This window comes from Ascaphus truei, chromosome 19 (assembly GCF_040206685.1).
Source record: "Ascaphus truei isolate aAscTru1 chromosome 19, aAscTru1.hap1, whole genome shotgun sequence".
In the NCBI taxonomy this organism is placed as follows: domain Eukaryota; kingdom Metazoa; phylum Chordata; class Amphibia; order Anura; family Ascaphidae; genus Ascaphus; species Ascaphus truei.
The window spans coordinates 20354579-20498757 of NC_134501.1; the positions used below are offsets into that span (position 1 = coordinate 20354579).

General features: G+C 49.0%; 3 protein-coding genes across 6 annotated transcripts in view; 1 reads left to right on the top strand and 2 right to left on the bottom strand.

Moving 5' to 3' along the window:
• Nucleotides 1–1039: 1039 nt before the first annotated feature.
• Nucleotides 1040–27874, top strand: CDH15 (cadherin 15). Its single transcript, XM_075576809.1, has 14 exons — nt 1040–1151; nt 15424–15591; nt 16423–16578; nt 17217–17361; nt 17444–17604; nt 19487–19615; nt 20247–20432; nt 24148–24398; nt 24964–25106; nt 25414–25650; nt 25970–26209; nt 26685–26821; nt 26956–27120; nt 27203–27874. The coding sequence occupies exons 1-14, from the start codon at nt 1098–1100 to the stop codon at nt 27398–27400; spliced, it is 2370 nt and encodes a 789-aa protein (XP_075432924.1). The 5' UTR covers nt 1040–1097; the 3' UTR covers nt 27401–27874.
• On the bottom strand, nt 27587–62503 carry SLC22A31 (solute carrier family 22 member 31). Its single transcript, XM_075576810.1, is given in 11 exon segments — nt 27587–31372; nt 31533–31644; nt 40261–40414; nt 40416–40476; nt 42404–42512; nt 44898–44982; nt 44984–45046; nt 47526–47698; nt 56635–56789; nt 57852–57955; nt 61601–62503. Coding segments are annotated over 11 exon segments (1653 nt in total). The 5' UTR covers nt 61847–62503; the 3' UTR covers nt 27587–30981.
• A 10362-nt stretch (nt 62504–72865) lies between these two features.
• The window catches only part of ANKRD11 (ankyrin repeat domain containing 11), a 155036-nt gene continuing 83722 nt past the window's right edge, over nt 72866–144179 (bottom strand). For 3 of the 4 annotated variants that reach the window (XM_075576806.1, XM_075576804.1, XM_075576805.1), the window contains 11 exons: nt 114483–114624; nt 104845–104983; nt 92165–92335; nt 89865–90068; nt 88547–88689; nt 87924–88071; nt 80438–87423; nt 79469–79567; nt 78627–78770; nt 77076–77168; nt 72866–74141 (listed from right to left, as the gene is read on the bottom strand). In XM_075576806.1, the coding sequence (XP_075432921.1) occupies nt 73956–74141; nt 77076–77168; nt 78627–78770; nt 79469–79567; nt 80438–87423; nt 87924–88071; nt 88547–88689; nt 89865–90068; nt 92165–92335; nt 104845–104983; nt 114483–114569 (8400 nt within the window). In that variant the 5' untranslated portion in view covers nt 114570–114624 and the 3' untranslated portion in view covers nt 72866–73955. The remainder of the gene's footprint in view (nt 74142–77075; nt 77169–78626; nt 78771–79468; nt 79568–80437; nt 87424–87923; nt 88072–88546; nt 88690–89864; nt 90069–92164; nt 92336–104844; nt 104984–114482; nt 114625–144179) is intronic. The other variant, XM_075576807.1, reaches the window with a different exon arrangement.

Genomic DNA, 144179 nt, shown 5'->3' on the forward strand with positions numbered 1-144179 from the left:
CGCCGCGCAGGCAAAAATCTGCCAATTATATCTAAAAAAAAAAAAAGAGAGAGTTTATCCACCCATCCTATTAACCCTTCAGCGTCCGGAGCGAGCAGGTTTAAAAGGCTCCAGTTATTCCGCGCGGGAATATTTCTCTCCGCTTCCTTATGGGATGAGGATATTTCTTGGATTTTCCGGCCTGATCTGTACACGGCGCCGGCAGCTTTTTGCGAGGGAAGATTTGCGTCACTGCGGGCAGCGCGGAAACGTTTGCTTCGTATGCAGCGCAATGGGTAGAGAGGTTTTTTTTCCCCCGTGGGGTATTAAAAGAGTCTGAATCTGTTATAAAAACAGGACTGGCCTTGCCCGGGCTATACAAGTCACTTATACATGGTCTCCAGATAAGCTGCACCCGCGTGTAAATTAGGCTAGGACAACGAGGCTTTAATAACTAGCTGTTTAATTTAATAACTTAAATAATAATAATTTAAATAATAATAATTTAATAATTTAAATAATATTTATTTAATAACGTTGCCAGTGACCATCCCTGTGCCATGCCCTGCCGTGGGCATCGCTGCGTTACGCCGACCTCTGCGCACGCCGCGAGCTGATAACTTGCTGCGGGATTAACCCCTGGAGTGCTGACCGGTCATTGTTCTGCGTGCTTGGTACGTACACCCCTCTGGCCCGGCGAGGGTTAAAATCCAGCAGAGCCGAAAGACGGCGCCTTTAACCTTTTGGCTGCCGGAGCTGGCGCCGGTGCATGGCAGAGCGGGGTGCCACCGGTGCCCCTGGCAGCGATGGGGTTAGTGAGGAGACAGGTGACAGCTGTAGGGATGTTGTGGATGGATGGGACCCCCTCTCCCAGCATCACCCTGACATACAGGGGGTCCGGAGGCGGGTAAGTGACCTTGAACAGAGCGAGCACTGTGCAATGGGCACAGCTGCAGTGCCCCCCTCCCCCCCAGTGATTCCCCCTCCCAACCCACAGAAGCAGGAGAGTAAAGTTTCAGCTGCTCTCCTAACACTTGTGCTGTCAGTCACTCGGGGGGGGGAGAGACTCCGTGCCACTGTGTGTGCGGAGACACAGAGAGACACTCGTCCCTTCCAGGATGGAGCGCGGGATTCTGCTGGCCCTGTGCTGTCTGACGCCCGCCTTGTGGCAGGTAAGGGACCCCAAATCTCCTGTGACAGAGGAGGTCACCGTGTCAGCCTGCAGCATGGGCACAGGAAAGGAAGATAGAAGCGATTCACTTCATAGCCAACTCGTGGGTTAAAAAGAGTGTAAGCTCTCGGGACCACTGGCAGCAATCTGCCTGAAAACTGTGTGGTCCTGAGAGCTTGCACTTTTTTTTTAGCCCCAGTAAGTTAGTTAAAGGTATCCCTCCTACCTCACCTGTCCTTTCCCTCCTACCTCACCTGTCCTTGTGTGACATGCTGGGAGTGCCTCTGATTTTTAGTCTCCGCGTCCTATAAACTGCGCAGAATCCCCAAATCTCACTGACTTGGGTCTTTAGAGGGGACCTCTCTGCCACAGATGCACGGGCGGGAGGTGGGGGCTGGGTAAGGAGAAGGTGAGGAGGGGGGGGGGGTTCTCTTCACATGCAATTTTATGTCCGGGTAAAGTTTAAGAAGCCATCAGCTGCAAAACGAAGCAGAAAATGTCATGTGTTTGCTTTGTCCCTTTTTGTTTATTTGGGGGGAGGGGGGGGGGGGGGGGAAAGCATGTATATCAGGGGTGGGAAACTCCAGTCCTCAAGGGCCACCAACAGGTCACATTTTCAGGATACCTCTGCGTCAGCACAGGCGGCTCAGCCACTGATTGAGCCACCTCTGCTGAAGCAGGGATATCCTGCAAACCTGACCTGTTGGGGGATCTTGAGGACTGGAGTTTCCCACCCCTGATGTATATGATATTCTCCCACAGAATCACAGGAAGGATGTTCTTTTGGGGGTGATGGGGGGGCGCCTGTGATCTTGCCCGCCACCAAGATGGGGTGCGGGCGGGAGGGTAACAAAACCTTCTGATCCAGTCAGGGCTGCTCTTAAAATGACATTTACCCAGTTCCGCACATTGCCTGGAGGCGGTATTGCACCCCAATAGCACCCCAATATTCTGCCCTTCCCCTTTAATGTGAACGCGGCTGCTGGATTATTTAGGATCTTTCCCAACACTGAGGTTTTTAAAACTGGTCCCAGGACGGTGACAACGAGTTTAAAGAGCCAGAGCCACATGGCGGGACACAAGAAGTCACGGTCCCAGCTGCTCGGTGTGACCAGCTCTTTCCCAAGCTCTCGCCGCCCTTAAAGTAACAGTTTTGTTGCACTGATCTGTATCCTGTGAACAACGAATGTTTTCCTTCTCTCTGGATCTGCTAAGTCCCAGTATAACACCTTCTCCTGTCCATCTGGCTGCCTAATGACTGCTTAATAATTACTACGCATACAATAGTCACAAACAACACTTTGCCTCCAGTTTTCCGGACCGGCAAACAGTCTAACCACGTAAATACGTTAGGTAAAGATTGTGAAAAAAAATAAAATAAATAAAAATTCCCAAGATTTGGTTCATCACGGGAGCGTAAAATGTTTTAAAAAAATATTTAAATACCCCCTACTTGTCTAATTGCGTCAATCGGCGATAAGAAAAACATGTTGCATATTAGCACACTTTTGTACTAGGAGGGACTGACCATGTAATGGTGATCGCGGGAGTCACCCTACATGAGATGTAATCCCAGGACTGTCTGAGCCTGTCCCTGATACTCTGCAGTCAGGATATCACTCCACATTAGATATAACCAGGGTTGCCACCTCTCTGGATTTGACCCGGAGACCACGGGTTTCAGCCACGGATCTCCGGGCTGCGGGTTTACCTGTGAAATCTCCGGGCGGCGGTGGCAGCGGCGCTGTCTGGCGGCATCTCCCCCTGCAGGGTCCCGTCAACGTGGCTCCGTGGCGTCAAATGGAGTCGCATTGCCATGGCAACGGAATGTAACGTGGCATCCCGTTGCCCTGACACGGGGGGCGTCACGTGACGCCTCGGCGCCGCAAGGAGTCCCGTTGTCATGGCATCGTGACACTGCATGGCGCAGTGACGTCACGTTGTCATGGCAACGCGGAGCCACGTTGAGGGGACTGCGCAGGAGGAGATTCCGCTGCGGGAAACGTAAATATATAAATAAAATAAATATATTAAAAAATTACATTTTATTGCAAAAAAAGTCTCCGGTTTAGCCTTCAATAGACGGTGGCAACCCTGGATATAACCCCAGGACTGTCTGAGCCTGTCCCTGATAATCTGAGTCAGGGGGGGGGGACACACAGATAGGACTCAGGGAGCTGACCACGCCCAATGACAAGAATCACAGCAGTGTCCCTGTGTCCCCCCAGGAGTCCCGTCTGTATATGATGACAGATAACTCACATATAGGATTAGAGGAGGGTGAGCAGTGTGAAATCAGAGGTAACGTAACTAGTGGTGTTCTATACTGTAAGGGAGACACACTGACCCTGAATGATAATTCAATAGGACTTTTAAGAAGCACTATACACACAGACAGTGCGGCCCTGTGTCCGCCCCACAGTATTCTTTGGCGGTATATACAGTACATGGAGTTGCGCTGCTTAGCAGACACGGCTCTGTGTGTGTGACACACCAGACACGTCTCCCTCCCCGGGAGTCCTGACACGGGACAGCTGCTTTACGCTTTATCAGGTAATGATGTTTTCTGTGTGACTCACTCCGGGATGTGGGGGTCTGGTTCTGTCCCAGGGGGGTCGGGCTGCGGAGGAGCAGGGTCACATCTCACCGTGTTTATCACTCAAACTGTTTCCTTGTTTTACAGCAACGGAGAATTTCTTATTTACTTTTTTATTATTATTGTAAAAGATTTCACAAAAAAAAGTCCTGAAAAGTCAGAGGATCTCCCCAGAAAAGTAACTCGTCGGCTGATTTTAGGCCGACGGTCTCTGATTTCGCAGAAAGTTTCCATTATAGCGACTTTTCCCTCAAACTGGACGTGTCTGGGCACGTGGCGGGGACGTGGCGGGGACGTGGCTTTGGCAGGATGAGGGAATCAGACTGCAGTGCCTTATTGCTTTTGATGCTGGATTAACCTTGGCTGGCAGATGTAGGGCTGCGTGTGCTGGCACAGTACCACGGTTATTCATTCAGTGGCCTCAACGGCCATTTTTTTTTTACCTTATAGAAAAGGGTGCTTTTTAAAAATTTGATTTTTAAATAGTCTCTCACTTCTGACACCTTAACTACACATTACACACCTTCCGATTCCGACTCTTTAATGGCCAGACACGCCGTGCCCCGTTGTAAAGCAAACCCCACGCTTTGCTTATACCTATAATATACTGTATTTGTAACCATGTATTATTTGTCTTAACTCTGTGCCCAGGACATACTTGAAAACGAGAGGTAACTCTCCATGTATTGCTTCCTGGTTAAATATTTTATAAATAAATAAATATAGGCGCTCAAAGCCTTCAAAAGAAGCCAAGTATAGGTGCTTATCAATAGTTTCTTAAACGTGTCATGTTTCCACGGTAACCACGTACTGTGGATGGTTTTTACTATCTTTACATCGTTTCTCTTATGATAAGATCTCCCGTCTTTTCCTTCTCTTCTTCGTCATTCCCCTTTTTTTTTTTAACTTTTGATTGAACCTCTTGTTTTTGAAACGTCCATTTGATTGATTTCAATGAGGATGACGAGGATGCAGAGCAAGGCCTGGAAGTGTATAGGGGTCACACGGCAGACATGCTAACTCAGGAGAGCGACTGCATCTCTTGCCTGCGCACTTCTTGAAACGGTGTCACTACGTTTTTTTTGGCCCTTTGACTGTAGGAGAGACGGTCCTGTGTATGTCACAGGAGGTCCCACATCCAGAGATGCCCCTCTCCCCCCTCCCCTCCCCTCCCCCCCCAGTGTGTGGGGGGCAGGGCGGGCGGGGGGGGAGGTGACATGCATGAAATGTGAGGAATGTTATGTTATGTGACTCAGCGAGGGCGCAACGTGTCACTCGTTGGACACGGGGTGGTGTCCTCACCCTCATATCTGTGACTCGTATAAGCTGACCCCGTCACTCTGACCTCAGGGGTGCAGCCACATCATGGAATTTAGGGGCAGAGAACCTAAAGTGGGGGGGGAGATGAAATGTTTGTATGCTGAGGGCAGATTGTGATTCCTTTTAATGAACCACAATGTGAACTCTTCTTAGGTGTACAGAGCTTTCCAAACCTCACAGGTCTCTTCTTCACATGTGCAGAGCTTTCCAAACCTCACAGGTCTCTTCTTCACATGTACAGAGCTCTCCAAACCTCGCAGGTCTCTTCTTCACATGTACAGAGCTTTCCAAATCTCACAGGTCTCTTCTTCACGTATACACAGCTTTCCAACTCTCAAAGTTCTCTTCTTCTCTTGTACAAAGCTTCCCAAACCTCACAGGTCTCTTCTTTTGTACAAAGCTTCCCAAACCTCACAAGTCTCTTCTTCACATGTACAGAGCTTTCAAAATCTCCCAGGTCTCTTCTTCACATGTACAGAGCTCTCCAACCTTCACAGGTCTCTTCTTCACGTGTACACAGCTTTCCAAATCACACAGGTCTCTTCTTCTCTTGTACAAAGCTTCCCAAACCTCACAGGTCTCTTCTTCAACATAATTTAAGAATGTTGTTATTATTTGGGGTACAAATAACTGTGTCCCAGGCACTGATCTCTCTCCCCCCACTCACACACAATCCATCTTACAAAGAAGTATAAATATAAGAGTCTGACAGCTGCACATTTTCCGCATACCCAGTGAGGGGTATCACTCCCATAATCCCATGCAGGAGATGGAGAGTCATTTCCACCCACTTCAGAGACACTACACAGTTGGCAGGAGAAGGGAGACAGATACATTAAACGCTAAACGATGCAGAAAGGAAATGCCTCGTCCCGCATCCATTTACCCCAAAATACCATGTTTTGTGGCTGGGACACACATACCTCATTACTCCTGCCACAAGATGCTGATATCCTAAATATTTTATATCTAATATTTTATATCTCAACATCATTAAATCCCTGTTAAATCAGAGTAATCTGCAGCAGAGCCACAAGCTTACGCGCAGATTAACGTCTTGCTGTGCAAAGAGACTTTATATCCATCTGTCTGTGGTCACAAATTAGAGCGTAAGCTCTGCAGACAAGGCATTGCAGTATTTATAAATTACCATGGCAGCCCTGTATAATATTAATAAGCAGCGCACATTCCCAGACATTTCTACATAACGCCACGCGCGGTGTATATCAGGAGCGAGTCTGTTCCTAACTCCCTGGCACCAACCCTGGGAAAATATCATTCTGCAGCTAATCACCCCTCCCCCTCGCAGGACCCCCTGATATAACACCAGCTGATAGGGGGGGGGGGGGGTGAGACAGTGGTTCCCTACTAATTATGTGAATTCTCCTTGCCCCAGAATTTACAAAATGCTGAAAAACAGACACAAAACAGACACGCGTTCTCCTGCGGTGTCTGTATGTGCTGTATGTATGTACTGTATGTATGTACTGTATGTATGTGCTGTATGTGTTGTACATATGTATCTATTTGTGCTGTATGTATGTGCTGTACGTATATCTTATGTTGTGTATGTACTGTATGTATGTACTGTATGTGTTGTACATATGTATCTATTTGTGCTGTATATATGTGCTGTATGTATGTGCTGTGTATGTATGTACTGTATGTACCTATTTGTACTGTATGTATAAGTTGACCAGATGTCCCGTTTTTTGGATCCCCCTGGCGAGCGCCGGCTGCGCATGCGTGACATTTCTCCCAGTTTTTGCCTGGGCAAATATGGTCACTGTATGTATGTATGTATGTATGTCTGTAAGTATGTATGTATGTATGTATGTATGTATGTACTCTATGAATGTGTGTGTGTATATATAACACCACCCTTGAGGAAGGTCCCGTTTTGGGGGACCGAAACGTTGGAATTTTGTGCCTTGTTTCCCAATATATACCTTACCTGTTTCAGAATTGAATGCAGTCTCCTGATTTCGGGTATAATGATTACACAGTACATGAATAACAGGGGGTAGGGTATAATGATTACACAGTACATGAATAACGGGGGGTACGGTATAATGGTTACACAGTACATGAATAACAGGGGGTAGGGTATAATGATTACACAGAACATGTATAACAGGGGGTAGGGTATAATGGTTACACAGTACATGAATAACAGGGGTTAGGGTATAATGGTTACACAGTACATGAATAACAGGGGTTAGGGTATAATGGTTACACAGCACATGAATAACGGGGTAGGTATAATGATTACACAGTACATGAATAACGGGGTAGGTATAATGATTACACAGTACATGAATAACAGGGGTTAGGGGTATAATAATTACACAGTACATGAATAACGGGGTAGGGTATAATGATTACACGGTACATGAATAACAGGGGGTAGGGTATAATGATTACACAGTACAGTACATGAATAACGGGGTAGGGTATAATGAGTACACAGTACATGAATAACAGGGGGTAGGGTATAATGGTTACACAGTACATGAATAACAGGGGGTAGGGTATAATGATTACACAGTACATGAATAACAGGGGGTAGGGTATAATGATTACACAGTACATGGGTAACGGGGTAGGGTATAATGATTACACAGTACATGAATATTGGGGTAGGGTATAATGATTACACAGTACATAAATAACAGGGGGTAGGGTATAATGATTACACAGTACATGAATAACGGGGGGTAGGGTCTAATGATTACACAGTACATGAATAACAGGGGTAGGGTATAATGGTTACACAGTATATGAATAACAGGGGTAGGGTATAATGGTTACACAGTATATGAATAACAGGGGTAGGGTATAATGATTACACAGTACATGCATAATAGGGGGTAGGGTATAATGATTACACTGTACATGAATAACGGGGGGTAGGGTATAATGATTACACAGTACATGCATAATAGGGGGTAGGGTATAATGATTACACAGTACATGTATAACGGGGTAGGGTATAATGATTACAGTACATGAATAATAGGGGGGTAGGGTATAATGATTACACAGTACATGAATAATAGGGGGGTAGGGTATAATGATTACACAGTACATGAATAACAGGGGGTAGGGTATAATGATTACACAGTACATGAATAACAGGGGTAGGGTATAATGGTTACACAGTACATGAATAACAGGGGTAGGGTATAATGATTACACAGTACATGAATAACGGGGTAGGGTATAATGATTACACAGTACATGAATAACAGGGGGTAGGGTATAATGATTACACGGTACATGTATAACAGGGGGTAGGGTATAATGGTTACACTGTACATGCATAATAGGGGGTAGGGTATAATGATTACAGTACATGAATGATAGGGGGTAGGGTATAATGATTACACAGTACATGAATAACGGGGTAGGGTATAATGATTACACAGTACATGAATAACAGGGGTAGAGTATAATGGTTACACAGTACATGAATAACAGGGGTATGGTATAATGATTACACAGTACATGAATAACAGGGGTAGGGTATAATGATTACACAGTATATGAATAACAGGGGTAGAGTATAATGGTTACACAGTACATGAATAACAGGGGTAGGGTATAATGATTACACAGTACATGAATAACAGGGGTAGGGTATAATGATTACACAGTATATGAATAACAGGGGGTAGGGTATAATGATTACAGTACATGAATAATAAGGGGTAGGGTATAATGATTACACAGTGCATTAATAACGGGGTAGGGTATAATGATTACACGGTACATGAATAACAGGGGGTAGGGTATAATGATTACAGTACATGAATAATAAGGGGTAGGGTATAATGATTACACAGTACATGTATAACGGGGTAGGGTATAATGATTACACAGTGCATTAATAACAGGGGTTAAGTATAATGATTACACAGTACATGAATAACATGGGATAGGGTATAATGATTACACAGTACATGGGTAACAGTTACACATAGGTATGTGGGGGTTAGTTGGCGTCTCTCAGCCTGTGGCAAGCGCTGATATAGTGTGCAGACAGTTCTGCTGTGGTTACATCTTCTCCCAGGAGGATCGCTATTTTTTGGTTCTCTTCTATATTATTAAAGTTCTGGATAAGAGCTGTGAGTTTCTCTAGGTGGGCGCTCCTCACTTCAGAGCATTGTGTGCAACGCAACAGGAAGTGAGTTTCATCTTCTACCTCTCCTAGCTCACATCGCTGGCACAGTCTCATCTCCTGGAGCTTCCAGTTCTGTCTGTGTCTCTCACACCTCTCCTGGCTCACATCGCTGGCACAGTCTCATCTCCTGGGGCTGTGTCTGCCTGTGTCTCTCACACACCTCCCCTAGCTCACATCGCTGGCACAGTCTCACCTCCCGGGGCTTCCAGTTCTGTCTGCGTCTGCCTGTCTCTCACACACCTCTCCTAGCTCACATCACTGGCAAAGTCTCACCTCCCGGGGCTTCCAGTTCTGCCTGTCTCTCACACACCTCTCCTAGCTCACATCGCTGGCACAGTCTCACCTCCCGGGGCTTCCAGTTCTGTCTGTCTGCCTGTCTCTCATACACCTCTCTTAGCTCACATCGCTGGCACAGTCTCACCTCCCGGGGCTTCCAGTTCTGTCTGTGTGTGCCTGTCTCTCTCACACACCTCTCCTAGCTCACATCGCTGGCACAGTCTCACCTCCTGGGGCTTCCAGTTCTGTCTGTGTCTGCCTGTCTCTCATACACCTCTCCTAGCTCACATCGCTGGCACAGTCTCACCTCCCGGGGCTTCCAGTTCTGTCTGTAATTGCCTGTCTCTCTCACACACCTCTCCTAGCTCACATCGCTGGCACAGTCTCACCTCCTGGGGCTTCCAGTTCTGTCTGTGTCTGCCTGTCTCTCATACACCTCTCCTAGCTCACATCGCTGGCACAGTCTCACCTCCCGGGGCTTCCAGTTCTGTCTGTGTCTGCCTGTGTCTCTCACACACACCTATCCTAGCTTACATCGCTGGCACAGTCTCACCTCCCGGGGCTTCCAGTTCTGGCTGTGTCTGCCTGTGTCTCTCACACACCTCCCCTAGCTCACATCGCTGGCACAGTCTCACCTCCCGGGGCTTCCAGTTCTGTATGCGTCTGCCTGTCTCTCACACACCTCTCCTAGCTCACATCACTGGCAAAGTCTCACCTCCCGGGGCTTCCAGTTCTGCCTGTCTCTCACACACCTCTCCTAGCTCACATCGCTGGCACAGTCTCACCTCCCGGGGCTTCCAGTTCTGTCTGTCTGCCTGTCTCTCATACACCTCTCTTAGCTCACATCGCTGGCACAGTCTCACCTCCCGGGGCTTCCAGTTCTGTCTGTGTGTGCCTGTCTCTCTCACACACCTCTCCTAGCTCACATCGCTGGCACAGTCTCACCTCCCGGGGCTTCCAGTTCTGTCTGTGTCTGCCTGTCTCTCATACACCTCTCCTAGCTCACATCGCTGGCACAGTCTCACCTCCCGGGGCTTTCAGTTCTGTCTGTGTCTGCCGGTGCCTCACATACCTCTCTTAGCTCACATCGCTGGCACTGTCTCATCTCCCGGGGCTTCCAGTTCTGTCTGTCTCTCACACACCTCTCCTAGCTCACATTGCTGGCACAGTCTCATGTCCCGGGGCTTCCAGTTCTGTCTGTGTCTGCCTGTCTCTCTCTCACACCTCTCCTAGCTCACATCGCGGCACAGTCTCATCTCCTGGGGCTTACAGTTCTGTCTGTGTCTGCCTGTGTCACTCACACACCTCTCCTAGCTCACATCGCTGGCACAGTCTCATCTCCCGGGGCTTCCAGCTCTGCCTGTGTCTCACACACCTCTCCTAGCTCACATAGCTGGCACAGTCTCCCGGGGCTTCCAGTTCTGTCTGTGTCTGCCTGTGTCTCTCACACACCTCTCCTAACTCACATCGCTGCACAATCTCATCTCCCGGGGCTCCCAGTTCTGCCTGTGTCTCTCACACACCTCTCCTAGCTCACATCGCTGGCACAGTCTCACCTCCCGGGGCTTCCAGTTCTGTCTGTGTCTGCCTGTGTCTCTCTCACACCTCTCCTAGCTCAAATCGCTGGCACAGTCTCATCTCCCGGGGCTTCCAGTTCTGTCTGTGTCTGCCTGTGTCTCTCACACACACCTCTCCTAGCTCACATCGCTGGCACAGTCTCATCTCCCGGGGCTTCCAGTTCTGTCTGTGTCTGCCTGTGTCTCTCACACACGTCTCCTAGCTCACATCGCTGGCACAGTCTCATCTCCCGGGGCTTCCAGCTCTGCCTGTGTCTCACACACCTCTCCTAGCTCACATCGCTGGCACAGTCTCCCGGGGCTTCCAGTTCTGTCTGTGTCTGCCTGTGTCTCTCACACACCTCTCCTAGCTCACATCGCTGCACAATCTCATCTCCCGGGGCTCCCAGTTCTGCCTGTGTCTCTCACACACCTCTCCTAGCTCACATCGCTGGCACAGTCTCATCTCCTGGGGCTTCCAGTTCTGCCTGTGTCTGCCTGTGTCTCTCACACACCTCTCCTAGCTCACATCGCTGGCACAGTCTCATCCCCTGGGGCTTCCAGTTCTGCCTTTGTCTGCCTGTTTCTCTCTCACACCTCTCCTAGCTCACATCACTGGCACAATCTCACCTCCCGGGGCTTCCAGTTCTGTCTGTCTGCCTGTGTCTCTCACACACCTCTCCTAGCTCACATCGCTGGCACAGTCTCATCTCCCGGGGCTCCCAGTTCTGCCTGTGTCTCACACACCTCTCCTAGCTCACATCGCTGGCACAGTCTCCCGGGGCTTCCAGTTCTGCCTGTTTCTCTATCACACCTCTCCTAGCTCACATCGCTGGCACAATCTCACCTCCCTGGGCTTCCAGTTCTGTCTGTGTCTGCCTGTGTCTCTCACACACCTCTCCTAGCTCACATCGCTGGCACAATCTCACCTCCCGGGGCTTCCAGTTCTGTCTGTCTGCCTGTGTCTCTTACACACCTCTCCTAGCTCACATCGCTGGCACAGTCTCATCTCCCGGGCTCCCAGTTCTGCCTGTGTCTCACACACCTCTCCTAGCTCACATCGCTGGCACAGTCTCCCGGGGCTTCCAGTTCTGCCTGTTTCTCTCTCACACCTCTCCTAGCTCACATCGCTGGCACAATCTCACCTCCCTGGGCTTCCAGTTCTGTCTGTGTCTGCCTGTGTCTCTCACACACCTCTCCTAGCTCACATCGCTGGCACAGTCTCATCTTCCGGGGCTTCCAGCTCTGCCTGTGTCTCACACACCTCTCCTAGCTCACATCGCTGCACAATCTCATCTCCCGGGGCTCCCAGTTCTGCCTGTGTTTCTCACACACCTCTCCTAGCTCACATCACTGGCACAGTCTCCCAGGGCTTCCAGTTCTGTCTGTGTCTGTCTGTGTCTCTCATACACCTCTCCTAGCTCACATCGCTGGCACAGTCTCACCCCCCGGGGCTTCCAGTTCTGTCTGTGTCTGCCTGTGTCTCTCACACACCTCTCCTAGCTCACATCGCTTGCACAGTCTCCCGGGGCTTCCAGTTCTGTCTGTGTCTGCCTGTGTCTCTCACACACCTCTCCTAGCTCACATCGCTGACACAGTCTCATCTCCCGGGGCTTCCAGTTCTGTCTGTATCTGCCTGTGTCTCTCACACACGTCTCCTAGCTCACATCGCTGGCACAGTCCCATCTCCCGGGGCTTCCAGTTCTGCCTGTGTCTCTCACACATCTCTCCTAGCTCACATCGCTGGCACAGTCTCATCTCCTGGGGCTTCCAGTTCTGCCTGTGTCTCTCACACACCTCTCCTAGCTCACATCGCTGGCACAGTCTCATCCCCTGGGGCTTCCAGTTCTGCCTGTGTCTGCCTGTTTCTCTCTCACACCGCTGGCACAATCTCACCTCCCGGGGCTTCCAGTTCTGTCTGTGTCTGCCTGTGTCTCTCACACACCTCTCCTAGCTCACATCGCTGGCACAGTCTCATATCCCGGGGCTTCCAGTTCTGTCTGTGTCTGCCTGTGTCTCTCACACACCTCTCCTAGCTCACATCGCTGCACAGTCTCCATCCCTTTCTTGATTTGGAATGAGGTACATTCCTGGGACTTGTGCAATCTGATATTACACAGTGGGGAATGGAGAGGGGGAGAGGAGGGCAACAGCTGGCACATTCTTGGTCACTGGGGAATGCTAACTTCCCACTTAATCCTAAACTCTCTCTGTGCTGCCGGATAGTGAGTTACAGCCCTAAGCAGGGAGCTGTTTACCACCTGTCCATGTCCCGAAAGCCTGCCTGGCACTGAACGAGTTAAATAGTGTCATTTAGTATATAATGATATAAGGACGCTCCGCTATGCGCCAGGAAGTGGGTGGCGCCACATCAATTCATTACGGCGAGGTACGGCTCTGCTCATTGGCGCAGAGTTTGTGCCGGGTAATATTTATTATATTAAATAAAATAAAAGGGGGCCCTCTTTGTACAATAAATCTCCCTTATCTCTCACAGAGAGTGGAAGTGTCTATTTAAACAAAACAAACGTGGGTGCTCGGGGTTTGTAAATAAGACGTCGTCATACCTCCTAGTCCCATGACACGGGCATTATAAGCAATATCTGTTTTGAGGTATACAGGGAGAAGAGACCCTCAGAGCCCACCCGTGTAACCAGAGAGCACTTTCTAGCTGATAACTGAATATATACTTGATATATTCTTATATTCATTGCCATTGAATAACACAGGGGGGCTCAACTGCAGTCCTCAAGCCACTCAAATGGGTCAGGTTTTCAGGATATCCCAGCTTCAGCACGGGTGGCTCAATCAGAGGCTCAGTTTTTGACTGAGCCACCTGTGCTGAAGCAGGGACTGATTGAGCCAGCTGTGCTGAAGCAGGGATATCCTGAAAACCTGACCTGTTGGGGGGGGGGCTTGAGGACTGGAGTTGAGCGCCCCTGGAATAAGACACAGAGGAGATAGACCCCCAGAAACTGTTATTATCACTTGAGGATTATTCACATCAATAATCTGGGATTTTAAATCTTTCATCCTGGATTGGGCCTGATTTGTCCACGTATCCAGGAGGTAACCAAACTCCAGAGTGCATCCGATCCAGGCTGCGCCGGTCCTGGTTTCATAGCGTTTTGTAACGGTGGAACCTTATACATTGTCACAGATGGGATTATGGAGAGCTGAGACCTGTCCCTGCCCCGTACCCTCAGCGGACACGTGGCCACCAAGCTGGGGTCACTCTCCGGAGCGTACAGAGGCTCCTGTCCCCGTGTGTGCGCAGGCGAGACACCTGAGCCGTTAGTGTGCGGGATACAATGAGTTCTGATCGATAGGATCCACAGTCTATCTGCATCCAGGACATGCCAGGGGCCACAGAACATACGTGGGGGGAGGGGGGTCTGTGTCTATGATCAGTGGTTGTAGTGTCTTCAATGTCATTGTACTTGTGTCTGCCTTAAAACATAAACATGTATGTATGTCTAAAACATAAACATGCATGTATGTCTTTATGTATACAGCGCCCTCCATGTACACAGCGCGTCGCGGCAGTAACACACGGGACATAATAATATAACACATAACGGGAATACGCGCTCAGGCATAAAAGTAACAATAGGTAAAGGAGACCCTGCCCCGAAGAGCTTACACTCAAAGGGGCCTATGCAGAGAGCAGCGTTAGAATAAATTGGAGAGTTTAAGAAAAAGTAGCTTTAATGGAGAGTTTTATTCTCCATATGCAGAAATGGGCGAAATCTGCTATTTTTAGCATTACTGCATGTGGAGAATTGTAAATGAGGAGATGCGCGCAGCTGAAAGGGGAAAAAAAAAATCGCGCATTTTTTTTTTGTTTCCCTATAGCCGGCGAGCTCCTGCTTCTTGCCAACTTTAGTTGGCGGAGAAAATTGACGAAAATCGCACCAAAAACAGCCGCTAGATGGCGAGCGCGCCTTTCTGAATTTGGATATTTTTCAGACTGGCGAGATGTAGTTTCTCGCAAGACGCGCGGCGAGATTTTGAAATAGAAAAAAAAAATGGCGCGTTTTCCCTAGCTCGCCATTTTCAGCTGTTTTTAGCGCGATTTTCTCCGGAAAATGGCGAGATTTCAAATAGCGCTGCTCTCTGCATGAGGCCCAAAGTGGTTGTAATCTACGTTTATTTAACTTCGGGGAAAGGGTGAATATGACCCTATTTCTGCGTAGAAAGCCGGGACAGAGAGAGGGTGCGGGGGTCCTAAGGTCCATTCATGTTTTTTTTTACATACAAAGTGGAACAATTAGTGTGCAGCCCCCCACTCTGCAGCCCCCCACTCTGACCCCTGGTTATATCCTCTCCTCCTTGTGATCAGGTCCTTGGTTTGACTCAGGACCAGCCCCGGCCAGATGCCCTTGTGCTGTATCCGTGGCGACAGCGGGGCAGAGGGGCTGACGGGATGCAGAGGGTTAAAAGAGCCTGGGTGATCCCCCCAATCAGCGTGTCTGAGAACTACAAGAAGGTCCCCCTGCTACTGGTGCAGGTATGTCTGAATTCTACGGGTACATGTGTGGAGAGCATTGTGTGTATGAATGGACGTGTGTGTGTGTGTGTGTGTGTGTGTGTGTGTGTGTGTGCATGTGTGCATGTGTGTATGAATGGACGTGTGTGTGTGTGTGTGTGTGTGTGTGTGTGTGTGTGTGCGCGCGCGTGTATTAATGGACGTGTGTGTGTGTGTGCGTGTGTATGAATGGACGTGTGTGTGTGTGTGTGTAATTCACCTATAAGTGTGTGTGTGATTCACCTATAAGTGTGTGTGTGATTCACCTATAAGTGTGTAGATAGATAGATAGATAGATAGATAGATAGATAGATAGATAGATAGATAGATATTCTGTATATATGTGCAGGTTTACATATGTAATACATTTTTGTATGAATATAAGGACCTAATACACACGTGTAGATGTATGGCAATGTATGTAAGACATGCCTGTACATATACATAACTGTATGTAATGTCTCCGCCCTGACGTTTCTATGTGGAGGTGCTGTGTGTGGGCGTGGGAGCCCTTTTTGCACACTTGTACTGTACAGTATGTGTGTAGGGTCAGCTTTGCCATTTGGTACTACTGCAAGATACCAAGCTTAAGACTGCCCTCTAATGGACATGGGTGAGATAACAGGCCTGGGTATGTATATGGTATATACACACTTCTCACCTTATCACAATCCCCTTTAAAAACACACTGTACACGTCAATGGGATATTGTGTCTGTGTGTGTGCGTGTGCGTGTGTGTGTGTGTGCGCGCGTGTGTGTGGCCTGGCAGTTCTTGCTGTCTCTGATTTGAGTGGTTTTTGCTTCTCTATCAGATTAAGTCGGACAAGCAGCGTATGGGCAGCGTTATATACAGCATCAATGGTCACGGCGTGGATGAGGAGCCACGTGGCCTCTTCTCCATTAACAAGACCACGGGGGCTGTGTACCTCAACGCCGTGCTGGACCGCGAGAAGACTGAGCGCTTCAAGGTACCACATACATCATATAGCCATTATATGTCATGCTGCGTGACATCATACTGCGTGACATCATACTGTGTGACGTCATACTGTGTGACATCATACCTCATAGCGTATAGCATTTATGACGTGTGCGCGATGATTATTATCGATGGGATGTCACGTAGAAGACTTCTATTGTGATGCACAAAATGTGACAAATTATATTGTCTCAGGCACCAAAAACATAGAGTGTAAGCTCTACGGAGCACAACGTGTCTCTGTAACGCGCTGCGTAAAACTAGCAGCGCTCTGCAAGAACATGCTGCTATTTAGCATTATTATTATTATTATTATTATTATTCGTCACATGGAACATGGAGTCATGTAAATAAACACAAAAATCAACATAGACTTTGCCCCTCCCCCTAATTCTCTTCCCCGCCCCCCTCATTCTCTGCCCCTCCCTCTCCCCCTCCCCCCTCATTCTTTCCCCTCCCCCCATATTCTCTGGCCTCCCCCCTCATTATTTGCCGCTCCCCCCTTATTCTCTGCCCCTCTCCCCTTATTCTCTGCCCCTCCCCCCTTATTCTCTGCCCCTCCCCCCTTATTCTCTGCCCCTCCCCCATATTCTCTGCCCCCCCCTCATTCTCTGCCCCCCCCCCCAGCTTCGTGCGTTTGCAGTGGACAGAGGGGGGGTAACCCTCGAGGAGCCCACGGACCTGGAGATCGTGGTCGTCGATCAGAATGATAACCGCCCGGTGTTCACGCAGCAGCTGTTCAGGGGCCACGTGCTGGAGGGGGCGATACCCGGTAAGTGGGGGTCACACATGGGGGGTATCAGGAGGGTTACAGCTGATGCAAAAACCCTAACACCCCCCCCGATTGTTCTCAGGCACCCTGGTGATGAGGGTGCTGGCCACGGATGCCGACGACCCGAAGACGGACAATGCAGAACTGAAATATTCCATCGTGCAGCAGGACACCCCCGAGATGTTCAGCATAAACCAGGAGACGGGCGACATCAGGACTGTGCAAGTGGGGCTGGACAGAGAGGTAACCCCAGCAGGCACCTGAGACAACCCGTGTCACCCTGCGGGGGAGGGGCAAGCTGGACAGGTCACAGGTCCGGGTAGAGATGGGGGGGTCACGGGTAGAGATGGAGGGGTCACGGGTAGAGATGGGGGGGGGGGTCACGGGTAGAGATGGGGGGGGTCACGGGTAGAGATGGGGGGGTCACGGGTAGAGATGGGGGGGGTCACGGGTAGAGATGGGGGGGTCACGGGTAGAGATGGGGGGGTCACGGGTAGAGATGGGGGGTCACGAGTAAAGATGGGGGTGTCACGGGTAGAGATTGGAGGTTCACGGGTAGAGATGGGGGGGTCACGGGTAGAGATGGGGGGGTCACGGGTAGAGATGGGGGGGTCACGGGTAAAGATGGGGGGGTCACGGGTAAAGATGGGGGGGTCACGGGTAAAGATGGGGGGGTCACGGGTAGAGATGGGGGGGTCACGGGTAGAGATGGGGGGGTCACGGTAGAGATGGGGGGGGTCACGGGTAGAGATGGGGGGGGGTCACGGGTAGAGATGGGGGGGGTCACGGGTAGAGATGGAGGGTCATAGTTAGAGATTTTAGAACCTGTCTAGTTTTGATTGATGTTTCCAAAAAGTTAGAAAAACTTGAATGTCAGTAGAACTTTTGCCACCAGATTGTAAAAAATTCGCTGTCACTTTTTTTAATTTGGTGAAATAGCCACACACACATTTTTATTATTTTTTTAAAAGCCTGATTTCAAAAGCAAAAACAATTTAAATGAATGGCAGGACGCACGTTTGTATGAAACTAACTTGTTGCAAACTTTTTCGCTGAACCAGAGTATAAAATGTGAATATTTTGCACAACTCTACTCACGGGCTCCCTCCTTCCGAGTGTGTCACGGTATCATCCTGTAGCAAAAGCAATGTTCTTTTATCCCGAGCTCTTTACGTTCTCTCACTCTCGTCCTATGGCCCCCCTGCCCCTCTCTCACTCTCGTCCTATAGCCCCCCTGCCCCTCTCACTCTCTACCTCTCATCCTATAGCCCCCCTGCCCCTCTCTCACTCTCTGCCTCTCGTCCTATAGCTCCCCTGCCCATCTCTCCCTCTCGTCCTATAGCCCTCCCTGCCCCTCTCTCTCTCCCTCTCATCCTATAGCCCCCTGCCCCTCTCTCACTCTCGTCCTATGGCCCCCCTGCCCATCTCTCACGTCCTATAGCCCCCCTGCCCCTCTCTCACTCTCTCCCTCTCGTCCTATAGCCCCCCTGCCCCTCTCACTCTCTCCCTCTCGTCCTATAGCCCCCCTGTCCCTCTCACTCTCTCCCTCTCGTCCTATAGCCCCCTTGTCCCTCTCTCACTCTCGTCCTATAGCTCCCCTGTCCCTCTCTCACTCTCTCCCTCTCGTCCTATAGCCCCGTCACTCTCCCTCTCGTCCTATAGCCCCCCTATCCCTCTCTCACTCTCTCCCTCTCGTCCTATAGCCCCCTTGTCCCTCTCTCACTCTCGTCCTATAGCCCCCTGTCCCTCTCTCACTCTCTCCCTCTCGTCCTATAGCCCCGTCACTCTCCCTCTCGTCCTATAGCCCCCCTGTCCCTCTCTCACTCTCTCCCTCTCGTCCTATAGCCCCGTCACTCTCCCTCTCGTCCTATAGCCCCCCTATCCCTCTCTCACTCTCTCCCTCTCGTCCTATAGCCCCCTTGTCCCTCTCTCACTCTCGTCCTATAGCCCCCTGTCCCTCTCTCACTCTCTCCCTCTCGTCCTATAGCCCCGTCACTCTCCCTCTCGTCCTATAGCCCCCCTGTCCCTCTCTCACTCTCTCCCTCTCGTCCTATAGCCCCGTCACTCTCCCTCTCGTCCTATAGCCCCCCTGCCCCTCTCTCACTCTCCTTCTCTCGCCCCACAGATGGTCGGCTCATACAACTTGACTGTACAAGTGGGCGATATGTTGGGAGAGGGTCTCACCAGCAATGCCAATGCGGTCATCACCATCGGGGACATTAATGACAACCCCCCCCAGTTCACACAGGACGAGGTACTGAGAACAGCAGCAAACTTTGCTGCCCCAAAATATAGCAAAGTATCCTCATTGTATCAGTCTCTCTATCGTCATCTATGTATCTATCGTCATCTATGTATCTATCGTCATCTATGTATCTATCGTCATCTATGTATCTATCGTCATCTATGTATCTATTGTCATCTATGTATCTATCGCCATCTATGTATCTATCGCCATCTATGTATCTATTGTCATCTATGTATCTATCGTCATCTATGTATCTATCGTCATCTATGTATCTATCGTCATCTATGTATCTATCGTCATCTATGTATCTATCGTCATCTATGTATCTATCGCCATCTATGTATCTATTGTCATCTATGTATCTATTGTCATCTATGTATCTATCGTCATCTATGTATCTATCGTCATCTATGTATCTATCGTCATCTATGTATCTATCGTCATCTATGTATCTATCGCCATCTATGTATCTATTGTCATCTATGTATCTATCGTCATCTATGTATCTATCGTCATCTATGTATCTATCGTCATCTATGTATCTATCGTCATCTATGTATCTATCGTCATCTATGTATCTATAGCCATCTCCCGCACATATCTATTCATCTATTTATCTTCCCGCCTCTGTTCCTAGTTCCTCATGGAAGTTTCTGAACACAGCAGCAGTTTGGACATTGGGCGGCTTCGTGTGACCGACAACGACCTCGCTGGCTCCCCCAACTGGAGGGTCCGATTCTCCATCATGAGCGGAGACCCCCAGGGAGCGTTTTCTATCCGAACGGACCCCCAGACCAACGAAGGAATCCTGTCTGTTGTCAAGGTAACAAGCGCCAGAGCCTGCCCCACTATCTCCCCCGCAGAGCCTGCCCCACTATCCCCGCCCCAGAGCCTGTCCCAATATCTCCTCCCAGAGCCTGCCCCACTATCTCCCCCCAGAGCCTGCCCCACTATCCCCCCCCCCCCAGAGCCTGCCCCACTATCCCCCCCCCAGAGCCTGTCCCAATATCTCCTCCCAGAGCCTGCCCCACTATCTCCCCCCAGAGCCTGCCCCACTATCTCCCCCCCAGAGCCTGCCCCACTATCTCACCCCCCAGAGCCTGCCCCACTATCTCTCCCCCAGAGTCTGCCCCACTATCTCTCCCCCAGAGCCTGCCCCACTATCTCCCCCCCAGAGCCTGCCCCAATATCTCCCCCCCAGAGCCTGCCCCACTATCCCCGCCCCAGAGCCTGTCCCAATATCTCCTCCCAGAGCCTGCTCCACTATCTCCCCCCAGAGCCTGCCCCACTATCCCCCCCCCCCAGAGCCTGTCCCACTATCCCCCCCCCAGAGCCTGTCCCAATATCTCCTCCCAGAGCCTGCCCCACTATCTCCCCCCAGAGCCTGCCCCACTATCTCCCCCCCAGAGCCTGCCCCACTATCTCACCCCCCAGAGCCTGCCCCACTATCTCTCCCCCAGAGTCTGCCCCACTATCTCTCCCCCAGAGCCTGCCCCACTATCTCCCCCCCAGAGCCTGTCCCACTATCCCCCCCAGAGCCTGCCCCAATATCTCCCCCCAAAACCTGCCCCCCCACCCAGAGCCTGCCCCACTTACCCCCCCCCCCCACCCAGAGCCTGCCCCACTATCCCCCCCCAGAGCCTGCCCCACTATCTCCCCTCCAGAGCCTGCCCCACTATCTCCCACCCAGAGCCTGCCCCACTATCTCCCACCCAGAGCCTGCCCCACTTACCCCCCCCCACCCAGAGTCTGCCCCACTATCTCCCCTCCAGAGCCTGCCCCACTATCTCCCCCCCAGAGCCTGCCCCACTTACCCCCCCACCCAGAGCCTGCCCAACTATGTCCCCCCCAGAGCCTGCCCCAATATCTCCCCCCCAGAGCCTGCCCCACTTACCCCTCCCCCTAGAGCCTGCCCCACTTACTCCCCCTCATAGCCTGCCCCATTAATTCCACACCCTCCCCCCCAGATCCAACACACCTAACTCTTCTCCCTGGATAATGCACCCCTATCTCCTCCCCACCCGGAGCCTACCGGGCAGCCTCCCTCCACTGGCACCCAGCAACATACAGGGAGAGGCCTCAGCCATGTAACACTGTGCCCAACATAAGGAATATACAGGGAGAGGCCTCAGCCATGTAACACTGTGCCCAACATAAGGAATATACAGGGAGAGGCCTCAGCCATGTAACACTGTGCCCAACATAAGGAATATACAGGGAGAGGCCTCAGCCATGTAACACTGTGCCCAACATAAGGAATATACAGGGAGAGGCCTCAGCCATGTAACACTGTGCCCAACATAAGGAATATACAGGGATAGGCCTCAGCCATGTAACACTGTGCCCAACATAAGGAATATACAGGGAGAGGCCTCAGCCATGTAACACTGTGCCCAACATAAGGAATATACAGGGAGAGGCCTCAGCCATGTAACACTGTGCCCAACATAAGGAAATACAGGGAGAGGCCTCAGCCATGTAACACTGTGCCTAACATAAGGAATATACAGGGAGAGGCCTCAGCCATGTAACACTGTGCCCAACATAAGGAATATACAGGGGGAGGCCTCAGCCATGTAACACTGTGCCCAACATAAGGAATATACAGGGGGAGGCCTCAGCCATGTAACACTGTGCCCAACATAAGGAATATACAGGGAGAGGCCTCAGCCATGTAACACTGTGCCCAACATAAGGAATATACAGGGAGAGGCCTCAGCCATGTAACACTGTGCCCAACATAAGGAATATACAGGGAGAGGCCTCAGCCATGTAACACTGTGCCCAACATAAGTAATATACAGGGAGAGGCCTCAGCCATGTAACACTGTGCCCAACATAGGGAATATACAGGGAGAGGCCTCAGCCATGTAACACTGTGCCCAACATAAGGAATATACAGGGAGAGGCCTCAGCCATGTAACACTGTGCCCAACATAAGGAATATACAGGGAGAGGCCTCAGCCATGTAACACTGTGCCCAACATAAGGAATATACAGGGAGAGGCCTCAGCCATGTAACACTGTGCCCAACATAAGGAATATACAGGGAGAGGCCTCAGCCATGTAACACTGTGCCCAACATAAGGAATATACAGGGGGAGGCCTCAGCCATGTAACACTGTGCCTAACATAAGGAATATACAGGGAGAGGCCTCAGCCATGTAACACTGTGCCCAACATAAGGAATATACAGGGAGAGGCCTCAGCCATGTAACACTGTGCCCAACATAAGGAATATACAGGGAGAGGCCTCAGCCATGTAACACTGTGCCCTACATAAGGAATATACAGGGAGAGGCCTCAGCCATGTAACACTGTGCCCAACATAAGGAATATACAGGGAGAGGCCTCAGCCATGTAACACTGTGCCCAACATAAGGAATATACAGGGAGAGGCCTCAGCCATGTAACACTGTGCCCAACATAAGGAATATACAGGGAGAGGCCTCAGCCATGTAACACTGTGCCCAACATAAGGAATATACAGGGAGAGGCCTCAGCCATGTAACACTGTGCCCAACATAAGGAATATACAGGGAGAGGCCTCAGCCATGTAACACTGTGCCCAACATAAGGAATATACAGGGAGAGGCCTCAGCCATGTAACACTGTGCCCAACATAAGGAATATACAGGGAGAGGCCTCAGCCATGTAACACTGTGCCCAACATAAGGAATATACAGGGAGAGGCCTCAGCCATGTAACACTGTGCCCAACATAAGGAATATACAGGGAGAAGCCTCAGCCATGTAACACTGTGCCCAACATAAGGAATATACAGGGAGAGGCCTCAGCCATGTAACACTGTGCCCAACATAAGGAATATACAGGGAGAGGCCTCAGCCATGTAACACTGTGCCCAACATAAGGAATATACAGGGAGAGGCCTCAGCCATGTAACACTGTGCCTAACATAAGGAATATACAGGGAGAGGCCTCAGCCATGTAACACTGTGCCCAACATAAGGAATATACAGGGAGAGGCCTCAGCCATGTAACACTGTGCCTAACATAAGGAATATACAGGGAGAGGCCTCAGCCATGTAACACTGTGCCCAACATAAGGAATATACAGGGAGAGGCCTCAGCCATGTAACACTGTGCCCAACATAAGGAATATACAGGGAGAGGCCTCAGCCATGTAACACTGTGCCCAACATAAGGAATATACAGGGAGAGGCCTCAGCCATGTAACACTGTGCCCAACATAAGGAATATACAGGGAGAGGCCTCAGCCATGTAACACTGTGCCCAACATAAGGAATATACAGGGAGAGGCCTCAGCCATGTAACACTGTGCCCAACATAAGGAATATACAGGGAGAGGCCTCAGCCATGTAACACTGTGCCTAACATAAGGAAATACAGTGTATGTCACCGAATATAGTGTGTGTCACAGAATATATAATGTGTTCTACTTGTTATCCGTTACGCCGTCGTCTTTAGGAACATTAGATAAAGAAAAATGCTGTATAATACCGCTCAGGCGGATACCTCAGTAGGGTAAGTTACCCCTCTGTGCCTTTTGCCCCCAGGCCCTGGATCACGAGGCACAGGCGATGCACCTACTGACAGTGTCTGCTGAGAACGAGGCAGAGCTCACCTCAGCCCACCACGTCCCCCTCTCCCAAACCCGGGTCACTGTCACTGTGCGGGACCTGAATGAGCCCCCCGTTTTCCGGGAGAACCCCAAGGTGGCGAGTGTGAAAGAGAGGAGCCCCCCGGGAAGTGAGATCAGTGTATATACAGCTAACGACCCCGACACTCTGCAAAGCCAGGAGATCAGGTGAGAGAGAGGAGGGTGTGTGTGTGTGTGTGTGTGTGTGTGTGTGTGTGTGTGTGTGTGTGTGTGTGTGTGTGTGTGTGTGTGTGTGTGTGTGTGTGTGTGTGTGTGTGTGTGTGTGTGTGTGTGTGTGTGTGTGTGTGTGTGTGTGTGTGTGTGTGTGTGTGTGTGTGTGTGAGGTGGATCTATATAATATAATATTGTGTCATTATTCTGAACCTTCCTGTGCAACTTTCGTGCTGCCTGATGTACTTAAATCTATCAAAGCCTAACACTGGGACACGCTCGCACGCTCGCATGCTCGCTCGCACGCATTAAGGGTGGGCACTTTCACTGGTGTTTTGCTTCTAAAAAGGTTTTAGTGTTTCAAGACTGAGCTACCTGTGCTGAAGCAGGGATATTCTGAAAATCTGAATATATATATATATATATATATATATATATATAAATATATATATATATATATATATATATATATATATACATACATACATACACACACTCACACTCTCCCTTGTACCACAGACATATTAGTGCTTATGTCACACGTGCCCTGATCTCCCTGCAGATACGCTCTGGTTGATGACCCTGCCGATTGGTTGGTGCTGGAAGCAGATTCCGGGCGGATACGGACCAGATATTCACTGGATCGGAAGTCTCCATTTCTGAGTGGGGGGTGGTACACGGCCCTGATCACCGCCAGTGACAACGGTAAGTTACTGGCCCCTTCCACAGACCCCCTCCCCCCCCCGCGGCAGCACTGCACACACGTCTGGATCTGTAAAGTCTGTGTGTGTTGTGTGACGCTCCCTGTACAGTGTTAAACGTATACACCTGCTTTGTCTCATGTAACAGTGTTACATGTGCGAGCTCTGTCCTGTGACTCTGTGCTGTTAGTGACTGTGTGTGCGTGCTCCTTCATGTAATTCTCTGTGTGCACAGTCACGTGACACTGTGTGTGCGTGCCATGTTACACGTGAAAGAGCCATGCTATTCTGCATCTGCCTCCTCTTCCCAGCCGTCCCCCCCCTCACTGCCACGGGGACGCTGTCCGTGGAGGTGCTGGAGGTGAATGACCACGCTCCAGTCCTGGGGCCACACACTGGGGTCCTGTGCAACCTGCCACAAAATGGCCACGGGATCCTGCTGAGTGCCAGTGACGACGACCTGCCACCCCACGCCAACCCCTTCCTCTTCCAGCTGGACCCGTCACACACAGAACTGACACGCAACTGGAGCATCAGCCGCGTCAACGGTATGTGGTCATCACCAACTGAGCTTGGGCTCCGGCCGGCAATATAGCGATATGCAGAGGCTGCTCCCTCGGTTATGACGCAGGATGCCCTCTTCTCGTGCCACACATTCCACCTCTTATCAGTAGTGGGCACCTTAGTACGATTGCTGCCCCACAATTACACAATGTTCTCACTAACATAGTTTACATATTAAATGTTAGCACAGTGATTTCATCACGTTGAGCTGGCACAGCGCGTCCCACTTCAGAGGTCGGCTCTTTAGCGCTGTGGGTTTTGCGGTGGATAGTGGCATGCAGGTGGTAATTACCCTCTCCCTAGGTACCCACGCTCTTCTGCAGCTCCTGGCCGAGGTGCAGGATGGGGTCCACGTGCTCCCCGTGTGGGTGTCAGACTCGGGAGACCCTCCCCTGGCGCAGGGGCAGCTGCTGAACGTGTCCGTGTGCCAGTGTGACGTGCTGGGCACCTGCAGGGGCAGCGCGGCCGCCCTGCTCAGCTCCGGCGCAGGAATCAGCCTCAGCGCCCTTCTCATCATCCTGAGCAGTGTCGCCCTCCTGCTGGGTGAGCATGGGCTACACGCAACAAACGTGTGTACAACGCCAGCCTACATGTCCCGTGTGCCGGGATTCTTGTTAGAACACGCCAGAGATAAACCACGATTGCTTTTACATGTGGCTACAGCTTGTAAACATGCAGATTTTCAACCCGTGTTCTGGGGGATCCATGAAAAAAAACAGCAGCTGCATTTTAGGGGATCCTCACCAATACATTTTAGGGGATCCTCACCAATACATTTTAGGGGATCCTCACCAATACATTTTAGGGGATCCTCACCAATACATTTTAGGGGATCCTCACCAATACATTTTAGGGGATCCCAGTTTCTAAAAGGTTGAAGACTGGAGTTGTTTAAAAAAAAAAAAATTATTTTTAGAAGAACAGTTTGTTATGTTTTTCTTTTGCTGGTGGGGAGGTGTATAGATAGCATGTTATATGTACATGGCATGTGTGTGACGCGCGCTCTTGTGTCACGCAGTGCTGGCGCTGCTGCTGCTCCTGTTTCGCTGCTCCCAGCAGCATCGTGCGGAAAAGGGACTACTTTCTGAGTCAGAGGAAGATGTACGGGACAATATATTCAACTACGACGAGCAGGGAGGAGGCGAGGAAGACCAGGTAACACGACCCACTGTAGTGCAGCCGCGTTCTACTGCTGATGTCCCTGTATTGGCCCGGTCACTAAGGTCACATTGTGTATCACCGAGTTTGTTACAATGTGTCACTGTCCTCATCCCTCCACAATCGCACAGGACGCCTACGACATGAACCGCCTGAGGAACCCCGAGATGTCTGTGCCACCCTCCCCCCGTCTGAAGCCCCCTATCCGCAGGGACGCCCCTTACAGCCAGACGCTGCCGCGCTACCCGCGCAGACCCTCCAACAGGCCGTCCGACATTGCAGACTTCATACACGATGTGAGTATCCCCCCCTTTGCCCCCCATGTGACAGGCGCTCCCAGGCGGACAGCTAAGCACCTCTCTGGGTGTCTCTTTGTAGGGGCTGCAGGCTGCAGACTCGGACCCCAGCGTCCCCCCTTACGACACAGCTCTGATCTACGACTATGAAGGGGAAGGGTCAGTGGCCGGGACCCTCAGCTCCATCTTGTCCAGTGAGGACAGTGACCAGGAGTATGACCACCTGCAGGAGTGGGGGGCACGCTTCCGCAGGCTGGCAGACATGTACGGACACCAGTGAGAGTCCCAGCACCCCCCAAGAGACTCATAATGTGAGGGATCCCCCATGATGAGACATTAACCCTCCATGTGCAGGCTCGGAGATAAGAACAGAGACACTACAGGAGTTAGGCTATCAAGGAACATCACAAGGACCCAAGCACTGCAGGAATCTCAGGGGAGGGGTTTACAGAACACGCCAAGCGGCACAATCTGTATTTATATTGGGACTTTGTGACCTATGTTTATATAAGTGACCTTGGGAGAGCAAGGGACAGACGCCTGCGCTACTGTGAGTATGTGACACAGCTGGCTGTCCCAGGCAGGTCTCTGCGGTCCACACAATGAGGACCAACACATTCTGTTCATATAGAGTCTGTTTACAGCAGCAAATGGGACAAAAACTTCATTACATTTATAGCAATCACTGGGGACAGGGCAGGACGGTCACTATGAGACGGGACAGGGCGGGAGGGCGGTCACTATGAGACGGGACAGGACGGGAGGGCCCCTATGAGACAGGACAGGGCGGGAGGGCCCCTATGAGACGGGACAGGGCGGGAGGGAGGGCCCCTATGAGACGGGACAGGGCGGGAGGGAGGGCCCCTATGAGACGGGACAGGGCGGGAGGGAGGTCCCCTATGAGACGGGACAGGGCGGGAGGGAGGGTCCCTATGAGACGGGACAGGGCGGGAGGGTCCCTATGAGACGGGACAGGGCGGGAGGGAGGGTCCCTATGAGACGGGACAGGGCGGGAGGGAGGGTCCCTATGAGACGGGACAGGGCGGGAGGGAGGGTCCCTATGAGACGGGACAGGGCGGGAGGGAGGGTCCCTATGAGACGGGACAGGGCGGGAGGGAGGGTCCCTATGAGACGGGACTTCCCTATGAGATGGGACAGGGCGGGAGGGAGGGTCCCTATGAGACGGGACAGGGCGGGAGGGAGGGTCCCTATGAGACGGGACAGGGCGGGAGGGAGGGTCCCTATGAGACGGGGCAGGGCGGGAGGGAGGGTCCCTATGAGACGGGACAGGGCGGGAGGGAGGGTCCCTATGAGACGGGACAGGGCGGGAGGGAGGGTCCCTATGAAACGGGACAGGGCGGGACAGAGGATCCCTATGAGACGGGACAGGGAGGGAGGGTCCCTATGAAACGGGACAGGGAGGGAGGGAGGGTCCCTATGGGAGGGAGGGTCCCTATGAGACGGGACAGGGAGGGAGGGAGGGTCCCTATGAGACGGGACAGGGAGGGAGGGTCCCTATGAGACGGGACAGGGAGGTAGGGTCCCTATGAGACGGGACAGGGAGGGAGGGAGGGTCCCTATGAGACGGGACAGGGAGGGAGGGAGGATCCCTATGAGACGGGACAGGGCAGGAGGGTCCCTATGAGACGGGACAGGGAGGGAGGGAGGGTCCCTATGAGACGGGACAGGGAGGGAGGGTCCCTATGAGACGGGTCAGGGCGGTAGGGAGGGTCCCTATGAGACTGGACTTCCCTATGAGACGGGACAGGGAGGGAGGGAGGGTCCCTATGAGACGGGACAGGGAGGGAGGGAGGGTCCCTATGAGACGGGACAGGGCGGGAGGGAGGGTCCCTATGAGACGGGTCAGGGAGGGAGGGTCCCTATGAGACGGGACAGGGAGGGAGGGTCCCTATGAGACGGGACAGGGAGGGAGGAAGGGTCCCTATGAGACGGGTCAGGGAGGGAGGGAGGGTCCCTATGAGACGGGACAGGGAGGGAGGGAGGGTCCCTATGAGACGGGTCAGGGAGGGAGGGTCCCTATGAGACGGGACAGGGAGGGAGGGACCCTATGAGACGGGACAGGGATGGAGGGAGGGTCCCTATGAGACGAGGGAGGGAGGGAGGGTCCCGGGAGGGTCCCTATGAGACGGGACAGGGAGGGAGGGAGGGTCCCTATGAGACGGGACAGGGAGGGAAGGTCCCTATGAGACGGGACAGGGAGGTAGGGTCCCTATGAGACGGGACAGGGAGGGAGGGAGGGTCCCTATGAGACGGGACAGGGAGGGAGGGAGGGTCCCTATGAGACGGGACAGGGAGGGAGGGAGGGTCCCTATGAGACGGGACAGGGAGGGAGGGAGGATCCCTATGAGACGGGACAGGGCGGGAGGGTCCCTATGAGATGGGACAGGGAGGGAGGGAGGGTCCCTATGAGACGGGACAGGGAGGGAGGGTCCCTATGAGACGGGTCAGGGCGGTAGGGAGGGTCCCTATGAGACTGGACTTCCCTATGAGACGGGACAGGGAGGGAGGGAGGGTCCCTATGAGACGGGACAGGGAGGGAGGGAGGGTCCCTATGAGACGGGACAGGGCGGGAGGGAGGGTCCCTATGAGACGGGTCAGGGAGGGAGGGTCCCTATGAGACGGGACAGGGAGGGAGGGTCCCTATGAGACGGGACAGGGAGGGAGGAAGGGTCCCTATGAGACGGGTCAGGGAGGGAGGGAGGGTCCCTATGAGACGGGACAGGGAGGGAGGGAGGGTCCCTATGAGACGGGTCAGGGAGGGAGGGACCCTATGAGACGGGACAGGGATGGAGGGAGGGTCCCTATGAGACGAGGGAGGGAGGGAGGGTCCCGGGAGGGTCCCTATGAGACGGGACAGGGAGGGAGGGAGGGCCCCTATGAGACGGGACAGGGAGAGGGAGGGTCCCTATGAGACGGGACAGGGAGGGAGGGTCCTTATGAGACGGGACAGGGAGGGAGGGTCGGTCCCTATGAGACGGGACAGGGAGGGAGGGTCGGTCCCTATGAGATGGGACAGGGAGGGAGTCCATTCTGTATCAGTCTACCGGGGGAGAGACGCAGGACGGACTGCAGGTCTCGTGTCACAGTAAAGTAGGAGGGACAGACTATGGGAGAGAGGGACACATGCAGAGAGAGAGAGAGAGAGACAGGCACAGAGAGAGAGAGAGAGAGAGAGAGAGAGAAAGAGAGACACACAGAGAGAGAGAGAGGGACAGAGTGAGAGAGAGAGAGAGAGACACAGAGAGAGAGAGAGACAGAGAGAGAGAGAGAGACACACACACACACACACACACAGAGAAAGAGACATACAGAGAGAAAGAGAGACACACACACAGAGAAAGAGAGACACATACAGAGAGAAAGAAAGACACGCACAGAGAGAAAGAGACACAGAGAGAGAGGGACACGGAGAGAGAGAAAGAGAGGCAGATGAGATAGGAAAGGGGGATGTGTTAGAAGAAAGAGAGGACATGATGAGTAAAGGGACCCTTGTTTTTGGGCATGAGGGGAGCAGCGACCCTGAGAAGCTACACGCTCCCCACCAACCACACACGGGGAGAGGCAAGTCTGATCCAAGAGATAGCTGTGCGTGCCGGCCTGTCCGGCTCAGTAGTGAGGGGGTCCCTGCTCCCGGCTCGGTGAGAAGCTCAGCACCTCGATTATTCCACATTTTGACAATATAATAAAAACGGTCTCTTTGCTGCAAAGCATTGTCTTGTAAGCGCTGGGCTCGGTGCCATCGGAGGACCCGTCTGCCAATGAGAATGTGCTGGGCACTGGGTCCACTCTTGGTGTGCTCGGTCTGAGGACTCTTTGCTGGCAGTGTGCTCTGCGCTCGGTCTAATCACTGCTCAGAGTTCTGTCCTCCTCGCGCCTCCTCGTGCCCGCACTCTCCCGTAGGATCATCTTCTTGGTGGCGCTTGCCAGCTGGGCGTAGCTGTCGGGGTTGTAGTCGGCGCGGGCTTTGCCGTGGGGGAGGAGGGGCACGGAGTCCTGCGTCTGGGACAGGTGGAGTGGGGACCGGCGCAGGCTATCACCGTGACGCAGAGTCTCCGGGAGGCTCTTCCTCCTGGTCTCGGGCAGCAGGAGGAGGCTGAGCACAGACAGGATGCAGAAGGAGGACAGGACCACGTGGTGCAGGAAGAAGCCGCTGTTCTGCTGCAGCTCCATCAGGGGGAGGGCGGCACGACCCAGCATACTGACCCCCAGTATTAAACCCAGGCCGGAGCCCCTGCAAGTAGGTGGGTGGGGGGAGAGAGAGGGTGAGAGGAGGGAGAGAGAATAAAAGAGAGGGGGAGAAAGGGAAGGAGAAGAGGGGAAAGAAGAGATAAGAGTGTAGGAAGTGAAGATTGGGGGGCTGGGGGTGAGACAGACAAGCGAGCTCTACTCACCTGAGTACAGTAGGTAGTACCTCACTGGCATAGAAGATGCTCAGCATCACCATAGCGTGCGCACACAGAGAGCCGAGCACTGAAATGGCCAGGGAGGCACCAGCGAAAAGATCTAACAGAGGAGAGAAGGACGGGTATGAGAGGTGAGAAGGACGGGTATGAGAGGAGAGGACGGGTATGAGAGGAGAGAAGGACGGGTATGAGAGGGGAGAGGGACGGGTATGAGAGGGGAGAGGGACGGGTATGAGAGGAGAGAAGGACGGGTATGAGAGGGGAGAAGGACGGGTATGAGAGGAGAGAAGGACGGGTATGAGAGGTGAGAAGGACGGGTATGAGAGGGGAGAGGGACGGGTATGAGAGGGGAGAGGGACGGGTATGAGAGGAGAGGACGGGTATGAGAGGAGAGAAGGACGGGTATGAGAGGGGAGAGGGACGGGTATGAGAGGAGAGGACGGGTATGAGAGGAGAGAAGGACGGGTATGAGAGGGGAGAGGGACGGGTATGAGAGGGGAGAAGGACGGGTATGAGGGGAGAAGGACGGGTATGAGAGGGGAGAAGGACGGGTATGAGAGGGGAGAAGGACGGGTATGAGAGGGGAGAAGGACGGGTATGAGAGGGGAGAAGGACGGGTATGAGAGGAGAGAAGGACGGGTATGAGAGGAGAGAAGGACGGGTATGAGAGGAGAGAAGGACGGGTATGAGAGGAGAGAAGGACGGGTATGAGAGGAGAGAAGGACGGGTATGAGAGGAGAGAAGGACGGGTATGAGAGGGGAGAAGGACGGGTATGAGAGGGGAGAAGGACGGGTATGAGAGGAGAGAAGGACGGGTATGAGAGGAGAGAAGGACGGGTATGAGGGGAGAGAAGGACGGGTATGAGAGGAGAGAAGGACGGGTATGAGAGGGGAGAAGGACGGGTATGAGAGGGGAGAAGGACGGGTATGAGAGGAGAGAAGGACGGGTATGAGAGGGGAGAAGGACGGGTATGAGAGGGGAGAAGGACGGGTATGAGAGGAGAGAAGGACGGGTATGAGAGGAGAGAAGGACGGGTATGAGAGGAGAGAAGGACGGGTATGAGAGGAGAGAGAGCATCACAGGACAGCATGATACCCACACCCTCCAGAACCAAACCAACTGCCAGCTATACACTCCATGAAATCCGGGCACTGCTCAGTGCCACCTGCACCAGGCTCAGTGCCACCTGCACCAGGCTCAGTGCCACCTGCACCAGGCTCAGTGCCACCTGCACCAGGCTCAGTGCCACCTGCACCAGGCTGTACGCAAGAATACAACAGTCTAGCAACTTCAATATCATACACCCCATATACAGAGAAAGAAAGAGGAGTATATAAGTACTAACGATGCTCCCACATGTATTACAAGAGACTGGTCACCGAAATCTTACACAAATAAAAATTGCAAATGAGCCGCCTGGAAGGTGTAAGGTATATAATGTATATCCAGGATGGGTATATAATGTATATCCAGGATGGGTATATAATATATATCCAGGATGGGTATATAATGTATATCCAGGATGGGTATATAATGTATATCCAGGATGGGTATATAATGTATATCCAGGATGGGTATATAATGTATATCCAGGATGGGTATATAATGTATATCCAGGATGGGTATATAATGTATATCCAGGATGGGTATATAATGTATATCCAGGATGGGTATATAATATATATCCAGGATGGGTATATAATATATATCCAGGATGGGTATATAATAAATATCCAGGATGGGTATATAATATATATCCAGGATGGGTATATAATAAATATCCAGGATGGGTATATAATATATATCCAGGATGGGTATATAATGTATATCCAGGATGGGTATATAATGTATATCCAGGATGGGTATATAATATATATCCAGGATGGGTATATAATATATATCCAGGATGGGTATATAATATATATCCAGGATGGGTATATAATATATATCCAGGATGGGTATATAATATATATCCAGGATGGGTATATAATGTATATCCAGGATGGGTATATAATGTATATCCAGGATGGGTATATAATATATATCCAGGATGGGTATATAATGTATATCCAGGATGGGTATATAATGTATATCCAGGATGGGTATATAATGTATATCCAGGATGGGTATATAATATATATCCAGGATGGGTATATAATGTATATCCAGGATGGGTATATAATATATATCCAGGATGGGTATATAATATATATCCAGGATGGGTATATAATATATATCCAGGATGGGTATATAATATATATCCAGGATGGGTATATAATATATATCCAGGATGGGTATATAATATATATCCAGGATGGGTATATAATATATATCCAGGATGGGTATATAATATATATCCAGGATGGGTATATAATATATATCCAGGATGGGTATATAATATATATCCAGGATGGGTATATAATATATATCCAGGATGGGTATATAATATATATCCAGGATGGGTATATAATATATATCCAGGATGGGTATATAATATATGGGTCTTATATAATTAGCAGCTGGAATGCGTCAGCTTTTGGGTCTAAAACACAAGCCCCAGAACTTTATATATAATCTGCTGAACATAGATATTTGTATCCTACACGAAACATGGATCCAAAATCGGAGGAGACGTCTCTCATACCTATGGGTTACAGGGGGCTCCTAGTCCCAGCCCAAAAACACAGAGGTGGGAAACGAGGCCGCTATTTAGGAGCTATCAGGGTATGGTACCAGGAGGAGCTTAAACGCCAAATAAACCCAATAAAAAGAGGAGATACCCACATGTGGCTACAAATAAAAGGCTTCATGTTCACCCATCAATATGGCACATACCTATGTGCAGCATACACCCCCCCCCCCCCCCCTCCGACTCCCCATACTACAAGCCAGACGTCTTCGAGACCCTGCAGACAGAGGCAATCCCCTTTCAGACCCTGGGTAATGTGCTGATATGTGGAGACCTCAACACCAGGACAGGCAGAGAACAGGACTACATATCTACAGAGGGAAATAACTACATCTTTGGAAATGACACTTGCTGCCATAGCTCTGCGAGATGCCAAAGAACCAGCTACGACAACGTAACAAACAAGAACGGTACAGAGCTCCTAAACCTGTGTCGCGGTCTGGGACTGTACATTATCAATGGACGGACAAGAGGAGACTCTTTGGGTAGATACACATACAGCTTTGTGCTGGGCAGCAGCGTAGTGGATTACGCAATCACTGATATAGACCCACAAGCCATCAGTGCTGTCATAGTCACACCAGCATCGCCCCTATCAGACCACAATCACACCCTGCTCTTTATTAAGAGACCAGACCAACCAAGCACAACACAAAAAACCCCTCTCCAACCTTCATAGCCTGAAAGCCACCTACACACGGACAAAACAGAGCCTCGCGACATACACAGAAACCATCAACAGCTCAGAAGTGGGAAACCTGCTCCAAAGCTTCCAGAACACAAACTGCGAGCAGAACCAGCACGGAGTAAACCCGGCGGGAAGAAACCTCAACAAAATATTCCATCTAATAGCAAGAAAATCAAACCTGAAAAAAATCAGCCCTAATAGACCAACAAGAAACGCCAAAATCAAAGAAAAATGGTCGGATAATGAATGCAAAACCCTTAGAAAAGCCTACGAAAAGAGACCCAAACAATACAGCACCAAGGACAAGGTACCGCCAACACCTAGTGAGAAGGAGCGGCTCAGTGAGTAAAGTCACTGACTGGCACCGAGATGGAAGCAGGGCAGCCTGGTTCAATTCCCAGTGTCGGCTCCTTGTGACCTTGGGCAAGTCATGTTATCTCCCTGTGCCTTAGGCACCAAATTAAAAAAAAAAAAAAAAAGATTTTAGCGCCACAGGGACTGTTTCTGTAAAACGTTACGTAAAACTAGCAGCGCTATACAAGAACAAAAATATTATTTAAAAAATGAACACCTGCAGGACTACAGGCACACCCTAAGAAAGAAAAAACACACCCACATCACCAAAAAATGAGAAATAATTGAAGACGCATTGGATGAGAATTATTTTTGGCAAACCTGGAACCATCCGGAAACAGAATAACAGACACCCGGCCATTCAGGATGGCAACATTTGGCAAAACTACATTGGGCATCTCTTCCAAGAAATCCCAGAAGAAAGCCTGACACAAGAACAAAAACAAATCCTCACCAAACAAACACTAGACAACATAAAAGATAACCAACCCCCCCCTGTACATAGGAATTACAATACCGAAAATAAAAGAAAAATTCAAATTAATAAAAAACAAACAAGCCAGCAGACCAGATGGCATTCTGCATGAGATGCTGAAGTACAGCAACCCATCTATACAAGAAGCTCTACTCAAAATGTTCAACCTGGTCCTTACTACTGGCTACTTCCCTGAACTGTGGGACCAAGGAATGATAACCCCTATCTACAAGGAAGGAGACCAGCTGGACCCATCCAATTACAGCGGCGCCTGTGTCAGCAGCACCCTGGGGAAACTGATCGACTGCAGAATCCTCACCTTCCTTACAGAGCAGAGTGTACCGAGTACGAGCCAGACAGGCTTCCTGTCAAGCCACCGCACCACGTCTACACCCTACACAGGAGAGGACACTGTTACCCCTCCTGGTCTATTGGGTTCCTCTTATTTATAATATTGTGCTTGACATTACAAGTCTGTGGCTTATTTACTTGCACTCACTTTCATTCCTTTCAGCAGGACATGCTAGTATTCATGCAGCATTTATCTGCACTATTTAGATATTCATAGGTTGCTCAGTGATTAGTTATACAGGTACATGCTTTTTAATATTTTTTTAGTATGTGTCTTCATCATTGTCTTTTTTTAATAAATGTGTTGAAGGAACTAGATAAGGAAACAGCTGTACCATCTCAAACCATCAATAACATTCAACAGCATCATCACACCCATCCTTCTGTATGGCAGCGAGGTGTGGGGTCCTGTGACATACCCAGACTTTACAAAAAGGGATACCAGCCCAACCGAAATACTCCATCTGGAATTCTGCAAACAACTTCTCCAAGTGCACAGGAGTACATCAAACAATGCATGACGGGCTGAGCTGGGCCGCTTTCCTCTACTGCTCACGGTACAGAAGAGAGCACCGACATTCTGGGCTCACCTAAACACCAGCCACCCACAGTCTTACTGCCACAGAGCAATGTGAAGCCAGGACCTCCTTAATAAACTCTGTGCCATCAAACAACTTGTCCTCTCACTCCAAGAACAAAATCCCCCAACAGCCTGCCGAAAAAACAAATCAACTCAATCACCAGCGAAATTAAGGATCAGTATGTGACTGAGAAAATGATATCCAGCGCTCAAAGAAGCTGGAGCCTACCACAGCCTACAGAGAGAATACTCTCTGGCACCCTACTGAAGGTAAAAGACCCAAAGCAGAGACAGACCTTGGGCCAGTACAGAATGAGCGCCCACAGCCTGGAAATAGAAACAGGCAGAAAGATGAGACTGTGCCAGCGATGTGAGCTAGGAGAGGTGTGTGAGAGACACAGGCAGAACTGGAAGCCACGAGAGATGAGACTGTGCCAGCGATTTGAGCTAGGAGAGGTGTGTGAGAGACACAGACAGAACTGGAAGCCCCGGGAGATGAGACTGTGCCAGCGATGTGAGCTAGGAGAGGTGTATGAGAGACACAGGCAGAACTGGAAGCCCCGGGAGGTGAGACTGTGCCAGTGATGTGAGCTAGGAGAGGTGTGTGAGACACAGGCAGACACAGACAGAACTGGAAGCCCCGGGAGATGACTGTGCCAGCGATGTGAGCTAGGAGAGGTGTGTGAGAGACACAGACAGAACTGGAAGCTCCGGGAGATGAGACTGTGCCAGCGATGTGAGCTAGGAGAGGTGTGTGTGAGAGACACAGACAGACACAGACAGAACTTGAAGCCCCGGGAGGTGAGACTGTGCCAGCGATGTGAGCTAGGAGAGGTGTGTGAGACACAGGCAGAACTGCAAGCCCCGGGAGATGAGACTGTGCCAGCGATGTGAGTTAGGAGAGGTGTTAGAGAGACACAGACAGACACAGCCCCAGGATATGAGACTGTGCCAGCGATGTGAGCTAGGAGAGGTGTGAGAGAGACACAGGCAGACACAGACAGAACTGGAAGCCCCGGGAGGTGAGACTGTGCCAGCGATGTGAGCTAGGAGAGGTGTGTGAGAGACAGGCAGACACAGATAGAACTGGAAGCCCCGGGAGGTGAGACTGTGCCAGCGATGTGAGCTAGGAGAGGTAGAAGATGAAACACACTTCCTGCTGCGCTGCACACAATGCTCTGAAGTGAGGAGCGCCCACCTAGAGAAACTCGCAGCTCTTATCCAGAACTTTAATAATATAGAAGAGAACAAAAATAGCAATGGGAGAAGATAAAACCCGCGCAGAACTGACTGCCCACTATATCAGTGCCGGACACAGGCTGAGAGACGCCCACTAACCCCCACATCTCTGTGTGTACCTACGGGGGGAAGAGAGAGACACATAGCGCGCGAGAGAGAGAGAGAGACACAGAGCGAGAGCGACACAGAGCGAGAGAGACAGCCAGACACAGAGCGAGAGAGATGAGAGAAGACACAGAGCGAGAGAGATGAGAGAAGACACAGAGCGAGAGAGATGAGAGAAGACACAGAGCGACAGAGACGAGAGACAGAGCGACAGAGACGAGAGACAGAGCGACAGAGACGAGAGACAGAGCGACAGAGACGAGAGACAGAGCGACAGAGACGAGAGACAGAGCGACAGAGACGAGAGACAGAGCGACAGAGACGAGAGACAGAGCGACAGAGACGAGAGACAGAGCGACAGAGACGAGAGACAGAGCGACAGAGACGAGAGACAGAGCGACAGAGACGAGAGACAGAGCGAGAGAGAGACAGAGCGAGAGAGAGACAGAGCGAGAGAGAGACAGAGCGAGAGAGAGACAGAGCGAGAGAGAGACAGAGCGAGAGAGAGACAGAGCGAGAGAGAGACAGAGCGAGAGAGAGACAGAGCGAGAGAGAGAGACAGAGAGAGAGAGAGAGACAGAGAGAGAGAGAGAGACAGAGCGAGAGCGAGAGAGAGAGACACAGAGCGCGCGAGAGAGAGAGACACAGAGCGCGCGAGAGAGAGAGACACAGAGCGCGCGAGAGAGAGAGACACAGAGCGCGCGAGAGCGAGAGAGACACAGAGCGCGCGAGAGAGAGAGAGACACAGAGCGCGCGCGAGAGAGAGAGAGACACAGAGCGAGAGAGAGAGAGAGACACAGAGCGCGCGAGAGAGAGAGAGAGACACAGAGCGCGCGAGAGAGAGAGAGAGACACAGAGCGCGCGCGAGAGAGAGAGAGACACAGAGCGCGCGAGAGAGACAGAGCGAGAGAGACAGAGCGAGAGAGAGAGAGAGACAGAGCAAGAGAGAGAGCGAGAGAGAGAGAGAGAGAGAGAGAGAGACACAGAGCACGCGAGAGAGAGAGAGACACACAGAGCGGGCGAGAGAGAGAGAGAGACACAGAGCGAGAGAGAGAGACAGAACGCGCGAGAGAGACACAGAGCGAGAGAGAGAGACACAGAGCGAGAGAGAGAGACAGAGCGCGCGAGAGAGAGAGAGAGACAGAGCGCGCGTGAGAGAGAGAGAGACAGAGCGCGCGCGAGAGAGAGAGAGACAGAGCGCGCGAGAGAGAGAGACAGAGCGCGCGAGAGAGAGAGAGACAGAGCGCGAGAGAGAGAGAGAGAGACAGAGCGCGCGAGAGAGAGAGACAGAGCGCGCGAGAGAGAGAGAGACAGAGCGCGAGAGAGAGAGAGAGAGACAGAGCGCGCGAGCGAGAGAGACAGAGCGCGCGAGCGAGAGAGACAGAGCGAGAGAGAGACACAGAGCGAGAGAGACACAGAGCGAGAGAGAGAGACAGAGCGGAGAGAGAGAGAGACAGAGCGAGAGAGAGAGACAGAGCGAGAGAGAGAGACAGAGCGAGAGAGAGAGACACAGAGCGAGAGAGAGACAGAGCAAGAGAGAGACACAGAGCGAGAGAGAGACACAGAGCGAGAGAGAGAGACACAGAGCGAGAGAGAGAGACACAGAGCGAGAGAGAGAGAGACAGAGCGAGAGAGAGAGAGGACACGAGCGAGAGACGAGAGACACAGAGCGAGAGAGAGACACAGAGCGAGAGGAGACACAGAGCGAGAGAGAGAGACTAGAGCGAGAGAGAGAGAGACAGAGCGAGAGAGAGAGAGACAGAGCGAGAGAGAGAGAGACAGAGCGAGAGAGCGAGAGAGAGAGAGACAGAGGCGAGAGAGAGAGAGACAGAGAGCGAGAGAGAGAGAGAGACAGAGCGAGAGAGAGAGAGACAGAGCGAGAGAGAGAGAGACAGAGCGAGAGAGAGAGACAAAGAGCGAGAGAGAGAGACAGAGCGAGAGAGAGAGACACAGAGCGAGAGAGAGAGACACAGAGCGAGAGAGAGAGAGACACAGAGCGAGAGAGAGAGACACAGAGCGAGAGAGAGACAGAGCGAGAGAGAGACAGAGCGAGAGAGAGACACAGAGCGAGAGAGACACAGAGCGAGAGAGACACAGAGCGAGAGAGACACAGAGCGAGAGAGACACAGAGCGAGAGAGACACAGAGCGAGAGAGAAGAAGAGAGGAGGAGAGGAAAAGAGAGAAAGAGAAGGTGGATAGGAGAGAGAAGAGGCTGTGAGGATGACCGTCTTACACTGCGTCAGAGCGAGGAGCAGCAGGGAGCAGAGTCCGGTCAGGATGGTGCAGAGCAGTAACACTGTGCGGCGTCCGCAGCGGTTCACCGAGACGCAAAGCGCAATGCAGGCGAGCACCTCACTCCCAGCCTGCAGGAAATAGGGAGCGGAGGGGGGTGGGGCCTAAAACCCGCAGGTTCCGGGCAAAGCACGGCCTAATACCACAGCCAATGAACCTGTGGGGAGAGAGCGCAGATAAAGAGTGAGGGAGGGGGGGAGAGAGTGCGCAGGGAGGGGGGGGAGAGAGTGCGCAGGGAGGGAGGGGGAGGGGGAGAGAGTGCGCAGGGAGGGAGGGGGGGGGAGAGAGTGCGCAGGGAGGGAGGGGGGGGGAGAGAGTGCGCAGGGAGGGAGGGGGGGGGGAGAGTGCGCAGGGAGGGAGGGGGGGGAGAGAGAGAGCGCAGGGAGGGGGGAGAGAGAGCGCAGGGAGGGGGGGAGAGAGAGAGCGCAGGGAGAGGGGGAGAGAGCGCAGGGAGGGGGGGGAGAGAGAGCGCAGGGAGGGGGGGAGAGAGAGCGCAGGGAGGGGGGGAGAGAGAGCGCAGGGAGGGGGGGAGAGAGCGCAGGGAGGGGGGGGAGAGAGAGCGCAGGGAGGGGGGGAGAGAGAGCGCAGGGAGGGGGGAGAGAGAGCGCAGGGAGGGGGGGAGAGAGAGCGCAGGGAGGGGGGGGAGAGAGAGCGCAGGAGGGAGGGGGGGAGAGAGAGCGCAGGGAGGGGAGGGAGAGAGAGCGCAGGGAGGGGGGGGAGAGAGAGCGCAGGGAGGGGGGGGAGAGAGCGCAGGGAGGGGGGGGAGAGAGCGCAGGGAAGGGGGGGGAGAGAGTGCGCAGGGAGGGGGGGGAGAGAGAGTGCGCAGGGAGGGGGGGGGGAGAGAGTGCGCAGGGGAGGGGGGGAGAGAGTGCGCAGGGAGGGAGGGGGGGGAGAGAGTGCGCAGGGAGGGAGGGGGGGAGAGAGTGCGCAGGGAGGGAGGGTGGGGGGAGAGAGTGCGCAGGGAGGGGAGGGATGGAGGGGGGGGAGAGGGTGCGCAGGGAGGGAGGGGGAGGGAGAGAGTGAGCAGGGAGGGAGGGGGGGAGAGAGAGCGCAGGGAGGGGGGGGAGAGAGAGCGCAGGGAGGGGGGGGAGAGAGAGCGCAGGGAGGGGGGGAGAGAGAGCGCAGGGAGGGGGGGAGAGAGAGCGCAGGGAGGGGGGGGGGAGAGAGAGCGCAGGGAGGGGGGGGAGAGAGAGCGCAGGGAGGGGGGGAGAGAGAGAGCGCAGGGAGGGGGGGAGAGAGAGCGCAGGGAGGGGGGGGAGAGAGAGCGCAGGGAGGGGGGGAGAGAGAGCGCAGGGAGGGGGGGAGAGAAAGCGCAGGGAGGGGGGGGAGAGAGAGCGCAGGGAGGGGGGGAGAGAGAGCGCAGGGAGGGGGGGAGAGAGAGCGCAGGGAGGGGGGGAGAGAGAGCGCAGGGAGGGGGGGAGAGAGAGCGCAGGGAGGGGGGAGAGAGAGCGCAGGGAGGGGGGAGAGAGAGCGCAGGGAAGGGGGGAGAGAGGAGCGCAGGGAAGGGGGGAGAGAGAGCGCAGGGAAGGGGGGAGAGAGAGCGCAGGGAGGGGGGGAGAGAGAGCGCAGGGAGGGGGGGAGAGAGCGCGCAGGGATGGGGGGAGAGAGAGCGCAGGGAGGGGGGGGAGAGAGAGCGCAGGGAGGGGGGGGAGAGAGCGCAGGGAGGGGGGGGAGAGAGCGCAGGGAGGGGGGGAGGAGAGCGCAGGGAGGGGGGGAGAGAGCGCAGGGAGGGGGGGAGAGAGCGCAGGGAGGGGGGGAAAGAGCGCAGGGAGGGGGGGGAGAGAGCGCTGGGAGGGGGGGGAGAGAGCGCAGGGAGGGGGGGAGAGAGCGCAGGGAGGGGGGGAGAGAGCGCTGGGAGGGGGGGGAGAGAGCGCAGGGAGGGGGGGGGGAGAGAGCGCAGGGAGGGGGGGAGGAGCAGTGCGGGGGGAGAGAGAGAGAGGGGCAGGGAGGGGGGAGAGAGCGCACAGGGAGGGAGGGTGGGGGGGAGAGGGAGGGAGGGGGAGAGAGCGCAGGGAGGGAGGGGGAGAGAGAGGGCACTGACATAAGAGTGCAGGTGAGGGGGACAGAGTACTGAGAGATCTCACGCAGTGAAGCCGAGGATCAGCGCGTTTCGCCAGATGAGACGTGTCCCGAAGATGCTGCAGATGTTGTAATAACGCGGACGAGGGTAACGCTCCCACATGGAGTCTATCTCTGTGACAATGAGAGGACACGGAGACAGTGACGCAGACAGAGAGAGAGAGAGAGAGAGAGTGACGCAGAGAGAGAGACGCAGAGAGAGAGAGACGCAGAGAGAGAGAGAGAGAGACGCAGAGAGAGAGAGAGAGATGCAGAGAGAGAGAGAGAGATGCAGAGAGAGAGAGAGAGAGACGCAGAGAGAGAGAGACGCAGAGAGAGAGAGAGAGAGAGACGCAGAGAGATAGAGAGAGAGACGCAGAGAGAGAGAGACGCAGAGAGACGTAGAGAGAGAGAGACGCAGAGAGAGAGAGAGAGACGCAGAGAGAGAGAGAGAGAGAGAGACGCAGAGAGAGAGAGAGAGAGAGACGCAGAGAGAGAGAGAGAGAGAGAGACGCAGAGAGAGAGAGACGCAGAGAGAGAGAGAGAAAGACGCAGAGAGAGAGAGAGACGCAGAGGGAGAGAGAGAGAGACGCAGAGGGAGAGAGAGAGAGACGCAGAGAGAGAGACGCAGAGAGAGAGACGCAGAGAGAGAGAGAGACGCAGAGAGAGAGAGAGAGATGCAGAGAGAGAGAGAGAGATGCAGAGAGAGAGAGAGAGAGACGCAGAGAGAGAGAGAGAGAGAGACGCAGAGAGATAGAGAGAGAGACGCAGAGAGAGAGAGACGCAGGAGAGACGTAGAGAGAGAGAGACGCAGAGAGAGAGAGAGAGACGCAGAGAGAGAGAGAGAGAGAGAGAGACGCAGAGAGAGAGAGAGAGAGACGCAGAGAGAGAGAGAGAGAGAGAGACGCAGAGAGAGAGAGACGCAGAGAGAGAGAGAGAAAGACGCAGAGAGAGAGAGAGACGCAGAGGGAGAGAGAGAGAGACGCAGAGGGAGAGAGAGAGAGACGCAGAGAGAGAGACGCAGAGAGAGAGACGCAGAGAGAGAGAGAGACGCAGAGAGAGAGAGAGAGACGCAGAGAGAGAGACGCAGAGAGAGAGAGAGAGAGAGACGCAGAGAGAGAGAGAGAGAGACGCAGAGAGAGAGAGAGAGAGACGCAGAGAGAGAGAGAGAGAGAGAGACGCAGAGAGAGAGAGAGAGAGAGAGACGCAGAGAGAGAGAGAGACGCAGAGAGAGAGAGTGAGAGACGCAGAGAGAGAGAGTGAGAGACGCAGAGAGAGAGTGAGAGACGCAGAGAGAGAGACGCAGAGAGGGCGACGCAGAGAGGGCGACGCAGAGAGAGCGACGCAGAGAGAGCGACGCAGAGAGAGCGACGCAGAGAGAGCGACGCAGAGAGTGTGAGAGAGAGAGACAAACACACACAAAGAGAGAGAGAGAGACACACACACACGGCTGTGTGTAACATCAAAGTGTAACATTTAAGTGTGTGGAGTTAATCTTGGAGTTGAAATTGGAGGTTAAGATTTGAGGAAGATCTGGACTCTGAACAACAACTTTACAACTATGAGAAACTTTACTTTCTAAAAGCTGTGATTATTTGTACTCTTCCTATCCTCCAATACCTGGGAAGTCTCTCCTCCTGTATCTCACTATGCCCTCCTTATTGCATTTTTCTGTTTACTGTTTCCTTACTCCTTGGTGAATATCCCTGTTCTCTCCAACTTCCCCACTCCCCACTGCACCATTATTTATACACCTCTCTCCCAACAACCCTCAATAAAAAACACCCACACAAATCCCTCTATTCACCCTCTCTATCTACTGCTTCCTGCTGCTGGGGATCTCCAATAAGCCTGAAGCCAGACACACACACCTGATCTTACCCACGCCTCCCTGCCATCTCTTCCCCTGTAAATGGTGTTAACCATTTCATTTAACACTGACTAACCTTAGAACTTGCCCCACAAATCAAGCATCCCAATAGCCTGCACTCATGGCTACTGTCCCACAGTCACTTATACCACCCATTGTGGCCAAGCACACCCATCTACAGCACTTATTCCCTCACCTGCTGTCTCTGTAAATTTCCCCACAAACCTCTTAGATTGTAAGCTCTTCGGGGCAGGGATTTCCTTTCCTATTGTCTGATTTTTGCTGCGCTTATTGTATTTTTAAATTTCCCTGTACTGTATTCTTTGTGAAGCGCCGAGTACACTTTTGGCGCTATATAAATAAAGACATACAATACACACACAGAGACACAGAGACACACACAGAGTGACAGAGAGACACACACAGAGACACACACAGAGACACACACAGAGACACGGACAAAGCGTGACACGGAATGATCGTGTCTCTGTCACTGTGACGGTCACTCCGTGTGAAAGTGTTTCTCGGTCACTCCCTGTGCTGCTCAGAGTGACACAGTCGACACAGGAGAAAGTGTGACAGAAAGAATTAAAAGCACAGAGTAAGAGGGACAGTGCGTGACACAGTGACGTGCTGGGAGGACCACTGACCTGCGCACAGACTCTGCTGCTCGGTGAATCCCTCTCCTACGTCCATCCCGTTACCGCTGGAGAATAATCGAAGCTCGGACTTGCACTTGATCCAACTGCTGCGTGGCCAGGAGCCAGCGCGGGGACTCAGGGAAGACGGGGAGCGGCAGCTGTGTGTGCAGAGGGAGGCAGTGATTAGTACAGGATACTGTGTGTGTGGGGGGGTAGTGATTAGTACAGGATACTGTGTGTGTATAGGGGGGGTAGTGATTAGTGCAGGATACTGTGTGTGTAGGGGAGTAGTGATTAGTACAGGATACCATGTGTGCATTGGTGCAGAGATTAGTACAGGATACTGTGTGTGTGTGGGGGGGTAGTGATTAGTACAGGATACTGTGTGTGTGTAGGGGGGTAGTGATTAGTACAGGATACTGTGTGTGTGTGGGGGGGGGTAGTGATTAGTGCAGGATACTGTGTGTGTGTGGGGGGGTAGTGATTAGTGCAGGATACTGTGTGTGTATAGGGGGGGTAGTGATTAGTGCAGGATACTGTGTGTGTGTAGGGGGGTAGTGATTAGTGCAGGATACTGTGTGTGTGTAGGTGGGCAGTTATTAGTGCAGGATACTGTGTGTGTGTAGGGGGGCAGTGATTAGTACAGGATACTGTGTGTGTGTAGGGGGGGTAGTGATTAGTACAGGATACTGTGTGTGTGTAGGGGAGCAGTGATTAGTACAGGATACTGTGTGTGTGTAGGGGGGCAGCGATTAGTGCAGGATACTGTGTGTGTGTAGGGGGGCAGTGATTAGTACAGGATACTGTGTGTGTGTAGGGGGGTAGTGATTAGTGCAGGATACTGTGTGTGTGTAGGGGGGCAGTGATTAGTACAGGATACTGTGTGTGTGTAGGGGGGCAGTGATTAGTACAGGATACTGTGTGTGTGTAGGGGAGCAGTGATTAGTACAGGATACTGTGTGTGTGTGTGTAGGGGGGCAGTGATTAGTGCAGGATACTGTGTGTGTGCAGAGGGGGAAGTGATTAGTACAGGATACTGTGTGTGTATAGGGGGGGTAGTGATTAGTGCAGGATACTGTGTGTGTATAGGGGGGTAGTGATTAATGCAGGATACGGTGTGTGTAGGGGAGTAGTGATTAGTACAGGATGCCATGTGTGCATTGGTGCAGAGATTAGTACAGGACGCTGTGTGTACAGAGACAGAGATCATTACAGGATGCTGTGTGTGTAGGGGGGCAGTGATTAGTACAGGATGCTGTGTGTGTGTAGGTGGGTAATGATTAGTACAGGATACTGTGTGCAAAGAAACAGAAATTAGTACAGGACACTGTGTGTATAGGGGGGTAGTGATTAGTGCAGGATACGGTGTGTGTAGGGGGGTAGTGATTAGTACGGGATGCTGTGTGTGTAGAGGGGCAGAGATTAGTACAGGATGTGGTGTGTACAGAGATTAATACAGGATACTATGTGTGCAGAGAGGGTAGTGATTAGTACAGGACGCTATGAGTGCAGAGATTAGTACAGAACACTGTGTGTATAGGGGGGGTAGTGATTAGTGCAGGATACGGTGTGTGTGTAGGGGGGTAGTGATTAGTACGGGATCCTGTGTGTGTAGAGGGGCAGAGATTAGTACAGGGTACTGTGTGTGCAGAGAGGGTAGTGATTAGTACAGAACGCTGTGTGCGCAGAGACAGAGATCAGTAGAGGATACGGTGCATGCAGAGAGGGTAGTGATTAGTACAGGGTGCTGTGTGTGAAGAGAGGTTGGTGATTAGTACAGGATCCTATGTGTGCAGAGAGGGTAGTGATTAGTACAGGATACTTTTTGGGCAGAGAGGGTAGTGATTAGTACAGGATCCTGTGTGTGTAGGGGTAGTGATTAGTACAGGATACTGTGTGTGTGGGGGGTAGTGATTAGTACAGGATACTGTGTGTGTAGGGGTAGTGATTAGTACAGGATACTGTGTGTGTAGGGGTAGTGATTAGTACAGTATACTGTGTGTGTAGGGGTAGTGATTAGTACAGGATACTGTGTGTATAGGGGTAGTGATTAGTACAGGATACTGTGTGTGTGTAGGGGTAGTGATTAGTACAGGATGCTGTGTGTAGGGGTAGTGATTAGTACAGGATGCTGTGTGTAGGGGTAGTGATTAGTACAGGATGCTGTGTGTAGGGGTAGTGATTAGTACAGGATGCTGTGTGTAGGGGTAGTAATTAGTACAGGATGCTGTGTGTAGGGGTAGTGATTAGTACAGGATGCTGTGTGTAGGGGTAGTGATTAGTACAGGATACTGTGTGTAGGGGTAGTGATTAGTACAGGATGCTGTGTGTAGGGGTAGTGATTAGTACAGGGTGCTGTGTGTAGGGGTAGTGATTAGTACAGGATGCTGTGTGTAGGGGTAGTGATTAGTACAGGATGCTGTGTGTAGGGGGTAGTGATTAGTACAGGATGCTGTGTGTAGGGGTAGTGATTAGTACAGGATGCTGTGTGTAGGGATAGTGATTAGTACAGGATGCTGTGTGTAGGGGTAGTGATTAGTACAGGATGCTGTGTGTAGGGGTAGTAATTAGTACAGGATGCTGTGTGCTTGTCACAAGGGATGCAGTTATCGGGCCCCTGGTTTTGGGGCCCTGCACTCACCCCCAGTACACCCCCAGCAGCAGTAGGGTCCCAGTGATCGCCCCCTGTAGGATCCTCCAGTCCCTACACAGAACCGCCGCACCGGGTAACAGCAGCTCCCCGGCGACCCAGAAAAACCCGCCAATCATCGTCACCATGAGCCGGTGACTCGGGGAACAGAGCTCCAACCCTGCAAGGGGGCATAGGGCGAGCGTAGTGGTGGGGGGGCGGCACCAAGTGGGGCAGCACCGGGCAAGCGTCAAGGACACACACAGCGAGCGTCAGGGACACACACAGCGAGCGTCAGGGACACACACAGAGCGAGCGTCAGGGACACACACAGAGCGAGCGTCAGGGACACACACACAGGGCGAGTGTCAGGGACACACACACAGGGCGAGCGTCAGGGACACACACACAGGGCGAGTGTCAGGGACACACACACAGGGCGAGTGTCAAGGGACACACACACAGGGCGAGCGTCAGGGACACACACACAGGGCGAGGCGTCAGGGACACACACAGGGCGAGCGTCAGGGACACACACACAGAGCGAGCGTCAGGGACACACACACAGGGCGAGCGTCAGGGACACACACACAGGGCGAGCGTCAGGGACACACACAGGGCGAGTGTCAGGGACACACACACAGGGCGAGCGTCAGGGAAACACACACAGGGGCGAGCGTCAGGGACACACACACAGGGCGAGTGTCAGGGACACACACACAGGGCGAGCGTCAGGGACACACACACAGGGCGAGCGTCAGGGACACACACACAGGGCGAGCGTCAGGGACACACACACAGGGCGAGCGTCAGGGACACACACACAGGGCGAGCGTCAGGGAAACACACACAGGGCGAGTGTCAGGGAAACATACACACACAGGGCGAGTGTCAGGGAAACACACACAGGGGCGAGCGTCAGGGACACACACACAGGGCGAGCGTCAGGGAAACACACACAGGGCGAGCGTCAGGGAAACATACACACACACACACAGGGCGAGCGTCAGGGACACATACACACACACACACACACACACACACACACACAGGGCGAGCGTCAGGGACACATACACACACACACACAGGGCGAGCGTCAGGGACACACACACAGGGCGAGTGTCAGGGACACACACACAGGGCGAGCGTCAGGGACACACACACAGGGCGAGTGTCAGGGACACACACAGGGCGAGCGTCAGGGACACACACACAGGGCGAGCGTCAGGGACACACACAGGGCGAGGGTCAGGGACACACACACAGGGCGAGCGTCAGGGACACACACAGGGCGAGCGTCAGGGAACACACACACAGGGCGAGTGTCAGGGACACACACACAGGGCGAGCGTCAGGGACACACACACAGGGCGAGCGTCAGGGACACACACAGGGCGAGGGTCAGGGACACACACACAGGGCGAGCGTCAGGGACACACACACAGGGCGAGCGTCAGGGACACACACACAGGGCGAGCGTCAGGGACACACACACACAGGGGCGAGCGTCAGGGACACACACACAGGAGCGAGCGTCAGGGACACACACACAGGGCGAGCGTCAGGGACACACACACAGGGCGAGCGTCAGGGACACACACACAGGGCGAGTGTCAGGGACACACACACACAGAGCGAGCGTCAGGGACACACACACAGGGCGAGTGTCAGGGACACACACACAGGGCGAGCGTCAGGGACACACACCAGGGCGGAGCATCAGGGACACACACACAGGGCGAGGGTCAGGGACACACACACAGGGCGAGCGTCAGGGAAACACACACAGGGCGAGGGTCAGGGAAACACACACAGGGCGAGCGTCAGGGACACACACACACACACACACACAAGCGAGCGTCAGGGAAACACACACAGGGCGAGGGTCAGGGAAACACACACAGGGCGAGCGTCAGGGACACACACAGGGCGAGCGTCAGGGACACACACACAGGGCGAGCGTCAGGGACACACACAAAGGGCGAGCGTCAGGGAAACACACACAGGGCGAGCGTCAGGGACACACACACAGGGCGAGCGTCAGGGGGACACACACAGGGCGAGCGTCAGGGACACACACAGGGCGAGCGTCAGGGACACACACACAGAGCGAGCGTCAGGGACACACACACAGGGCGAGCGTCAGGGACACACACACAGGGCGAGCGTCAGGGAAACACACACAGGGCGAGTGTAGGATCCTCCAGTCCCTACACAGAACCGCCGCACCGGGTAACAGCAGCTCCCCGGCGACCCAGAAAAACCCGCCAATCATCGTCACCATGAGCCGGTGACTCGGGGAACAGAGCTCCAACCCTGCAAGGGGGCACAGGGCGAGCGTAGTGGGGGGGCGGCACCAAGTGGGGCAGCACCGGGCAAGCGTCAAGGACACACACAGCGAGCATCAGGGACACACACAGCGAGCGTCAGGGACACACACAGAGCGAGCGTCAGGGGACACACACAGAGCGAGCGTCAGGGACACACACACAGGGCGAGTGTCAGGGACACACACACAGGGCGAGCGTCAGGGACACACACACAGGGCGAGTGTCAGGGACACACACACAGGGCGAGTGTCAGGGACACACACACAGGGCGAGTGTCAGGGACACACACACAGGGCGAGCGTCAGGGACACACACAGGGCGAGCGTCAGGGACACACACACAGAGCGAGCGTCAGGGACACACACACAGGGCGAGCGTCAGGGACACACACACAGGGCGAGCGTCAGGGACACACACAGGGCGAGTGTCAGGGACACACACACAGGGCGAGCGTCAGGGAAACACACACAGGGCGAGCGTCAGGGACACACACACAGGGCGAGTGTCAGGGACACACACACAGGGCGAGCGTCAGGGACACACACACAGGGCGAGCGTCAGGGACACACACACAGGGCGAGCGTCAGGGACACACACACAGGGCGAGCGTCAGGGACACACACACAGGGCGAGCGTCAGGGAAACACACACAGGGCGAGTGTCAGGGAAACATACACACACAGGGCGAGTGTCAGGGAAACACACACAGGGCGAGCGTCAGGGAAACATACACACACACACACAGGGCGAGCGTCAGGGACACATACACACACACACACACACACACACACAGGGCGAGCGTCAGGGACACATACACACACACACACAGGGCGAGCGTCAGGGACACACACACAGGGCGAGTGTCAGGGACACACACACAGGGCGAGCGTCAGGGACACACACACAGGGCGAGTGTCAGGGACACACACAGGGCGAGCGTCAGGGACACACACACAGGGCGAGCGTCAGGGACACACACAGGGCGAGGGTCAGGGACACACACACAGGGCGAGCGTCAGGGACACACACAGGGCGAGCGTCAGGGACACACACACAGGGCGAGTGTCAGGGACACACACACAGGGCGAGCGTCAGGGACACACACACAGGGCGAGCGTCAGGGACACACACAGGGCGAGGGTCAGGGACACACACACAGGGCGAGCGTCAGGGACACACACACAGGGCGAGCGTCAGGGACACACACACACAGGGCGAGCGTCAGGGACACACACACAGAGCGAGCGTCAGGGACACACACACAGGGCGAGCGTCAGGGACACACACACAGGGCGAGCGTCAGGGACACACACACAGGGCGAGTGTCAGGGACACACACACACAGAGCGAGCGTCAGGGACACACACACAGGGCGAGTGTCAGGGACACACACACAGGGCGAGCGTCAGGGACACACACAGGGCGAGCATCAGGGACACACACACAGGGCGAGGGTCAGGGACACACACACAGGGCGAGCGTCAGGGAAACACACACAGGGCGAGGGTCAGGGAAACACACACAGGGCGAGCGTCAGGGACACACACACAGGGCGAGCGTCAGGGACACACACAGGGCGAGCGTCAGGGAAACACACACAGGGCGAGGGTCAGGGAAACACACACAGGGCGAGCGTCAGGGACACACACAGGGCGAGCGTCAGGGACACACACACAGGGCGAGCGTCAGGGACACACACACAGGGCGAGCGTCAGGGAAACACACACAGGGCGAGCGTCAGGGACACACACACAGGGCGAGCGTCAGGGACACACACACAGGGCGAGCGTCAGGGAAACACACACAGGGCGAGTGTAGGATCCTCCAGTCCCTACACAGAACCGCCGCACCGGGTAACAGCAGCTCCCCGGCGACCCAGAAAAACCCGCCAATCATCGTCACCATGAGCCGGTGACTCGGGGAACAGAGCTCCAACCCTGCAAGGGGGCACAGGGCGAGCGTAGTGGGGGGGCGGCACCAAGTGGGGCAGCACCGGGCAAGCGTCAAGGACACACACAGCGAGCGTCAGGGACACACACAGCGAGCGTCAGGGACACACACAGAGCGAGCGTCAGGGACACACACAGAGCGAGCGTCAGGGACACACACACAGGGCGAGTGTCAGGGACACACACACAGGGCGAGCGTCAGGGACACACACACAGGGCGAAGCGTCAGGGACACACACACAGGGCGAGTGTCAGGGACACACACACAGGGCGAGTGTCAGGGACACACACACAGGGCGAGCGTCAGGGACACACACAGGGCGAGCGTCAGGGACACACACACAGAGCGAGCGTCAGGGACACACACACAGGGCGAGCGTCAGGGACACACACACAGGGCGAGCGTCAGGGACACACACAGGGCGAGTGTCAGGGACACACACACAGGGCGAGCGTCAGGGAAACACACACAGGGCGAGCGTCAGGGACACACACACAGGGCGAGTGTCAGGGACACACACACAGGGCGAGCGTCAGGGACACACACACAGGGCGAGCGTCAGGGACACACACACAGGGCGAGCGTCAGGGACACACACACAGGGCGAGCGTCAGGGACACACACACAGGGCGAGCGTCAGGGAAACACACACAGGGCGAGTGTCAGGGAAACATACACACACAGGGCGAGTGTCAGGGAAACACACACAGGGCGAGCGTCAGGGACACACACACAGGGCGAGCGTCAGGGAAACACACACAGGGCGAGCGTCAGGGAAACATACACACACACACACAGGGCGAGCGTCAGGGACACATACACACACACACACACACACACAGGGCGAGCGTCAGGGACACATACACACACACACACAGGGCGAGCGTCAGGGACACACACACAGGGCGAGTGTCAGGGACACACACACAGGGCGAGCGTCAGGGACACACACACAGGGCGAGTGTCAGGGACACACACAGGGCGAGCGTCAGGGACACACACACAGGGCGAGCGTCAGGGACACACACAGGGCGAGGGTCAGGGACACACACACAGGGCGAGCGTCAGGGACACACACAGGGCGAGCGTCAGGGGACACACACACAGGGCGAGTGTCAGGGACACACACACAGGGCGAGCGTCAGGGACACACACACAGGGCGAGTGTCAGGGACACACACACAGGGCGAGTGTCAGGGACACACACACAGGGCGAGTGTCAGGGACACACACACAGGGCGAGCGTCAGGGACACACACAGGGCGAGCGTCAGGGACACACACACAGAGCGAGCGTCAGGGACACACACACAGGGCGAGCGTCAGGGACACACACACAGGGCGAGCGTCAGGGACACACACAGGGCGAGTGTCAGGGACACACACACAGGGCGAGCGTCAGGGAAACACACACAGGGCGAGCGTCAGGGACACACACACAGGGCGAGTGTCAGGGACACACACACAGGGCGAGCGTCAGGGACACACACACAGGGCGAGCGTCAGGGACACACACACAGGGCGAGCGTCAGGGACACACACACAGGGGCGAGCGTCAGGGACACACACACAGGGCGAGCGTCAGGGAAACACACACAGGGCGAGTGTCAGGGAAACATACACACACAGGGCGAGTGTCAGGGAAACACACACAGGGCGAGCGTCAGGGACACACACACAGGGCGAGCGTCAGGGAAACACACACAGGGCGAGCGTCAGGGAAACATACACACACACACACAGGGCGAGCGTCAGGGACACATACACACACACACACACACACACACACACAGGGCGAGCGTCAGGGACACATACACACACACACACAGGGCGAGCGTCAGGGACACACACACAGGGCGAGTGTCAGGGACACACACACAGGGCGAGCGTCAGGGACACACACACAGGGCGAGTGTCAGGGACACACACAGGGCGAGCGTCAGGGACACACACACAGGGCGAGCGTCAGGGACACACACAGGGCGAGGGTCAGGGACACACACACAGGGCGAGCGTCAGGGACACACACAGGGCGAGCGTCAGGGACACACACACAGGGCGAGTGTCAGGGACACACACACAGGGCGAGCGTCAGGGACACACACACAGGGCGAGCGTCAGGGACACACACAGGGCGAGGGTCAGGGACACACACACAGGGCGAGCGTCAGGGACACACACACAGGGCGAGCGTCAGGGACACACACACACAGGGCGAGCGTCAGGGACACACACACAGAGCGAGCGTCAGGGACACACACACAGGGCGAGCGTCAGGGACACACACACAGGGCGAGCGTCAGGGACACACACACAGGGCGAGTGTCAGGGACACACACACACAGAGCGAGCGTCAGGGACACACACACAGGGCGAGTGTCAGGGACACACACACAGGGCGAGCGTCAGGGACACACACAGGGCGAGCATCAGGGACACACACACAGGGCGAGGGTCAGGGACACACACACAGGGCGAGCGTCAGGGAAACACACACAGGGCGAGGGTCAGGGAAACACACACAGGGCGAGCGTCAGGGACACACACACAGGGCGAGCGTCAGGGACACACACAGGGCGAGCGTCAGGGAAACACACACAGGGCGAGGGTCAGGGAAACACACACAGGGCGAGCGTCAGGGACACACACAGGGCGAGCGTCAGGGACACACACACAGGGGGAGCGTCAGGGACACACACACAGGGCGAGCGTCAGGGAAACACACACAGGGCGAGCGTCAGGGACACACACACAGGGCGAGCGTCAGGGAAACACACACAGGGCGAGGGTCAGGGACACACACACAGGGCGAGCGTCAGGGACACACACACAGGGCGAGCGTCAGGGACACACACACAGGGCGAGCGTCAGGGACACACACACAGGGCGAGCGTCAGGGACACACACACAGGGCGAGCGTCAGGGACACACACACAGGCGAGCGTCAGGGAAACACACACAGGGCGAGGGTCAGGGAAACATACACACACACACACAGGGCGAGCGTCAGGGACACACACACAGGGCGAGTGTCAGGGACACACACACAGGGCGAGCGTCAGGGACACACACACAGGGCGAGTGTCAGGGACACACACAGGGCGAGCGTCAGGGACACACACACAGGGCGAGTGTCAGGGACACACACACAGGGCGAGCGTCAGGGACACACACAGGGCGAGGGTCAGGGACACACACACAGGGCGAGCGTCAGGGACACACACACAGGGCGAGCGTCAGGGACACACACACAGGGCGAGCGTCAGGGACACACACACAGGGCGAGTGTCAGGGACACACACACAGGGCGAGCGTCAGGGAAACACACAGGGCGAGCGTCAGGGACACACACACAGGGCGAGCGTCAGGGACACACACACAGGGCGAGCGTCAGGGACACACACACAGGGCGAGCGTCAGGGAAACACACACAGGGCGAGCGTCAGGGACACACACAGGGCGAGGGTCAGGGAAACACACACAGGGCGAGCGTCAGGGAAACACACACAGGGCGAGCGTCAGGGAAACACACACAGGGCGAGCGTCAGGGAAACACACACAGGGCGAGGGTCAGGGAAACACACACAGGGCGAGCGTCAGGGACACATACACACACACACACAGGGCGAGCGTCAGGGACACATACACACACACACACAGGGCGAGCGTCAGGGACACATACACACACACACACAGGGCGAGCGTCAGGGACACATACACACACACACACAGGGCGAGCGTCAGGGACACATACACACACACACACAGGGCGAGCGTCAGGGACACATACACACACACACACAGGGCGAGCGTCAGGGACACATACACACACACACAGGGCGAGCGTCAGGGACACATACACACACACACAGGGCGAGCGTCAGGGACACATACACACACACACAGGGCGAGCGTCAGGGACACATACACACACACACAGGGCGAGCGTCAGGGACACATACACACACACACAGGCGAGCGTCAGGGACACATACACACACACACAGGGCGAGCGCCAGGGACACATACACACACACACAGGGCGAGCGTCAGGGACACATACACACACACACAGGGCGAGCGTCAGGGGGGACGACACACACAGGGCGAGCAACACACACAGGGCGAGCAACACACACAGGGTGAGAGTCAGGGGGGACGACACACACAGGGCGAGCGTCAGGGGGGACGACACACACAGGGCGAGCAACACACACAGGGCGAGCGTCAGGGACACACACAGGGCGAGCGTCAGGGAAACACACACACAGGCGAGCGTCAGGGGGGGGGGACCAGGCAAGCGTCTGGGGGGGGGGGTGGAGCGCTCCTCCCCCCCCCTTCAGTTTTTGGTCACAATGTCCCAGTCAAGATCTGGCAAACAGAGCAACGTCACCAGGAAACTGCACCACCCAGGGCAAATAACACAGGGACTTGGGAGGGGGGAGAGGAGACACACACAGAGCGAGAGAGAAAGAGAGAGACACACACAGAGCGAGAGGGAGAGAGAGACACACACAGAGAGAGACAGCGAGACAGCGAGAGAGAGAGAGAGAAAGAGAGAGAGAGAGACAGCGAGAAAGAGAGAGAGAGAGACAGCGAGAAAGAGAGAGAGACAGCGAGAAAGAGAGAGAGAGACAGCGAGAAAGAGAGAGAGAGACAGCGAGAAAGAGAGAGAGAGAGACAGCGAGAAAGAGCGACAGCGAGAGATTATCAGGGTAATAGCGCCCCTCTCAGGCTGCACACAGTGTGTGTGAGTGAGTGAGAGTGTGTGTGAGTGAGAGTGAGTGTGTGTGTGAGTGTGTGTGAGTGTGTGTGAGTGTATGTGTAAGTAAACTCACGCGCGATGTAGAATGAGAGAAACATCCCTGCCAGAGTTGCCCCAAACCCGGCTCGCAGGGGCAGGAAGGTGAAGTACCCGGGTGAGAAGGGCACGGCCACCCCCAGGGGCAGAGCTAGCACCAGGGCTCCGATGAACGCAGCACGCCGCCCCAATCTGTGGGACAAAAAGACCAATGAGGGGCCCAGTCCTAGGGGTGTCAAGCTCACTATCCCTGCCCCCCAACCCAGGGCTGGCCAGTCCTAGGGGTGTCAAGCTCACTATCCCTGCCCCCCAACCCGGGGCTGGCCAGTCCTAGGGGTGTCAAGCTCACTATCCCTGCCCCCCAACCCAGGGCTGGCCAGTCCTAGGGGTGTCAAGCTCACTATCCCTGCCCCCCAACCCAGGGCTGGCCAGTCCTAGGGGTGTCAAGCTCACTATCCCTGCCCCCCAACCCAGGGCTGGCCAGTCCTAGGGGTGTCAAGCTCACTATCCCTGCCCCCCAACCCGGGTCTGGCCAGTCCTAGGGGTGTCAGGCTCACTATCCCTGCTCCCCAACCCGGGGCTGGCCAGTCCTAGGGGTGTCAGGCTCACTATCCCTGCCCCCCAACCCGGGGCTGACCAGTCCTAGGGGTGTCAGGCTCACTATCCCTGCCCCCCAACCCGGGCTGGCCAGTCCTAGGGGTGTCAGGCTCACTATCCCTGCCCCCCAACCCGGGGCTGGCCAGTCCTAGGGGTGTCAGGCTCACTATCCCTGCCCCCCAACCCGGGGCTGACCAGTCCTAGGGGTGTCAGGCTCACTATCCCTGCTCCCCAACCCGGGGCTGGCCAGTCCTAGGGGTGTCAGGCTCACTATCCCTGCTCCCCAACCCGGGCCTGGCCAGTCCTAGAGGTGTCATCCTCATTATCCCTGCTTCCCAACCCGGGGCTGACCAGTCCTAGGGGTGTCAGGCTCACTATCCCTGCTCCCCAACCCGGGGCTGGCCAGTCCTAGGGGTGTCAGGCTCACTATCCCTGCTCCCCAACCCGGGGCTGGCCAGTCCTAGGGGTGTCAGGCTCACTATCCCTGCCCCCCAACCCGGGCCTGGCCAGTCCTAGAGGTGTCATCCTCACTATCCCTGCTTCCCAACCAGGAGCTGACCAGTCCTAGAGGTGTCAGGCACAGTATCCCTGCACCCAAGCCTGAGATGACGAGTCCTAGAGGTTACCAGGCTCAGACCCTCAGCAGGAGGCTCCTACCTGTCACAGATACATCCGAAGATGATGTAACCTACAAGCCAGCCAATCAGGTAGCAGATCTGTTCCAGGGGCACCTTCCACTGACTGCCACAGGCTAAGTCCCACTGTCAAGAGAACAATAGTGTGATCAGGGGCGAGGATAGGGGGGGCGTGGACAGAGGAGCGAGGATAGGGGGGCGCGAGGATAGGGGGGGGCGAGGATAGGGGGGGGCGAGGATAGGGGGGGCGAGGATAGGAGGGGGTGGATAGGGGGGCGTGGATAGGGGGGGGCGAGGATAGGGGGGGCGATGATAGGGGGGGCGAGGATAGGGGGGGCGTGGATGGGGGGGCAGGATAGGGGGGGCAAGGATAGGGGGGGGCGAGGATAGGGGGGGGGCGAGGATAGGGGGGCGAGGATAGGGGGGGCGAGGATAGGGGGGGCGAGGATAGGGGGGGCGAGGATAGGGGGGGCGGGGATAGGGGGGGCGAGGATAGGGAGGGGCGAGGATAGGGAGGGGCGAGGATAGGGAGGGGCAAGGATAGGGGGCGAGGATAGGGGGGCGAGGATAGGGGGACGAGGATAGGGGGGACGAGGATAGGGGGGCGTTGTCCTAAAGGTGCACAGATACAGATTGATTCTGGGGGCCCCCACTATGATGGGGACACACAATTTTACCAAACAGTGAGGGGAAGGAGGATGGGGCATCTTCTAACCAGGGATGGATAGGAGGAAGAACCACTAACCGGAGTATAGATTGTCAGCTGTTGGGGCAGGTGCAGAACATGCATTGTGAGCACTGGAGTGAGGGTAGTGACATCGCTAAGTGAAGCTGACCGAATGTCAGAGCCCCCCGGCCCCCCAACTCGTCCTTCTCCGTGAATGAAATACACGTGGCCGTGTGAGTCCAGCGCTCGGGATTGGGGGGCAGGGGGAGAGTGTTGGTCATTGCGAGTACTTCTCCTGGGCAGGCTGGGATTGGGGGGGGGGGGAGAGCATTGGTCACTGCGAGTACTTCTCCTGGGCAGGCTGGGATTGGGGGGGGGGGGAGAGCATTGGTCACTGCGAGTACTTCTCCTGGGCAGGGTGGGATTGGGGGGGGAGGAAGGGGGAGAGCATTGGTCACTGCGAGTACTTCTCATGGGCAGGGTGGAATTGGGGGGGGGGGGGAGGGGAAGGGAGAGCATTGGTCACTGCGAGTACTTCACCTGGGCAGGGTGGGATTGGGGGGAGGGAGAGCGTTGGTCAGTGCGAGTACTTACCTTGGGCAGGGTGGGATGGGGGGGGAGGGAGTGTTGGTCACTGCGTTTACTTCTCCTGGGCAGGGTGGGATTGGGGGGGGGGGGGGTGAGAGCATTGGTCACTGCGAGTACTTCTCATGGGCAGGGTGGGATTGGGGGGAGGGAGAGCGTTGGTCAGTGCGAGTACTTACCTTGGGCAGGGTGGGATGGGGGGGGGAGGGAGTGTTGGTCACTGCGTTTACTTCTCCTGGGCAGGGTGGGATTGGGGGGGGGGGGTGAGAGCATTGGTCACTGCGAGTACTTCTCATGGGCAGGGTGGGATTGGGGGGAGGGAGAGCGTTGGTCAGTGCGAGTACTTACCTTGGGCAGGGTGGGATGGGGGGGAGGGAGAGTGTTGGTCACTGCGAGTACTTCTCCTGGGCAGGGTGGGATTGGGGGGGGGGAGAGCATTGGTCACTGCGTTTACTTCTCCTGGGCAGGGTGGGATTGGGGGGGGGGGGGGAGAGCATTGGTCACTGCGAGTACTTCTCCTGGGCAGGGTGGGATTGGGGGGGGGGGGGGAAGGGGGAGAGCATTGGTCACTGCGAGTACTTCTCATGGGCAGGGTGGAATTGGGGGGGGGGAAGGGAGAGCGTTGGTCACCGCGAGTACTTCACCTGGGCAGGGTGGGATTGGGGGGAGGGAGAGCGTTGGTCACTGCGAGTACTTCTCCTGGGCAGGGTGGGATTGGGGGGAGGGAGAGCGTTGGTCACTGCAAGTACTTACCTTGGGCCGGGTGGGATGGGGGGGGCAGGGTGGGATGGGGGGGGGGGGCAGGGTGGGATGGGGGGGGGGGGCAGGGTGGGATGGGGGGGAGAGTGTTGGTCACTGCGAGTACTTCCCCTGGGCAGGGTGGGATTCCTCTCCCCCTGTTTCACGCCTGGGTATGAAATCTCACACAGGAATAGTTGTGACTCAGAGTGGAGAGAAAAGCAGCAAATAACCCAGCCTCGGAAGCCCCTCTATAGCCGGTTCTGTGGGGGTCTCCTAACTCAGGGGCGCTCAACTCCTGTCCTCAAGTACTCGCCCCCCCAAACAGGTCAGATTTTCAGGATATCCCCGCTTCAGCACAGGTGGCTCAATTAGAGGCTCAGTCTCTGAATGAACCATCTGTGCTGAAGCGGGGATATCCTGAAAACCTGACCTGTTGTTTTAAGGCTACACCCCAGTTTTGAGTATTCAATATAATTAGTAAAACACAGGTGTCACCTCTCTCGTTAGTGGGGGTTCAATGCTCCTTCGCATTGCATTAGCCAGAGTCCCCGGCTGCAGTGGGGGACCCCAGCATGCTGTGTGATTAGGGGGTACAGCGCTCAGGGGGGTCTCACGGATGAAGACACGTTTTGGTGTAGAAGCCACGGTTCCCACGGATTTGGATAATTGAGGGTCAGGCGCCAATCCGCGTCTCCTGCCACTGCGCTCATTACCCCTTCTACGTGTGATGATACTCAGTACCACTAATGTGTTTACTGATTATACAGAGAGGTTTGTTATACACATTCTATAAATCTCATACATTCAGAATAATCACACCCCCAGCTGTTACTTTTAATCCACTAATAGGTGCAACTTTTTCCCATCTTACTGCCCCAGCTGTCACTCCTCTTACCCCATCTTACTGCCCCAGCTGTCACTCCTCTTACCCTGCCCCCCTTACTGCCCCAGCTGTCATGCCTCTTACCCCCTCTTACTGCCCCAGCTGTCACTCCTCTTACCCCATCTTACTGCCCCACCTGTCACCTCTTACCCTCCCCCCCTTACAGCCCCAGCTGTCACTCCACTTACCCTCTCCCCTTACTGCCCCAGCTGTCACTCTTCTTACCGCCCCAGCTGTCACTCCTCTTACTGCCCAGCTGTCACTACTCTTACCCCCCTTACTGCCCCAGTTGTCACTCCTCTTACCCCCCCAGCTGTCACTTCTCTTACCCTCCTTACTGCCCCAGCTGTCACTCCTCTTACCCCCCTTACTGTCCCAGCTGTCACTCCTCTTACCCCCCCATTACTGCCCCAACTGTCACTCCTCTTAACCCCCCCTCTTACTGCCCCAGCTGTCACTCCTCTTACCCCCTTTACAGCCCCAGCTGTCACTCCTCTTACCCCCCCATTACTGCCCCAACTGTCACTCCTCTTAACCCCCCCATTACTGCCCCAACTGTCACTCCTCTTAACCCCCCCTTACTGCCCCAGCTGTCACTCCTCTTAACCCCCCCCCTTACTGCCCCAGCTGTCACTTCTCTTAACCCCCCCTTACTGCCCTAGCTGTCACTCCTCTTACCCCCCTTACTGTCCCAGCTGTCACTTCTCTTAACCCCCCCCTTACTACCCCAGCTGTCACTCCTCTTACCCCCCTTACTGTCCCGGCTGTCACTCCTCTTACCCCCCTTACTGTCCCAGCTGTCACTTCTCTTAACCCCCCCTCCTTACTGCCCCAGCTGTCACTTCTCTTAACCCCTCCCTCACTGCCCCAGCTGTCACTCCTCTTACCCCCTCACCTGTGTGACGATGTTGTTGTGCAGCCAGCCCTGGGACAGAGAGTGGGAGCAGTTCTCGGTGCAGTTGCTCAGAGTTGCCCCGGTGTTGTTGCCCCCGCAGGGTCCCCCCGGGGCCGCCGTGTACAGGAGCTCGGAGAAGAAACCCAGCGCCAGGGCCACATTGGGCAACCAGGAGGCGGCGGCCACGAGCCGGGTGTAGCGCCCGAAACCGCCCGCCAGGGGCCACAGGCGCCCGTCAAAGTCCATGGGGGGAGGAAAAGGAGAGGGGGGAGAGAGAGAGTGAGGAGAGACCGGGGAGGGACAGGGGGGAGTGAGGAGACCGGGGGGAGTGAGAGCGGAGAGGCCGGGGACAGGAGACGGGGGAGGGGGGAGGGTCACACCTCTCCCAGGGGTGGCTCCTCCTGACTAACCCCTACACTGCCAGGTAACACAGGGTGATACTTATTACCACTCACAGGTGCCCCCGCCTGTCTGTATACTCTGCTGCTCCCTTGGGAGGAGGAGGAGGAGGAGGGGGGGGATTCGTTTGTTGCCAAATGATTTAACCCCTTGCTGCCACTCCTTGTATTGCTCTGTGAGGGGTTAATGTTTCATGGGGAGAATTGTCACTTAGGTCGCTGCTGGTGTCACAGACACCCAGGCACCACACTGCCACGTGTGTGTCCTGCTTACCCCACCCCATGTGCAGTGAGGGGGTAATACCGTGGCAGGGTAACTGCTCTCTCCTCCAGTGACGTGCCCCTGGCAGTGAGGGTGGTAATACAGTGGCAGAGTAATTGCTCCCTCCTCCAGAGACGTGCCCCTGGCAGTGAGGGGGTAGTACCGTGGTGGGCAAGCTGCCCACTCTCCTCCAGTGACGTGCCCCTGGCAGTGAGGGGGTAGTACCGTGGCAGGGTAATTGCCCTCTTCTCCAGTGACGGGGTAATACCGTGGCAGGGTAATTGCCTCACATTCCTGGCGGGTTCTGTGGCTTCACCACTTTCTCCTACAGAATATTTCCCCCGTACACTGGCGCAGGCGCAGGCGCACGGTCACACTGTTTTAAAGGCGCAATCCCTGCAACATTTTTTTTATTATATATATATAAAATAAATCAGTTCTTTAGTATCAGATACTTTTTTTTATTTAAATTCACCTCCATGCCATTTTTAATGAGATTTAATATACTGAGCAACCATCGATTCCTATAGCAGGTTTAGCCCACCTCCCCAGCAGTGCAAGAGCTTTGGTAACAAATTAGCACAAACGGGAAAGTGTTGCAATGTTCCCAGCAGTTTGATCTGCACACTGTAACAATATATAATGTTACCTTCGTAATAAATGCATTACACTAACTACAATGTATTCTCCTGACTGAGTGAAACTGAAAGGCAGCCATTATGTGAACCCTGAGAAGCAGGAGCTCTGCTTTGGCAGCATAGGTAATTGGTTTTCAATAAAAAGGTAATCAAAGGAGCTATGTATACATGTTAAGTAGCGCTTGAATTGCCTAAGGGACATGTTTAGTGTGTGCTATGACGGCATTTCTATTGTACCCAACTGTTTAATGACCTTTGCTAAATGCTGAACAGGTTTAGAACACATTGAAATCAGACACTAACACTTTAAAAATGTCTTTAACCTTTACATAACTTTCACTGACTCTGAAACAGTCCTGCTTGCCTAAACCACTCCAGTCCTCAAAACACACTGCACCCCCAAACAGGTCAGGTTTTCAGGATAGCTCTGCTTCAGCACAGGTGGCTCAATCCTGAAAACCTGACCTGTTGGGGGGATTTTGAGGACTGGCGTTGAGTACCCGTGGCCTATACCACTCACTGCTTTGACACCTATTAGCAAAACGTTTAGGCCTGCTCACCGAGGTGTGCGATTACACGAGACCCCTTGCACTTCCACACCAGAAGATATTTTATGGCATAACACCGCTTGGCAAGTAGGGGCCTTAAACCCTTTGCTGACAGACCCGATCACAAAGCAATGCTCAAGTATGCCGAGAAACATTGCAAGAGACTTTCCCCTCACACTTGGATACTGAAGAATGCAAAGTTATGTATTCAGCAGAAGAGGGCAGGAAAAAGCAGAGGCCACATCACTATGCAAGAACAGCACCCGGCAGAGCGGGCATGTCAGACAGCCGCCCTTTAAGGACGACGAGAGCTACCTGTGCAACACGTATTTCAGGTTAAATAATGTATTCCTGCCCTGCAGCTGTTCCTGCTCCTGGAAAACGGTGTTCTCCACATGAGCTCATGAGAAGCACATGTTACAGGGTCACTGTATAAACAGAAAGGGTGCGCGTGTTACAGTCTCATTGTATATACAGACAGGGCGTGCATGTTATGGGGTCACTGTACAGTATACACAGACCGGGCGCAGGTAAGTAGAGGGGACAGTGATTAAGTGTGATGGTATTACAGGGAACAGAGTAATGACGGCACAGAACCCAGTAACTGGAATGCACACCACATATTCAGCTCCTGGGTACAGGAACCAGGCTGTAGAAAAGGCCCAGAGTGCGCACTGTACCTTGATCACAGGTATATCAAACTGTAATTCGCACGGCATGGTGACGAGATGCAGCCTTATTGCGGGCACATACCTACAGTAAAACGACTGAAATTACAGTATGTGATCTGGAATACCAATGAAACAATGTTGCCATCTAGTGGTCAGGGAACAGTTGACGTTTTACTAAATGGTAATTCCTTTCATTGCTTAAAGCTGCAGTTCAGTCTTTTTTTTTTTAAATGTATTTTTTTACTTCAATAGTTTTATGTGTGCAATCTCTAATTACCTAAAGAACTGTATAGCTGCAGGTCAATTCGTTCTCCATGTATTGATAGGTCGAAATTTGGTGACATAATTAGTGAAGGGATCTGTTTATATTCTGCTTGTCAGTCAGTGGAAGCTCATGACTATTCATGAGCACTCCTGCACTGACATGTGCTAGAGGGAGGGCAGGGCTGACAAAGGGGTGTGCCAGGGCTTGTGACAGGACATGAAGGGGCTGTGCCTTAGCAAATGGCTGTTATAATAGAATACAAGAAAATTGGTCTTTAAAAGTTGTTTTTTTAAAAACAGAAAATGCTAAAAGTATTTTTTCTTACTACAGAACTGATTTATTAAAAAAAACACACATGCAGGATATTGACTGAACTGCAGCTTTAAGGCCTAGGGCACGGTGCCTCGGGCAGCGCTGATCCGCGCTCCTGCTCTGCCTCCCCTGCTCAAACTGGAGCTTTTTTTGTGTCCTGGCAGGCGAGGCAGTGAGCGTGCTTTGGGGGGGAGGCGGGGCGAAGGCGGAACGGAGGTGTGGCAGGAGGCGGGACTAGTCCCTCACTCCCATTGGATGTGAGCGGTCACGTGACCGCTCCTCCGCTCCCCTGAGCGGCAAATTTTAAATTTGCCTGTCTCCTGAGAATTTCTCAGCCTCCGCCCGCATGCGGAAGCAGCTGCTAAAGCCGCGCTGATGACAGATGCAGGGGGTAAGTGCATGTGCTCAGCGCGGCTCAACACGGCCTGCTCTATGTCCCAGGCCTTACAGTAATATAAGTGAAGCCATGAAAAATCACGTACATTACATGTATGTAAATGAACCCCAAGATGGTCTCCACACCCCTGAAGTATTCCTAAACCGACCTTTTCATGAGATTGATCAGACCAGCAGGTACATGAATGTATCAGAGCTGGGGTAGGACTTGGTAACAGTCTCCAGGCCCGTGACCTGCCATTATAAGCAATCTAAAGCAGGGGTGGCAAACTCCAGTCCTCAAGGGTCATAAACAGGACAGGTTTTCAGGATATCCCTGCTTCAGATAAACAATTGTGGTCGCTCAGCCTAATACTTAGGTGATATGCCGCTTCAGCACAGGTGACTCAATCAGTGGCTTAGATGACGACTGGGCCACCCGTGCTGAAGCGGGGACATCCTTAAAGCCTTACCTGTTGGTGGCCCTTGAGGACTGGCAACCCATGCTCTAAAGCAACAGTTTGTGGGGGGGGGGGGGGGGGGAGATAACGAGAAAGAAAAATGAACGAGTATGAAAACATTGTACATTTCTGAACAGTCCAACAACCTTCGCGCCTCGTGTCGGACACCACTCCCAGCGCTGGTCTGAGGTGCTCCATTTCTAAGTTCCCGAGACCCGGCTTAAAGTAACCACTTTTGCTTTTTGTTGCCGCCAACATTTTGACAAAGTGGAGGGCATTTTTAAAAAAATAATTAAAATTGCAATTTGTAACTAAATGTATATTTTTGTGGATGGCCCCACATCAATTATAGCCTGAATGTAAGGTGCCATGTTCATGTTTTAAAGCTGCAGTTATAGCAATATCCTAAATGTGTGTTTTAAATTAATCAGGTCTGTACTATGAAAAAATAGATCTAGCATTTGTTTTAAAGAAAAAACAATTTTTAAAGACATTTTTAATGTATTCTAATATAACAAGCATTTTTTGTTTCTATAGCAACCATTTACAATGTCACATCCTCTTCTGAAACAGGCTCTGGCACACCCTTTTTGCCCTCTCTCCAGCAGTGCACCAAATTGTATCTAGTGCCTGGCTGGTCACATGATCTTCCACACAGAACTTTGCATCTTGGGTACTCTTCTGCAGCACGAACAGTGGTTTAAAGAACCACCGAGCCAAATCATTGCTGATCGATCGGCAATTTAGCTAATCACTTGTCAGGGTGCAGATTGTATTGAAGCACGTATTGAATGGAATTATATTCTTTTAATGACAGCTGGAACTGCAGCTTTAATCTCAAACTTCTCTGCGGTTTCAGAACTTTTCTTCTTTCTAGTATTCTTGTACAATACGAGTGTTGGGCCAATACCATGAAAAACCAAGCGACAGAAGATGCTATTTTGGATGAATATTAAAATCACAGAATATAAATCGGGCAGGTTTTCCAAGCTTCACTCCATACCAGGGAGACATTTTCTTACCATATAGTTTTTTTTTTGTAATCATTGATATAAATATACAGAGAATTATCTTTAGTCTGCAACTAAATAGAAACAAGAAAAAGACCATCACAAGATAAATACCCAGGTTTACTAAATGTTGCTAAAGCCATAGGCTAGCTCAGTGGTTGTCCACTTTTGTTTTGGTCAAGGAACTGATTAGATTGAGAAATTCTGTGGAACCCCAACCCTCTCTAATAGTGTGTCTGAGATCAGATGCATTGTAAGGAACCCCAACCCTCTCTAATAGCACGCCTGAGATCAGATGTATTGTAAGGAACCCCAACCCTCTCTAATAGCACGCCTGAGATCAGATGTATTGTAAGGAACCCCAACCCTCTCTAATAGCACGCCTGAGATCAGATGTATTGTAAGGAACCCCAACCCTCTCTAATAGCATGACATATCAGATACATTTGAAAATTGTACCAAATACAGAAGAAATGACAATGACCTGAGAATGACAGGGAAACCTTTAGCGATGTCCGCGGAACCGAAGTCGCACTCATTAGGAACCCTTTATAGTTTTGGCAGCTTAAATTAGGTCTTTAAAAACATTCACAACACTTGTTGTTGCCATTTCACGTATCCAGTTTGTACAAGTTAGCGAACAGATCTGGAAAGACCTCAAAACTTAGGGATTTGTTTTAAAACCAGGACAATTAGCACAAAAATGCACAAACAGTTTGATTTATTTTTTTAAATTTATTTACGAACATTATCTCTGAGGGACAACAGAATTGCTGGGCTTCTCTCTGTACATGCAATTGTAGAAAATAACATTTGTATTGTATTCTGCAGGAGGTTGTATACAGCTGAATGATTGAACTGCATCGGCAGAGCTCAGGCGGCAGAACCAGCGCTGCCAAATAATATTGTACACAAACTAACAAGTGGAAAATAAAAAAATTACATTGTTACATTACCAACAACGCAATCTGGCTGCTGTATCACTCCACACACTACGCAAGTCCGGGGGAGGGATCAACTCCAATCCTCAAGATCCCACAACAGGCAGGTTTCTGGGATATCCCTGCTTCAGCACAGGTGGTTCAATCAGTAGCTTAGCCTTTGACGGAGCCACCTGAGCTGAAGCAGGGATATCCTGAAAACCTGACCGGGGACGACAACACGACGACTTGAGGACTGGAGTTGAGAACCCCTGAACGTAAGTCAACTGTTACAAGCAGGGTGTGGACCAACCTGCCAGGCTGATATTTACACGTATGTACAATGTCTCATATGTGTCACAGGAGGGAAATGTACAATCTGCAGAGACATGAATCCATATACCACAGGTGTAAGAGAGAATAAATAGGTAACCTTTGCTATTTGCCGCTTTAAATTGTTGGTTGGGAAAGTCTCCAATGCGATTATAAGGTTAATTTCCATTCATTATAAAGAGGGAAAGGCAGTTAATTTTTTTTCTGCATGTGCCGTCTTTTGTGGTCATATTGTTATAATAAGAAAAAGAAAAATTATTCTGCATGTTACACTGCAGATAATCTACACAAAAATAAGACGTACTTAAAACGTTCTTAAAACATGGCAAGGCCTTTTAAAAGCAGTGGAGCCGGAAATCAGAGGCAAACGTTTAAAAAAACAAAAATCAGGAGGGGAACAAAATAAAACTGTGAGTTGGGTATCTGTGAGCCATTCTAAACATTTCTACAATTCGAGAGGCAGCCGTCCCCCATTCACTCCCTCACTCAGCACTGTGCTTCCCTGCAATGTACTGCTGGATCCTCAACGGGTTAATATGTCTTTCAAACACAGACCATCACACATCGGAGATAGATGCAAAAACTTTTCAGCCGTGACATACAATGGACCATGTTCACTCCACGCGCCATTCTCACAAAACAGGTACAAGTGCTCTCCTCTCCGGAAGCCGGGACGAAAAGCAGCCTTTAAAAACCAAGCAGGACTGGAAAGCAAGGAGTCCTGTTCCTAATACCAGCCAGATATTACACCCGTTCCCTAAGGCTGGAGTATAGGTAGCTGCAATATCAGAGACAAACTAAGGCAGGAATGCAGGGTTTAGATCCGCGTCGCTCCCTCACACATTAAACCTTCATTACGTGTTTGCATCCTTCAAACAGAATGTATGTTTTCTGAAACACCAAGGACCACACAAACACCAAGCTGGTTCATTTCCTTACACGTGGAGGATTGTGATCAGGTAAACACACATTTAGGGGTTCTTCTGCCCCCATCCCCTTATAACTTGACCTGCCAATCATGCAGTCCAGTAAGCAGCAAAGTGCTAATACTGTAGTTTAACCAAAAGGAATTTCAATTGGTTACATTGTGTCCTGAATTATACTCTATTCACGGCGGCTCCTGGTGAAACAGATCGCCAACCTGAAGGTTGCCCCTTTAGCATTTTCCCATCAACAAAAAGTTGATCCCCTAAAAACAGACGTACTGACCACCTCATCTCGCTGGCTGTGTAGGAGGGGGGGGGGAGGAGGGAGGGGCCTGAAAGCTCCATTGTATTGGGAGGAAGGCCTCTGCCAGCGAAGGAGTTAACTCTAGATGCTCCCCTGGAATGTAACCTGGAGACCTCCAGACTGTGTACAGAACACCATTGGAAAATAACGGGTACAAAATCATAATTACAAAATCCACAGTAGAACTGAAGCCACATCAGACCACTAATTATAAACAGAGAGGGTCGCTTGGCTGGAGACAGAGACCCTCACTACACTGGGCATTTTGGCTGGAGACCACCGAGACCCTCACTGCACTGGGCAGCTGTTTGTACAAGTCAGCCAGGTATGTTAGTGATTTAGCAAATGCTGTATATGTCTGTCACCTGCAGAGGCACAAACAGCGAAAAGGCAACCTGATTTAACTTCTGCAGCAGGCCATTCTGGCCTGTGCAGACAGACACACACACGCAGACACACGCAGACAGACACACGCAGACAGACACACGCAGACAGACACACGCAGACAGACACACGCAGACAGACACACGCAGACACACACACACGCAGACACACACGCAGACACACACACACGCAGACACACACACACGCAGACACACACACACGCAGACACACACACACGCAGACACACACACGCAGACACACACACGCAGACACACACACACGCAGACACACACAGACAGACACACACAGACAGAGACACACAGACAGAGACACACAGACAGACACACACAGACAGACACACACAGACAGACACACAGACAGACACACAGACAGACACACACAGACAGACACACACACACACACACAGACAGACACACAGACAGACACACACAGACAGACAGACAGACACACACAGACAGACAGACACACACAGACAGACAGACACACACAGACAGACACACACACAGACACGCTATTTAATATCTGTACCAGAATTTAACGTATGATAAAATAACATTGCTTTTACCAATTCAAACCTTAACATTTCTCGTGAAACATTCAACAAACATCAGCCGCTATTCATACAAATAAATCCTGCAGCTTCTGTCAAGGACAAAGTCCGATATAATATGCAACGGAGGAGTCCCCCCCCCCCCATCCCTGCAAACACACATGTGCAAGCACAGGCTGAGTTACACGGAGAGGTAAATGTTATTATAGAAATCTTTCTGTCCAAAGTGAAACTTCCCGGGATTTTAAAATTTGTTTTTCATCCAGCTCCTGCATCTAAAAGTAACAATATTAATATTTCTGACCTTCCAAGTGGGACTGAACCTTTACAGCATTCAATGACAGTACGGAATCGGAGACATCTGTATCAGGGGGGGGGGGGGGGGCAACTCCAGTCCTCAAAGGCCACCAACAGGTCAGGTTGCCAGGATATCCCTGCTTCAGCTCAGGTGGTGCAGCCTTTGACTGAGCCATTTGTGCTGAAGCAGGGATATCCTGAAAACCTGACCTGTTGGTGGCCCTTGAGGACTGGTGTTGCCCACCCCTGGTCTAGATGGTATGAAGAAGCCACAAAGATTACCAAAATGCTAAACCAACATTGCACCAGAAGCCTTCACAACCCTTTCATCTACACACCGGGACCCAAAGTTACAAAACAGTGCCAAGCCTAAGCAACAAAGCACAAAAGGGATCAGAAAATCGCCCCAAGGTCCCTGTTTATCGCCCTCTATCAAATCACAAAGATATCCGTACGACTTAACAGTCCAGTCTGTAGGTACGTTTTGCAAATAGTGTAGGTGACCAGTAGTAGACGCCCCCCACGTAGTGGAGCAGCGATATACTAATAAAAGCCTAATGGACAAAATTAAAGTTTTATTAATTGAATAACGACAAAAAAAGTTTTAAAATACAACCCATAAAAGGTAGGTGGGTAATCACTTGTCTTATTGTTTGATTGGTTCACGACCACAATGGTAGTTAAACCATGATTAACCCATGATCGGGTGGATCCTATAACGGCGTAATATACATTGGATCCTAATGGAATCTAAACACGTGAGATACATGGACATGCGTGATTGTCAACTACTGTAGCTGTACAGAGTTGATCCTAGTATAAGATAGATGCTATACTACTAAGCACCTAGGATATGAGTGAGCTATACACCGTTGGGTACTAACTACTTCTGCACTGTACCGAGTGTATCCATTCCAAATATCTGTTTACACAACATAAGATTGAGCTTGACAACATTTGGATACATATCAGAATTACTATAAATACTTGTGTTGCTGTGTGCTTGAGCCATACATGTATTGTGTTGCACTATCATAACTATATATGTTGTGTATTGTTATATGTGTACATAATTTGTCCAGCACACAGGACAAAGCAAATGGTCCAACACTATACCGTCTATAGGCACACGTGTTTAGATACCATTAGGATCCAATGTATATTACGCCGGTATAGGATCCAGCCGATCATGGGTTAATCATGGTTTAACTACCATTGTGGTTGTGAACCAATCAAACAATAAGACAGGTGATTACCCACCTACTTTTTATGGGTTGTATTTTAAAACTTTTTTTGTCGTTATTCAATTAATAAAATGTTATTAATTTTGGCCATTAGGCTTTTATTAGTATATCACTGCTCCACTACGTGGGGGCGTCTACTACTGGTCACCTACACTATTTGCAAACCATACCTACAGACTGGACTAATAAGTCGTACGGATATCTTTGTGATTTGATAAGAGTGCAGTAAACAGGGACCTTGGGGCGATTTTCATATCCCTTTTGTGCTTTCTGCTACTATATATATATGTCTCCTGTATGCACCAGTCTTTATCATTGGTTCTAAATTAGGCGAGCGGTGAGATGAAATTGTTGTATTAACAAAGCCATAGCAAATCTGACGTCTCACTCAACTAAATGTGGCAAGGTGGGCTAAGACTGTTAAGTCATGTTGGGCCTAGATGTTTACAGATGTGAGCACAAAGTATAAACTCCAATAATACTGACTACACCTCTTGAGAACCTTGGGAAACGCTGAGGAGAGGTACAGCGATTAGAAATTAGTCTTTGTTTGTTCTTCTTTCCCGCTACCCCAAGATTCTGGGAATTACAGGAGAAAGAGATCGCTCCAATTATGGAATTGGTGGAGGCAAAAGAGAGTGAAATATAGGATCATAAAAAGTATCTGGAGTTTAAGGTTTTCCATGGGGAATTATAACCAAGATAGGTGAACTAAGACTCCCTCTCCTTCCAGATGGCGATGGGTTTTATTGAGCCCCAATAAAAATAAACAACCACCATATTTTGGCAAATGTCCTTCGCCACATAATCTGAAGTTGCAAAAACTGAAGATCGTGCAACAAAGTCACCTTGTTCCTTTGGGACAGATTCATCACAGATTATATAGGTGACATTAAATCTGGTGTGCGCTGATATATATCTATAACTCAAAATGGTCCCAACTTTCCAAGGGCCTGTTTTAATAAACGCTACAATCCTTGCTAAACCAGCTGCTCACTCGGATTGACATGAAATAAACAGCTACAGGTACCAAGACTATATACAGTGTGTGTGTGTGGTGTGTGGTGTGTGGTGTGTGTATGTGTGTATGTGTGTGTGTGTGTAATTTGAGAACCGTTCCTGAAGGTGGACTTGCCTATATTAACCGGTCACTGCCAGAGGGTCTTGCAAGGCCGTGTTACCGAATGCATTGCAGAGCCTGCTCGCACTGACTATTAATGCCCCTCCTGGAGACCATGACAAATACTGAACATAACAGCACACTTTTGGCCCTTCTTACACCCAATACCTAGAGAACCCCTCACTGCAGGCAAAGTGCTGCCTATGGTAATCTATATATTACAAAGTTCTTTTTAATTTATTTATTTCTTTACACAAAACTGAAAGTGATGTTACAGTACATAAGTTATTTACAACTGTGCAGTAATGTGTTTGCAAAATAATTTATCTAGAAGGCAGCAAAAGTACATTGGGTAATGTGTATAAAAAAAAAACTGTACAGCATTTACCAGATAGTTTGATTTCTTACATTTAGGAGTATTGGCTTCTGTAGTGTTTCAAGTTATGTTCTCCGAAAGAGAAACAAAATGCCCAAGATTAAAAGGGGGAAAGAGAAAAATAAACAGGTAACATAAAAACTGGGTGTGTTATTCTCCTTTTAAAATACAATTCAGAGTTCTCACGCTCCGCCCTCTCTGTCCAGCGCCAAAACAAAGCCCTGGGGGAGAATTCGGACCCAGCAACTACCCCACGCAGGATCTGCGGGATGTTTGGAGAGAAGATTAATGTGAAAGAAGAGGCGACCGCTGCTTTTCAGATGAGCCGTGAGGCCTAGCGATTTCCAAGGCTGACCCCTGAGGTAGCCAGCGGCTGAAGGCGGGTTTTCTCGTGTCTTATTTTCAAGTTGACGATGAAAAATAAAAATAAAAAGCCAAATGGGATTAGTTCTTTAGCAGTTCAAAGACGGTTGGATCTGCAGATGAAAATCATCATCATCATGGAAAAGGAGGAAGGGGAAATACTCTCCCCCACCCAAAAAAATATAACAGAAAAAGGAAGTTCTGCGTGTCTTCCACATCCACGTGTTTTGTTTGGAGCGTCACCGCCTGTTTAGCAGATGCGTGCACTTCTACACACGTGGACTCTGTCCTTGATCCCTTGTTCTCCCTCTGTCACTCTACCTGTGCGTGCTCCCCAGCGGTGGCAGGAGGCTGTGCCTGCTCTCAGCACCCGGGGGTGGTGGGTTAAGGTGTGAAGTGCAATTTCTCTTACGGTTTCCATTCTTGTAATCAAGATGCTTCCTCCCCTTATAAGCAGCGGATTCATCAGCAAGCGATAAGATGCGTGTGACGTCTGAGCCCTCCTCAGCCAAAGGGGCCGGCCCTTGCCAGTTCCGGGTCAAGAAAAACAAAAATACAGACTCCCGTGTCCGCCTCGTCATGCTGGCAAGAGCACAAAGTCATCGTTAACGTCCACCATTGGCACGTAGAAAGAGGGAACCTCGTTAACACAGAGTGATTTGTGGCTGGCTGGGTCCAGCTCCTGCACCTTTAACTGCCACTCCATCCGCTGCACTGCGTTCAAGGCTGCGGCTTCATGCTGCTGGCGCATCAGTACGCATGTCTGTGAGAGAGACCACAAGCAGCGTTACACAAAGCGCACATCGCAGCCACTGATTCATGCTGCTGCTAAGTCACTCCAATGTGGTCAAAACCACCAAAATAAAACCTGAGACAAAGGTGCAATGCCACATAATCCGCCACGATGACCACTGCTCAAAATGATTTCATGAAAAAAGAAAAATAACTTATTTAAAACCTTAATGGAATCAATTGACAATGGATACAATATAAACGCAAGGCTAAGCTTATAGTGCCGGCGACGTTAGCTGGAAAATCAAATAGAGATGACTTCCAGCAATAGCGACCAATCCGCCGCTCCACTGCGTCGCGCTTACTATAAGCGCACACATTTCCTGGTTCCAATTAATTCGATTTGATGCTTTGGTGTCACCTTAATTCCAGATAACAAATGAGGTTCACATATAGTAGATAGACTAGCTGAGAGACCCGGCGTTGCCCGGGATGTAATGTTCCCGCTCCTCTCTCTCTCCTCTCTCCTCCCCCCTCTCTCTGTTTGTCCCCCATTCACATCAATCCAGTCCCCCCCCTCCCTCCTTTACAGCTCTGTTTGTCCCCCTTTACAGCTTCATGCAGTGTGAGTGCGTCAGTCATTGTGTGTGCGTCAGTCAGTCAGTGTGTGTGTGTGCGCGCGCACGTCAGTGAGTCTGACGCAGAAACACATACACACACACAGACTGACTGACGCACACACACACACACACACAGTCAGTGTGTGCGTGCGTGCCTCAGTGAGTGTGTGCGTGAGCGTCAGTGAGTGTGTGCGTGCGTGCGGCAGTCAGTCACTGTGTGTGTGCGTGCCAGTGTGTGTGCGCCAGTCAGTGTGTGTGTGTGTGTGTGTGTGTGTGTGTGTGCGTCAGTCAGTCAGTGTGTGCGCATGTGTGCGCGTGTGTCAGTGTGCGCGCGTCAGTCAGTGTGTGTGTGTGTGTGTGTCAGTGTGTGCGCGTCAGTCAGTGTGTGAGTGTGTGTGGGGGGGGGTTATCTCCTTGTGCCACCCGGTGCTCCCGGCCGCGGGCGGGGGGGGGGGGGGGTGTTTAGGTTACCTCCTTGCGCCACCCGGTGCTCCCGGCCGCGGGGGGGGGGGGGGGGTGTTTAGGTTACCTCCTTGCGCCACCCGGTGCTCCCGGCCGCGGGGGGGGGAGGGGGTTGTGTGGGGGGGAGGGAGGTTACCTCCTTGCGCCACCCGGTGCTCCCGGCTGCGGGGGGGTTGTGTGTGGTGGTGGGGGGAGGTTACCTCCTTGCGCCCCTGGTGCTCCCGGCTCGGCCGCGGGGGGGGGAGGGGGGTTGTGTGTGGTGGGGGGGGAGGTTACCTCCTTGCGCCCCCGGTGCTCCGGCTCGGCCGCGGGGGGGGGGGGGGGGGGGGGGGGGTTGTGTGTGGTGGGGGGGTTACCTCCTTGCGCCCCCGGTGCTCCCGGCTCGGTCGCCGGGGGGGGGGGGGGGGGGTTAACTGCTTGCTGGCGCTCCCGGCGGTAATACGGGGCCCCGATGAGAAGAGCTGAGTGGCAGGCGGCGGCGTGTGAGAGGCGGCGGGAGTTTTGCTGGCGGCGTGTGAGTGGTGAGGTGGAGGAGGCTTGGCGCCGGGGAGACTGAGGTTTGCGGTAAGGGGGTGAGGGGGGGGTTTGCGTTGAGGGGGGGTTGCGGTGAGGGGGGCACACACACACGACGGGAGTGAGAGGTGGTGGAGAGTGGGACTGGCGCACATCCGTGTGTTTGTGTGTGTGTGTCTCCTTTGGCCCGTCACTCCGCCTCAGGCGAATGAGAGGTGTGCAGGGGCGGGAGGGCCAAGGGAGCCATCTCATTGGCCTGGCCCAAGGTCCAATGTGATTGCCGCTAGGGACACAGGGAGGGACACAGGGAGACACATACAGACACATACAGACATAGACACATATGACGGTTTCAGAAATATATAGTAAGATTATAGTGATTAGAAGTGAGAGAAAAGCACCAAGTTCAAAGTCACAATGCACTCTGGTGACATTTTAGATAATTGCTTTAATCTTTCTTATATACAATTAAAATAATATTATACACTTCTAGTAGAGAAAAAAAGAGTTTATAAGACAGTATTTGTATTTTATTAAAAGTAGGGGGTGTAAGTTACTTCAAAGTTAAAGTCCTGGGTTTTACATTAAACCCAGAGGCTACTTTGTGCAGCAGACTATAAAGCAAAGTGTTGCCAGAACGCCTAAATATGATAAATTAACCTCTTTACGGACCGAACATTAGATATGCTCCTGAATGGTAACCAGATCAGACCTGTCCACTCTCGCACACTTTCACCAGTCAGTGGAAGAAAAGCAGCAGATGCACCAATACAGCCAACCAAAGCCATAAAATGCTGCTCTCCAACGCAAGAGGGCAGATGTGACATGGCAGGGGCTCCGCGTGCCACCTCCGCAGCTGGCAACCGAGGCAGGAGGCTCAGCTGATGCTGGAGAAGGCCAAGTATATTTAGTAAACTGTAATAAAAAGGTCTCGTTGCCCACTAAAGAAACGCAGCTTTATCCGCCTCCGATACCCGGCTCATACTTAAGCCCATTTGTGGGCGAGTGCCAGGTGTGCATTTCTATTCCCTGCTCTGCACAAACACATGCCCAAAGAACAGAGGTATTGGGGTGCTGGAGGGCAGTGCTTGCCTTGCAAAGACGGACACACTAACGCGTTATGTACATTAATGGTGGCACCCCCAACAGGCCAGGTTTTCAGGATGTCCCAGCTTCCTCACCAGGTGGCTCAATCAGTGGCTCCGTCTTTGACGGAGTCACCTGTGATACCCTTAAAACTTGACCTGTTTTGGGGGTTGACGACTGGAATTGAGCACCCCTAGTTTATAGGGTTTATGCTTTAAAACTAGGGAGGGCAGACGTTAGAAGTCGCTAAATGGAACCCACGCTTCCATCAGATCACGTCTCACCTTCATCCTGTCATATTTGTCATCAACATCTTGCAGCCACGACAGAAACTGGCGCGCGTTGAATCGATCTCTCACCGATTTGTTTTCGTCTCCCTGTGGAACAGAGTGGGTGAGACAGGAATGGATTCCTACCTGGACCAAACGTAACTCCTGCTTTCCTTTAATTGCACAGGCAAACAGGGTAATATCTTACAACTCTGTGCAACTCCAGCTGAGGAATTAGTCAGCTGCCTTCAGCCGCATGGTTAAAGCATGGGCAATATAACAGATTAAATGGATACAAATGAATACACAAGATCAAAGATGGGTGTATTTTAATGAGCACATTGTGCAGATTAAAAAAGTGAAATATCTAAATTGTTAAATAAGGGAAAATTAAGTGATCTGAGACCATTGCCTGACTTCAAGCTCCGTTGCTTACTTTGTTGCTTTTATAGTCACTGTTCTAACAATAGGCAGAGATCCACACAGAAAATCCAAGCCACATTCCCAGAATCCCTACACGCTGGCTGCATAGGGCTGAGCCCAGATCCAAGGGATGTAAATAAGATGGAGGAATCAATAAAACGGACTTGCTGATCTAATTCACACGCAGGCTCCAGCCCGGGGAGTTTGTGCATTGCAGCAGCAGCCACAATCCTACACCAGAGGCCCTCACAGGCAGCAGCATTGCAGGGATCCCGAGGTGTTCTTATGTAACCCATCAGCCTGCATATCGACTCCAGCCATAAAAATAAGTTGGCAGGCGGCCGGCCTAACAGTCCTTCAGTGTGACCCTGAAGATGAGCACAAACCCCCACCCAGGGCCGTGTGATGTGAGCCTCTTCAGGGTCACACTGAAGGAGTTAGGCAGGCCGGGCTGCCAATTTATTTTTATAAGTGTGTACGCAATATGGTTGTACTTTTACAAGAGCAGTGATACATTCCTTCACCCCCCTTGAAATCTGATTTATACAGTCACTAAGTGTTGACAGCTGCCCGACTGAGCCGATTGCTTTAACTTCCCGATCTTCAGCAAGTAGCAATGTCAGGAGAGACAAAATCCCCATCCCCTGTAACCTGCTACGGAGACAAACCGCAACATTGGAGGCTAAATGAGAGAACAATGCGGCATTACCTTATAAACAATTCAATAGTCACTTTCTGACTGGCTTTTGGCAAACTGGTGCTAAAGCTGGACCTGGGCTGTTCTGGGACTTGTGTAAGAGCACGGTTAGAAGGTACATGTCATTCTACCCTAAATATCAGGGTAACCTCAGGACTGGTCTAGATTAAATGCTGTGGTTCAGTTTTAACAGTAGAACAATGCATTTCTTTTAGACCAGAGGTCTCAAACTCAGTCCCTCAGGGACCACGAAGAGGCCAGCTTTTATGGATATCCCTGCTTCAGCACAGATGGCTCAGTCGAAGACTGATTGAGCCACCTGTGCTGAAGCAGGGATATCCATAAAAGCTGGCCTGTTGGTGGCCCTTGAGGACTGAGTTTGAGACCCCCGTTTTACACGGATTCATTAGTGGACAAATAAAGGGCTGTTACAGGTGTGCGCTGACCTGATTTTCCAGAGGCATGTTATACACCTCCGAGTCCAGCAGCATTGTGCAGGCGCTGAAAGGCACGGCCTGGTTGGCAATTGTCCTGGCTGCCCGGCAGTGAACACGCAGGTTCTCCTGCTCGCAGGACACAATGAGTTTCTCCTGTGGGACAGAGCATAAGAGGACATTGAGAAACTGGCCACAGTGCACAAATGACACCCAACGTGCCAATGGAATACTTGGCTGTCAATTGGTTTTGCAAGACTATATGTTGCAGGCACCCCCAAGAGCTAAGGGGGACTCGCTCAAATACTGGGATATATCTCCGCAAAGGGAAATCTTTTACTAGTTATTTCTCAGACAATTTAAGAATTTCTCTCATTATTCAAGTTTGTTGTGCAGTCTAAACGTAACGTAGAGTCCAACGCCTCACAGAACGTCTCATACAGCTGTGTGCGCAGAACTCAAACGACCACAGTCGTCATTGCTAGGATACTGCAACATATATTTCAAGACCATTCTACAGATCACATTGAAAAACCAATTACTTATTACATTGATACGTTAAATACATATATTAAATCAAGGGTGGCCAACTCAGTCCTCAAGGGCCACCAACAAGTCAGGTTTTCAGGATATCCCTGCTTCAGCACAGGTGGCTCAATCAGTTGCTAAGTCTTCCACTGAATCCCCTGTGCTGAAGCAGGGATATCCTGAAAACCTGATCTGTTGGTGGCCCTTCAGGACTGAAGTTGGCACCCCCTGCATTAAATACGCTGACGTAATTACAAATGTACTGGTAATTAACCCCTCCCCCCCCAAATGAAACAAACATTTATCCCAAGCCGCTCCACCCTTACCCGCTCAATGCTGTGCTGCAGGCGCAACTTCCCTCTCACTGCTTCCTGTTGACGGAACAACTCCTTGAGGGGTTCGGACAATGAGGGAGGAGGAGCAATCTACAGGCAAAACACAACCAGCTATTAATACACTACACAGCAACCAGTTGTTGGCCTCTCCAGCAGTGAAGGGGTTAAATATAAGCATGCTTTGAAAGATTGTAGAATCCCAGAAACATTCAGACGTATCGTACAGGACAGAACGGATTGTAATAACCATAGTGCAGAAAACAGCAACACTCATCTAGAATTAAAGGATGTCAGTAAATATAATCGGTGAACGGAATTCTTTCCCCCCCACCTCAAGCTCATTTCCGTACGGCCTAAATTATACACCTCTGCTCTGTTGGTACAGCCGGGAAACGAAAACTATAGAACGCAGAGGCAGGATGTATTCCTTCTTGGATAGGAGGTCAGTGTCCACTTCAGAGACACTGCCAAAATAATCAGACAATGGAGGTTCTCACAATCGTTATAGGGTGGTGCCAGGAAAATAAACTTCCCCCACCCAACTGTAAAGAGCAGTACTGTAATTGGTTTAACTATGGACTCAATGTATGCGTTTTGATATTTTCCATGTGCTGTTCATGTCTAGTCCTTGGACTTTATGTTCAGGTATGGGATGACTTACTGAAGGGTAGCCAAGGACCATGTCCTCCAAACGTGGAGATCAGGAATGGACATCTATAGTGGAGACTGGGTGTAGAGGACACAAGAAGAAAAGCTAATGAAAGGTGTACAATATCTGAATAACCCCCACTTGGTATTGCTGATTCTTGCCATATTAGGCCACTCACTGATGAAAAGGCATCACAAAAGGAATAACACCTTGAATGAGATTAGCATGGATTAGAAAATAGTAGCAAGCAGTGCCCACAGGAAGAGAAAGAGAGAATATGTTCAGGAAATGAGAGAACAGCTACAACTCACCACTGGAATGTGAAGCTTGCTGAGCGGTTTGCCATCCAGCAGGTAGGAACCAGTGTATGTCACATACTCAGCGTAACACTGAGGGGCCTGCGGAGTGATGTAGCACAATATTTTCCGCTTCTCCTCAATCTTTTTTCTAATCTGCAGGTATTCAAAGTATGGATTTGATCTGTCGCTGTGATAGGGCTCAATGTCATCCAACTTTATGGCATCGACTATGGCAGCCAATGTCTGCTGGATCATCTCCCGTGTCTGCTGGTTGGTACTATTTATCTGCTGCTGCAGCTGGTTGGGTTTCTGCAGCTTTCTCTTGCGTGGGTGTTGAGTTTGAGAGTCGTCCTCTTCAGCGACTCGACCCTTAGCACGGGTGGATGGCGTGGTTACTGCAGGGATTTCCTTCTCCGCAGGGGACGCATTTTGTTTATTTTGATTGGCGAGCATCTGAGCTCTGTTACGGGTCATACGTTGCGGAATCTCTTCAACTTTGGGTGGTTTTGGGACATCAACTGCAGGTTTTGGAGTTTGCTCTGAGGTTTCTATTTGGGGATTGATGTGTGGGACCTCTGTTTGGACAGCTGAGTCATGATTAATATTTTCTGTTAATGTACTTTCTGGTGTTACCTTAACATCCTCCGCTTCAGGTTTCACCAAATCGCCTTGCCCACAGCTATCCATAGAATGCCTGGGAGAAGACCGGTTTATCTGGATTTGATCCGTCTCCTTGTGTTCAGGTGATGCAGGCTGTGCTAACGAAGGTGAAAAGTCAACAGACCCAAAGTCCGTCTTCGAATCATTTATTGATACATTATTTGCTTCTACTGCTGCTTCCCCTGTCTGGTCGTCTCCTTTCTGCTCTGGAATTTGAGATTGTAGCACCACAGCTTCTGCACAAACAGGTTCTTCAGGAGTCAGTGGCTCCTGGATATCTATTTCAATGGGACTCGCTCCAGTGGTGCCACCATTAGGGATATCAGAAACAACTTCCGCACTTCCTGCCATTGTGCTCAACCGCTCATTAATTTCCGCCTCTGTGTCCTCTTTGACTGGAAGTGGAAGGTCTGGAAGGGAGAACGGCCCAAGATCTAAATCATCTACAGCTGTAGAAAATGGATCAGACCATGGTTCTGGTTCTTCTTGATTGGGTGGGTGAATATCACTGGGTTCCAGGTAGTTATTTTTAACAGAACCCAAAGACTCAGTGAGAGCTTCAGTCTGTAAACAAGGTGGCTCTGAAGGCAGCTCCTGTGCTTCCTCCGGAAGAGGTTTACAATGATTGAAGAATTCAGCCAGTGCGGTAGGAGACCTGTATGGAGCTTGCTTATCCGGTTGTGATAGATTATCTTCTTCTGCTTCCTCTACATCTTTTAATTCCTCAGGAGCTGGTTCAGACATGGGATATGAAATGGGAGAAACCGGGTAGGGTAAATCTGAAGAAATAAAGGGAACTGAAGTGACAAGAGCTTTGTCAGGAGAGCAAAAATGTTTTGGCGATTCAGTGAATCTTTGGGGAGACTTTAAGAAATCAGGTCCAATTGACCAGTTGACTGGGTGTTCTGACAGATTGCCAATCAGACTAGGAGGTATTACGGATTCAGAGTTTCTTGCAGGAGGGCTGGCCCAGCCTAAATTCTGCTCTGAAATACTGGAACCAAAAGTATTTTCTTCAACAGGTTGTAGAAAACCAGATTCTGCAGGGGGTGCCATGAAAGTAGGTTCTGGAAGTAGGAAATTAGATCCTGAATGTGAAGCCAGAAAACCAGGCTCGCGGGGAAGAAAACCAGGTTCAGACTGTGCCATAAAACTTGGCTCTGGTGGCAAAAAGGCAGACTCCGATGGCAGAAAGTCCGGTTCCTGGGGCAGAAAGTCTGGCTGTTGAGGCATAAAATCAGGTTCTTGGGGTAAATAGGTGGATTCTTGGGGCAAGAAATCAGGTTCTGGCGGCAGAAAGCTACTCTCATTTGGCAGAAAGTTATTCTCAGAAGGTGAAAAGCTAGGTTCTTGTGGCATAAAACTAGGCTCAGGTGGTGAAAAGATGGGCTCTTGGGGAATAATGGATTCTGTAGCTTGAAGAGCTTCTGCAGAATCACAAGGCAAGCAAAGATCAGGAGGGATTGCACTTTCTGCAGAAGGCTCCAGCAAGTCATCTCTTTCTGATGGTGAGGACTTTGCTTGTACACCAGAGTAGACACGTTCAGGAGAAGGAGCAACATTTTCAACAGTCCCCAATGCACAATCAACATCTTCAACTCTAGGAGATGTAGCTCCGTATTCTGGAGAATAGTAGCCTGGAGACAAACATGGGAATTTCTCAGCAGGGATCAGAGGTAGTTGAACCTTATCATCCATCAGCAGTTGAACTGGAGAGTTGAAGCTAGAACAAGTCGGAACACTCTGCTGTCTAAAGAACTTAATTTCTGCAACAGTGAACTCATCCTCGGGTGCTCTTCTTATATCAACAGAGACAGAACGACTACGGTTGGTGGACGAAGATGACCTACTTGGAGTTTGGCTTGGATTTTCAGGAATCCCACCAGAACTATTTGAATATCTGTCAAAAAAAGACGGGGAACATGCATTCATGGACATAGCAGACACGGGTAAAGAATGCTGTGAATCTGCACAGTCGAACATCAAATCAGGGTAGTCCTCTGTACTGCATGAAGGAGTTCTGGGTGTCTGCATGACTTCCTCATAACTTGGACAAGAGATCACAGATGTGGGAGTGGGAACTCCTGTTGGCCTGTTTTGGTCTGGCCTTGGAGAAGCAGTGAGAACATCCATTATCTGGGGACCATTGAGACAGTCTTTCGAGTCATTCCCTACCACAGGTTGGGCTTTATTTTCTGATGCAGTGATGTTTAAAGAGCCAAACTCCTTGGGCCTTTTCTGTAGAGATTCTGTCACTAGTGGTTTTCTGGAAGTCAAATCTAAACTTCTCTTGCGTAAATCTTCAGAGGATTTCATTTTATCTTTTAATTTGGGATCTCCGGACCGGTGCCTCATCTTTTCTATTTGCTTCATTCTTTCTTTGTGCCGTTTGTGCCTTTCCTCAATTTCTAGATCTTTTTGGCTCAGCATCCTTTCAAAGCTGGTCATCATCAGGTCCCCGTCACCCAGAAGTTTCTCCCGTGGCCTACTGTCTTTCTTGCTGGTTTCCTTAGCCAGGCTTATTCTTTCGTTTCCGTTAATGATTTTTATAGAGTCAGTCTTCTCCTTCTCCAAAGTCTCTTTAACTTTCTCTTTGACTTTGATCTCACCAAATTTCACCCCCTCCTCTTTCAATTTCTCTTTTACAATAACAGCCTGTGGAAGCTCCTTCTCCCTGACGACTGGTTTTTGCTCTTCTCTGTGATGCTTAAAGACGACATCAACATGTTTGTCTCTGTGTTTTTCATCCTTGCTTTTCTCACGATGTTTATCTTTCTTTTTCTTTTCTTTCACAGTGGAGGAGTTGGCATTAAAGACCTTTTCCCGGTCTGATTTCTTTGAAGGTTCTCGCTCGGACTCATGCTTATCCTTCTCCGAAGAAAACACAAAGTCCATGCTTCTGTCCAACTCCTCCTCTGTCTCGGTCTTAACAGTGAATGATACAAATGTATCATCTGGTATAGACGTTTCCTTATCATATTGCACAGACTCCTTTCTGGTGTAGGAATCTTTAAAGTCGTCCAGTCTTTCAGACTTTTTCTCAGGTTTGTCCTTTCTTCCCCTGTCCTTTTCATGACTTTTCTTTGACGATGATGAAGAGTGCCTGTTTCTCTCTTTCTCTTTGAGCTTCTCTGCCAAACATGGCATGGGCAGTGAATCTTTAAACTTTTCCTCTGATACATCGGTGTTTGAGAGGACAGTGGCTTCAAACAGACTTCCGAGACTTGGATCTTGCCCTCTGTCTGTAAAGCTGTCCGAGGAGATCTCGCTGATTTTATCACTAGAATCATCCTTATACTCATTGAGAGCCTCCTCTTCCAATTTTTCCAGCAGGCTTTTCTCTGCTTCCCCTTTTGAAAATTTCCTATCTTTGAGATGGTCCTTATCAGGTTTATCTTTGTGTTTGCTTTTTGCTTTCTCATCACCGAGGTGTTTTTTGTCAGATTTTTCGGGCTGGGATCTCTGCTTACTTTTCTTGTCTTGATTGGAATCCAGAGAGATCCTTTCCTTCCGGTACTTTTCCAGAGAATCTTTATCCTTCTTTTCTTTGTGTTTTTCTAAGGAGCTCTTGTCTTTTTTCTCCTTTCCTGCTTCCGTTTGCCCTTTCTCCTTCTTCCTCTCTTTCGGTTTGTCCCCCGAGTGCTGCTTCTCATTAGCATATTTCCGGTGTTTCTCAGACTGGGACGGCTCTCTCTCATGTACTGTGGTTTCTTTCTCGTGATAACTGTCGATTCTGTGTAATGGACTCGCGAACGTCTCAGCAATTTTGAAGCCAGTCATGAATCGGTCTGCCTCATCTTCACTTTCGTCTGTGAATATATCGGCAATGTCATACCAGCTTTTTTCCCGAGCTTTCTTTTCTTCTCTCTTATCTGGGAAATCCCTTTCCACGGGGGCATTTTTCTCTTTCTTTTCAATTTTCTGGTCAAAAGACATTTTCCTTTCTTTATGCAAATCCTTGTACTTCTCTTTTGAATCTTTTTTCTCTCTTGATCCTTTATCGGGTTCTTTATCTTTCTGGCTTTTATCAGTTGAAGTCTTTTCAGCTTTCTCCCTCTCAGAGTCTTTGGATTTTTCCCGGTGTTTTTCCACCTTGGTTTTTTCCTTCTTGTCTTTCTCAGACACATCTCTCTTTTCTTTGCCTGAATGATGCCTTTCCCGTGTCTCGGAGTTCTTGGTAATTAACTCTGGCTCAGGTTTGTCTTTGAAGAAAGCCTCACTGCCATACTCCTTTAGCTCGTCCTTGAATTGCTCCTCTAGCTTTATTTTACTGTCTCTGCGCTCTTTGTGTCCCAAGGAATCTTTCCTTACAGACTCGCCATCTTTCTCCTTCCGGGGTTTAATGCTTTCTGCAGAATCTTTCCGCTTCTTTTCTCTCTCTGCCACATAAGTCGAAGTAACTTTGGATTTGTCAGCCTGGTCTTTCTTTTTGTCGGAGGTCTTTTCGGAAAAGTGTCTCTCCTTCCTTTTTATAACCATTTCCTTATCGGTGTGTTTCTCACTATAATCTCTCTTCTCTTTGCTTTTGGAATCTTTCTTCTTGTCCTTGCTTTCGTCTTTCACCGATTCTACCATCAGCTTGGTGATGGAGTCATTTCTGGTCTCTTCGTAGTCTGGTTCCAGGGAATCCCAACTATCGTCTGCTTTGAAGTCTAACGAGGAATCGGAGAACAGGTCGGAGAACCACCTCTCCTCCTGATCATCTGACATACTGTACTTTGTCTCCTCTGGGTCTAAAATTTGACTTTTGTTGTTAAACTCGTCAAAAGAAGGTTCATCTTTGTGAGTTTTTTCCTTTTTGGCTTTTTCTTTCTCCTCTTTGACACTTTTCTCTTTTTCATTTTTGGAACTTTTTTCCTCTTTCGGGTCAGGTTTCTTTTCCCATTTGGATGATTTGTCTTTAGTTTTTTTCTTTTTTTCCTCTTTATGCATTTTGGGTTTCTCTTCTTTGGGGGATTTTTCTTTGACCGCTTTTTCTCTTTCCGTTTTACTGGATCGGTCGCTTTTGGTAGTATCTTTGCCATCTTTTGTCTTCTTTACAGACTTTTCCTCTTTGAAACCCTTTCCCCCATCATCTCTGAATGACCAGTCTTTCTCATCAGATTTACCCTTGGACAGCTTGTCCTCTTTCCTGAGGTGTTCATGCTCGTGTTTTAACACTTTCAATTTATTTTCAGGAGCGTCCGTCTCTACAATGAATGCCTTTTCACTTTTTTGCTTCGAGTCCTCATAATCCAGGGAAAAGCTCTTTAGGATCCTAATGTCCTGGCCAGCTTGACTTTGTCCCCTCTCTTTGCTTTTATGTTTATGTTTTGTTTTATGCTTTTTCACCACTTTACCCTCTTTGTCCAGTTTTGGAATCGACCCTTCCACGTGCGGATGGAATGAATTCTTCTCGTATATGCTGTTGTGCATATTGCTTTTCTTTTTGTGCTCCGGTTTCTTTTTAACCTGTTTTACTGACTCCAGGCTTGAATCCTCAGACGTATAATCTGATTCGCTTGTCAACCGCGTCCTTGTCGAGTCCGATAATGAACTAACGTCCGACCAGGTTGGGGAAGATATTGTTTTCCAATTGTCCGTTCTCCAGTGTTTGGAGTGCTGGTCCGGGATATTAGCATTGTGCTTCTGTGATGCTAAACTCCCTTGAGAAGAAGCGGAAGAAGCGGACAGAGAGCTAAATAAGGACGTTTCCTTTAGCACCAGGGCAGAGCCCTTTACACAGTTGGAACTTTCCAAGGAAAGCCTGTCATTTTCCCCATCGCTCTCCAAGTTCTCGCTTTCCGACTCGGAGGTACAGAAAATGTCATTCTTTTTCCCAAACCGTACTTCCTTATTTTTTGCGTTTTTCTTCCGCTTCTTTTTCACTTTGTTTTTCTCTTTGTGTTTCGATACCGGCGGCTCCCTGGTTTTATTGCTCGGCAAGACTGTGTGCACCGTTAGGCAGAGCTTTTCACTAGCTCCAACAGGGACGCTATTGTCCTCCTCGTCCGAAGTGTCAGACAGGATGCGGCGGGCAGCTTTCTTTGGTGCAGACGTGTTTTTAGAATAGGTTTTAACTTCCATTTTAGATACAGAATTACCACTGTTCGCCTTCGCCTCCTTTCGGAAGTCCTTTTTTAGCAAGTGTTTGTCGTCGACTGGTGGGACGCGGTCTTCTTCGTCATCTTCATCAAATTCGTACTCGTCTTTCACTGGGGTGGTGGCTTTTGGAGCCTCCTGATGCTTGCCCTTGTGTTTGGAGCCCTTTTCAAATTCAGAGTCTGTGTTATTGCCATCAACAGAGCTGGAAGGGGCAAAAGAAGGAGCGTCCTCCTCCTCCTCCTCCTCAGAGCTTTCTGTAGAGAGAGAAAGAGAGAGAGAAAGTATGAATGTAAAAAGCCCGAAGCAAAATAGAACATTAATGCAACTTTAAGGTGACCTTGAAGACTGACGAACGAGTATCATATACATTACTTGGCTGCCATCTGACAAACGCAAGTGGGTATCATGTGTCTAGAGTCCCCTGGATCACTAGTGAATTGATTTTTCTGGAAGACCAGAATCCTATATAAAAACTCTTATAAAACACATTCACCAATAGCTTGGGGTCAGGCAACAGCCTTTGACAATTGAGATGATTAGCGGCTGGCCATGCGGTAGAGAACTGACAAAACCACTCCACACTGTTCTACCTACGACCCGGCAATGTGGATGAAAAGCCTCTTGCTGAACAATTGTGCGGCAAGAGATGCCTCAATATACAAAAGAAAGAAAAATAAAGTGGGCAGAAAAGGAAGTTAAGACTAAAATTAAAGACTAGCATCAAATAAGTCCATTTGTATTAATTTTTTTTTACCCGTTAAGCTTTCTTCACTGGAGGTGTACGTCCCTTTCCCAAGGAGGAGGTTCACCATCGTGGGGGAGTAAGCAATTTTTAAAGGGGTTTCCCCCTTCCGGTTACTTTGATGGGGATTCCCTCCGTAGCGTAAAAGCAATTTTACTACCTGAAAGATAAAAAATAAAACAAACTCGCTTGAAAACAAAGTATAAAGAAAATTAATGGTCATCTATTGGACATAAAATCTCTAGTTGAAGGCCGCAGGAAACTGGGACCCAGCACAAGTTTCCTTTATAAATGAAATTATAGTGTACAGAGCAGGGGTGGGCATCTCCAGTCCTCAAGGGTCACCAACAGTTTAGATTTTCAGGATATCCCCGCTTCAGCACAGATGGCTCAATTAGTGGCTCAGTCTGAATGAGACAACCTGTGCAGGGATATCCTGAAAATGTGACCTGTTGGTGGCTTTTCAGGCCACCCTTGGTACAGAGCTTTCCAAACCTCACTTTTAAAAAGTACTTGAAGCAGGGCTGTGAAGTTTCAAATGCCATATATACAATTGATTGAATCGATGCCAAAGCTCCTGTTGAGTGCCTAAAAGGCATCTATAATAGTGTGTTTCCAGGGCTTTTAGGACATACCTTGTAGTGCCCATTGTTCGATGCATCGTGCAGTGGGGCGTCATCGTCCAAACCCTTGGTGTTCACTTCAGCACCGGCAGCGAGGAGCTGTTTTGCAACATCATAGTAACCCCTGTTACATGCCTCATGCAACGCTGTCCAGCCTGCAAAAACCAAAACAAACACTGTGCTTCCAAAACATTTCCCTGCGAAAATCCGTTACACCCCAAACATTCCCTGAGACAATCCGTTACACCCCAAACATTCCCTGAGACAATCTGTTACACACCAAACATTCCCTGCCACAATCCGTTACACCCAAACATTCCCTGAGACAATCCGTTACACCCCAAACATTCCCTGCGACAAGCCGTTACACCCCAAACATTCCCTGCCACAAGCCGTTACACCCCAAACATTCCCTGCCACAATCCGTTACACCCCAAACGTTCCCTGAGATAATGCGCTACACCCCAAACGTTCCCTGCGACAATCCGTTACATCCCAAATGTTCCCTGCGACAATCCGTTACACCCCAAACATTCCCTGCGACAATCCGTTACACCCCAAACATTGCCTGCGACAATCCATTACACCCCAAACATTGCCTGCGACAATCCGTTACACCCCAAATATTCTGAGACAATCCGTTAAACACCAAACATTCCCTGCCACAATCCGTTACACCCCAAACATTCCCTGAGACAATCCGTTACACCCCAAACATTCCCTGAGACAATCCGTTACACCCTAAACATTCCCTGTCACAATCCGTTACACCCCAAACATTTCCTGCCACAATCCGTTACACCCCAAACATTCCCTGAGACAATCCGTTACAACCTAAGCAAAACAGTTGGGAACAGGTTGTCTCTTCACTGGTAATCGCATTGTTAAGGAATAAAATCTCACAAAGTTTACGTTTATTTTTTTTCAATCTGGCAGCTTAACCCTTACAATCCTGCAAGGTTGGTGGCATACAAATCTGGTGATCACATGGCTCTGATCTGCTCCATCAGTAATGGAAGAGGTGGTCCTCTTCCATTGTGCTAAGTCTAATGATGCAACGCCAGAAAGATGCCGCAAAAAAAAAGGGGGGGGGGGGGAGACTGTCACGTCACTTGTTGTTAACCGTTTCCTCCCCTATAGAGACAATTTCACGAGATGAATCATCTCAGGGAAGGCAACCATAGCAGTCATCTTCCTCCTATCAAGGGTTACACTGGACATTCTATAGAATAACTTGGGCACAGTTTGTAGGGCCTTTAAAGACACTGGCGTTATTGAAAGCAAAGGTCATTCCTGGCCTTGTTACAGGTCTCAACCACTGTATATCTACCTGCAAAGTCTTTCACATTTACGTCTGCTCCCTCATTTATCAGCTCTTTAATACGCCGTGCTTCTCCTCGGATGGCAGCCCGATGAAGGCGAGTCTCCCCCCGCTCGTTTCGCTTGTTCACTTTGTCTTTGGTTTTGGAGGCAGAGTTAGGAGTCCCCTTCTGACCAGCTGCAGACTGAGATGGATGCTTTGGTGTTGTGTCAACTAGAATGCAGAAAAACAGGTTGAGCTAAAGCAGGGCTCTTCAATTCAAGGCACGTGGGTCACTTCCAGTCCACTGAGGTCCACGGATGGGCCTTTGGACTGTATTCCTCTGACAATGTCACTTTTAATGTAAGGTAATGTAACTACGTTTGGTAAACACGTTCTACATCAGGGGTGGGCAAATCCAGTCTTCAAGAGCCACTAACAGGCCAGGTATTTAGGATATCCCTGCTTCAGCACAGGTGGCCCAATTAGTGGCTCAATCATGACAGCTACCTGTGCTGAAGCAGGGATATCTTGAAAACCTGATCCGTTGGTGGCCCCCGCTGTTCTACATGCTTGAAAAACGTGGCTCCTCTACTTGTAAACATCCTGATCTGGCCCCTTGGAAAACCAACTGAAAAGCACAAAGCTAAGACCTCGTTCAGGGTGCCAGAGGCAGGAGTTGGAGGGAGGGCGTTCGGCAGTCTGCTGGGCGATGTGTGCACATCCTCCCCAGCAGACTTTTTCCGGAGTTGAGGAGACGGGGAGGGGGCGGGGCTACAGACCTGAGGTTAGGGATCCAAGTTGCAGTCTTGAAATCATTCTCAAGAATGATTTCATTGGCTGCCGAGGTCCCAGTGACGCTGCTGCAGCTTCAAAAAACGAAATTTTTGTTTATTGAAGCTGTAGCCAGCGTCAACTCCCTACTTCGGAGACAGGGCAGCTGCTACCCTGACAACCACAGTTCACTTTAAATACATTGTATCCCACGTCCGCACGCACGTCAGCACGCCGTCCCTCCGAAGCCTGCACCCTGAACGAGGCCTAAAACACCGACAACGCATGCATGCATGCTAGTACAACCCCTAGAGGGAGCTCCAGCATCATTAGCTCAGTGTAACCTCAGATCATTTTCTATGAACATTGAGATTCAAGGAGAGATTATAATCAACTCCACGGAAACCAAAAATGTTGTGTTAAACTCTAGAAATCCAAGTACTGAAGCAAACCCAGCAATCTACTATTCAAATCAGAAAAGCCATAGAAAGCACAGGCCTAAAGTAAATACGCTAAATTCCATACAAGGAAGCAGCAGTCGTGATTAACCCTTAAAAACCAACAGATTTCCCTGGACGTGATGTAGAAAGTAGAAAACATAACGGGTAGGAGCAGATTTAAAACACAAATCTCATGATTCTAGGCAGTAAACCAATAACTGACCACTGGATAAGCTGAGTGATAGCAGCAGACACGTCTCATGGGATAAAGACACAATTCTCTGTTCTATGCAGCTGCCCTGGCAAAGCCCCACTGGCCCAGCTCCGCTGTGTGCTCTAGCCAACAGCACAAGCACTCAAAGAATGTCAAAAATACTTGCACTATCAGATTAGCTCTCAGTGACTGCATGTACATGGCCTTGCAGATCAGTTCAAATCAGGTTATGGGTGAATGGGTTGTGCAGAAATCTGGTAATTAATAATACAGTAGCGCAGGGGTGCGCAACTCCAGCGTTCAAGACACCCCCCCCCCCTCCCCCAACAGGTTGGGTTTTCAGGCTATCCCCGCTTCAGCACAGGTGGCTCAATCAGAGGCGCAGTCGGAGAGCGTGCTTCAGCACAGGTGGCTCAGAGGCTCAGTTGAGCCACCTGTGCTTAAGCAGGGACGGATTGAGCCACCTGTGCTGCAGCATGGATGGCCTAAAAACCAGACCTGTTGGCAGCCTTTGAGGACTGGGGTTGAGAACCGCTGCATTAGTTGCTTGGATTCAAAACAGCTGAATGTATTAGCATTATGCAGTATGTTTATACTCCGCACTGAAACAAGGTTTATTTCTGCCCTGGATCTTCTAAGAAACCGTATGAATATTTAAAAGACCATTTAAAAAAAACAAAAAACTGAAGACGGATTATCCCGGTTACAATCGGCAATTGGGTTACTGAATACTCTTGGCAATTTGTGATTTCAATGCGCAGTATATCTGTAATGAAAGTCGAGAAGTAGAGAGTCTAAAAACAGCTTCAGGAAAGAAGTCGGTCTTTAATTAGGACGGTATATAAAAGACACGCGCAGCAGAATGGCTGGAGGGAGAACTGCAGAATAGAGAGAGGTCTTACCTGGACTGTTAGCAGACTCTTCGGCTGTCATCTGCATAAGTAATGCGACCTGCTGCCGTTCCGACAGTGGGTATCCGGCCCGGATTCCAGAAAGACCAATACCAAAAAGCAAACCGGACTTCCGATTGGCAGGTTCTTTCTTAATTTTTTTCCGCTCCGGACCCTGCTTTTCTGTGAGAGAGGAGAGAGAGGAGAGAGTAGAGAGCGAGCGAGCGCGAGGAAGGATAGAGCGAGCGCGAGGAGAGAGGATAGAGCGAGAAGAGAGCGGAGAGAGAAGAGTGAGTGGAGAGAGAAGAGAGGAAAAGGAGAGAGAGAGAGGAGAGGGAAAGGAGAGAGAGAAAAGAGAGGGAAAGGAGAGAGAGAGAGAGAGAGAGAGAAGAGAGGGAAAGGAGAGAGAGAAAAGAGAGGGAAAGGAGAGAGAGAGAAGAGAGGGAAAGGAGAGAGAGAGAGAGAGAGAGAGAGAGAGAGAGAGAGAGAGAGAGAGAGAGAGAGAGAGAGAGAGAGAGAGAGAGAGAGAGAGAGAAAGGAGAGAGAGAGAGGAGAGAGAGAGAGAGGAGAGAGAGAGAGAGAGAGAGAGAGAGAGAGAGAGAAAGGAGAGAGAGAGAGGAGAGAGAGAGAGGAGAGAGTGTTTTAGAATGTTAAACAATTAAAAACCACATGTCAGCACAAAACTGGTTTGTATATATTACGGCCACACTGATCGGTTAACTACTGTTTCTTTCTGTACCATATAACTGCTTTAATTACATTTATTTTCAAAGCTAAGATTGGCTCCTGAACAAAAAGATACAGGTCTGTGTTCATCCCCTCTGTATTTATTCCCAAGACACTCACAGCAGATACTTGGATAATGCTTAGAGAGCAGCCACTTAAGGCCTGTGCAAGTCTCCCTGGTATGACAGTTGGCCATCTAATTACTAGTAACACAAACCGGAGATTAGTAGGTTGTACGGAGGTAGTTCTATTTCCAAACGGCAAAAAAAAAAAAAAAGTATGTTGAGCAAAATCTCAGACTCATTGCTACACAAAGCGGGGAAATCTGAATGTATATGGGTTAGTATTTTGTAATCTCGCCTAATTAAAGCCGCATTTTCAGTTTAAGAGTGGATAAAGTGTGTCCCTCTCCTGAATATGAAAGCGCATTTTATATACAGTTAGTCCTCGCATGTTCCTGCTCAGACAGTGTATTATGTAAAGCAGCTCCGATAGAAAGCCCTTATAAGCTGTATTTTTGGAAGCCAAAGGAATAAGAGGGGGTTACAAAGTGTAACCCAGTCAGGAGCGAAACGCTAATTACTGGGAAGCTCAAACTACATATTTGGGACCTTTGCTTCCCAGAGAGAAGATTAAGATATGTGCATTTGAGTAGATTAGCTACATTCTTAAAATAAGGGAATAGTAACCATGTGAAGCAGAAAAAATAAACATTGTGCTTTTGTTTTAAAGGCCCATGAATAAGACTATCAGCTGCACAGTTTCCATATACCAAATTGTTGCTTCAATTGCAGATGATAAAATTGTGGGGGGAAAACAAAGCCTTTAAAAAAAGATTGTCAATGTGCTTTTAGCCTGCTTGAGAGGACACACCCTTTTATGCCCTTTTCGACCCAGGAAGGCCCTTGATGAAGGCCTACCCAAAGATCTTCCAAGTATCGCGGTTGCAGCCTCTCCTCCACGTTGCTCTTACAAATTTTCTGATTTCTTCCTTCGATCTGACTTTAGGGCGTAGTCTTGATTTTGTAATTACCCATGTACTTGCCCAGTCAAGTACCATCCCTGTAAAACCATGGTCATTTTCTTCTTGTGAAATGTCCGTCCCACTGCCCTTTTCATTTCTTCACCCTTGTGATGTTTACAGACATGTTTGATTTCAAACCCCTTCATTCTTTTACCTGTCTTTTTGGGCAATACACAGAATAGATTTCCATACTTCGAGTGGTCTGCTTCTGAAGCATGTAGGGTCCGAGTTTCACATCCATACGTGAGCACGGGCAGAATACACTGGTCGAAAGCTTTCCTCTTCAGGCACAATGGAAGGTTCCTTGAAAGATGTTCCTTGTTTCTTCATAAATGCGCTCGATCCCATCTTCATTCTGCTTTTTTCATTCAAAAAGTTTCCCATCAAATGTTCCTAGCCGGCCAAGGTAGAGGATGGTCGACTTTGTCCTATTCCATTCGTTTTATCTTTGTAGAGTTGACTTTTATTGATCACTTTGGTCTTGCCGAGTTTCATACGGAGGCCCACTTTCTTACTTGCTTTGGCAAGTTCTCCGATTTCTCGCTGGAGGTCTTCAGGACTTGTTGCAAAATAATGTCATCTGCAAATAGTAGGCGACAAGTATAAATCACTGATTTTGATTCATTTTTCTTCCTAATCCAATGTCTTGAACAATTCAAGTGCGGCTATGATAAAGCTTTGGCGACCGTCTCCCTGGCGCACTCCCTCGCTGATCCGGATCTTCCTTGTATTTTCATGTAATCCACGGTTCATGTGGAATTCTCGTACATGTTCTTTAGGCCCCGTCAGGGTAGAAGCAAGCGCGCTTGCGCTCGAGCGCCGTGACGTCAGGCGCACATGCTGATCGGGCGATTCCTGGCCAGCTACTTGCGCGGGTAGGGTGTGTGCACATGACGTCACGTTAGCGGCTCACCCTCATTGGCTGAACCGCGCACGTGACCGGGGCAAGCATCGCCTCTGCACGCATAGCATGGACCCAACAATTTACTTTGTTTTGATCGCGCGCAGAATATCTATGTACGCTTTTTCAACACTATCAATGCATTTAGAACTTCAGAGGGACACACACACACAAACACGATGTGGGCTGCAGGCTGCACTTCCTGTGTTGCATCAGCACTTGTGATGGTTACGTAAAAGGATGTGTAGCTTCTGCCCAAAACAGTCTGCATTAGAGCTTGTCCCACATTACAGAACTAGGAGAATAAGTGCCAGATTGAATGTGAGTGCCAGAGATTCCCCTGCACTGCACAGATGCCATTTCTAGCAACAGGGGAGAGGAGTCTCCTGCCTTTGCAAGTCATGAAAATATTATGTATAAAAAGCACTATAACAAAGTGTGGTTAAGTATAGGATGCTGAACCAACTCCTTCAATGCTGTTTACGGCAAGATCTGTACCTCTTCCTGAACAGCTTTGCCAAAGATGTACCGAGCGGAAATGACCCCACAAAAGAAATTAAACAAATACACGATTGAGGCCGTGTTGCGTTTGATGAGATAACAGGGATATTGGTAACAGAAAACCCCCTGAGAGACAGGAGTTCTGCTTAAATTGCTGTACACACTAAGCAATAGTCACAATGCTCAAGAAAGCCAAAAGCAGCATCTGCACCATTGCCTATTATGGGAAAATGGAAGAGATGCTGCTCGTTTATATATTTAAGGCACACACACATTCCCTTTAATATGGGTTTTTAGGAGGAGGGATAAATTCGGCATGTGCCAAGAACAAAATGATGAATTTATTGAGGTTTATTTTTTTCCCCCCATTGATGAATCAGTTTCTTACAGACATTTGGATGTTAAAAATTGTAAAGTTTTATATATATATATTTTTTTTAAAACCAGGTATGGGAATCACAAGATGGCAGAACTATAAAGCAAAGGTAAGGGTAAATACAGCAAGTCTTTAGCTTGGTAAATGCTTGTAGGAATTCCCCCACGGTTAATATGTGCTGAAGCCAAACCTCGCCTGAACAGAAACTGGCTGCATAACACAGGCAATTAGATTCATGTGTTGGAGTTTGCATGGGTTAGATTCCTGCTTCCCTTTCAGTATGCAGGGAAGCGTGCGTGGGAACACTTTCTCTCCGCATCATGCTAGCAGCCCGGGCGCTCACATGGCTGTGCATGCTACGTGCTGTCCTATTTCACAACAAGCTGCGCTGGATAAGCAAGTGTTCAGGAGGCTTTCATATCAGTGAGAGCCGCATAGGAGAAAACCCTACAGCAGCGGTGGCCAACTCCAGTCATCAAGTGCCACCAACAGGTCAGGTTTTTCAGGCTATCCCGCTTCAGCACAGGTGGCACGGATTGAGTCACCTGTGCTGAAGCGGGATAGCCTGAAAACCTGACCTGTTAGTGGCCTTTGAGGATTGGAGTTGGCCACCGCATGTTAGCACAGCATGAGACCGCAGAGCGAGCAGCAAGTTTGGGATTACTAGCAGACAAATGAAACATTTCTTACAAACCACCAAACCCCATGTTCCCAACAGCAAACATGATGATTGGGGTGGGCGGCAATGAAAAACACCACAAAAAGATTATACAGCTAGAAGTTATCGACCTCTTACAAGCCAAAGTTTGGACACAGCCGTCTATCACTCCAGTTCCAGATTGCATGGTAACACAGACTGTTACATTCTGCAGGGCAGAGCAGATCAGGCTGGGAAATACATTACAATACCAAATGTGCATTAACAGCTAAAAAAAAAGCCGCAGCTTAGAAAACGATGACATGCCTAGATTTGTACTTCCCGCTTCCTAATTGTGCACAATTCAACAATATACATTTGATTATATTCGCCATTTTAAACAATAGTTGTGAAAGCCAGAAACCAATGTTGCTGCTCCAGATAATGCATACATTGAGGACCAAGTCCCAGCGTGGGTGCAGGAGCAACGGAAACCAGAGAGAATCCTAAATGTCCCTCAGAACATAAAGTAGTTTGTGCTACTTTGGTGTTTTAGTTAACCGCTTTACTGCCAGAGCTCCCTGTAACACATTGCAGAGCAGCGGTTGTTTAACACTCACTGTATACTCCAGGGCCACCAGCAGGCCAGGTTTTCAGGATATCCTTCCTTCAGCACAGGTGGCTCAATCACTGGCTCAGTCTTCAACTGCATCATCTGTGCTGAAGCAAGGATATTCTGAAAACCTGACCTGCTGGTGGCTCTTGCAGACTGGAGTTGCCCACCCCTGGTATACTCCCATATGTGCTGGAATAGACTTGTAACATTTGTCTTGTTGAACAGATCAAAATCAGGCAAAGTTCAAATTTACCCACAGGACAAATCATGACTGCAACTCCCAGCACGCATTAAAGCACTTGGTTAACCTACGATATAACATTGCTACTATGTTACAGGTTTCCCTGCAGCTAAAATCCCTGCCACAGTAGGGTGCCTCAGAAGCTAAATTAGTGCAGTTATGAACAAATAAGGACTTGCTTGTTCGCCTTCATGGACTACTTGTGCCACAAAGACTCAAGGAAACACACAGAGACTGTATTAATGTGGAATACAGCTCCCTCCCTATTCCAGATCTGTAGGTAGCGATGCACAGGGCCCAGAAACACACCCCGTTCATGTGAGCCCCTCCACATCAAGCTGTACAGTATAATGGTATGAAGGTCCCTCCCTCCCTCAGCTGGACTGCTAGGAAACCTTCCTACAAACACTCGCAAACTACTCTGATGACATTTCCTTTGTGACAGACTGCAATCAATACTAAGGCCACGATTCTAGTTGCAGCGACTGAGCATGCGTGAAACATGCACTGAGTGAGGCTGGAGGCGATGCGGAGGCATGGCGTCACGCGAGCGGTTCTTCCTCATTGGCTGAACCGTGCACGTGACCCGGCTGTCGCACGGCAAAGACAAATGTGTGTGTGCTTAGTCACGCTCGCTCTATGGCCTGCCTCAGAGGTACAGCCTTTTCGCGGTACTTCCACACCTTGCCCTTAGTCTGCCACTTTTAGCGCATGACCTCTTGTTCTGGCTCTTCTTGCTCTGAAATACACTTCTTGCTAACCTTTATATATCTGAAATTTTCATCATATCCCCTCTCTGCTCCAAGCTGTATTTATTGAAGTCCTTTAGTCTTTCCTGATAAGTTTTACGATGTAGGACAGAAGTTCACAACTCCAGTCCTCAAGAACCCCTATCAGGTCAGGGTTTCAGCACAGGTGGTTCAGTCAAAATGACCGATTGAGCCACCTGTGCTGAAGCAGGGATATCATTAAAGCCTGACCAGTTTTGGGAACAACTGGTGCAGACCACGTACCATTTTAGTAGTCCTTTGTACACCATTTGATGTATTTCTGGAGATATGGGCTAGTGCAGGGGTACACAAACTTTTGGGCCTGAAACCCCCCCCCCCCCCCTTCCTGCTCTCCCCCACTGCTCGCACCCCCCCCATACCTTATATCAAGAATCAAATGGCATTGCGGAGTGATGTGATGTCACATGACCTTGCTGCGGCATTTGACGCTGCGTTGTCATGGCAATGGGTCATGACGTCACGTGACCCCGCGTCACCCGAACCCGGCTGAATCAAGGCGAATTACAGAAGCCTCGTGCAGTCTCCTAGCATTTAATTGAAATGCACTGGGGAAGAGCGCAGGGCTTCTAACCGCAGCACCCACCGCCCCCACCCCAAAAAAATCACACGCCCCAGCCCCTCAATTTGTGCACCCCTGATCTACAGAACCGCACGCGGTATACTAGGTGAGGTCTTACCAATGATGTATAAAGTGGCATCCCTACGTCTACCTATACAACCTGGCATTCGGCTGGCTTTCTCCACTGCCTGCCTACTTTTACATTACTTGAAATAAGGACTCCCAGGTCCCTTTCCGCTATAGTAGGTGCCAGTGCCATTAATCCTGTATTCTGCCGCTGGAATTGTGTGGCCCACGTGCATTATTTTGCACGTTGGTCATCAAATTATACAGTTACCCCACTTGACCATTCCATTAATCTACCTGAACCATTAATCATTGTGTATATTCTTATTCTGTGGGTTCCCTCCCCTTCCGCTGTGAAGACAAAGAAAAAAAATAAATGATTAAAGGTCGTCTGCTATTCCTGTCTCCATCTACGTGGACACACGTCTTCAGGTTTCATCTGACTGTTCTTCCTTTCATTTTTATCCTTTCACTCACATATCAAAAATGTATCGCCCTCTTGCCTACTAACAGGCTATTTTCTCTGCTACTTGGGCGTTTGCACAGTTGATTACCTGCTTAGCTTCCTGCAGAATCTAGCTTCCTTCTTGTGCAAATTGCTAGATTTCCTAAAAGCTGTCTCCCCCCCCCCCTTTACAATATTTGCCAACTCCTTTCAGCCATGTTCGCTTTCTTCCTTGAGCTTTTGCTAACCTACCTAACAGGTCTGCTGCTTTTAGCATTGCATCCATCAGTTTTATTCCCCACTGCTCCTGCATGCAAACACCTCCATCGTGCCAAACAATGACTAATATATCTTCCCACCTCTGAAAAAAGTCAGCACTCCTAAAATTGAGAATCTTAGTGTTTGTGCGGAACGAGTCTGCTTGTATTTATACTAAATCACACTGATGATCACTGGAACCCAAGTTCTCACCCACAATTACATCTGATACTCTGCCCACATTTGTAAGTATTAATTCTACCATTGCTTCCTTGCACAGGTGCTCCCTCACCAATTGGTTCAGACGGCCCTCGCAAGGAATCCAGCTTCTGGCTGAACCTGCAACAAACCCACCCTGGTCCACATAAGGCAGATTAGTGTCTCCCATAATTATCCTCTCCTTTAATTTCAAAGTTTATGTCCTCAATTAAAACCAGAGACAGAACATGAAACAGAGAGCTCAGTGCACATCCAGTGAAACTTATTCACGGTACAGTGCCTAAATATATATGTATAGATATCTATTAAATAAAATGGTCTTTTGGTTTAACATTTTGGCAAAGTGTTGTAAGCCCCTGAGCCACTACACGGCAGACCACATCTCAAGGGTCCCTAACACTAATATAAATTCTTAATAACCTGTGCATTACCAGGAAGAATGATTTATAATACATCTGTCAAAATTAGTTGCATAGTTCTAAGTCTGAAGCTTTTATTAACCTGTACATTACCAGGAAAAGCACTCTGTATTAGATTTGTCACAATTATACTGCAAGCAAGCTGCACATGTTATTAAGAATTTATATAAGTGTTAGGGACCCTTGAGATGTGGTCTGTCGTGTAGTGGCTCAGGGGCTTACAACACTTTGGCCAAAAATTTAAACCAAAAGACCATTTTATTTAATAGATATCTATACATATATATTTAGGCACTGTACCGTGTATAAGTTTCACAGGATGTGCACTGAGCTCTGTCTGTGTTTCATGTTCTGTCTCTGGTTTTAAATATATATTGCCATGCTCAGTAGCACTCCTTTGTGACACTTATATGCTTATATATATGTTGTGGTTATTTTGGGGGTTCAATATGAGCTTGTGGGTGTCCTGTATGTTTTACAATTCTTGTTCAGCTGGTCTTAGCCGATTGGAGGGTGGCTACCTCCTACCTAATTGAAGCTCACCCCCTCCCACATTTAAATGGTTAAAAGTTCACTCCATAGCATCTCCCACTCTCAGGGGAACTTGCTTGCTTGCAGTATTATTGTGACAAATCTAATACAGAGTGCTTTTCCTGGTAATGTACAGGTTAATAAAAGCTTCAGACTTAGAACTATGCAACTAATTTTGACAGATTTATTATAAATCATTCTTCCTGGTAATGAATAGGTTATTAAGAATTTATATTAGTGTTAGGGACCCTTGAGATGTGGTCTGCCGTGTAGTGGCTCAGGGGCTTACAACACTTTGGCCAAAATGTTTAACTAAAAGACCATTTTATTTAATAGATATCTATACATATATATTTAGGCACTGTACCGTGTATAAGTTTCACTGGATGTGCACTGAGCTCTGTCTGTGTTTTATGTTCTGTCTCTGGTTTTAAATATATATTGCCATGCTCAGTAGCACTCCTCTGTGACACATATGCTTATATATATATGTTGTGGTTATTTTGGGGGTTCAATATGAGCTTGTGGGTGTCCTGTATGTCCTCAATTAAAACCCTGGTCTGGAGGTTTGTAGAGCACGCCAGTATGACCACATTAGTTCCTAGGGTTACCCAAAGTATCTCTTTCCTAAAGCACCTCATATTATAGTCACCTTATAATATATAGTCACCTTATATTTTTCCTCACACAAAAGGACAAATCCTACTCCCGTTCTTCCTACCCTGTCCTTTCGAAACATAGTATAACCTGATTTTCGCTATGTCCCAGTCCTGATTTTCATTGTACCATGTCTCGGTAATAGCCACAGTATGCAAATAATTCATCATCATTGTTGCAATTAGTTCGGGATTTTATTTCCCAAACTAGCATTTGTACACATTCCCCCGACGACATTACCGCTTGCACCTAATCACTCCGGTCTCTCTCATACTCCTCCTCCTGTCCGTGTCATTGATCTTTTAGATTTAAGGTCCATTCTGTTCCCCTAGATAGGTCTTCTCCTGCCGGGGGGCGCAAACTTTTTCGTCTGCGCCCCCTCTGCCACCAGTGTTTGACGCTGTGACGTCATTGTATGCTGCGTTGCCATGGCGACGTGTCACCAGAAGCCGCCAGAGACCAGGTAAGTAACTTACAGTGGCATCACGCACTCCACCGGCATTTCATTTAAATGTTTTGGAGAAGAGCGTGGGGCATCCAAGTGCCGCTCCCCCGTCCACCCCCCCCCAAAAATGCTGCACCCGTTTGCACACCTGTCCTACTGTAATGTTCTGCCCAATCGCTAGCCTCTTCCATGGGTGGGGGCAGTTGGATTAATCCCAATTAAATACTTGCTAAAGAAGCGACTGAACTGCTGACTTCGGATCCTAGTTCCCCTCCATGATGGATGCATGCCACGCCTCTTACATAGGCCCACACCCAGCCAGGTAAAACAAGTATGTCCAATAAAGCTAAAGCCCTCCTCATCACGTACACTAAAAACAGAGGATAATTACAGTACAGGTAGTCCTCGATATCCAACGTTTACAACGAATGGCAAATCCAACGCTTTACAATGCAACCCTATGGGCCGTTTTTCAACGCCGCAATGCGTTATCCGACGCCGGAATGCGTTATCCAACGCTCACCGCCACTGATTAACATGGGACTCACTTTACAAAGGTTTCACTATCCAACGCTGCTCCCAGAACGGATTCCAGTGGATAACCGAGGACTGTCTGTACTATATTTTTTTAAAAAAACATAAAAGTCTGACATTAAACGGAAAGATGATTTGCACGTAAAAGTACATTCAGTTTTCCGAGAACCATAGGATTCACAATGTTCTTATCTACAAGATGTTATTGGCATTATTCAAGAGTTCGTTTTTCATTTGTTTGTAAAAGAAAAAAAAAAGAAACCTAACCGACAGATATTCCTAACTAGATGTATTTTCTTTCGATTATTAAATGCAGGAATGATGGAAAAAAAACTGAATATTCTGGAAGATAGATTTTAAAAAGCACAATCGATGCACAATAAATGGGGCTTCCTCATGCGGAGACCCGAGGCCGTCCTAGCGATGCAGAGATCATTTCTGACCAGCAGGAAGTTGAGGCTTCAGTGCTCTGACCAGAGCCTCAAATCGCCCCCTGCATTATTTGTACACATCTAATTTTATTACCATTGTAATGTTAAATGCAGGCCAGTGCAAACACAGAAGTACATTTAGGTACATTTATAGGAGAGAAAGGTAAATAAAAATACCACTTATGGGTAGATTGGCAAGTCTCCGACAGCTCTGCAGCACCGTCTTTCCCCATTATCTCTTAGCCTACAGTGCTTCCACTGCAGCCAAGGATTCTGGGAAATGACATGCAAATGAGCACAGTGTCAATATTTGCTTCTTATCCATTTTAACATGGACCCCTAGAAGCTTATGCCTGCCGTATTGCACAGCCTGGAGAATGCATCTTTAAATGATGAAGAGCTTTTAACAGTAGTGGCTTATACTACAGGAATATGGATTTGAATGATGTAACCCTGCAGAGCGATTCCAAGATGTGCAAACTCTTATATTTTACCAAGCATACCGTGTGTGAAACATGCCAATATCATCCACAGGAGCAGGCAAGCGACCCGTCTCCACCTCGAAATATCAGCACACAGCAAGAGGGACCCCACTTTAAACACTGTCAGACGCGCACCATTAACTGAAAGGTTTTTTTTTCCTATCGTGCTGATTAAAGCAACTGGTTAAAAGCTTACAGCTGAATGGGAAAAACAATCAATAGGGCTGCCAGAAGACACCGCACCCCCCCCCCCCCCCCCCACCACCACACACACACTGCCGGCTTCTGTCCTGCACAAATCCATTAGGCTTATTCAATTAAAATGCTCTCCTAAAGATAGAAACTGTTGTAATCGACTTGATAGAGTATGGCAGTTAGCAAACTGTCTGTGGAGCTGGCTTTATAACTCCCGTATGGCAGGTTCTTTTGAAGCACATCCCATTATTCAAGAGTTATGGAATCGCCCTTGCAAATTCCTGTTCAGACTTACACGCCCTAGGAAACCAGCATTATTAACAGGGCAGTCCCACATAGCAGGCAAAAGTAAAGTGGTTCTTGTCCTCTCATTATCTCTTTCAACTCATTATGCTGCAATCATTAGCCAAACAAAAGGGGGGGGGACGTCTGCATCAACAATCTGCCTGTTTATACAACAGCTTACAGTCTTATCACAAGAGATTCAGAAAAAACACTTCGAAACAAAAAAATCTGTAACATTTAAATATGTCAAATTGTCTGATTTGTTTAAAAATTGTGTCAATTGCCCACATGATATCTAGTGAACATGGCAGTGCGATTAGTTCCTTTAGTCCTAGGAGGGATGGACTCTTCCCCCTTACATTGCGAGTCCACTCACCTCTGAAACAGTTAACATTGAGCTGCTGCCATGATGGCTGTGTGGGAACAGAGCATCCCCACCTTTCTATACCAAGGATTAAAAGGAAAGATTCGCCATTTTAAAGGGGCAGTTCAACCTAACAGCTCACAAAAGTGTTTAGTGAATAACTTGGTGTAATTAGCTTAAAGATTCAATTGCCAATGTAAAGTTCTTTGTTTGCCAGTAAAACAGCTGTGTGATGTTCTGTCTTTGAAAAGAGATCAGCTACATTTACCCTATTTAACTTGCTACTGTCCTTCATTCTCTCGTCCTAGGATGAACTGGACCTTCAAAAACCCAGGACAAGCAGGACAAAACCATCTGCAACCGTTTGTACATTCAGACGAATACATCAGTGATTCCTGGCTCTATGTACATTGCATTATTAAACTACCAGACCTACTAGATTTAATTAAACTTCTAAATTAATATGAACTGTGTCATAACAGGATGCAGTGTAAATGACATTCTAAAACAAGGGTGGCCAACTCCAGTCCTTAAAGGCCACCAACAGGGCGGGTTTTCCAGCTATCCCTGCTTCAGCACAGGTGTCTGTCATTGACAGCCAACTGTGCTGAAGCAGGGATATTCTTAAAACCTGTCCTGTTGGTGGCCCTTGAGGATTGGAGTTGGTTCTACAACTTGGATCTCCTTCCTACCTCCTCCTGGTAAGAGAGACAGCCACTGAAAACTGCGAGCTGCAGGGCACAGAGAGCTGGAAGCACCCATCTGCACCGCTGTATATACACTTCAGGGGGCTGGATTAACAGGCACTTTTGTTTTATGGCTTATTACCTTCTTCCTGGATTGTTGGCCAAATCATTTTTCAGAGCATCCCGGGAAAGTGCTGTGCCATGTATATGTGAAGGCTTGTTCTCTTTGCCCCTATAAAGCTAACGTGTAGGCACTCCATGTTACACTTAACACCTCGTACACAGAGCCGGTGTTTTCTTTACCTGTATCTGAATCTTTCTGATCTCCATTTGTTCCAACTGTAAAAGGCAATTTTCTTTTTGTGGTTTTCTCTTTCACCTCTTTCCCTCCATCATTTCGATCCAATTTTGGAGTCTTATTTAGGGAAACTTTATCTTTATCCTAAAAAATAAAATAAAAAATAGAATAAAAAAAAAAAAAACGCAGCGGGAAAGGTTACAGAACAAACAAGAGGTATTTACTCGAGAAAGCAAATTATTCCACAGAACGCAAGAGCTCACAACTTACTCTGCAAACACTTTTCTCAATTCCATGCAGTGGAAACTCCCACAGTGTGTTCTGGTCGCCCCCCCCCCCCCCCCTGTGTGTTTGTCCAGAGTAGCCTCTCAAGACTACACGTGTATATTCATACTTCAGTGCAGTAGAAAACAAACTGCAAATCGGGTCTGAGGTTTTACAACCGATCGTTAAGTGGGCAGACAAGGTGGGCCAATTAGTTCCTATTTGACTGAATGTTTCTAATGCCTGGTTTCACAGCACAACATTACAATTACTAGTAACACAAGTGAGAACCGGAGCCAGAAACAAGAAGCTGGAAAGGGATGGAGAAAAATATACAATTTGCATGAAGGAATTTAAAGTTCCCATACATGTCACCCAGGTTCCCTGATTGTCAAACACGGAAATCACAACAATGTCACACTGACAACATCTTAAGCGCAACACTTGTATTTTTTTTAGCCTTGTATATTAGAAACCCCCTCTCTGCCAGAGGGGTGTCAGGAGCGATGGGGGTTATACAAGGCAGTGGGAGTTGCCCACAAGGACAGGCCTAGTAAGTAATTCTTTAAAAGAGTTTCTTAATTTTCTCATTTTGGAAGCTCAATCTGACAAGATTTTAGGAAAAACCATCGAATTAGACATGAAAGCACTGGGACTACATGTGAATGGTTGTTAAACAAATTTTGTATAATGGACAGGAGAGAAGAGTGACAATCCCTGCAGGTATTTCCATGCGCGCACACAACCTAGCAGACTAGTTTGGACAGTAAGATTGATGCATGTCTGAGGAACATGTGGATGGGTATATCATGTATAGATAAAAAAAAAAAAAAAATATTATGTACTGAGGCTTTTAAGCAATTCACTAGCCCGATGTATACCACATGCCAAAAAACAGGCCTGGCAGACACCTGTGGTGCAGGTTAAATATAGCTTACCATGTTACAGTTTGGCTCTGCATTGGGAAACCGAATACAGTCTGTTGGTGCAATCATAGGCGGGGGGGTGAGGGGGGAAAGGAAAAATGTTAGTCGCCTGCACATCTACCATGGAAGACCACGTGTACCCCACAGGATCCGGCACAGGAAAGACCCAGGTTGCCACAGAACCTCTTCTGAAGCAAAGCTGTTCATCCCGTTTCTGCCTTGCATAATACTATGCTAAGCATTATGGAGGTGCAACTTTGGGAAGCAGAGCAATGAGTTACCCTAGTTTAGATTTAGGTGCAGCTCTCGTATACAGCTTAACATGGTCTGAAACTGTGTAGAAGGTGCACTCCACACCCGAACAAGGGAAGATAAGCACATTAGCCAGGTGCCCATCATTAATGGAGACATCAGAAGAACACAATGATGGAAACAATAAACATTCAAGCAGGTGTACACAATGTGGTCACCATTCATTGGCTCGCAAGTTGTCACTGGGATCATTCACAAACAGAACCAGAGCAAATAAAAATATTCTGTTGTCGTCAAAAGCAGATTGTTATGGAACTAAGGTAACTTGTGAACGAAATTTGGAACGATTTTGCAGGACGCTTTAACCATCACATCACAATGCTAAACTATGTTGTGTAGCTCTGGGGAAAGTAGCTGTACAATACAAGAACAAAGCCATTATAAATTATCCACATAACCCATTTCAATCTCTCTGCTCTAGCCCAGAATAAAAGGCTCTGTTGCAGGTTATTCTAGAAGCGAATGCATTACACTGAAAGGATTGAACCAGGGAAAGGATTACAGGATTGGAGTGAAGGAGATTTAAGGTTAGGAATTAACTGTCCGCAACACGGTTTTCGGTTTAACAGTTTCACCGTCAGAAAAGTTATTAGGAAGACATTGCAAGGCCAGTCCCTCTGTTATTGAAAGTGTTAACAGTGTTCCAAGCTTTAAACTCAAAGGTTTCGCCAAATGATCCGACCCTAGTCACACATGTCACCAAGCCTCTGCAGTATACAGTACATTGCAACATTTCTCGCTCCGCCCAGATCTAAGTCTATTCCATAAAAGTCCAAGAATTTATTTTGCAACAGTGAGGCCAGCTGAAGCAGACAGAAGGCAAAACAAATGCAGAGTTTGGTCTGTGCAGTTGTAAATAAAACCTTTCCCCGATGTGTTCATGGCGCTGGGTGTGGGGCATTGCATAACATGCTCAGCATTAGGTGTGTTTCTGATGATGCTTGGTGACATCTGTGCAGCATATTGTAATCACATGAAGAGTGTCTCCTGCTTCTCACCTCACTCCTACACAGATAAGTCTTTGCACCTGGCAATCGTTCAGAACCTGTCCACACAGACATATTGACGAATGTCTAGCTAAGTGGTCCAATAAACTGACTGACAGCGGCCGCCGTCTGATTGCAGGTACTTCTTAGAAGTAGGAGATGGAGGGATAGGATTTAGGTCACTATGCTAGAGAATGGCAGGTGCCTTGCAGCAAACCAAACTCTGATCATTTAGAAAGTCTCTTCTCATTCACACGGCGAGGGGAGAACACTATGCTCAGTCAGACTATCAGAGGTTTAAGCAGAAGTGCTCCTGGACATTGGTTTTGCTGTACTGGCCTCGGTGCTGTTCAGCTAGTGTGGACAGAGACAGCTGTGCAGGATCCTCGTGACACGCTCGGTAGCTAGCAGATGCAGCACAGATAACACGGAAAAGATTTCCCGGACAAATCATACAGCTTCTCATGCAGCAGGTCAACCCATAACTCTGCAGACCTATAAAGCGCTGAATGAATGTTTAGCAGACGCTGCCCTACAAAAATAAATAAATAAATAACTGACACCAGAAATCATTTTGCAATATTACCAGGTTTTACTTTCACTTCATTTTTTTATTGTGTTCTGAAGCAGTCAGTAAATCTTTGGGACAGAGGCATTTACAAAGTACTACCTTCCAAACGACACTGTCCAATATATACATCAAATAGCAAAAAGTATATATATACAGTATATAACAAATAAAACAACAACTAATTGACCCCATAAAGTGGTCAACATTTTGCTCAACAGGGGGATCAAAAGAGATTTTTTTAAGGAAAGTGCAAATGGAGGTCAGGTTTAAGAGACTGCAGGTTGAAATGTTCAATTTTACACAGGGCCATACATACATATTTTACTTGAGCAGTCGAACAAAAAGTATCTGACATATGTATTCAATTCAATTCGCTGCAAATGAACAGATATTCTGGCTGCAGTTTGAGGGTAAAGTTTTCCCACAAAGAAAAGCAAGAAAAACCCAGAACAGATTATTCCCAAACAAGCTTAAAGCTCAGTCATGAGACAATGATGTCATTATATACAGTCCCCAATCTACATTGGTTACAGAGCTTCAGAGCTCACACTAAAGCCAAAGTACCCATCAACAATATTATATTTCCTATAATGCAGGAAATCCAAAACCCTCCATTACGCTCAGCAATTATTCTATACATTATGAAGTGGTTTTCCATATGCTAGAGAACACAATGGAACAGACTTATTCTCCAGCAGTGAAGGCTACTTACACTATATTGAACAGGGCCCAAAACCTACATAATATTTAATGTTACTAAAATGGAGTATATTGGGATGAACCAACTGTGTGGAATCGGCATTACAGGAATCCAACAGTGGGTGCAAAGTCCCTCTTACTCTGTCCAACAAATCTCCTTTTAAAAGAGGATTTTACAACAGAGTGTATAAACTATTGTGAAATGCCAAGATTTTTGGCGTCTTATCTTCTTCACTGGAAATAAATATACGGAATAGCGCTGACTCTGTAGAACAATGAGAGTTTAAATCAGGGTCTGGTTCAATTCCCTTGTGACCATGGGCAAGTCACTAGCTCGCTGTGCCACAGGTACCAACACAGACTGTAAGCTTATCTGGGCATGGACTGTGTCTGTAAAGTTCCTATATACTGTCATTGTGACGCGCTGAGTACCATTGGGAGAAGAGTTATATGAAATAAAAGAAAAGTTATTAACTACTACGGCTCAGCACAACTTTCTTAATAGCAACCAGTGTCGATGCTACATTACCCCTTCCAACCCTGAACTAAAGCATTCTGCACATGGTGTGTGTGCTATTGTGTTATTTTGCACATCGAAGTTAAGCTTCAGGGCCTACTTTTTATGAAACACAAAAAAAATATCTTAACATAAGTGACTTCATTTAAAGGTGCAATCCCTTAACAGGGGGTTTAGTTGCAATAATGAAGAGAAACATCCAGTCGCAGCAAGACAATGGTCTTTTCTAATAATAGCAAACGGGAATTGTATGGTCTGCAGAAGGCAGACCCAGAACAGGCGCTGCCCAAGTACAAAATGCGCAACCATAAAGGAGGAAGTTAAACATTAACGACACCCTCCACCCAGATTGTCCTGCAACTAATTTGGCACGAAAAACAAGTTATTCTAATAAAAGAAAGCTAGCTTTAAAAGGAATGATGCTTTAATACAAAAGCAGAAAACACAAGTACTAGTTTTGATATTCTGTCCGACCAGGTTTGTTTTTAATAGAAAACAATGAAACAAAGCAACAACAAAAACTACATTTGTGCCAAGCCGTTCATTTGGTTAGAACAGGATAAGCGGTAGGGTAAATAACAGCAGTGTTCATACAGATTCAATATCAATACAGATCAAGGCCGACAGGTCACAACATGACAACTGCATCACAAGGCATACACAGCAACAAACGTGCCACAAAGGGAGGGCTGGGAGACAGGCGGCCGGGATTACGGCTTTAATGACTCCGACATTGGAATTACTGTTGTGTTCTTTTCCTACCCGAGTAACAAAAACAATGTATTGTGACATTTGTTGAAAGGCTTTTGAGCCCAATCTCAAAAAAGCACAAATTATGAATGGCTAAAATGGTAGAAGAGGTGTTGTATGGCTGGTTGCTGCCATTGCAGCATATTGCTATGTACCGCTATAACCATTAGGGAAGAGCAGTGAAACAAGCGTCCCACAAGGTGTCACCATGCAGCCCACGCCCGCTCAGCATTTGCAGACAGACCGGCACCATCATCTGCGGGTCTGGCCACGTTAGCTTGCGGGCCTGAGAGGAGTCCCCCCTCCCCCCCACTCCGCTTCTCCCCACCCCTCCAGTCGGCAGCACTAGCCAGGGATAACACGGTGCCCAGCTCAGCCTCATCTAAGGAGTGAGCGCCACGGAGAGAAGGACCACAGCACACCGCTGATGGACGGGTGAGTGTCCTGGCTGGCCATTGGACAAAATGAAGAACCTCAGCAGGAGGCTAGGGCCTGTGATAAATCTCTAAAGTGCAGGCAGCAGTCTGCCCACCCCACACCCGACCCCCACACCTAATCCCTACTGTCTCCCCAGCACGGGGGAGGCGGAAAGGGAGAGCGACAAAGGGGGAATAGAGGGGCCACAAGTGGAAGAGGGAGAGATACCCGTGTCATTTACATATTTTGAATAAGGAATGCTCAAGAAGGAAAAAGAAAGTGTACGTCTAGGTTATATAGTAACTACTTCATTTTTTCCTATTGCAGCCCAAGTCTCAGTTGGACTTAAGAATTGATCCCCAAGTAAGTATGAGTTTTAGAGGTTCTGCAGAGAGTTTCTGAAACCATATTGAATCGGGTTTGTGCTACATTGGGCCGCAAATACAAAGCCCAAGGGTTTGTATATCACTGGAATAGGGGTTTCGTGATTGGCATTCCTGTACAAAGATGAGAAATCTGGATGCTTGTGCTTGGTCCTAGAAGTGCTTAAATAATTTCACGCTGACCGTCTGCGGCCTGGAGTCTCCGCCCTTCAAATTTGTTTCCAACCAAAGACATCCGACAGCTTAAAAATTCAGCATGGTCACATCTACATTGAACAAATACAAAGCAGTGACTAGAACAGGATTTCTGGTAGCTACTAACATGCAACTTCAGGTCTTGCCTTAATCGGTATCACATCTCTATTATCTCTTCGAGACAATGGGGACAGTGTCATTAGCACTTCGTTGTAATTGGCTTCTCTCAACGCCTGTATGCAGGTGAAGATCTGATGTCTTTCAAAGAGCCGTCCATGCAGTTTTTTTTAATGTTATTTACATTTTTAATACGTTTGATGCAGGGGGTCCCTGGAGCTGAAATTAATGGGGGTCAGCTCCAGAAACCCCCTGCTTCAATCCTGAAAAAAAAAACAAAAACAAAAAAAAAACTGGATGGATTGCCACTTTAAAGCTTATTGTAATGAAAATGGTGGGGAATATGAAGTATTTTGGTCAACCTGGTGCATCGGGGGTTAATGTAATTACCATTTATCTTAATACAATATATTGTATTTATAACAGGTCAAGACTCTTCCTGGGTCTGCGCTGGTCTACACAGAGGGCTTGCTTAATTGGGGGTTCTATCACTAAAAGATATATAAGCAGGTGATCGTCCCCAGCTTATATCTATCGCTCTCTCTCTCTATATAAAGGCTGGGGAAGATCACCAGATCCTGGACTGCCAGCCTCAAAGGACAGTAACATTCCTGATGAGATACCCCCTGTGTATCCCAGAGAGGGGTGACAAACAGGTCACCACTTAGTTGGAGGACTTCATTAAAATGAAGAAATGATGGGCCTTACAGCAGTTTATAAGAGTAGACTAAGAAGTGAATGTGTCACCGTTGTGAGTATACAAATCAAATCATACTCCACACTGCATGGGTAAGGGGTGCATAAGACAAAACGTTTTCTCCTGCGAGAATAGACGCTAGGCTGTCAAATTTAGGTGTAAGCGTGCGTGGAGAAAGCACGGACGCAACAGTGAGGATGGTATCTCAGTATTGGGGAAATTAAGTTACGAGTGCGTTTATATATGGATTCAAGAAAATAAACGCCTTTTTAGAACAGGTTTTTTTTCTAAGTTGTAAAACCCATCACCCTACCGGCTGATACACGACAGGGGTGGGGCATGTATGTTTTCAATGGGAGAAGAATGGTATATAGGTCTTGCCCTAGTGTTATGAAATCAGAATTCAGAAGAGCTGTGTTTTGGGATCAAACACGTGAATTTTCATATTTCTACACCAGTGACCCCTGGGGGAAAACCTATGACATATGGTAACATACTGTATAGCGATTTCGGTTTTATCCTGTTATGTCAAGAAACAGTTTTGCATTTATTATAACTAGGTTCTTGTAATCTTTTTTTCTGTAATCAAAGCACTGTATTTTTATATATATTAAAACATTTAATACGTAATACTTTGGGGCTCTGAATGAACTGTTGCACGCTTTTAGAGTGTCATTTACATTTTCGGGCACATTTTGCGTCAACAGATTGTGTGTTAAGTCCCTCGCACCACTCCCCCGCCCCAACCAAAAAACCCTCACTCCGGCGGGGTGCAGCGGCATGGTGAGATGTGTCTCCTGTCATTCTCCTGCTTCCCTCCCTGCAACTTCCGCATCTCCCCTGTAACTCCCGTAAACATGGCTGCGTGGCGTCAACTAAAACACAGCGTTTCCATGACAACGGGAAACTACGCGACATCAAGAGTTACAGGGGAGACATGGAAGTTGCAGGGGGAGAAGCAGAAGAATGCCAGGAGACGCTGCACAACCCCGCCGCCGATCAGACTCGTGAGCGGGTAAAATGCACTCGCCCCAGACAAGTGGGCGAGTGCATTTGTCGAGCCTTGGTCATTACATTTTTTACATACTTCTTGGGTGGTGGCAACAAATAGATCTGATTGCAATTAAGGGGTTAATATTAACTCATTGACAGTACCTTGCGGAGGAGAAAGGCGAGTTGGCTGGAGTAGCCATGTGTATTAACCCTGGTTGCATATCTAAGTCACGTGCCCACTTGTGTGCTGTTCGGGAGATGATATATGGGGACGGATTGAGGAGAGATTGGTAATTTTCGGGACCATGGCGAAGGTAAAAAGTGGCCCAGTTTGAGAGCTGTGCATCAGCCCTTGTCGATATGCAGGTCACATGCTCACAGGTGTGCCGTACGTGACTTATAAATAACTACTTTTGAGGTAGACCTGGCATGCAGTGGTAACACTCCTTACTAGACTTATAGAGCAGAGAAAATTACATTACTTCTTTGAACATTTATATAGCACCATTTTGCAGATAGATGGAATGCAATATACAAGTCAATGCAGAAAATGTTTTCATTTTTTTAAATCTACACTAGCTATCTTTTCCAAAGTAGGCTCAATATTGAATTAAGAATCAGTTTGGACTACAAATTAAATGCTAAAATAATGATCTAGCTCAGGGCTGAACAACAAGTCCTCCACAACGGGTCAGTTTTCCGGATCTCCCAGCTTCAGCACGTGGCTCAACCAGTCCCTGCTTCAGCACAGGGTTCCCAATCAGATGCTCAGTCTTCACCAGTTTATTGTACTGAAGCTGTGATATCCTGAAAACCTGACCTGTTGGGGGATGGGGGGGGGGGGAGGGGAGCCTTTGGGGAGTGGAGTACCTTTGACCTAGCTCACCAACAGATCATCAAAATGATATCTGGATCACAGCATGGTACAGACAATAACTCAATAAGGAGAGGCTCAATTCGTGTTTAAGTCACAATGTATGTGTGAGACCTTGGGGCTGATTGTAGCGGTTTGTCAGCTCCTGATACAAATCACACTGGTGCTTAGGACAGCAGCAGCAGAGGACACCTTTGCAGGGTGATGCTTCATACGGTTCTCTCAATATATAGATCTGACACTGAAGGACAACATATGGGAACACCAGGCGGCTGCACATAGCCACAAGGCTTGCAGGATCCCATTTATACACCGTGCCAGCTTGTGCACACGCGTGATTAACCATCCCCCATGTTCTCTGGCACGAAACACCAGATTCTGAGCTTGTTGGGGTAAGGATGATACCTGTACTGTTATATGGGCAACAAAGTCTCAGCTCAAAAACAAAACACTAACATTTGCCAATGTGCAAAAATTACCAAATGCCAAATAAACCAAAATGTGTCATTGTCACGATAGGGCCCAAGTTAGCAAAGCACCTGAGGCAGGATTTGATTCCAATGTTAGATGATTGGGGTTCCAAGATTAACAGAAGACCAAACTCACGCTGCAGAAAGCCACTGTCACTGAGGGGCTGCAACAATTCCTATCCCGACAACTCCAACATTCCAAACAAATCGTTCATTACAATAGCAGCCCACAAGACATGTTGCTACAACAGCGCAAGTAAAACCACATTAAATAATATTGTGCTTGGTATTCCAGACTCGGTATTAACTTGGAGTCGCTGCTTTTCAGAGGTCTGTTTACATTTAGTGCTGATGGGTGCCTGCCAGTTGGTAAATCAATGATCTATCGCATGCCGAGGGCCACAAGATGTGCCACGCAGGAAAGGGGCAACATGCTAGTAACGTGACACCTCAACTCAGACATTCAACGTACCTTTTTCCCAGTTTGTTTCTCCACCATGTCGTAGCTGAGAGCGAATTCTCCTGGCTGTGGTGCTTTAGAACACCCACCCTTGGGCATCGTTTTGCCTTCCTTACTTGGCCTTCATTTATGCCCCCATCGCTTCGTCATCCGCCTACAATGAAAGAAGGTAAAAACTAAAATGAGATAAGTTAAGGTGCCAGAGGAAGCCCACACGTGGGACTGTGTTCAAAGCCCATTGCATTCATTTGTAGACCTTAACCTCATGTGTGCTGGAAGGGTCAGAAGCTTTGTGGTGCTTAACATTCAAGGGTTAAAAGTCGTGCCATGTTACATTAAGTGAAAATAAACTTTACACCGGTTTATGTACCGTTTTTGTTCCGGACAAACATGCAGCAATTACCAGCATTACAAAACATAACTCCTTACTTCCACCCATCTACACCAGGGCTGGCCAACGCATGTCCTGAAGGGCCAGGCTTTCAACACAGGTGGCTCCATCAGTGGCTCAGTCGAAGACTACACTACCGGTGCTGAAGCAGGGATATCCTGAAAAACTGACCTGTTTGTGGCCCTTGAGGACTTGAGTGTTGGCCACCCCTGATCCAAAGCTTCTTCTACTAAGGCTGCGCTAAGCGATCGCGCCAGCGCATCAAAATAAATGCATTTCCGCCGTCGTGCACGCTTATAGTAAGCCTGACACGACGGCTTGGTCGCGATCGCTGGAAGTCATCTCAGTTTGATTTTTCCAGCGACCACAGCCTGACGTCGCCGGCACTATAAACGTAGCCTAAAGCCTTGCCCCCGCTGCCTGCTACAGCGTCCGCTGTGGCGGACGCTGCGCTCACGAGAGCCCTCCCCGCAATGGTGCCGGGCCCGCTGCGAGGGGGGGCCGCAGCGCTCGCGCGAGAGCTACTCCTGCTCTCAATAGAATTGAGAGCAGGAACTCGCGTCGAGCGGCTAGGCACGCCCCCCGGCGGTTCAGCCAATGAGGGCGAACCTGCCGGGTGACGTCATGGCCGCGCCCCCATCACTCCTCCGCCACGCCCCCCCCGGTCTCTGCTCCTGCAGTGAGCTGCAGACCGGGGAATCGCCGGAACGCGCAGCCAAAAGCGCGGGCGCGCATTAGAGCGCCGTGACCGGGGCCTTAGCCTAAGGCTGCGACCCCAGTCCTCACTGCTGCACGTGCAAGAGTGAAAGCCGCAGTCTGTGGTCTGTGGGTCAGCTGCAGGGGAAGAGAAGGAGTTCCACCAGGGGGGGAGGGGTAGCCATGTCACGCGGCTGGTTAGCCCTCATTGGCTGAACCGCCGCCGTGACGTGGCCAGCGCTCCATCGCCACAAGCAAACTCAATTCTTGTCGACAGAAAATCAGGTTGCGCATCGCGATCACTACACGCATGGGCAGTCTGCTACTGGGACCGGCCCCATTGAGGGGCGGAACTTGTTCCTGCAGCCCACGCCGTAGCGAGCGCAACAGTAGGAAATGGGACCAAGGCAATAGAGGCTTTAACTACCAGGCATCTCACAGACACCAGTACCTCCTGAACAGAAAGAGAAATAACTATTGCATTCATGTTTTCTCAAAGGTATACATCAATTTAAAGCAACCCGAACGTCTGTCCCGTTATACATGCATAACTGCTTGAGTGCCAGCAGCACATTGATTAACTATGTATGATCACTCAAGGGGTTAGGGACAGAGGATAGAAAATGTACAGCGATAAAGGATGTTTCAAACACGGCACCATGCTAATGTAGCGCTCAGATTCTGCTGGCTGATAATGGGGTGTTTTGAGTGTGTATGACAGGGTGGAAGTACAGAGAGGCTCCAGGCATCATACAAAGCACTGTGATCTTATCTCAAATATGACAGACTTTCAAACCAGTGAACAGAATGCGCTTCCCTGAGATTACGCACTGCTGAAACTACTCTTGGAATGACAAAGGTTAAGTACACGGGTAAAGTGCCTGCAGGAATTGGGAAGGGACAAGGCTCAATCAAGAGTTCAATAATATTTTCAAGGCTAAATCCTGCTGGTCAACCAACTCTGTATTAAGCAGTGTACGGGGAAAACACTCCACTGCAGGTTTGGTGTCAATGAAAATATATTACAAGGCATTCATCTAAAAGCACATGGAATGCGTGTTTCATTCAGTGACTGCAGGCAGGCAGGCAGGCGCACACACGCACGCGCGCACACACACACACACACACACAGTAAGCATTTCAGTCTGTTCTCTTCCCCTGGAAGGATGTTCACAAAAATTGCTAGAGACCCATACTGTACTCACAGCCCCACTACAGAACTAATCCCGTAATGCCAAAGGAACGACCCATAGCTCGGTTCTACTGCGTCCATAGACACTGCAGCCGTGCGGATGCGCAGGGAAAGCGGGTACTTTCACTGGCCTTAGTACGGGCACCGTCCGGGGGCGTGTCTATGGGCGGGCCAGTGTCGTCACAGAGCTGGTTCGTCTATTGGGCGAACCGCTCACGTGACCGTCCTATCGCGCCAGAAATCAATTTTGACTGATTTCACGCACATCGTGCGACCCCTCCCGCGCGCACGCCGTATGGACGCGATCACTGCCTTTAGGCAGTCTGATTGCTCAGCGTGCCGACACGTCCGCGCGGTCTGCCCCTGTGTGAACGCAGCCGTAGTCTGCCACAGGGGCCACATTTCCAGCGACAGCACGTTCTCCTGATGGCTAGATCGGGGGACAGGTTTACCTGTCGTTCCATCAACTGCAAAAAGAATTGTAATAATTTGATCTTTGAGATCATTTGGCAAATTACCCAAAAAATAAATTTAAAGGCAAAGACTGGGCTTATAATCATGACAAATTTAAACAGCTTTACCATCACAACATATTACAAAATTACTTTTGTAGATATCACACAAAAACAATGGATACATACAAATAAGTCATGTTAAACAATAATGACAGCTTTTCTGGCAGTTTTTAAAATTGCCACATCTTGCATGTCAAAACTTAATTGGCAAATGAAAATTAGAAAACTATTTCTATTGTCTTTACCATAATGAAGACCTGAAGTTTTCAAGAAGTCATTATGCAAGTATGTACACGAAAGCCAAAGCTCACACCCTTACTAGCAAACGCTATATTTCTCATCTGGTCCATGCTACATTTCCACTGTGGAAGGATACGAGTGGGGATTAGTGAGCGTCACAACCAAGTCACCATAAAAGCTTGTAAGATGTTATGTACCTTTCACTCAGATCAAAGGTAACGGAAGTTGCACTACAACAATGCTGAGGATATTTAATACACGCATTATCATTGACATATTAAGCTTGAAACTGAAACATTTAACTGGTGTACACCAACAATTCCACGTTTAAAGCAACAGCAAAAAACCCACACTTCAAAATCATCACGTCCAGCATTACTATGCAGCGTGCTCAGATAGGCCCATTCTCCTCTCAGATCTACAAACACTGCTTTATATTCATTTTTGGGAAGGGTACTGCAGAGAACACAATGCTGTTTGTGCCATGCACAATTATTCAACAAAGAGGACGCAATCTTGTCGCCTTAAATACCATCTTCACCTTTTCATGTGAAATCCTCCTGAAGTTTGCCATCCAAAGAACATATGAAATATTTGTGGAGCGTGTTAACATGGACATGAGGTGTGCGTCCTAATACCAACCACTAAGAATCACCGCGATATTCTTTCCTTACGCAAGTGAACCCACGCCACAATCTGCTACACCACTGCAATGTTGAAATTGTTGCTGCATTCTTCCTTATGTCAGATATAGGCCCCAAGAAAAAAACTGAGTACTTTTTTTTGCAGATCAGCTATTTTGCTAGTCAGTTAGGCTTGGGGCCTACATTTGCAAAGTTTTTTTCCCGTTAATGCCCCAAAGTGTTCTTAAGGGAAAATGTACATGTAAATACTGTATATTGCAGAGAAGATACTGCACCGATACATTTTAATTGTAGCAAAAGTCCCATCTACTTGCTAATACGCAGTTACCACAAGCTGGTTACAAATTGTGTCGCTGTATATGCCTGGAAACATTAGGCTTAGTGCTCTCAGCACGCTCAGTGTCTCCTTACTGCCTTTAATCTTTACGCAGCTATTATTTCTCCTCCTAGGTAAAGTGCGCTGCACAATAACAGAAAATGACAAAAGACTGAGCTGGGCCATGCAGCCGTTGCCTGGTAACAGGGTCGAGATAAAAAACATGGTCTCGACAAACACTGAGGTATGTGTTGTAACCAGACCTGAACTACGGTTTGGAGCCAGGGCAAATTAGGCCTGTTCTACCAGGAAGAGTCCCAGTGTAATATACACAGGATTAGTGACCAGGCTTTGCTAGTGTACGAGCAGATGGAAATTTTCTAAATAAAGCCATTGCAAAGTCTGAAAAACTAGGCCGGATTGAACAACCAAGTCTTGCAGAGTAATTTATCACGTGGGGGGATAACAGTTACAGCACTAAAACAACATATAGGAAAGGGGGATGGCAGGTAAGAGTGGTTTGAAATTACATTTAAATCATGTTCTAGGACAGGGATTGGCAACTGCAGTCCTTAAGGGCCAGGCCAACAGGTCAGGGTTTCAGGATATTCCTGCTTCAGCACAGGCGGTTCTTCAACTGAGCCACTTGTGCTAAACCAGGGATATCCTTAAAACCGGACCTGTTGGTGGCCCTTAAGGACTGGAGTTGCCCATCCCTGTCCTAGAACATAGGACAACATAAACTTTACCATTAAGCCAGGACTGCACAACTCCAGTCCTCGAGGGCCGCAAACAGGCCAGGTTTTCAGGATATCCCTACTTCAGCACATCTGGCTCAATTAGTGGCTTTGTATGACAGAGCCACTAATCCAGCTGTGCTGAAGTAGGGATATCCTGAAAACCTGGCCTGTTTGCAGCCCTCGAGGACTGGAATTGTGCAGGCCTGCTTAAGCCAGTGTTTCCCAACTCCAGTCCTCTGTGAACCCCAACAGGTCAGGTCTTAAGGATATCCCTGCTCCAGCACAGGTGGGTCAATCAGTGGCTCAGTCATTTTGACTGAGCCACCTGTGCTGGAGCAGGGATATCCTTAAGACCTGACCTGTTGGGGTCCACAGAGGACTGGAGTTGGGAAACACTGGCTTAAGCAATAGGCTGATACAAGGAGTAATTTCCAGGTTCTTGCTAGATATATAGATAGATATTATATATTTATATTTATACACACACATATATATTATACATATACATATACATATATATATATATACACACACATATCTACATATACATATATCTACACACACACACACACACACACACACACACACACACACACACACACACACACACACACACACACACACACACACACACACAGTGTGATACCTTAGGTCAGCGGTGCGCAAACAGGGGGGCGCTAGTTTTTTCTGGGGGGTGGGGGGCACGGGTGGTTGCAGAGGCCCCGCGCTCTTCCCCAAGGCATTTAAATTAAATGCTGGGGTTCACGTGAGGCCTCTGTAACCTACTTACCGGGTTTCAGCCGTTTGTTGTGCCGCATTGCCATGGCAACCTGGCATCAAATGACACCGCGGGCCATGTGACGTGACATGACATCACATGACCCGTGGCATCATTTGCCGCTGTGTTGCCATGGCAACGGGGTCGTGTGACGTCACACCCGGCTTCATTTGACGCCAAACAATAAGGGGGGCGCAGTTCAAAAAGTTTGTGCTCCCCTACCTTAGATCAGGGGGGCGCAAACTTTTTTCCCTGCGCCCCCCTGACGGCTGTCCCCTCGCTCCCGCGCCCCCCCCAACCCCAACTTACCCGCGCTCCGGCGTAATGATGTCACGTTGCCATAGCAACGTGACGTCACATGACCTCGCGGCGTCATTTTGACGCCGCGTTGCCATGGCGCCGCAGGGAGGAAGCCGCCGGAGCCACGGTAAGTTAGGTTTACAGAGGCCCTGCAGCTCCCCCGGCACTTAATTTAAGTGCCTTCGGGAAGCGCGCGGGGCCTCTGTAAACCCCGCGCCCCCCGTCGGCAGTGTCGCGCCCCCCCTGGGGGTCGCGCCCCACAGTTTGCGCACCGCTGCCTTAGATGACCAACCAGGAAACATGTAGCTAGCTGTACAATAGGATGACAGTTATTTAATATAATATTTCCCTACAGAAAAGTAAAACAAGGAGATAACCTTTGCAAGTTAAAAACCGTCAGCAGAAAATATGTCACTGCACCTTGCAAAAAAAGATCAGAAGTCAGCACTTGTGATGGCTTCTTCTCCGATATTACAGGCATTGCAATGAGAACATTGCTCTTCCAAAGGAACAAACAAACCTTTGCTTTTAGCATGGTTACATTTTTGTAAGTAATACAGTCATATTGTTCAATTCTTTACAAAGTCCGAAAATCCCCTTTGACAGAGCGTTTTTGGCCAAATTACCCACGGAGAACTGCAGTTGGCCATATAGAGTGAATGGTAATCATACAGGAATCGGTTAGGAGAGGACTGAGCTACTTGCAGCAGAACCTCGCAGGAAAATGCTTCTGGATCAGACCATTAACTAATTCCCTAGAACAATCTTTTTGCCAACAGAGGGAGAGGGACAGGGACACAGTAAATCAGTTAAAATACACATAAAACAGATAACAGATCAAGATGTGTATATTTGTTGTAAGCTTTTATCTCGTTATGTCATAAAAGCAGCCAATATTTACGGTGCACCTTAAGTGTTTGCATCCCGGGGGGGTTAAAGTCACCGAGAAGCATAAAACCTGATTTAACGCATGCGTCTGCATTGCATCTTAGTTGCCCAGCAGCTGCAGTGTGTCTATACGTCACGCAACCGATACTGGAGCAATCCATGCCGGGCCAAGAAGCAATTTGCCAGTAACATTTCTATGGACAGTAGATCTCACACTGGGCCCACTCAGAGGATAGCAGTGTGCCTGCACAGGGTATATAGTAGATTTTCTGGTGTAAAGGCGCTTGTAATTATCCCTCTGCAGCTTGCTGGGTGGTTCATTCTCACACAATTCTTAGTATTGTCTTTCATCTCTCTGAAGCTTAGCCCCTCCCACCTGCCAAAGCCACAAGATGCCTTAGTATGGTCTGTTTCAATTCAGCTGCAGAGGGTTAAATGACCAGCAAACTTCAGCATACAGACCCGCTCATCAAGGCATCCTTACCTGAGAAAACTGGGAAGGCAGGACGACCCGCTACCTACAGCCAGAGACCCGTAGCTTTCTTAAAGGGGCACTTCAACTTTCCTGGTCAAATTCATGTTTTTACATCTGTTTAATTGGCTTCCTTAGAAAGATTTAATCACCCTGAAACGTATTTCTAGCTCGTGAAAACTTAATGAGAATAACTACTTATTAGGAACAGTAGATTCAAGCATATCTGCTACTTTAGAACTAGGTTTCTCCAGGTCACGAATGATGGCACCATAACTACTTTATAAACAAAAAGGTACAAAGCGAAGCTCACGATGTTGATGACTAATGTCTTCATGATCAGATTTGCCAAGCACCATAAACACTCCAAACCATTTGTCTACCGTGGAGATGATAATCTTTCTAATCACTAAAATAAATGTTTTAACTTTTACGAACATTTATGACATCCACATCTCAGGACAGCCCACAAACCTTTACCGTATCACAGTGCTCCCACTACAGCAAGGGATCCTCGGTAATGATATGCAAATGAGCACTTACGGGCCCAGATTCACTAAAGGGGGCAAAGATTTAGCGGGCCTCAATATGTTAATTTAAATGGGAGTTGAATGGTAAAGTGTAGCACACTATAGTGAATCTAGGCCATAGTGTTTCGATCCCCTTTAAGCTTATGCCAGTGTATAGCAGATTTTACAACCTGGGTCAAAGAAGTGCATGGCTGGCTCGCCTACTCACAGACCCACCGTCTACCTTTTTGGGTCTACTGGATTTATTTTTAACAGCCCATGTACCAGTCAGTTCACGTTCATCCTCCACTGGAAAGACCCTTTACTTCAACACCCAACTAAATGGGCCACAAACTGAGCAACAGACTTCATTTGCATGTCTAATTTGTTGAAGAACGTAAATGCTTTTGCAACATCATTTTGTACACGTTTGGCCGCATCAAAAGGAAGCTGTAATTTGTACAAGCAACTTAACGTTAAGACCGCCAGTTCGATTACGGCAGAGTTCCCAACTCCACTCCTCAAGACCCCCTCTTCTTCTTCCCCCCTCCCCTCCCCCAACAGGTCAGGTTTTAAAGATATCCCAGCTTCAGCACAGGTGGCTCAGAGACTCCGTCTGAAGCAGGGACTGATTGAGCTGTCTGTGCTGAGGCAGGGATATCCTGAGAACCTGACCTGTTGGGGGGTGGGGGGGGGGGTGGTTCTTGACTGGAGTGGAGAACCCCTAGTTTAAGGATTATTAAAATACATTTCAGAAGTGTTGAAGTCAAAACATCTTGTTAAATTATGCAAGATAAAAAAAGGCTGCACTCTGGGAGCTGGATACCACATCTACACAAAGATCATATTTTACATTACAAACTAAATATCATGCACATGCTGATCACTATTATGCAGACCTATATATTTCAGGATGTTCAGATCAATAAGGTGTTTATTTTGCAAATGTTACTTGTCATTAGCATCAGGTTTCAGGGAACAAATATATATTACAGAATGTTAAAGTCCATGCAAAAAAGGATTTTAGCGAGTCGGATTTCAAACTCGAATAGACCCATCACATGATTATTTGTTGAATTTAAAAAAGGGTGTGGCGAGCACGCGCATTTTAAAGCCGCAGTTCAGTTTTTTTTTTTTTTTAATTAATTTTTTTACTTCAATAGTTTCATGTGGGCAATCTCTAATTACCTAAAGAACTGTATAGCTGCAGGTCAATTCGTTCTCCGTGTATTGATCGGCAAAATTTGGTGACATCATTAGAGAAGGGATCTGTTTTTCTTCTGCTTCTGTCACTCAGTGGAAGCTCATGAATATTCATGAGCACTCCTGCACTGACATGTGCTAGAGGGAGGGCAGGGCTGACAAAGGGGTGTGCCAGGGCTTGTGACAGGACATGAAGGGGCAGCGCCTTAGCAAATGGTTGTTAAAATAGAATACAAGAAAATTGGTCTTTCAAAGTTGTTTTTTTAAAAACAGAAAATGCTAAAAGTATTTTTTCTTACTACAGAACTGATTTATTAAAAAAAACACACATGCAGGATATTGACTGAACTGCAGCTTTAAGGGAACTTCGTGTTTGGTCACTGAAATTGTAAGTATACTCAAAAGTTTGTCATTAAAAATATCAAAATACAATTTCAGTCTCCGAAGAGCTTAAAATCTAATTGTTAGGTAGGAAAAACGTAGAGGTGTGTGTGTGTCGTCACCTTGCTTCTGCGCATGCGCGCCGGATGCTTCTGCGCATGCGCGCCGGATGCTTCTGCGCATGAGCGTCGGGCCCCGGCGGCTGCTGCTCATGCGAAAAGTCTTTTGCCCACAATGACGCTCACCTACGGCCTCTCTTGCCCACAATGACATGACTTCCTTTACTCTACTTGCGTTACCATGAAGGTAATTTGTGAAAGTGAAATTTTTGTAGGTGCCAGCAAAGACGTTTCACTTCAATAAACCCAGATATGAGCACATAACCTTTATGAACACATCTACAAGTGGCAGAAGGCGGAAACAAGTTATAAACATCATGTAATCCCTTCAAACAGGTCTCGGAAAAAGCACAGTGGACTGCCTGCATGTGGCAGCTAGCCAAATCTTATTAATGCCGTTCTCCACCCACAGGAAAATAATTGCACGCGGACATCTTCAACCTGATCCACCCCCCCCTCACCATCCATTCCCAGACATCTGCAATGCATTTCTACATGTTATTTTCCACAGAGCGGTTTGAAGGGATGGAGCAGATTACTCTATTTAGGATGATGAAACAGACTTGCAAATCCCAGCTGACTATTAGGTCACAAGAGCTTGCAAGATACAATATATGCACGTTTCATTAACTGTTTTCAATATGCATGGTGTAGTAATTTTATTCAGAAAGTTCAGGCTTGCAAGTATGAAACAAGTTAACCCGTCCGATTCACACCGAGTGACTTGGATCTCATTCTGCCTGCAAACGTCTATTGCAGCACTTACTGCAGGGCTAGAAGAGAAAGTGAGCATTTGGTATGCTAGGAAACTATGTCCAGCCCCTTTTGTTTAGAATTCCATTACACTTCTTAATACATATAACAATCAGATCCATATCCAAGCGGCTCAAGATATAATCCACGATACTGTACTTCTATTCTCATTTATATATTAAATGTAAAAAAAAATTGTCTGGACAGACCTGCTTGGCGAATAACCCTTGATTGACTGAATTCCATTAATTTGCCATTTGATTAGATAACATCCTAGCACATAACGACCCCTTGTTCGAAAGCAGTGCATTGGAATATTTTGCAGCGCAATGAGCAGCATGCACACATGCACACTGGTGATTTGCATACATTGTATGTAATGATAACATATTGCCTTGTGCTAACCATACGGTCCACATAAAGTATACTTTGATGGCAGCTAATATTAATCTGCACACTTCCAAGTGGGATGAGTGGTCCAAACCACCACTATTAAGGATATACATACAATGCAGGGCTATAAGTAGTTAGTCTCTTCTGCAGTCTAGCAGCAGGAAACTGCAAAACATCCTCCCCCCCCCCACCCCCCCACAAAAAAAAACTATGCTATTTTTGTACACCAGTGCAAACCCAACCCCCATACGCTTTAATGAAATCACTGTGTCAAAGTTCACACATTCAACCTGTGCCAATGAAATAGAAATGCAGCGTACGAATAATGGAGTTTAATCAGAATTCACAGTACAATTTCAGTAAAAAGCTAACAGTGGCTTCTGTTAGAAGCACAAGTAGGACAAAGATCATCCAAAATGTGGATAGAGGCAATGTATGTTCATTGCGCATATTTGATTCATTGTGACTTGGTAGAGCACTAACACCGTGCTGGGGAGATATCAGTGAGGACATGGTATAAAGCGCATAATGAGGAGATTTCAGTCTCTTTATATGGAGAGAGTATTAGGAGTCAGGTCATAAACAACTCCGAGAAGCTCTAATGCCCCCATTCAGAGTGCAGTCATTCACACATTTGTAAAGAGTTGGAGAATGTTGCTAAGCAACCGGTAATAGGCAGAATGGGGCAGATGCTGGAACAGAAAAATGAAAGGCTGGAAAGAGAAAACGTGCCTCCGATACACACAGTCCTTGTATTCGCTCTCCAGGTGATTATATTTACTGTATTATTGTAAACAACTCATTAATCTCAATAGGAAACATCTGTTGTAGAAATATAATTAGCAACTTCATGATAATGAGGAGTACTTTTGATTGGTCAAACCAGTTCTCAATGGGTTCAAATCACTAATCCCAAAGCTCTTAATTTGCTGCCATGCAGATAATTAATGATATCACTAAATACATAATGTAGCTGTTATCCAATCAAACAGCGGAGGAGGTCCTAAGAATAACAACTTCCATGAGTGGGAGAGCGGGAAGGGAATTAGGAAATACTTTTAAACAGAGTACTGTGTTTATTTATTTAAGTGTTCAAGCAGCTGAATGTGAGGCCGACTAGGGAAGACTGAGCTGGTTCAGCTAAACAGCTCTTCACCAATGGAGATTCTATGAAAGCCAGACTACATAGGTGTTGCCAAGTGCCAGGGACTGAACCTGATACTCCGGAGGATTAGAACTCATGAATCCATTCCAACTGTTTGGGAAGCATAACCGCTATCCCACTGCAACATGTGGGAGCCAGAGGTCATATACATTGCAGGGGGCTAACACATGAAAGTATAGCAAACAGAAAACCAGTGGTTAGATCTCTGCTATGGCTGCCTTCACGGGGTTGCAGTAGACACTTGGCATTTGGCATTTGGATTTTAACCCCCTTCCAATAAGAAGCATATGGCTTTGGTCCCGCTGCGTCCGGAGGCGCGTGCGGCCGCGTTACTCACCAGCAGGGGTATCCTCCCGAGCCGGTCCCAGTCACCCCTCGCTGCACAGCTCACTACGTGCTGTGACGCACCAGCCGCCAGGGGATGCAAGAGAATTGCGATCCCGAGCAGTTACGCGTCACATGGTGCGCTGGTGAGCCAATCAGCGCCGGGGTCTGGAGTTAGAGGCAGCTACCCACACCTCCAAAAGGTGGTGGGGGGGGAAGTGTGTGTGTGTTTGTTGTGTGGGGATGGACAGACGGACCTATGGGGGATGGGGAGAAGGGGGGGGGGGGGAGAGCACGGAGAGCCCTCTGCTCAATCCACGCCCCCCTCCCCGCCACACACCAGCTCTTGCTCCCTACGGACCGCATATAGCGGTCAAGTGCCTCTCCACGCGCCGCCTGTCTGCAGTGCGGAAGCATGGCCTGAGGCAGCGGGGCCTTAGCCTTACTATTGTGCCTACAAATATGGCCATATAATCTTGGTCCGTGAAATTGATATGACGCAGGTCGGGAGGAACGCCGTCTGAAACCATCTATATTACACAACACAGATCGTCCCGAGCAGTCTGACATTCCATACTAGACTGCAGCCTTCTGCACGTTTGTGACTGGAGGGGATCTCTAGATTGTAAGCTCTGATGAGCAGGGCCCTCATTACCTTTATCTGTGCTCGTTTTTCCTGATTTGGCATGGGTTGTCATTTCCATCTCTCTAACCCAATTATACCATGCTGGTATGTTGGCGCTTTTCAAGTAAGCAATAATTTATTGCCCGAGTACCTTGACTTGGATAAATATTGAGTCCCAATGTGGATACTAAAGTCATTTTGATGTTATTGCTGGCATTACAGAAATTCAAGTTGAGGACTTTCTTTTGCTACCATGACACTTGAACCTTGATGAAAGATCGATTGGATCACCTGAAGGATCTGTGGGGGATAGACATGGATGTCTGCTCCCTAGCTTTGGTGGTCTCAAAGAAATTGGCTGAAATCAAAAGTGCTCTTCTACTACAATGTAGTAATAAAGGAGGGAGAAGGGGATATAGTGCTTTTTATTGAACCAACAAGTAGTTATATGTTACAAGCTTTCCAACCTCTCCGGGTCCTTCCTCGGGTATGCCATACCCGATGAAGGATCCCGAGAGGTTGGAAAGCTTGTAACATATAACTACTTGTTGGTTCAATAAAAAGGCATCATAACCCCCTACTCCCTCTCCCTCCTTTGTTACTATATGGAAGAAGGGCCCAACACAGCTACCTACCCTTCTTTGGCATCTACTACAACAAAACAAGTTTGTGAACGGAGACAACAGCATTATCAAAAATCCAGTTCAGCTGGCCCATCATAAGCTCAACTTTAACACAAAAACAAGACATCCCCTTTAAATCGGAAGTTTGAGACCTTGAAAGAAGCTTACGCTACTCGTATAACAACCTAATGAATAATGTAAAGTTAGCGGTTCTGCCAAACTTATCCAAACTATTACCTTACCTGAACATTCATCAAGATAGAACATATAGAACATGCGATACGTTTTACCACTACCAATATATCAGCTACAAATCACCTTAAAAAATAGCAGGGAAACCGTCCACTTTTTTGCAGAGACCTTAAACTTAATTTTCCAAAAACTCCACTGAAGGCTTAGGAGGAGGAAGGAAGAGGACGACGCCTCAGATCAGCTTGGAATTGGCCAACTGCTGGGTGAGCTTCACTTAAATTCAGCAAGTTTACCACGCAAATCATTCTTAACAGCTCAAAGCCCTTCAGAGAAAAACTAAATACATGCTGTGTTCAGAAAATATCTGTTTATGTTTATATACTTCTGTTTTCACCGAATATTTTTTTTCTTCCAAATATTTGAAGTAATTTCATTTCCAGGGAAGGCTGTTCATGTAACGAATATTTGCTCTAGTTTCGCAGTACCGAAATGGCCAAAGTTAACTCATACTTCACGGTTACCCAATTGTCAACTCATCGAGCAGACCATCTCCATCCCAAAGTCGCACACATTTCTCTATTTCAAACTGTGGCTCTTCATCCATTTTATATTATAGGAACAGCTGGTAAAAGGGGAAACACCCTTCAAAACGTATAGTTTGGCACATATTCTACTTTAATTTTGACTCGAAACACCGTTCCAAATCATGTATTAATAACTCCGAATTGAATCTTGTACAAGTCTCTTTGGAATACATACATTCCTATGCACCCACTGTTATACTGTAGCTGTTTAATGGCTACATGTGAAGGGAAACAGTAAGGACTTGACCTCACAATTTTGTCTATGGTTACTCGAGGTAACATCTGCAGAACGCTCCAATGTCATTTATTATTTTCTATGTGAATGTACATTGTACTGGAATGCGGATAGAATTGTCCGTTTCGGTCTCGCAAAGAGCATGTCTTACACAGATGTCCACAATGATCATGTAGCCGAGATATTATTAAAAAAAACACACACAAAAAGAGAGGAGAGAGAGAAAAAGAGAGGAGAGAAAAGAGAGAGGAGAGAAAAGAGAGAGGAGAGAGAGAGAAAAGAGAGAAGAGAGAGAGAGAAGAGAGAGAGAGAAGAGAGAGAGAGAAGAGAGAGAGAGAAAAGAGAGAGAGAAAAGAGAGAGAGAAAAGAGAGAGGAGAGAGAGAGAGAGAGATAGAGAGAGAGAGAGAGAAAAGAGGAGAGAAAAAGAGAGGAGAGAGAGAGAGAGAAGAGAATGAATTCACAGCAGCACAGTGTGACAATGGTACGTTATTTTAAAACAGACCGCAACAAAACACAGCTATGCTCTTCACACTTCGTATGGCAAATAAAGCATTAGGCAAGTCCGCCTTGGGTATAGTACAGGGGTAATCAACTCCAGTCCTCAAGGGCTACCAACAGATAAGGCTATCCCAGCTTCAGCACAGGGGGCTCAGTCGTTGTGTGCCTCTGCTTGAGCCCCCTGTGCTGATGCTGGTATATCCTGAAACCCTGACCTTGTTGGTGACCCTTGAAGACTTGAGTTGACCACCACAGGTGTAGTAATTTTAGGAATCATAGCAGTTCTGTGTTTTGACTAGAAAAGCCACAGCTTGTGTTGCAGTATTGTCCTTCCTATTTCCCGCTCGTGGCATAAAACCCTTCTTGCTGTTACTATGAAGCAATCATGGCTTGCGTCTGTTACAGGAAGCAATGTCTTAATGTTACTTTATTGATTCTTCTAATGCTCTTGAAAGCAGTTTTTAATCAGTCAGCAAATTCCCTTTTTTCGATTCAGTTGCAGAAAGGAATATTAGTTCTCTACAAAAAATAAAACCTGATCCTAATCTTCCATCATAAAGGATCAATAAAGGCAAAATTAAGGTAGAGGTAGAGTATACGTGTGTGTGAGAAATATATATGGGAGTATATTTGCATACTGGTAGAATATGTTTCAGTTATTGTACAACTGTCCTATGTTTAAAAATGTAGGCGCAGAGTCCTTAAAGGGCCATGTCCCCCATAATGTTGATTTCTTAACGGTACTGTGCATGTGGTGAATGTGAAAAAAATATATAAAATATATACATTTTTTTTATTTTTTCTTTGAAAAAGGAGATCAAGACCCTAATTAATATGGCTGCTAAACCCATTTCACTCAATATCATTAGAAGATCTAAAACATAATCTTGAGTATAAAACATTTTTCCTGATAAGATCCTTTGTAGTCTGCATGGAAATCAGTCTGTGCTGCCTGGTCTAGCAGGGAAAGTCAAACAGGAGGCGCTTCCTTGCGAGTACTACTACAGACCGAGACCTCCCCACCCCCCCAAAAAAAACACTGCTAAGAAAAAATTAATGTTGGTAAGCTAGCTGCTTGAACTGACTATACATGGTGCTTACTATCAAAATAGGTGTACAGGTCAGATACTCTAAACCGGAATTACAGCTATCCTAATTATTGCCGAACTGGGGGTGGGCTTGTTTTGGAAGACAAAGTATGGGGACTGACACTGTTTTTCATTGATCACACAAAAGTAAAAAAAAAAAAAAAAAAACCTCCACAGTAAAGCATATAGCAAATGGAAATATTACTGTATGCTCATTCGCATGTCTTAGACAGGTCTGCAAGCCCGCCTTTCACCAGCACACAGCCCTTCCATTGCAGCAAGGGATTCTGGGAAATGACATGCAAATGAGCACACAGTGGCACCTTTGGTCTCAAGCTCACAAACAGATCAGTCTTGCAATCTCCTGGCACTTACAAGACCAGCAATAATGTAAAGCAGGCTGAGAGTGAAGCACGGTCGTGTCTGGCAGCGCTTCCTAACAACCATATTTCAGGGGTGCAAGAAACCACTGGATTTTGACCTTCACAAAAAGCAAATGAGGAATGCACTTCATATATGCAGGTGAAGACTTGCCAAATAAGACCTTTCAGAAGTTTAGATCAGCCCAAGGCCTTATCAGCCAAACTGCTGTAGATTTAATTAGCTAAAACGTTCAGCAGAGGGAGTTCTGGAATCAGGGGAGTAGCTATAGCCCGGGCACAGCCCTGGGCCCGTGCTCTTGGGGGGGGGCTCAGGGCTGCTGACATGGGAGTGAGTGTGACATTTGGCCCAGCCGTCAACCACAATATTCAGGGCCCCCATCCTCTTCCGGTCCCATTAACAGCAACTTGCCAGCTGGGTCGGGAGCTGGAAGCTGCGGGGAGGAGGAGGAGTTTGCAGAAAGCAGGCAGTAGAGGCTGGGGGCGGAACTGAGGTAGAGAGCTGCCCGCCCCTGCGCTCAGTAACATTAGGGGAGGATTTACTAATGTGGGAAGATATATATATGAGAGAGAGAGAGAGAGAGAGAGAGAGAGAGAGAGAGAGAGAGAGAGAGAGAGAGAGAGAGAGAGAGAGAGAGAGAGAGAGAGAGAGAGAGAGAGAGAGAGAGAGAGAGAGAGAGAGAGAGAGAGATAGAGAGAGAGAGAGAGAGAGAGAGAGAGAGAGAGAGAGAGAGAGAGAGAGAGAGACATTTGTGGCGCTGCGTGCCTCAGTGCAAGCAACTGAGGTAACACTCTTTAAATGAGCATTTTTTTAAAATAATTTGCCAATCTTTATACAATTGTTTATACTTAACTTTATTAAAAGAAGTTACTGTGCAGTAAACTGTACACTTGTGTGAGGGGGGAGGTTATTGTAGTGTGCATGTAGGCGGTTATTCTAATTTGTGTATTGTGGGGTGGGGGAAAAAGGGGTACTGTATTGTGGGGGGGGGGGGGGGGTGTGTGTGTTTGTGTAATAGGGGGAAATTAATGTGGAGGGGAGGATTGAGAGAGCTGGATTCAGTGTTTGGGGTGGGGGGGTTACTGAGTGATAGTCGAGAAGGGGGGGAAAGAAGAGTGTGCGAGGAAAGAGGGGGTAGTGAGGGAGGGGGTGTAAGAGGGGAGAGAGTAATACATGATGAAAGAAGGGTGAATAGAGAGTGAGGTGTAAAAGAGGGGGGGGGGGGGCTCGCAGGGCCGCCCACACGCTGGGGAGGTGGGGGAAATCTACAGAATATGTTCACTCATAATAGGGCCCTGAAAAAATGTTTTGCCCGGGGACCCGCACATCTAGCTACGCCACTGTCTGGAATTAAAAATTGCTTGTGGATTACCTGGTGATTGGGTTCAGTTTCCACCTAGCTTCACACGAACAAGCAGGCCTGATTTTGGACACTGGAGACATTTTAGGCAGCACTGCAAACTTGCACAGAAATCTCCTCTTGTATCAGTTTCATCAGATAAAAACTGGCTCATGTTTCCTCTGTAAAGCAAGCTTGGAATTTAAATGAGGCGATTCCATGTGTGCGCACGCTGGAGATCAGCGTTTGGCTACTGTATGCCTCGTGGGAGAACATGCACACTACCATTTCACGGAATCGTGACGCTCAGAAGCCAGGGCAGCCTATCCTAAATTGTTACAAGCTTGTGCAAAGAAACATTAGGTCAGGGGTGCTCAACTCCAGTCCTCAATCTCCACCCCCCCCCCCCCCACCTCCAAACCGGTCAGGTTTTCAGAATATCCCAGCTTCAGCTCAGCACAGGTGGCTCAATCAAGACTGAGCCTCTGATTGAGCCACCTGTGCTGAAGCTGGGATATCCTGAAAACTGCCCCCCCCCCCCCACACACACAGGTCAGATTGAGGACTGGGACTGGAATCTAGCACCCCTGAGTTAGGCAAAAGATTCTCCCCCAACCAGTCTACAACAACCAAAACACACCAGCTGCTGCCAAACTAAAACATATTGGATAAAGTCCCAGCAAAACAAGAGGAAACATGAGCGTCATTTACAATCTTAAGAATGCAATTTAATCTACCTACTGAAGAACATACAATCCAACGACAGAGTGAGTATTTGCAGGTAATTTTGTGAGGTTTGGGTTGTTGTAACGCGTTTCATATCTTTTAGCTCCTCCCTTATTACGATTGTACTGCTGGCTGAGCAGATGTAAGCCGTTGGTTCCAAAGCAAAGGCATAACCAGAAGCAACTCATCTCATATACACGCATTTTATCTCACTGAAGGCAAGTTGAGACAGTCCCTGTAAGGGAAGGAGTGTGCGCCATGCATGTAAATAGAGGCTTGGAGGTCTTGCTTATTCTGGTTCGGTATCCTGGCAACTGGATGGCTATCAGGCACATGATCTTTGCAAATTAATTTTATTATCCGCTCTCGCACATCAGGAGTGAAAAAACAAAATACCTGAAAGTGCACAATGATATTTGCCCTGAGAAATTTAACATTAAAAGCCCCTGGACTGTTAGGGAAATCCTTGCCACACTTACAAATGTTTCTCTGTGACGGATTCAATGCGTTCACATGCAAAGTAAGAAAATCTAGAGGCTTTACAATGATTTAGTTTAACGGCCCTCACAAAATGTAAACGATGTTCAATATCCCACTGAAAAGTCCTAAACATAGCAGTCACATGGGCTGTTCTCTTTTACAGAACTTCCTGAAAAGGTCAGAGTCAAATCTATCGTTTGAAGTTGCATAGTGAAGACATTTAGACACTATTAGACAGGAAGCTGCTAACATTTGGGAAGCCTACTGCTGCTGAACACCAAAACTGAAGTATGTATCCTAGATACAAACTGCATTTCAGTTTCAAAACCTTCAACATTTGCGAACTCTGCATGAGCAGAAATTTTTACTTGCACAGAAATTTAATAGGTTTTGCTTGTTTGGGGTCGGTTGTGCAGTCTATTCATGCTTCTTAGACCATGGGAACATCACTTCGACATGGAGGGAGAATCAGGCACAACGCAAGACAGCCGCTGTGGATTAAGAGAGGCATGCGTCCGTTGTGTAGCAGAGGGGAGCGCAAGTGTTTGGAGCTGTGCCCCCCTGCCTGCTCCCCCTCACCTTATTTGCCGGCGTCAGATGATGCCATGGGGCGACATGACGCCACGTTGCCATGGTGACAGGCATGTAACTTCACGTCACATGAAGCCACGTTGCCATGGCGACGCGTCACAGCAACTCTTCTGAATCCCGGTAAGGCTGAGCTCATGGTAGTGGCGCGGGCGCTAGCGTTCGCGCGCACTCCCGCAGCCCCAGCGATGTGTGCACCAGACTGTCGAAGATTGGGGAGGCGTGGCAAACGTGTCACGAAGTTGTTCACCCTCATTGGCTGAACCAGCTCACGTGATGCTGACATCACGCGACTGCAGCATGAAATCACAAATTGACTTGTCTGACCAAAATGTAGTAGTGTCGACGCGCTACAGCGAGGAACTGCAATAGGAAATAAGGTAACAGTCCCTAATGTGCAAGTGCGCGCACACAGCAACGCCCCCCCACCATGGAGCACAGCCTAAGCGAGTTAGGCCGCGGTCCCAGTGTGCACTGTAGCATGCTCGAACGGTAGGGGGAGTGGCGCATGCACAGCGCTTCACCGCGATATGGGAGAAGATGCAGGAGTTTGTGACGGGGGCGTGGCTGGAGTTTTCCAGGGGCGTGGCCATGACCTCACACGGCTGGTTCGCCCTCTCTGGCTGAACCGCTGGTGGGGGCGTGGCCACCTCTGTCGCAACTTGTAAATACAACAAAATTGTACTTACAGAAACTTGGCGTAGAGCGCGTCTGCTAAATGCGCAAAGTACTGGGCCCGGTCTGATTGGGGGGCGGGGTTTGTACGCACAGCGCAAGGTACTGGGGCCGCAGCCTTACAGAGGCCTCACGCAATCCCTGGCATTTAATGTAAATGCCTCGGGGAAGAGCACGGGGCCTCTGCAACCGCCGCACCTCGCCCCCAAAAAAAAAATCCAGCGCCCCCCACTTTGTGCACCCCTGGTGTAGCATACCGATACACCTCCTCTCACTCCATTGCAATCTTATATTACATAGTTACATCGTAGATGAGGTTGAAAAAAAGACATACGTCCATCAAGTTCAACCTATGCTAAATTTAGACAACAGATACTTTATCTTGTATCTATACTTATTGATCCAGAGGAAGGCAAACAAAAAAAAAAACCCAGAGTCATATCTAATATCTCATAAGGGAAAAATAAATTCCTTCCCGACTCCAAGAATTGGCAATCGGATTAATCCCTGGATTAACATCCTTCCCATGTATACTTATTTGGTATATCCCTGTATACCTCACCTTTCTAAAAAGATGTCCAATCTTTTTTGAACAAATCTATTGTATCTGCAATCACATTCTCCATGGGTAATGAATTCCACATTGTAATTGCCCTTACTGTAAAGAACCCTTTCCTTTGTTGTTGGTGAAATCTCCTTTCCTCCAAGCTAAAGGGATGCCCCCAAGTCATTTGTACTGCCCTTGGGATGAATAGTTCATTTGAAAGCTCCCTGTATTGTCCCCGAACATATTTGTATATAGTTATCATATCCCCTCGTAGACGCCTCTTTTCTAATGTAAATAAATCTAATTTAGCTAGCCTCTCATAAATTAGATTGTCCAACCCCTTTATTCATTTGGTGGCTCCTCTGCACTCTAGTACCATGTCTCATCTACGGATTGGTGCCCAAAATTGTACTCCGTATTCAAGGTGTGGTCTTACTAAAGCTTTGTAAAGAGGCATAATTATGTTTACTCCCCTTCCACCCAATGCCCGTTTAATACAAGATAAGATCGTGTTTGCCTTTGCAGCTACTGCATGACATTGGGCACTATTGCTAAGCCTGCTGTCTACAAGCACTCCTAAATCCTTCTCCATCAAAGATTCCCCCAATTTATCCCCATTGAATTTGTAAATTGCCTGTTTTTTCTTGCTTCCCAAATGCATAACCTTACATTTATCTGTATTAAACCTCATCTGCCATTACCTGCCCAAGTTTCCAGTCTCTCCAAGTCCTTCTGGAGAGAAATTACATCCTGCTCTGATTCTACTACCTTACACAATTTAGTATCATCAGCAAAGATGGAGACTTTGCTCTCGATCCCAACCTCAAGGTCATTAATACACAAGTTAAAAAGCAGGGGTCCCAGTACGATCCCTGAGGTACTCCACTCACGACTTTAGCCCAACCTGAAAAAGTTCAATTTATGACAACCCTCTGTTGTCTGTCCTTTAACCAGTTTTCAATCCAGGTGCATATATTATTACAGAGTCCAATTTGCTTTATTTTGTACACCAACCTCATGTGGAACCATATCAAAAGCCGCTGCAAAATCTAAGTAGACCACATCAACTGCATTACCCAATCTAACTCAGATCTTGTTAGAACACAAATTCAGACATTTTAAAGAAAGGACATTGCAGGGTTCTACAGCTGGGGGGCGCAAACTTTTGAAGGTGCGCCCCGTCTTCCCTTCCCTGGCTCTCGCGTCCCCCCCTTACCTTGTAGCTGCATCAAATAACACTGCGGGGTTATATGACGTGAACCGCGGCATCATTTGACGCTGCGTTGCCATGGTGACGCTTCACACAGCCGGCTGAATCCCAGCAAGAGAAGAGCGCGGGGCCTCTGCAACCGCCTGCGCCCCACCCCCAGTTTGTGCACCCCTGCTCTACGGCAACCAAAAAGGTGTTAAAGATTTGTGCTGGATACATTTTTTTTTTTTTTTTTTTAAATAGCCCTACAAAAGTTTATCAGCAGCTAACAACCCAAGTCCTGCTGATTTATTGGTGAAAACTAATGTTACCATAAAATACTTGCCAAACCATGCCTCACACAATGTTAAAAATAAAAATAAAAAAATTCTACGAAATAAAAATATTGGAATGAAACAGCCGCCATTTTAAGCCGGGCAGTCCTTGCAAGTGCTGAAAAACAAGGCCAACGCAGACAGTATTTATAATGTCAAAACGCAAGGCAGGAAAGGAAGAAATGGAAGAAATGGAAGAATGAAAATAGAAGCTTGATTTATACCAACAACTTTGTGTCACCAATGAGTAATCCATAACCTCAGTTTATTGTAAAAGGATTGGAACGGGGGGGGGGGGGTGGACGGGGCGACTTCTGGAGCGGAACGGTACTGTTTTGAGCTCCGAGACCCCCAATAGGAAGCCCAATAGGAAGACACAACTGATTGCAGCTTCCTATTGGCTTGAGATTTGGCAGACATTTTAATTCCCCATGAAGGAGATTTAGGAGCTTGGTTAATGAAGTCACTGGACCGCATGCTGTAAAAGAGTAGGAGGCTTAGTAACCCACAAAGTCTGCACGTTTAAAAACCTCTGCAAACGAGTAACGAGGCACAAGTCAGAGATAAATCAGAAATAAAATGATCGCATCTCCATGATACTCTGTTACTACAAGGAAAAAGGAGACCAAAAAGCGCACCAGCACAAACGGAGCAGGAAGGACCCAGGACAAAAAATGGTTAAAAGGGCACTTTAATGTGACAAAAGACCCATCCAACGCGTTTCGAAAGTCACAGCGTTCGAAACGCGTTGGATGGGTCTTTTGTCACATTAAAGTGCCCTTTTAACCATTTTTTGTCCTGGGTCCTTCCTGCTCCGTTTGTGCTGGTGTGCTTTTTGGTCTCCTTTTTCCTTGTATTGCATTGAGTAGCTGCACAGCCTGCCCTACCAGGATGTGAGTATTTGTATATTTTTCAGGGGAACCTGCCAATGAGACAGATGGTGAGTGGGTTGCACCACACACCACCTGTCTTCAGGAGGATAGTACCCATTATATCACACAATAGGTACTATATCAATTGTTAGTACCCTGGTATAGTGGTCTGGCTTATTATCATTTTGAGATATACCTGCATTTGAGCGCTTCAGCTATTTTCCACATTACTCTGTTACTACATCTGAGCAGACAGTGCTACACTTTCTTTTCAAACTAGACTTTACTACAAAGCTTGAGCTAGTAAACCAGGGGTGGCCAACTCCAGTCCTCAAGGGCCACCAACAGGTTAGGTTAAGGATATCCCTGCTTCAGCACAGGTAGTCGTCATTGACCGAGTCACTGATTGTGCCACCTGTGCTGAAGCAGGCCTATCCTTAAAACCGGACCTGTTGATGGCCCTTGAGGACTTAAGTCGCCCACCCCTGGGTTATTTTCTGCCAAACACTACTAAAGGCCACAAACAACTTAAGGGACTTCACCAGTAACTCTTATGCAGCTTGGCGTTGCAAGGGGTGCCTGCATGAGGTTAAAAAGCTTAAAAATACAGGCACATAGGTAAGACAGCATAGTATTAATAATGCTTGTGTTTCTTTGAAAAACTAGTATTTTTTTCAATTCATTTTTCAAATGGAATCCTGGAAACACCATGAAGTTGGGTTTAAGAGGCAATCGCAGTCGTTTTGTGTGCGTGTTTTTTCTTCATGCAATACAGAATTGATGCCGGCGGTCTCCGGAGCTGAACCCCTTTTGTTTCAGCTCTGGGGTCCCACTGCTTCGGGGAGATACAGACCTCTGAAGGGGCTGCCGGTAATCTCTTGCCGTTTTTAGCTTCCTCCTCACATGGGCCAATAGGAAGCAGCACCTTATGACGTGCCACTGCGACGGTAGGGGGTAACCAGGGTGTCAAATAAAGGTTAAGCCCGTTTTTGGTTACCCCTGATCCGTATATAAGGGTTCAAGAGTGTTGGCTCCTGAACCCAGTAACAATGTACTGTTTTTACATACTGCATGTAATAAAAATATTTAAATGTTTTGATCTTTCTGGGCATGTCCGCGAGCAGGGATTGCTAGGGCATGAGTTTCAAGGGGGGGGGGGGGGGGTTGCGGAGGAATGGTCAGAATGTGCCTAGGTAGTTGGGGTCTGAAGTCAGTTCCCCTAAAAATGTACCCGGGAACCATGCCTGATTCTCGGATACATGTAGGCACATTGTTCCGGCAATATCTTCCCTTGAAAACACTTCCGTGACTCACCGCAAGGGTTCCCTGCTTCAGCATAGCCCAGAAAGGTAAATGGGGCACAGAGATTAAGTGTCCCTGTAACTGAAGGGATCCCTAAATTAAGGAGGGTACCCAAGTTAATGCCCAGAATCGGTCTTGGGTTTGTGGGTGCTCCAACTGCAGATAAGGTTGTGAAGAGACTCAGAGTCCAGTCAAAGCCCAATAGATAGTGTGTGGGGAATAAAGGTTGATAGAAATAAAAGTACACTTTTCTATTATATTCCTATACCCAGGGCTTAGGGATGTATTAAAGTATATTTTATTAATACGTTGTGTACTGTAATGTGCTGGGACTTTCGGAACCGATGCCCACACAGACTGTCAGGGCTAACCCATAGGTGCCATTAAGTCTGCTGGACATCTGAGTTCAAAGTTGCCAGAGGATGCAGGAGGTGTGAAAGCCATTTGGGTAGCAGGGAAGGGCTCAAGTACCCAGGTCTGGGGCACAATGGCAGTCGTCTGGGCTGCCATTTGTTCTGCCAGACTTGGTGGAGCCTGACCCAGCGGGTGGCATTGAGTAGCCAGGGACAGAGGTGGCAAACTTGCGCATGTCCCGTGGCAATTTCATATTTCCTGCTGACCTGGCTTGGCTCTGATTGGCTGTGGAGTTTCATGAATGAAACTCAGAATACTATAAGAATGGTTTAAGTCAATGAGATTTGAGATTTCTAGCGGTAGAACTGCGAATAGCAGAGTAACAGGCTTCGGTTTCAAGCCAGAAAAGCCTGTCTGCCAGATTCTAAGTCCCGTTTTTAGCGCCCAAGTTCTCAAAATCGAACGTAGCGGTCACGGCTGGGAATGGATGCCGATTTCGGTTCCAGAGAATCAGTGGTAGCTTGCGGTCAAGAAAAAGCCAAGTTCTCAGAAGAGAAGGGAGTGGTGGCGTGTGGAACTTCACACCGATTTGGGAACCAGGAGATTCCAGGCTAAGTCCCGGTCAGGGTAAAACTCTTATATAGCGTTCCCTGCACCTAGAAGAGTCTAGTTTTCAACCCCCAGATCCCATGTGTGTTTTTCGTCGGTTTTTGTGTTCCTCTGTGTGTAAGCGAATTTATGAGAATAAATTACCATTTGTCTCATTACCTTGTTTTGCTCAGTGAATGATCCCAGATAAAAAAGGTGTAAATTGCCTTGTTTCCCGTGACAGTAACAGCTTCCTATTGGCCCACAGGGCCCAGCAACTTTGAATTGCAGACATAGTGACTACTGGCACCTTCTACAAAAGTGAGTATCTCCGGAAGCAGGGGGTCCAAAGAGCTGAAATTAATGGGGTTCAGCTCCAAAAACTTCCTGCTTCAATCCTGTATTAAAATTTAAAAAAAAAAAGATAACGGCTGAGATAGCCTCTTTAAGGGCTACATTTTCTCCGGTACGCATTTTCTGATTGGTTATTAGAAAAAGAGGTATGAATACATAACAATATCCTTGAGCAAAAGCGAACATTAGCACTCACCCCCTATTTCACTGTACATGATATAGATATATATATATATATATATATATATATATATATATATATATAAAAAAGGTAAAATAATAATGTAAGACTAGCTGAAAATAAGTCATAACTTGTTCCTAATAGGAAAGCACAAAAGATTTTAGCCGTCAAGGAGCAGATTATAAGACAAATCGAGTACATGAAATAAATGTATGTTGCCAGACATCTTGGGGGGAGAATCAGTTTCTTATTTGTGTTTGCAGGTTTTCTTCCAAAACATTAAATGGATGAAGCAAATACACAATTTTTGAACACCGCCTCGCTCTTCAGGGTGTTTCCACACAGACTGCTGAAAATAGAAAAAATATTGGCGTTTGAGGGTGAATGTTCTGAAGTGTAAAGACTGACTCAATGTTAGCCAACAACACATACAGTGATCTTGAACTCTTCGTTCAGAAGAGGGGGAAGAATGCTATGGCAGTTTGCCATTGATTCCCTGTAAGTTAACGCTATAGGGGGACTTCCTCTTGCACGTTTTTGTGCTTTAATAAATGCAGCAGTTCCTTACTTTTATAGCAATGCAATTATCCAAGTTGCCGATCGATCCGTTCTCCAGTGATTGATCTGTGAAGATCCTGCTTCCCAGGGCACACAATAAGGTTGCCTATTTCAAAGGAACTGGTGTGGTTTTGTAAATAGTTGCTATAGAAACCTAAGGATGCTTACTTAATACATTAAAAATTTAAAAAAAGGGCATAAAGAATGAAACAAAAGAATGCAGTATTAGCCAATACTACACAATAGATTTATTAAAATAAAATGAAAAGCTGTTTTAATGGGAGATGGGTAAGAGGCGATATGATAGGAATAATATTTAGAGATTGTAAAGATATTCTTGGAAAACAAAACATTTCCTTATTACAGCTGCATTTAGTAGACATGCCTATATGAGATACATTGGTTCAATAAACCAGGCTCAGATCCAATCATTATAGGAGAACTGCTGACAGGTACAAAGAATTTTTTTTTTTTTTTTTAACTGTGGAGACGAACTAAACAGAAGCTGCGCAACAAAGCTTTGAACACAAACACAACTATCCCATGTCATCAATGAAACCAGCACCCAAGACAGACCTAAGCCTCCCTCCGTACCCAAATCCCTTGCAGGCCCAGACTGAAATGCAGTCTTATCTGCACACTCCTTACTGAAAACATTATGAAAGACGACAGCCGAGGGAACAGAATATAGAAGCTGCTTAAGACAAAGCTTGATAAAGGATTAGTCTATATGAGCTTACACAATGATTCACAAAAATGCAGATCGTGCAGGACCGCACTAACCGATACCTCAAATCTTCTGCAAACCCCAAGAGATTTTCGATTAAAGGTTGCAGGCCAGGAAAAAATAAATAAGCACTGTACGGCTGCCGTTTTGTTTTTTGTTTTTTTATATAGGTCTGCTACTCAATGTATGTTAGAATCCCTCCCGTATTCGAGTCTGCTTACTTTGGAGCATGCTGCATATAGTTCACACTAAAGAGTGTAACATTAATAAGTTGTAATATGACAAGTCAAACCTGAAAACCTGGCAGAGGCACAAATGAATAGCATAACATCCATGGAAGTAAAGTCACATAGGTGGTGACAATCAGTTCTTCCTTTAGTCATTCTTTCCTTCTGCCCAACCCCCATCATGTCACTCCCCCTCCAGCACTGGGTCAGGCTGCTCTTCACATCAAGGCTTAGATCTTATTACCTCACTCAATGCAGCTTTTGAATACAGCAGAAGGGCTTATTCATGGTGAGACGGGCCTTTCTAGCACAAAGTAACTCTTTAGTACTGCTACAGAAACACATTGTAGAGATTTGAAACAATGTTCTTACATCAAGTTACAGAGCATAACCCCTAAGCACTGTACAGAATACACAACAACTCTGAAAGCAGAAATAAAAAACATAAGATATATATCTCACTAGTAATAAAAAAATAAATAAAAACTATCTGTGCCTCCAGTTTCCTGGGTGACGGGGTATCTGGTGAAATGGCTACGGCTGAGACAAACGTGCTCATAATAAACGCGTTTCACTGCTGCAGTTATCAGATGTTTAACACTGATAACCACATCAGAGAAGGGGAGAGAGAGGGGGAGAGGGAGAGAGAGGGGGGGGGAGAGGGAGAGAGGGGGAGAGGCAGAGAGAGAGGCAGAGAGAGGGGGAGAGAGAGGGGGAGAGAGAGGGGGAGAGAGAGGGGGAGAGAGAGGGGGAGAGAGAGGGGGAGAGAGAGGGGGAGAGAGAGGGAGAGAGAGGGGGCTGGGGAGTTAAAGGGGAAAGAGAGGGATGGAAAGAGGAGGGGGGGGCCCTCAACAAGTAGAGGGGATCTGTACTTTAAGTTAGATGTGTCAAAGGGAGTGCCCTGCATTCTAATAAAATACTTTACAAGTTTAAAGGATCCTCCAACAATGAATGAAAAGGGTGTTGTCCGTGGCTAAATTTATTCACATTTAATGCCAATTTGCAAAAGTCCTGAAACAACTTTACACAGGTACAGCAATAAAAAAGCTGCATGATGTCAGATGTTAACATCTGGAAATCTTAGGCAGCAAATGAATGCCAGTTGGGATTTCAAAACATTTGCCCTAAAATCGTGAATTCAGCTTCAGGGTTTCCAACAGGTCAGGGCAAACAATACACGGAGCAGAACAGACGCTACTAAACCATTTCTCAGCCTTTCACCAGAGCTGGGTAGGTGTTAAATTCAGGAAGCGAATCACCATAGCAACTGCTCTAAACATATGTGCAGTGACATCAGCTGATTTTTGAAAGCTGTAAATAGAGATCTATACAGAGAAGAAAAATCAAGATGAGCTGTCTAGGGATGAAGACAACTAGAGATTCAGTAGAAGGGCACTTCCAGAGTATGAGAGCGTTCTCCTGCTCTTTGCAATAATATAATGCTAGACCTAACAAAACATAGGACTGTTCATTAATACATGCTACACATCAATTAGTAACTGGTGGAAGGAAGGAAGTGCATAGCATAGACGCTCTTCATTTCCTCTTGCTCGTGTTTTTTGCTTTAATAAATGCAGCCGTTGTTTATATTTATGGCAATGCAATTATCTAAGCTGCTGATCGATCTGCAAAGATCCTGCTACTCCGGGTACGCAATATGGCCCATCTAAAGAGGAAGTGGTGGTGCTTCCTAAACAGTTGCTACAGAATATCAAGAAAGATTAACATATTAAAAAGGGAATAAAGAGCAAAATGCCATTTTCTGTTACCGATTAAAAAAAAACAAAAAAAAAAAACAAGGAATGCTGCTTTAAATCTCAATGCCTTAGGCTTGGTGCCCGGCGGCAGCAGCTGCATGTGTGAGGGTGTACGTGCCGCACACAAGGTACAGCCCGCTATAGGGCAGGCTCCAGTCGGCGTGTGCGGTATCGCCTTTGCAAAAAGAAAAGATTTTTGTCTTTTGGTGTGTTGGCCGAGCATTGGCCACGTCACGGCGGTTCAGCCAATGGGGGCAAACCAGCCGCAGGGTGTGGGTAACAAGCGCCGCCAGGCACCCTGTCGTGCGCACACTGGGGCCTTGGCCTTAAAGTGTCAGGGAAGGAGGCAAAAAGGTGTTCAAGATTAAGTATAGTGGTACTTGTGCTGGCAGGTTCAACCACACAATGAAAAAAAGATAAAGGCCTCATTAAATTCAAAAGTGGACACCTATTATATTACAGAGGTACAGAAAATTAAATCAGTGGTGTGAGCTTCATCGTTAACAAGAGATGGAGAAACAGTGAAGTATGCAAGTTAATCGGAAAAAGCAGCAAGAATTGTCAGTTAGAGATACAGGTTTTAAATAAGCCAAGTCACGGAGACAATGAAGTAGAAGACGTCTACCATGAAAACCAAAGGAAATCGTCACCTCGATGATTGGAG

Excerpts from the sequence above, each read along its gene's own strand:
- CDH15 (XM_075576809.1), top strand. The coding sequence starts at position 1,098 with ATGGAGCGCGGGATTCTGCTGGCCCTGTGCTGTCTGACGCCCGCCTTG. Across the intron at positions 19,616-20,246 it reads CCCAGTTCACACAGGACGAG|TTCCTCATGGAAGTTTCTGA; the intron begins GTACTGAGAACA and ends CTCTGTTCCTAG. Across the intron at positions 26,210-26,684 it reads CAGTGTCGCCCTCCTGCTGG|TGCTGGCGCTGCTGCTGCTC; the intron begins GTGAGCATGGGC and ends TGTGTCACGCAG.